The sequence below is a fragment of the Mchenga conophoros genome, linkage group LG4, assembly GCF_057382185.1.
Source record: "Mchenga conophoros isolate Kocher_MC1m ecotype Shallow Benthic linkage group LG4, M_conophoros_male_GT1.1, whole genome shotgun sequence".
Classification (NCBI taxonomy): Eukaryota; Metazoa; Chordata; class Actinopteri; order Cichliformes; family Cichlidae; genus Mchenga; species Mchenga conophoros.
The window spans coordinates 14,491,011-14,620,826 of NC_140529.1; the positions used below are offsets into that span (position 1 = coordinate 14,491,011).

At 42.1% G+C, this 129,816-nt stretch overlaps 7 protein-coding genes across 11 annotated transcripts; 3 read left to right on the plus strand and 4 right to left on the minus strand.

The window, feature by feature from the left end:
* The first annotated feature begins 14,736 nt into the window (after positions 1-14,736).
* Positions 14,737-25,600, plus strand: pmm1 (phosphomannomutase 1). Its single transcript, XM_085270566.1, has 8 exons — positions 14,737-15,146; positions 16,163-16,280; positions 17,140-17,216; positions 17,418-17,509; positions 17,737-17,836; positions 19,346-19,421; positions 22,353-22,468; positions 23,689-25,600. Exons 1-8 carry the CDS (start codon positions 15,063-15,065, stop codon positions 23,809-23,811), a joined length of 786 nt encoding a protein of 261 aa, XP_085126692.1. The 5' UTR covers positions 14,737-15,062; the 3' UTR covers positions 23,812-25,600.
* A 412-nt stretch (positions 25,601-26,012) lies between these two features.
* On the minus strand, positions 26,013-34,520 carry csdc2b (cold shock domain containing C2, RNA binding b). The gene is made up of 4 exons (XM_085270567.1): positions 34,374-34,520; positions 32,526-32,896; positions 31,682-31,804; positions 26,013-28,787 (listed from the first exon to the last, which is right to left on the minus strand). The coding sequence occupies exons 2-4, from the start codon at positions 32,705-32,707 to the stop codon at positions 28,625-28,627; spliced, it is 468 nt and encodes a 155-aa protein (XP_085126693.1). The 5' UTR covers positions 32,708-32,896; positions 34,374-34,520; the 3' UTR covers positions 26,013-28,624.
* Positions 34,521-35,083: 563 nt separating this feature from the next.
* On the minus strand, positions 35,084-41,521 carry polr3h (polymerase (RNA) III (DNA directed) polypeptide H). The gene is made up of 6 exons (XM_085270572.1): positions 41,268-41,521; positions 40,116-40,212; positions 39,850-39,936; positions 38,848-38,911; positions 38,483-38,717; positions 35,084-35,633 (listed from the first exon to the last, which is right to left on the minus strand). The coding sequence occupies exons 1-6, from the start codon at positions 41,376-41,378 to the stop codon at positions 35,583-35,585; spliced, it is 645 nt and encodes a 214-aa protein (XP_085126698.1). The 5' UTR covers positions 41,379-41,521; the 3' UTR covers positions 35,084-35,582.
* A 4,193-nt stretch (positions 41,522-45,714) lies between these two features.
* On the minus strand, positions 45,715-56,534 carry smcr8a (Smith-Magenis syndrome chromosome region, candidate 8a). Its single transcript, XM_085270571.1, has 3 exons — positions 55,804-56,534; positions 52,404-54,173; positions 45,715-49,729 (listed from the first exon to the last, which is right to left on the minus strand). The coding sequence occupies exons 1-3, from the start codon at positions 56,403-56,405 to the stop codon at positions 49,273-49,275; spliced, it is 2,829 nt and encodes a 942-aa protein (XP_085126697.1). The 5' UTR covers positions 56,406-56,534; the 3' UTR covers positions 45,715-49,272.
* A 328-nt stretch (positions 56,535-56,862) lies between these two features.
* Positions 56,863-76,281, plus strand: top3a (DNA topoisomerase III alpha). 2 transcript variants are annotated; one of them, XM_085270570.1, is made up of 19 exons: positions 56,863-57,010; positions 59,162-59,221; positions 59,311-59,384; positions 59,476-59,551; positions 59,709-59,817; positions 59,934-60,077; positions 60,179-60,349; positions 60,448-60,548; positions 61,885-61,959; positions 62,084-62,166; positions 62,459-62,669; positions 62,814-62,999; positions 63,153-63,282; positions 63,942-64,055; positions 64,149-64,314; positions 64,444-64,590; positions 65,223-65,345; positions 71,353-72,101; positions 74,552-76,281. In XM_085270570.1, the coding sequence occupies exons 2-19, from the start codon at positions 59,171-59,173 to the stop codon at positions 74,713-74,715; spliced, it is 2,874 nt and encodes a 957-aa protein (XP_085126696.1). In that variant the 5' UTR covers positions 56,863-57,010; positions 59,162-59,170; the 3' UTR covers positions 74,716-76,281. The 2 variants fall into 2 exon arrangements, with proteins under 2 accessions (XP_085126696.1, XP_085126695.1); XM_085270569.1 differs by lacking the exon at positions 56,863-57,010 and adding an exon at positions 57,527-58,059.
* A 3,738-nt stretch (positions 76,282-80,019) lies between these two features.
* On the plus strand, positions 80,020-85,345 carry cbx7a (chromobox homolog 7a). The gene is made up of 6 exons (XM_085270573.1): positions 80,020-80,399; positions 81,508-81,551; positions 81,685-81,750; positions 81,863-81,929; positions 83,345-83,645; positions 83,738-85,345. Exons 1-6 carry the CDS (start codon positions 80,331-80,333, stop codon positions 84,262-84,264), a joined length of 1,074 nt encoding a protein of 357 aa, XP_085126699.1. The 5' UTR covers positions 80,020-80,330; the 3' UTR covers positions 84,265-85,345.
* Positions 85,346-90,656: 5,311 nt separating this feature from the next.
* ep300b (EP300 lysine acetyltransferase b) lies at positions 90,657-121,403 on the minus strand. 4 transcript variants are annotated; one of them, XM_085270574.1, is made up of 30 exons: positions 119,234-121,403; positions 117,064-117,650; positions 115,902-116,081; positions 113,979-114,288; positions 113,422-113,535; positions 113,030-113,272; positions 112,097-112,202; positions 111,872-112,000; positions 111,617-111,734; positions 111,317-111,500; positions 111,021-111,098; positions 110,308-110,387; positions 110,013-110,171; positions 109,407-109,907; positions 108,901-109,140; positions 108,616-108,796; positions 107,896-108,047; positions 105,795-106,034; positions 104,917-105,005; positions 103,747-103,857; positions 102,412-102,468; positions 102,184-102,261; positions 101,652-101,719; positions 98,629-98,779; positions 97,279-97,539; positions 97,003-97,168; positions 96,604-96,771; positions 96,357-96,518; positions 95,265-95,546; positions 90,657-95,127 (listed from the first exon to the last, which is right to left on the minus strand). In XM_085270574.1, the coding sequence occupies exons 1-30, from the start codon at positions 119,325-119,327 to the stop codon at positions 92,050-92,052; spliced, it is 8,367 nt and encodes a 2,788-aa protein (XP_085126700.1). In that variant the 5' UTR covers positions 119,328-121,403; the 3' UTR covers positions 90,657-92,049. The 4 variants fall into 4 exon arrangements, with proteins under 4 accessions (XP_085126700.1, XP_085126702.1, XP_085126701.1 ...); XM_085270576.1 differs by having other exon boundaries at positions 107,929-108,047; positions 119,234-121,402; XM_085270575.1 differs by having other exon boundaries at positions 103,747-103,827; positions 119,234-121,402.
* Between the last annotated feature and the right edge of the window lie 8,413 nt (positions 121,404-129,816).

Genomic DNA, 129,816 nt, shown 5'->3' on the forward strand with positions numbered 1-129,816 from the left:
TTTGTGATATTTATTACTGTGTGCATACTTTATTAGGAGAGATGAGATTAAATGTTGTCAGACAAATATTCTCTTCCTTGCTGGTTCCATCGAAGGAGAAATGTTCAAGTAAGTATGTAACTGGGACGTAATCCAATTCCACAACACAATGTGACGGGGAATCAGCTGTGTTTTGCTGCCCAATTTATTTAGAATCTGGTGCAAACCGGCGAGCCAGTTCCTGAATCAGTCACGTGGTACGGACTGCCCGCGAGGCCTCGAACATCACTGCATACGTAATCAAAGCAAGCCTCGATACGCGCTTTACAAAACTACCACGAGATTACCCGACACACGCTTCAAAGCTTCGACACACAGGAGACATCACTACTGCACACAGCCTTCACACGACAACAGGTGCACCACACTGCTAAGTGTGTTTTGTGTTTAGAGTTTTGCTAAATGGGAGACTGAGCTTTGAATAGTGTTTAAGATTTTGGCAACAGTGGGACTGATTTGATGAAAGAGTTTTCATAGTTGACAGTTTAGTTTTTACAATGGGGTTTAGTGTTTTAGCAATTCAGAAAAACTGTAATACACCTGTGCTTTTCCCAGCAACTGAGGCTTTTACCCTGCACAGTTTAAGGTATGATAAAGCACTGACCTTATAAATGGCACAAAATACACATTTTAGCTGGGAGCTGGTCATTCACAGGGGAAAGGCTCCATTGTACAACAACAACAACAGTAGTAATAGTAATAATAAATTATTATTAGTCAGGCAAGTATATCATATACCAAACATGCTTCCAAACTAATGACATTTTTTGCATTCTTCACATCAGGTCAAAATGTACTTTTTTTTAAAAAGTGACTGGCACTGCGGAAATGGATCTACAGCACCACTTAAGAAATTTTAAAGAACTTCTAACAACTTATTTACAGCTTGAAATACGTGTATGACATTTATTACACACAGATTCAGTGAACCCAATCCAAAGAGGAAGTCTGGAAGTCCGCCATTTTGAATGTAAAATGACATTTTGGCACAGTTTTAGTGTTTTCCAGGCATCGCTGGTTTACACATTCGCCTGCAAAGTGAGAGGTCACTGGTTAAATTCCATTTGGTTACTTCAGGAACTTTTTGGGGTTACTTCAGAAAGGGACATCTTTGTCAAAGCCATGTTTATGGTGGAATTTTGATCATTTATCACTGGACATAAGATTTTCATCTCTAAAAATGTATTTTGTCCAGTCTGTCCCAAACTTCACACTTTTGATGACAGTCTGGCGACGACTACATGCCAATATCTGGTCACACATGGTGCCACAGTTCTCATATAACATTTTAATCAAGACTACCCCACTGTGATTGAAGCATTTCTTGCAAAACAATCATAACCAAACAAAACCTTTCCTGTTCTGTAAATGAACAGTAGGACAAAATGATTACTAGTCATTGCGGAAAGCACAATTAATGTTTTTGTTTACATCGTTGGAACGAGGAAAAATTCCCCCACCACAAAAACAGAAATACTCATGAAAGCAACCTGTAGTGCAAACACGAGGGCTGAATTTATTACTTCCTGCACTAGAAAGCTGCCGATGTTGCTGATATGGATAGATCACCAGTCTTCCTTGTCTTTATCTTATTATCTCCTGTTGAGATGTCGCAGCAGAAAATGCAGCCTGGCCTGTTGAAACATTGTTTTTTTTTAGTGTTTCAACTGAAAAAATAGAATGCCTTTGATCCAAATGGAATGCATCTTGTGAAAAAAGGTGACATCTTGTGACATCACAAGATGATGACATAGATCCTTTGTTATGTCATCATCTTGCTGAGAGAAAAACCCTTAAGTAGGAGCTTTGCTCTGTTAAACTTTAATGCTCAACGGACCTTGACCTGACAGCAAGCAAACCCTTTTTGGAGAGTTTTGAGAGAATTTTACTTAGCAATTCACCGACCAAGCCGACACATTTCACCATGTCAGCTCACCCATCCTTCAGCTCAAATGAGCTTGGATTAGTTAAAGGGAGCATTTTGGGAAAGCACTACAAGGTAGAGGCTTTCCTCGGAGAAGGGGGCTTTGGTATTGTAGCCAAATGTCGTGATACCATGACTAACCGAGCTGTGGCTATTAAAGTGAACAAGAGCCGCCCTGATATTCTGCAACAGGCGAAATTGGAAATTTTCATCCTGGAGCAGCTGCGAAGGTTGGATTCAGATGCCGCCAACATTGTTCAATGGAACGGCTTTTTTCACGACGGAGAGCGGGTTTGCCTGAAATTTGAACTCCTTGATCAATGCCTGAGGGACTACATATGGGACCGGAAAAACCACTGTCTCCCCATAAGCGAAGTCAGGCCAATTTTAGGTCAACTGACAAATGCTCTGTCCCACCTGAGTTCTGTGGGAATGGTGCACGCTGACCTCAAACCTGGAAACATCATGGTTGTAAACCGCCATGAGTCTCCCATCAAAGTCAAACTTATAGACTTTGGCCTCGCATGTCCTGCGTCTGCAGTGATGCCTGGTGACCGTGTGGGGACGGTTGGTTATTGTGCACCTGAGGTTATGCTTGGCCTTCCTTACAATGAAGCAATTGACATGTGGTCTCTGGGGCTGGTAGCTGTGGAGCTTGCTACAGGGCTGCCACTCTACCCTGGAAATGAAGACTATGATGTTTTGAAATTCATCATAGAGACTCAGGGTCAGCCACCAGATCATGTTCTAGACTCTGGCGTCTACACTGAAGACTATTTCATTGAAGACAAAGACAAGCAACAGCGCTGGACATTTAAGACTGACCAACAATTTCAGTATGAGACAGGATATGAGTCCCTGGAGACAAGATGCATAAAACTGACGCGTCTGGATGACCTTGAACAAATAATAATGTTTAGACGAGGACCAGAAGCTGGCCAACGCTTATTTGTCAGCTTAATTAAACAGATGTTGGCCTTGGATGCACACCAGCGGATAACACCCTCGGAGGTTCTCCGGCATCCCTTTTTCAGCCCTAAGAGTTCCCTGTGCATTGACATGAGTGCTGAAAGATCACAAAACCCTGTGGTCTTTCAGCACCCTTCAAACTTGGAAAGCAAGAGATCACAGAAAATCAACTGTAGTTTTCAAAACTCGGTTGAATTTTCTCAGCAAGTATTCGTCCACACATCAGCCAGTCCATCATTCAGCTCAGATGAGCTTGAATTAGTTAAAGGGAGCATTTTGGGAAAGCACTACAAGGTAGAGGCTTTCCTCGGAGAAGGGGGCTTTGGTATTGTAGCCAAATGTCGCGACACAACAACCAACCAAGCTGTTGCCATTAAAGTCAACAAGAGCGACCCTGATATTCTGCAACAGGCACATGTGGAAATTTTCATCTTGGAGCAGCTGCGAAGGTTGGATCCAGATGCCGCCAACATTGTTCAATGGAACGGCTTTTTCCACGACGGACAGCGGGTTTGCCTGAAATTTGAACTCCTTGATCAATGCCTGTGGGACTACATAGGGGACCGGAATAAACAGGGTCTCCCCATAAGCGAAGTCAGGCCAATTTTAGGTCAAATCACAAATGCTCTGTCCCACCTGAGTTCTGTGGGAATAGTGCACGCTGACCTCAAACCTGGAAACATCATGGTTGTAAACCGCCATGAGTCTCCCATCAAAGTCAAACTTATAGACTTTGGCCTCGCATGTCCTGCGTCTGCAGTGATACCTGGTGACTTTGTGGGGACGGTTGGTTACTGTGCACCTGAGGTTATGCTTGGCCTTCCTTACAATGAAGCAAGTGACATGTGGTCTCTGGGGCTGGTGGCTGTGGAGCTTGCTACAGGGGTGCCACTCTACCCTTCGGAGAATGACTATGATTATCTGAAATTCATCATAGAGACTCAGGGTCAGCCACCAGATCATGTGCTAGACTCTGGCGTGTACACTGAAAACTATTTCATTGGAGACAAATACAAGCAACAGCGCTGGACATTTAAGACGGAAGAACAATATAAAGGCTCTGTTCCAGGGACAGGACATGAATCCCTGGAGACAAGATACATAATACTTACACGTCTGGATGACCTCGAACAGCTAATGATGTTTAGACGAGGACCAGAAGCTGGCCAACGCTTATTTGTCAGCTTAATTAAACAGATGTTGGCCTTGGATGCACACCAGCGGATAACACCCTCTCAGGTTCTCCGGCATCCCTTTTTCAGCCCTGGCCTCTCTAAAAGGTTCCCATGTATCAACACTGAAAGACCATACTGAATCAGTCTCCAGCATGGCATCTTCCACCCTGGACAAAAGTGATAAAAATACAAACTGGGGTTGGAAAATGACATTAACAGCAAATTACAATGCAAAAATTAATTAAGCTGCTCCAAAAATGATCACTTTGGCTTCTTTTTTTTAAATTTTCACTCCCCCCACCCCAACCAGTCGTGGCAGAGGGCTGTCCCTTCCTGAGCCTGGCTCTGTTGAAGGTTTCTTCCTTTTTAAAGGGAGTTTTTCCTTCCCACTGTCGCTAAATGCTTGCTCATAGGGAAATCTTCTGATTGTTGGAGTGGCCAAAACTCTAGGGGAAGTAGCAATTCTTGTGAAAATTTAAAAAAAAAAAAAGCCTACCAATCTTCAAAGCGCAGCAGCGGACACCTTACCATCACATCAGTCCTTCAATCAGACCTAAAACACCACCTTTACAGAAATAAATTCCATACAAATTGGAAATAAATTGTGTAATAATTGTTCTTTTTGATTGTTTATAAATATATAGTGCTACCCTTCAGCCTCCTAGTAGACATACCTGTGTTATGAATGTGAAACTCCTCTGATTTTCAGAAAAGTTGACCTCTGACCTTGAAGTCAAGGTCATTGAGATTTAAGCTTCACAGAGATTTTCAGTAGATGCAACCATGGTATTGACTTGAAAATTCTACACTATCAAAGACTTAGGTGCCCACAGCACCTCGCCATATACAAAAGATTTTTCTATTCATTTATGTATTATTAGTTTATTTATTTCTTCATCCTGCTCTCTCTCTCTTTTTTTAATTCACCTTTCTGTTGCGATGCTCTGGACATTTCTAAACCCCACAAGTTCAGCCTCAATTTTCAACCCAATTTTCCTATACTTTTACTTGAACACGTCCAGCCTTCACCTCTCACCGGTCCTCGTCCCCTCTTCTCACAGCTTCCTGTGTGGCCTCCCAAATCAAACACAGGCCCAAATCAGCCGTTTCTTCTTCTCTGTTCATTCTCTCTTCATCTTTTCAGTCTTTTCTTGGCGGTTAACTCCCAGCATGGATGCACATGACACTCTTTTGATTGGGAATCTACACCGGTGCTAAATAGAGCATCTAAGTCATCACTGTCAGAAATCGTAACAGTTTGTGAATAGCTCACATCAGCATCGTCTTGTCTTACAGGAATGTATCTGACTCGATAGTCCAGCATTGATAACTTCTGAAGAAATGTACGCGCTAGATCTTTCTCAGATGTGTCATGTATCTGTTTCACAGGAGGACATATTTTAAGTAAGTCTGCTGGTGACATCTTTGTTTTTTTGTCTTGAAGGTGAAGCCTGCTGAGAAGTCCTTCAATGTTTCATGTACATTGTCCTTTTTTTACTTGAGTCACTGACTGCTGCAAGAAATAAAGCACACTTAGGAACTGACAAATTATTAAGACTGTGTGGGATAAACGTTAAAAAACAAATAAATAAATAAGTCAATAATGAATAAGTAAATAAAAAAGATTCTGACCTTATCCTCGCTTACACTCCTTGTCATATTGGAGGTACCTGCACAAGACAATTGATTTACCAGATTAGCAGAGGGACAGATTAAGGGACTATGGGGCGAAAAAGGTGCAATACACAGTTTAGCCAAAAGTCTTCATTGTTACACCCCGGCCTATAGGCAACCGGCGTGCAACACAGAAAAAATAAAAATAAGGGGGGAAAAAAAAAAACACACACACAACAACAAAAACAACAACAACAACACACTGGCAAATTATTCAGGAATAACAACATTCAAAAATAAAAACAAAAAATACAGCACTCACGTTGTGTACATACACATACACAAAGACCAGTGTTGGGTAAGTTACTTTAAATTAGTAACTTAGTTACATTACTAGCTACTTCCATCAAAAGTAACTCAGTTACTTCAAGTTACTCATTACTTTCAAAGTAACTAGTTACTAGGGAAAGTAACTTTGGTTTTACTCAGACTTCTCTTGTTAATGTGTTGCTTCCATAACTGGATACCCAGCCAGACTGCCAGTCTTCTAGCTTGCTTACTTGCCACAAGTGCACTGTGCCACCTACCAATAGAAAGGAAAAGATAATGTGCACATTTCCACGAGAGAAATCCCACGCCTGGACCGTCGTTGACTGCCGCCATGATTCTAGCCTACGTCACAGCGTCATGTGCACTTTTTACATCCAACACAAAAACTGCAGTCGTGGTGCTTTCGATTGTACTCGGAACTCGGAAATTCTGCCTTCTGAATAGAAAGATGTAGGCAACACCAGACTGCAGATAAGCTGCATACAGGGCTGGACTGGGACAAAAAATCGGCCCGGGCATTTTGACTAGAGACCGCCCACCATTATAGGAAAAATCATAAAGCCTTTGAATGAAAACAAACGCTGTTGTGACAGTGATGTACACTGTCTTGATGGTTTATATGTATCAATCTATCAATCGTTTGTGGTAAGACTCAGATAATTATTTTTTAAAAGCTAGACATTTTAAATGAGAATAAGAAAGAAAAGTATTTCTTTCTGCCCCCCTTTCCCTGTTAATGCCCTACATGGCCCCCCTGGCAAAACTTTGCTAGACCCGCCCCTGCACAGTTACCAGCTGTCAGCTAAGTAAAAAAAGGATCCTGGTGTTATTTGTCTCTCAGAAACAGTTCATAACTTCCCTTCAACTCATTCATGTCACCTAAAAGGTAAACCTGTTTCTCCATCACCTGTTCAGCTCTAATGATTCAGTAAGGACATCTCCTGGTTTCACCTTCATGTTTCCATCTCATCACATATCCAAACCGACATCATGACCAGCAGCTTTTACAGCTGTGGCTCCAGCAAACATCAGCTGATACTAGAAAGTAATATTAAATAAATTCTAACAACAGCTGATCAAAAATGCTGCTGTTGTTTAACGCGACGTCCACACGAAGTAGGCAATAAACAAACAAGAGAGAAAAGCCGATCAGTTGATCATTGATCAGTTTCATGATTGAAGTAGAAACAGGAGAGGGAGGGGAGAGAATGAGAGGAGAAGAGGCAGCTGTGCAGCAAAGACGCAGAATAACTCCAGCTTTGTGTCTTTTTCATTGTAGCTGAAGTCCGAGACAAACTGTTTCTTTTCACCTCAATAAGAAACGCGTAATATTTTCTCTGAATATGAGACGATTCTGTTTTTTAGGGGATGGCTGGCAACTCTAATAATTAACCTTATGAACAAAATAAAGTTCAACATCAGTAACATAGCACTCACCCAGTTGTATAGAAACCCCGTCATGCTAGCTAGCACGCAGTACGAAAAAGTCAGCATAACTCCAACTAAACTTGGTTTATATCTGACCCAGATAGACTGCAGGTCATAACTTCTCTCCTCCTCTTGCCTCCCTTTTCCCTCATCCACCTGCTGCCTCCACCACTTGCTAATGTTACTGAATCTGTGGAAGCTCCGCGATTGCCACCACACGAAGTAACGAATAACGAGCCTCTCTAAATCCGCGTTCCTGGTTTTGGCATAATAACTACTTACCGTGCTCGTTATCACAATAATAACATAATTACTGTAACGCGTTACTTAATAACGCGTTAGTCCCAACACTGACAAAGACACACACACACAAACAGGCAGGCGCTAGCCATTTCAATAAGTGTACTTGTTCAACTGCTTGTTAATGTAAATATCTAATTAGCCAAGCACATGGCAGCAGTTCAGTATATTTAGGATTTAAGCATGCACCGTGGTCAAGACGACTCACTGAAGTTCAAACCGAGCATCAGAATGGGGAAGAAAGGTGATTTAAGTGACTTTTAATGTGGCATAGTTGTTGGTGCTAGATTGGTTAGTCTGAGAATCTCAGAAAGTGGAACTCCCCACAGAAGTATCTCAGAAGTTTATAAAGAACGGTCTTAAAAAGAAAAAATACCCAGTGAGTGACAATTTCAGAAAATGCATTGTTTATGCCAGAGGACAATGTCCAGATGCATTTAACCTGATAGGAAGGCAAAGGTGACTCAAGTAACAACTTCTTTTAAAGCAGATAACTCGTAGGCTGGAGAAGAAATATCCTCTCACTAATTTAGAAGATCATCATTTAGCCTGGAGCCAGTTTAAGCCAATTTGCTGCTTTAAAAAAAAAAACCTCAGTAGTAGACATCTTACTATTCATCACTTATTGAAGGAAATAAGAACAACCCTTGGTTTCTCTTCAGCACTACAGCCAGACTGACCAAAAGTCAGAGCTCTGCTGAGCAGGGCCATGCAGAGATTTCCGAAGAGGCAGGTGCTCAAAGTTAAAAAGGGCACAGAACCATATTCGTCATCTAATATGAAAACGCATCAAACTATATCACTGTAATCGGGTGGGGACAATGCAAAGCAAACGTAGCCTATGTTTTACCTGATGGGGTACAATGTTGCTGTTGAGGGGTTACTGCTGCTCCTGATGCTGATAATGCTGGAGGACAGGGCTGTGTTGATCTGAGACTGTAGACATTAAAAAGTCCATAGGAGAGAGGGTAACTAATTAAAGAAATGTAATGAGATAACAATTAAATGCAAAGACTGGTGACAGCTCTTGGAACCATAAGACAACAGATTTTTTTTTTAAATGTGGGAAATAAACTGAAACAAGTATTAGTAGGGCAAAAGAAAGGGGTTGTCATAGTAGGGTAAGAATGTAACAAAAAAAATCTATGCACATAAAATACACACGCACATACACACATGCATATACAGTTACATTTCATACCTTCTCCAGAATACTGTACATACTATGGCCACAAGTTTGTATCATGGTGCTGATCCAGAATCCTTCCCTTATTATTCATTCTTAGTGCTAAGTGATAAGAATTTAAAAAATAAATAATAAATATAAAATAATGCATTTATGATGATTCAATCTGTTTGACTATCTGTACAGGCAGAAAGCCTATTAAACATTTAAACTGTAGAGATACAATAATTTTGCTGCTAAAAAATCTGCATTTTTGTCATATTTGAAATATAAATGTAATATAATCTGTTTCTTAATGTATTTTCTTTAAATTACAGTTTGTGTTTTTTATATCGTAATTATAATAATCCATAATTATGTGGATATGCATACCAGAAAGGCAGGGGAACGCCCTGTAACTTACTTTAAAACTAAATATGTTCCCTAAAACGGTTGCCAGACTAAGACCCCTGTAACCCTTACCCAGTTAGTTAGCAGCTAATGACCACCACTAATTGAGCATTTAATAAAAGGACAGGTAATGTTTTGTCGCACTTTTGCACACACAGCACGCTCATTTGTTTCAATTCGTCAGTTGCCACGAGACAGCTTTCATCGTGCACACAATAACCTAATATTCCTGTTGTTATAGACTATAGTGTACGCTGTACACCCTACTTATTGGTTTTTGTTGCATCAGTCTGCGTCTCCCAATTAATTACGGTGCTTCCCCTACAGCTCCGCATCGCCCAGGCAGCAAAAAACGAGCGTGCGCTTTGCAAGCTTGTTCCACCAGCGCGCTCTGCTGCCAAAGGTGAGCTTTGGTTCATGGTTTTCATGTGACTAATGCAAGCCGGATCATTTTATTTAGCAAAATTGTGAATAATAGCTAAATGTTATTGTTGAGGGGCACAGGCAGGACTCCACACACAAACACAGACATAAAAAAAAAAAGAATAAAATAAAGTTTAAAAACATGCCTCATGAAAAGGGCACTTGGGGCACCCATCAGGAAATGGGCAGGTGCTCACACCCCCTGCAAGTCCCTGGCCATATGCAGATTTCAGATATCATGTCACATTTGACCTCTAACCTCTCCTTCAAAGTCAATAGACTGTCAAAGTGATAAAAACTGCTATAGCTAGTTAAATCTATGTTTCTCACTGACATTTGTATTGACAACATACAGACATTTAGGGAATGATTCTAATTATATTGTTACTTTGAACCTCTGACCTCTTCTGTAGGATTAAATAAGGTGAAACATTCATAAAATTTCTTTTATCTTTTAAAAATAGGCTTAAAATTGTGCAACTTTTGTTTGTTTTGGTAACATTTATTTTATTATGACTTTGTTATGTACACAACAGTAACAGATTATCAGTGTTTAGATACATAACAGTTTGAATACATGTAGAATTCTCATGCATACTTTTAATATTTATTATTAAACATTTAAATGAATTTTATTAAAGAATGAAATAAATGTCATGCATGTATATATTCACATGAAAAAGGTTTCAAAATATCAAAGAAAACACAATGAAAATATACAAAATACAGCACTATTCCCTTAATAGTAAGTACTGCCCTGACAGTGAGTTGCCTTGGTGAAGGTTTGTGTTGTTGGAGTGCATCTTGCTGTTGTAAATTAACTCATGATTGTATAATATTAGTTGTCTGTATGCTGAGCCACTACAAATAAGTTAACAGTAAACAGTGCCCTCTACTGACTGAAATCACATATGGCGCTATTAAAATGTAGTCTCACACGGCCTTTGTTTAGAGACTGCAGAGTAAAGGAGTTAGGAAACTACAACACTCAATGACGCACATATATTGTTTTATATATTCGATTAAACCAAAATCTTTTGGTGTTTGTATATGATTTAACATTATTAACCTCTTAAGAACTGAGGGAAAAAACGCACCTCTCTGTTTATCTGTGTCAACTACAGAGGACATAATGTCTCAGGGGGAAATTTACATAATTAAAGTGATGATATTAGGAAAAAAACTTTCCAGATAAATAGGGGAGCTAGTCATCATTATCGCAGTTGTAATTTCTGCCCATTGGGTAATTTCAATGATTTCTTTTGATAAACAAATTCCCTGAGATTTAAAAAGTTAGTTTCCCGAGTGACCTGGGCAACAAGGAAGCAGACATTATGATAAATGAACATAAAAACACTATGAAAATGCACAAAAATCCAACTGGGATAGATTACTACTGGGTGGACACAATATCGCATCATATATAATACAAAATCTAGATCAAAACGGGAACAATTTAGTCTGTTTAAAGCAAATTCTGCATTTGGAAATTTGGTCTTTAAAATATAAACAAGATATTAGAGCAGTGGCATACAGTCCCAACAATGCCGCCTGACCATCCAACACCAGCGAATGAACTTCCAGCATCCGCGGATGACCTTCCAGCAGCAGCGGCTGACTGCCCAAAACCAGTGCCTGAAATTCCAAAAGCAGCGGCTGAATGCCCAGCCACAGTGGCTGACCACCCAGCAGCAGCGGGTGGCCAACCAAAGGCAGCAGTTCATCGCACGACCACAACGGCTGGTAGTCCGGGAAGGTAGTCACAACTGAGGGGACTGCACTACCAGAAGACAATCTTGCAGACATTGAGGACAGCTAAAATTACCTGGGAATCCCACAGGGTCAGCGTTCACCCCAAATCCAGCACTTTGAGATTGCACACTAAGCAAAAGGAAGGAGGCTGAGGACTGGTGAGAGTCAGAACCACAGGCCAGGAGGAGACAACAAACATCAATGAGTATATGAGGAAGTTCGCCACAACCGACCACGTGCTTAGTGAATACCTTAGATAGCAGACACACGAGAAAGAAGAGGAGCAAGAAGAGGGACCATCATAGAAAGGATCGGCCGGTATGTACCATTGGCAGATAGAGAAAGTGGCTGACGTACTGACATCCTACCAGTGGCTGGACAAAGCTGGACTGAAAGGCAGAACAAAGGCACTAATCAAGAGAGCACAGGAACAAGCTCTAAGGCTATGTTCACATTGCAGGTGAAAGCGCATCAAATCCGACTTCTTTGACCCTATGCGACCCATATCCGATCATGGTATCGGCAGGCTGTGTAAAGATGGCCCTTTACACAATCTCCATTTCAAAGCAACAGAAAATAAAAAAAATGTGAAAACTTTGCATGTTCAAACGACAAACTTTGCATGTTAAAAAACTTCCAAAAAATTTAATACAGGGAGCAAAAGCTTGAATTTCCCCTTTTCTGTTTTACACCAAGACTTAACAGTCTCAACCAATTTTACAGATAATAAACAAATCTCAACAATTGAAAGTGCTTTAGAGGCTCACTTTCTTCCCCTTTTTAAACCTAGTGTGAGGGTCTACTAGCCCTGTTATGTAGGGGTATAGAAGTGCACGGGCTGCCTTGAACGACCAGGGGGTAGTGGGATCTGGGTCTGTGACCTCCCCTAGTACAGTTGATCCGGACACTTACTACTGTAAGAATGGTTTTAGCTGTCTGGCTGTTGCTGGTGCAGTAGGGGAGGGCTCCAGGGCTTGAACCTGCAAACAACGGCTGCCCGGAGTGCACTATGCTGTCGAACCATTAACTCAGCCTAGCCCCACATACCCGTACCCAACCAGACAACTTGGGTGCCCCTATTCCAAAGTAACCTGGTTTGACAGAAACATACTACAGTCACTTTTAAATCACGTGTAACCCTTTTATTTGTTCAACTGGCCCTCGTGAACCTAGACCGTCCACCAACGTTAACGGGGCCCTGGAGAACACAAGTAACAGAAAGAAAAACCCCAAAATACTCAAAAAATTAAAGAAACCCCAATAAAACAAATAAAACAGGCTGTTACTCCCCAAGGTTGTGAATTCTCAAAACCACTCTAGCTACGGGAAAAGGGCCCAACATCACAATACAGCAAACCAATGAAAGGTTAACACAGAAACTTTCTTATTTAGGATGGTTAACACAGCTCACATTATTCGAAATGTCCACACAAAAAAATAATTCCCGTCTTTAAAGTAAAGTCCGATCCTCCTTGTCCTTGTCATCCTCTTCATCCTACTTCTTCACCTCCACGTCCTCTTCCTCGGCCTCCTCTACTTCTCACTCTTTCTGCTCCCTCCATTGTACTCCGCACACACAGCTTACCTGTATTATAGTGCTTAGGCTGATTGCAAAGTGAACGAATTATCTAAAAAAGTTTTCACATGTGAAAGTGTGCCAGACAGTTGGCAAATTAGTGTTAATGATAGCCATACATGTGTATACTGTTGCTAGGAGTGTGTTGGAAATTTGGTAATTGAGTGTTGTGCAGTGAATTGTGCCTACCGTTTTGCAAAGTGTGTGTTACAAAATTGCAAACTGAGTGCAAAGCAGTTTTTGTGCTTTTAGTTTTGCAAACTCAGTGAGTGGTTTTGCTATAAGTCTGAATAGTTTTAGAGATTGTGCTACAGGAATCACAGTTAGGGTTTAAGCATTCAGAAAAAACTGTAAGATCAAAGTGGACCACAATGTAAAATGAGGCTAATGTCCCTGTCCTACAACTATGCTATGACGGATGTTGCATAGTTTGTCCACCAGAGGGCACTCTGCAACTTCCCATTTGGAAAAGGGTATTTGGAAGACCACAAACAACCAGCTGTCCAGTGCATGAATTAATTTAACATTTTTAGACACATCCCCAATACATCATTTTAAATATAAGAACTGGCTTTATAGTAGGATGAAAATACTGAACTCACAGTGACCAATTTGTCTTTTACAGAGGCAAAACTGCAAAATGAGGCTATTGTGCAAATTTTTAAAGACATAACTGCAACAAATGCAGCAAACCTGCCCATGGTCAGGAGACCAGGACCAAATCAAATCCAGGGTTTAAGGGTTTAAGCCTGAGGACATGAATATAAAGAAAATGCTTTTTGCTATTATAGGGTTATAAGAACAGAATTAACACATTTTTATTACAATATTAATTATTGTATTACTACATGGTCACAGTCTGGCTTCAGTCTCTATATACTAGAACACTGAAAATGTTTTAGAAAATTTTACAAAAGTACAGCTTACTTAACTTTGAAAATCTTGTTACATACATTCTTCACTGATTAGGTGCTTTAAATATGTAGCCATGAACTACAGATGAAATTTAGTTTAAACTAACCTGTGGCTAATTTACAGAAATGTTTATTAATGTACATTATCCCTGGTAAAAAATAATAATAATAATAAATAATAATAATAATAATAATTAGAAAATAGAATGCAAAGATCTAATATGGAAAGCCTTAAATTTCTATTCCAAAGATAAATTTTAAATGCATGCTAATACATTGAGAAGAAACAGGAAGAGCTATAGCTGCATTGTGGAAAAAGTCCCTGGATCATAATTCTGACTCACTGCAAAAACACAAAACTCTGGAGGAACTTGAGAATTAATTCATCTGGATCTATTTTAGAAATACTGTGGCTTACTTTTCTAGAAAAACCTGCATCATATGATATCCTGCTGAACCTGGGCTTCCGCAATTACACTGTTATTCAGACTCTTCTCATTCATAAACAAAGCTTTACTCAGTGTCAAACGTACAGCACCCTCCTTATTCCAACCACTCCTAGCTCCTGCTCATCGCTTGTAGGTGAAAGGCCGTCGGCCATTGAATGGCGAGTAAATTAACCTGCCCCGCCTCCTGACGTCACGTATGTCCCCTGGCTGTGATTGGCTGGTGATTTAATGAGCGCTGCAGAACAGAAACAGAAAAATCCAACACGTACGGCACGCAGCGTGTGTTGAAGTGTGAGCAGAGCTGCTTCACTGAGCCAAGCGGACCCAAAACAAACCAGCAGGACTGCGGCTCAGAAGAAAGATAAGGGAGAGAAGAGCCTCGCACTGAGAGAGATAACCATCCTTATTTATAAAGCTGGAAGCTCATTTTATATTTTATTTTGTTGGTTTTTGCACTGCAGCTGATAGCGGATGCATTTTTTTCTCCATTATGTAAATTAGATATTTTTATGCGCCTCTTTACACGAGAGTGGACCTTGCAGTAGCATTTCTGCTGAACATTTCTAGATAAGAACAGTGAGGGAGCAGAAGACATGGAGAAAGTACAGGGCTTCTCTCCGGACAGAAACGTCCTCTGCCTGTTTGATGTGGACGGCACTCTGACACCACCGAGAGAGGTGAGCTCGCTTCCCATCGATAATCTTATTATTATTGTTATGATCAGATTTCATGACAGCTCTCTCCTCTTCTGCCCTCATCATTGACCTCTGATGAGAGGCACCTTACTGTAGAGAACACGGTGTCCTGATGACTTCACGTGCTCTTTCTCACAGTGTTTACTTTCCTTTTGCACTCCTTGCTCCTCCTATACACATACCCAGGTACGGGTCTGCGGGGATGCACATGGGTGTATATCTTCAGTGTTATATTAATGGTGCTCCATGGCGATCTCTGCAACTGACCAATCACAGGGCTGTGATGTAATAGTTGCATCTCGGAGAAAAAAAGTGTAGGGCGACACTATGCACTTTAAGATGCAATAAACTCATAACTGTCAACCAGGAGGTTTCAATCCAATGTGAATTCAAACCTGTATTTATTATTTGAGGTGTTTTTTACAATTTAATTACCAAGTTTTTAACCTTTCACAACATCAACTGTGCATCAGAAAGTCCTTCTATCATAAGGTACTGAAGGCAGGCTTCGCCATGCAGCTGCATGCAAAGCCTCTCAGTAAGGTACACATGTTGCTGTGCAGAATAACTGAGAATGCATTGCTCAGCTGGCTTATTGCAGGAAATTTAAAATAACCATTTTTGTTACCAGTTATCTAAGGTTTAATAGAGCCTTTGATTTTTGTATCTGGAGCGTCTGATTTATGCACACTCTCTTGTTCTTTTGTCTTTGACTTTCTATGCTCAGCTTCATGCAGGATCACTGGTGTGTGTGTGAGTGTGCGTGTGTGCAGGACGCGTCAGTGCCCGGATATTGCATAATGTGGTCTCCTTTGAGTGCAGTTCGGGGAGTTTTCCTCCTTACATTGGGAAACTTTAAATCTGCTCCAAATAAATGACACTACACCTCTTTGCAAGATAGAGAGCTTGTTGTTGATGACGATATGTGTGTCTGTTTAGGTGTGTTTGTGTCATTAAAACATAAAGTGATAATTAAAGTGTGTTTTTCCTGTTTGTAGAAAATCGACCCAGAGCTGGATGAGTTCTTCCAGACTCTGCGTAAGAAGGTGAAGATCGGCATCGTGGGAGGGTCGGACTACTCGAAGATTGCAGAGCAGCTTGGGGAGGGAGATGATGGTGAGGAGATCTCTTCCTGTCTCAGCCACAGACGCTTGTGATTCAGCAAGCTCCATCACCCAACATGCCCTGACACAGGCTGCAGGGAGTAGAGCTGAGGTTATGATTAATTCTGGAAATAATTTTGTATTTAAGCCGCAAATTAAACTAAAGCAAGCTTCCTTCTAAACGCGAGACCTGCCATAAATAAATAACAGCGCAAGCTGGTTCGGCCAGTCATTAACTTCATGTGTGTTGCATGTATGTTCACTTCACTTTATGATCTTGTGATTCCCCAAACCAGCAGCCAAAGCACACAATTGTAACACGGGCATTGCACCAGCAGCCTCTCAGCTGAGTTCACGCCCAGCTGCTGCAGGCAGGCTGATAACCTGTCTGTCAGTCAATATGAGGTTACCTCTGGAATGCAGCTGCATTGTGCTTAAAAAGAGCTCGGCAGTTTCATTTACCCTGCCAAGTGTGCCAAAGGTGAACCTTCACTTACTTTGTGTTACAATGTCACAGGTAATATTAACGTTGCGTATTTGAAATTTGATACAGCTGTTGTAACTAACATGTTTTTATGCAGTTCTGCATGCTTTTGTTTTACTGGCTTTTGCCTCTGTTAAAGTTATAAAAGCAGCTTTAACACAGGCTCAGCTACAGAGCTTCCTCATCATTGTCTTAGTGCAGAGTGAGTGTGAAAGTCAGGAGGATTAAACTCGTGTAGCCAGCGTTACATACACTTTAATCTGCTGCTGGGTAAATATAGCAGCTATGTCTTCCGATTAGCGAAGGAGCTGCTCCAAATTTAGTATGTAGGTTAAAGAGAAATAGATGAGCACATTTAGGTACATTTGACCCGTCTCTTTTCTTGCAGTGATACACAAGTTTGATTATGTGTTTGCTGAAAATGGGACAGTGCAGTACAAAGATGGGAAACTCCTCTCAAAACATGTAAGTCCTCCTATACTCAGATACACGTTTTTATGTCCTGATTCAAAAAATAACAGTAACAAGAATACAAGTAGAATTGTAATGAAAGGAAGATTGCACAAAAGCATAAAGAAAGTAATTTGCTGTCATAAACCATGTTGTAAAACTTAGTTTTACTCCATTTGTTTACCCTGGTCTTTTCGTGTATTTTAATCCCTGCAGGCCATTCAAAACCAGATCGGGGAGGAGCTGCTGCAGGACCTGATCAACTTCTGCCTCAGTTACATGGGACTTATCAAACTGCCAAAGAAAAGGTGAGATGGTAAAAAGAGCTCACAAGAATTAGGCTACAAGCTATTTTAACCTAAGGCAGAAAGACAAACCTGAATTCCAGCTTTTCAGGAATGTGAGGTATTTTAGCAATGACCTGAGGCACTGAAGCAAGAAAACACAATTGTGTTGTGATTTCTCATCAAATATGAAGCTATAAGATTATGTTTAAACTCAAGTATTATATCCTGACGATGCCTTTCTGCCGCAGGGGTACATTTATTGAGTTCAGGAACGGAATGATCAACATCTCCCCCATCGGTCGGAGCTGCACGGCAGAGGAACGAATTGAATTTTCTGAAATCGACAAGGTAAACTTCATTGGCAGAAGTACTTTATTCAGAAGCAAACACCATGTATTTATTTATTGTCCCTGCAGGCATTTTAGTAACAGCAAAACTTATGCAGTGCAGTTAAGCTGCCATTTCTTTGCTACAAAAAAAGGGTGAAAAAGCAACAAAACATTGTAAAAAAAACATCTGAATAACATCTGACTTCCGGGACAAAGTCCTTTTGACAGACGAGACCAAGATTAAGATGTTTGGCCAAAACGAAACACAGCATATCAGCATGAACACCTTAGACCAACCATTAAACACTAGGGGCGGTGGAAGAAATCGATAAAGCATAGCATTATGATAATTTGTGTGGCAATATTGTACTGATTAAGGATACAAGGACAGGTAAATATTTATATTTTATAAATTAAATTAAGACATTCTGGGAATACCTGTGAACAAGACTGAATACTGTGAACATGCACTGCTTTCTAGAGATAACATTAACCGAGCAAACTCGCATTTAATCAGCTGAACTGAAAACTCATCCAACACTGAACACGCTTACCTTGACAAAGCTCTCTGCTAATTCAGATCAACATAAGGGATCAGTATTTCTGCATGAGTAAAAATAGGACAGCAACCTCCTTAAGTCTAAAAAACAATCTCTGGCTGTCTGCTGATCCTTCTACCAAGCACAGTGATAATTAAGCTTTGATTTACACTCACAGGATATTGAGTTCACCGTTAACTCCTCTGTATACCAAAGTATTCTAGACTCAAATGCGAAGCCATCTGTTTAAAAGCTAAAGCTTGGTCCAAATTGGGTCATGCAACAGGGCAACGATCCCAAGCACATCAGCAAATCTACAACAGAACGTCTGAAAGAGAAAAGAATGAAGGTGTTGCAATCAAAGCCCAGGCTTCAATTTGATTAAAATGCAGTGGTGGGACTCTAAGAGAGCTGTGCATAAACAAATATCCACAAATCGCAATGAACTGAATCAATGTTGCAAAAACGAGTTGGACTGAATTCCTCCACAGCTCTTCGAGTTATTGCTGCTAAAGGTGTTTCTACAATCTACTGACTCATGGGGTGCACGAAGTTTTTCCACACACTGCATTTGATTTAGTTTTAGATTTAAATAATTTTAGAAGCTGAAGGACCAGATGATTGATTTTATTATGTCCTGACATATGAACCTTAAAATTAAATATCAAATATCAGTCACTGAGAGTTACAGCAAGTCGTGTTACTGTCTCGGTTACAAAGACAAAGGACGTTAAACAATGGCGAGCTTTCAGGACCGCTTAACAAGCTGCCCATTGATGGCTCACAGACACAGGCGATATGGAGGAAGTCGAAGGTTAACTCTTCAGTTACCTGCTAACATTTAAATTCCTGCATTCTCTGCTGTATTCATAGAGAAAATGACATGGCTACTGCAGCGGTTTCTGTGAACTTGACGAACTTTTACATTGCAAAAGCACTTTTACTTCGTTTTTGCCATCGAGCTAACTGGGTTGTCATTCCCTCCACAGAGAGAGAAGATCAGAGAGAAATTTGTTGCTGCTCTGAAAAAGGAGTTTGCTGGAAAAGGACTACGGTTTACTAAAGGTGAGAGAGTTTAAACTGAAAGCATCTTCACACCCACTGATAAATATAATAAAGCTCTCTGTAAATCTTCATGCAAGAAAGCTGACATTACTGGGACACACCTCTTGAAGCGATGATTAAAATAGTATGCAACTGATACTTTATCACTCTGATTGTAATTTATTTGTCTTGGTAATCACTTCAGTTATCATCAAAACATCAGCTATTATTTCATACCTGAACCAGCCAAATCAGTTCACCATCATCAGCCTAACACTGGTTCTTTCAGGCTTTGAACTATTTTAAGCGACTCACTCTTCTGGTTTGTCAGACCAGTAAGACCGCCTTTGTTTTTATGTTGTTTTCATGTTCAGTTAAGTCAGTATTCAGCTCAATACCATGTAGTTTAATGACAAACCACATCTATCTGCCTGCTGTATCTTATCTCAGTTTACAAAGAGGCCCCTCTGTCTCCCACCTGTATGCAGTGTCTTGGACCTTGTGCTGTTGATCTGAGGCCTCGGTTAACTATTACACACTCGCTGTTCCCTGTCTTGCTTTATTAAAGTGTGTCAGGGAAGGTGAATCAAGTACTTGATGTTTGCTTACGTGCTCCATGAGGTGTGAACTTCAGCTGGTGATGCATGAAGGCTGCCCACATGCGAGACAGCTGGCCTTGTTTACCCACGGCAAACCTGCTTGTGAACATCCTCGACATGTAGCAGCAAAAGAAGGGATTAGATCTTACTTCCCCAGATAAATGAATAGAAAGATACTGAGCATCAGTGTTGGTCAAGTTACTTGAAAAAAGTAACTTGACCAACACTGACCAACATACTTCCCCAAATAAGTAATCCCGTTACTTTACTGATTACTTATTTTCAAAAATAATTAATTACTTAGTTACTTAGTTACTTTTTAAAAACACGATTTACAACCTGAAGAGGTGATAAAGCGATAGATCTTTCAGCCCAATTCTACTTTTTCTACATAATCCATCATACAGAATGTAATCAAATGGAAAAGTCTCTTTTTAAAACTTGTTTTATTAGTTTTAATCTTTTAACTTTATGCATCAAGCAAAAATTTAATTATATGCAACATTCTCTGACTGGAAGAAATTTGTTTCATATTTAAACCTATTTTCTGCACATTCCAGCACATAAAATATTTTTTTTGTGTGTGTTTACACTCAGTCTTTCAAATAGATGCAAGTAAAACACAGCAGAAAATAAATAAAGTCAAAGACTAGCGGTCCTTTTGCTCTATTTTCACCTGTAAAGCAGGAGTGGGGTAGGCGGAGGTTTACCCTGGTGCAGGTGTGCCGCAGCGGTCAGTTGAAGAATCTGCGAGTTTCTCTGTGAGTTTCCCATTACGTCATAGCGCACTCGGCGCTTGCTTGGAAGTTTAGGGGTGTTTTTTCGCTGTAAAAACAAGTTTTCTTCCCACGCACGATGGACACTAATGTTTTTGTCGCTTTTTATGGAATCAAACTCAAAGTAAGGTCAGTACTTCCAAGCTTTAAACGCTGCACGCTCATACTCTCTCCCGCACTCGATATATGATCCATTGTTGATCTGCACACAACTGTTGTCACGAACGTCGCACTCGCTTACGTCACTGTCGTGAGACATTCTCACAAAAAAAATCACGGTTTTAGTAACGCAGTAACGCAGCGTTCCTACGGGAAAGTAACGGTAATCTAATTACCGTTTTTGCAATAGTAATCCCTTACTTTACTCGTTACTTGAAAAAAGTAATCGGATTACGCGTTACTGCCCATCTCTGCTGAGCATATACTTGTATTCTCTTTTGTTTAAAGCAGCTGTGTGTGTTTTATTAATGACACCTAAAGAAACAGGTCAGTCAATCCAGAGGATGTGCAGCGGTGGTGATTTATTAGTTTGTTTTGCTCAGAGTTTATCTTCTTGCGAATGGCTGCTGATATAAGCTGATCTCTGCGATAGGAGTTATATAACTGAGTGACACTCTATCCAATCTGCATTGAGAGTACAGAATGTAAGGGACACTGTGCACACAAACATTTGACACGAGGTAAACGACACCCTGTGTGTTCTTCAATTAAATAATGCCTGTAGTTTAAAGAAGGCTCTGTTTATATGAGGAAGGCGATTAAGAGGTGGATGTATAACTATTTAGCTGAAGCGGTTGAGTAAGTTTTGATAAAGGTCAGATGTGTACATCTGTGCAGTGTCAGCAGTCATCTGGGGGCAGTTGATGAGGGTGAAGAATGCATGTTGAGGGTTGGGGTGGGTTGATTACAGATGTGACTGAAGAACTGCCATGTTTAAAGTCTGAGGTTGAAGGTGTTTAGGACAGAGGCGTGTGGAGGGTGTGTGAGGGAAATAGCGCTCTGATTGGTTGGAAGCTTCTCGGCTTTTGTTGTTGTTTTTGAGCTCTTTAACTGAAAGCCAAGATGGCAAAAAAATGTAAGGTATGATGGGGGAAAGAGAGAAAGAGGTCCTGCTAAAGGCCTCCGAGCGAGATGTTTCACCCACATTTCACAGTTTAAATGTCACCGGGGTCATTCAAGTCAGCACAGAGCAACGACAGAGCTTCTTCTGTTACATTTAGAGTTTAAAAAAAAACTTGAGCTGCAACATAAATCACCCTGCAGCCATGATAATATCTCTGCTCCCTTTTCTGTGACTCTTTAAACACAGAAAAGTGCTCAGCGCTGTTTCGACAAAGATTGACGTACACAAGTGTGTTTTGGGGACACATTCCTTTTCCTAGTATGCTGTTTTCTCTGCCAACAAAGTTCCTAGAAAAACACTGCTGTATGTTGTCAGTAAGAAGCCAAAAGAATTTTTTTTTTACTTTATAATACAAGCTATTCTTTGAAGTTATCATTCGCGAAACACACAGTGTACATTTAAAGTCTGAGTCATTATAATGACAGCCATGTTTCTTGTCATTATCTCCTCTTAGGTGGCCTCATCAGCTTTGACATTTTCCCAGAGGGCTGGGACAAGAGACTCTGTTTAGAGGTGCTGGAGAGGGAAGGCTTGGATGCCATCTACTTTTTTGGCAATGAGACCTCAGATGTAAGTTCAGTCATAAACGGTTAAAAAGCAGGAATGTTCTGGAGACTACAACACCCCAACTGTATGTGATTGTGAAATAGCTCATTGATTGGCCAGTCAGGCTTTCATTTTTCATATTTTGTGCTTTGGCATGTTGAAGACAATTGTGAAAAACTCTTCACATGGTCACAACTCATCAGCCACAGTGTAACCACTCTCTAAGTAAGGCCTTGTTGTACCTCTTGTTTTCCTATGATGACCATAATTTATAAAATGAATGTTTATTCTATTAAAAATGACTTGAAACTATAACTTCCTAGGGAAGTGTTTATGATTTCTATCCAGTCCGACTTGTTTTAGCTAACAGAGAAGTCCTCCCCCTTCTGGCCATTAGAAAGAATGCTGGTCTAAAGGTTTAAATCTGACTTGCTTTCACTTTTACATGAAATGTTTAATTGGCACCAAGGAGTTTTGCAGTTTCAGTAAGCCTGTTTATGTTTTTCCTAGATGTTTTCATTTATGAGCAATTGCATATCTAGAAGAAGTGCAGAAATTAGACAAAGTGACTTCCTGGATTAATAGCATTAGATTCTACATGTACTGGCCACTTCATTAGGTACAGGTCAGAATGGGGAAGAAGTGACTTTGAACGTGCCGTCGTTGTTGATGTCAGATGGCCTAACGTGAGCGTTTACACAGAAAAATAGAAAATATCAAGCGGGCTACAGAAGCAGAAGATTTGTTGTAAACAGCATGAAATCCATCCTGCCGGCTGGTGGTGTAATGGTGTGTGTACCAATGAGCATCATTTAAACACATCAGCCTATCTGACTATGTTCATCCCTCGTACCATCTGACAAATTTTCAGCAACTGTCTGATGCTATCATGTTGATTTGGACCAAAATCTCTCTTTGAATCAGTTTGATAAGTTTTGATCAAAATTCATTTTTACCATATTTGACAGAAATAACGTGGAGACGTATAACTTAGTTTTTCTATGAGGATGTAAAAGGGTGTAGATGTGAAGAGAAACAGCTGCACTTCTGGGAAACCCTGGAAAGACTCCTGCTTGTTAAGTGTCCATTCAGTTGTTTTGCAATCTCAGTCCAACGGTCCCAGAATAATCAGGCCTCAGCCAAATGAAGCTTTATCTGTTTTTTATGGTTTGTTTTGCTCAGAGAGAACAAAACAAGCCAAACCAGGCGGCACTAATCTAATGGTTTTTCTTTTCTCTCTGCAGGGAGGAAACGACTATGAAATTTTCAACGACCCACGGACCATCGGCTTCACGGTCTACTCTCCAGAGGACACAGCTCGGCTCTGTCGGGAGCTTTTCTTTGACGCTTTACCACATGAGTCCTGATGTCCCGAACTGCCCCCTTTCTCCTCAAGCCCCGTCTGAACACGAGTCTGTGGCCGTCTGCTGGCGAGCTCAGACTGTTTTAAAGTGATGAAAGGTACCAATACCGATCTCTCCATGTTTTTAATATTTCTACTAAATTTAAATGGACTGAAGCGGGGTGAATGAGCTACACCTGTTCGGAAAGTCGCAGTTCTTTTTTTCTTTTTTTTAAAGAAGGGACGTTGACGAGGGAAGTGTTACATGTGCGGAGGACTGTGCCCGGAGATGTGCTCTGACCGGAGAGTCGCGTTACTGTGACGTGTTATCACGTTCACTTTGAGAGATTGTAACACTTGATGCAGTTTTTTAAAAATGTAAGACTTGCACTAATGCTGACATAATTTTTGCCAATGTATTGTTTTTTAACTCTGCTGATGGAGGCGAGCAGTGTGAGAGACTGACATTAAACAGGTGATTTATGGGATTTTCTATGAAAACGAGATTGGAATTAAGGGCCTTTCTTAGATCTCAAGTCGAGGATACAGAGGAATCATTCCAGATGTTTTTAATGTCTGAACTGTACGTGTTTGACTGTTTTACCATGTGATCACAGGAACATTGGATTTTTGTTTTAACTTCTTTAACAGAAAGAAGCTTGGTGCCATTTCTCATTCTGCTTCTCAAAGCTTTATAAATCACATCCAAGGGAAGGTTCTAAAGATTCTTTACTGTAATCAGTGAATTAAGCTACTGTCACTGTATACTTACGTGGCTCAATATGGAAACCTTTTCTTACAAGCTGGGCTTTTGCCTGCATGTGATACGCGTGACTGCATCTGCTGATGGTTTTCCAGTTGTACGACATTATCAACAGCTGCTTAAAGTGGAACATTCAGGCTCATTTCCAGCTGCTTATATTTATTCTTTGACTCATGCTGATCAAACTAGTCTTTATTTATCCTACATTGAGCCTTGCTGCAGATCGTCCTCTGTCTGAAACAAGCCACTTTAGCTCCTCTCCTCTTATGCAAGCTTTCTTCTGATTGGCTGCTTGTCCTAAACCAAAGGTTTGAGAACAACAGGAGAGAATTGGGTTCTGAGGATATCAGTAGATGGAGCCGATATTGGAAAAAACTCAGTGAAACTAAGGTTTTAGAGCAGTCTGAAGCTTGAGGTGTTCATTCATGTACAAGCATAATAGGTCCTCTTTAACCTCCTGGTGTCCCCATATGTGGACATCACATTTTGGGTTATTTAGACCAAAATACTCAATTTTGCTCTACAAGGGCCTGATATCCACTTACGAGGACATTATGCTGCTACTGTTCTGTCGAAATTTTAAACGAATATCCTCATATGTGGCTCTTATTTTTCTTAAAAACAAAAATAAGGTAAAAAAAAAAAAAAAAATCTGGTAATTCTTTGTTTTTACATTCATCGGGCCCCAATCAGCCCAAATATCAAAGAGAAATTAAAAATGCATGCTGTGGAAGAGTTCGGGTCTTAGGAGGTTAAAGTGTTTCAAAAATGCCTTTTAATGATGTTTAAAATGTGTTGGCATCATTTTTCAGTCACATCTGTTATTGGTTTGAAAAAAATCATCGTACTTCATGGATCATTGATGCGAATATGTGGATTTTAGTAAGTCATATATGGAACATATCTGTTTCTGACTGTAAGCACTCCTTCAACCTGAAAGACTACAGGGGTCGTGTAGACTGACATGCACATCTGGATATGAGCCTGTAAACTGACTGTAAGATTGGTAACATATGGATGAAAATGAACTGTATTAAATGTTTATTCATTTTTTGTTCAGTGTGATATGTTGTCTAAGGACCTCAATGTGTTTTCCAGTAACTCTTTATTGAACATCAAAGTGTGCAGGAATCACTTGTCTACTTGTTTCTCCAGTCAGAGCTCTCTGTTGGTGTTGGTGTTTTTCTCAGCTATTTTACATGTGAAGCACTTCAGGCTGACAAAAACTTTCTCTGTAATCTTGTCACGATTCCTTTCCTGGGTGTGCTAACACTGCAGAGACAAAGAGTCCAGCTCCACCTCTCTGTGGTTGAATTGGAGACTGAAGCCAGAAACAAAGCCAGATTGGGACGGTGGCTCTTCAGTAAACAGCCTTTTACCTGTCTTTCTATACCCAGTCACTAGATGGCCTCTGACTTAGAGCTGCAAGATTGTCATTTTATTCATGCTTTTTGTTGCAGCTCTTTTTCTCGCTTCCTCCTTCTTTGTTGTCAACTTCTTTGACTGTTGTCAGCTGATTATGGTGTGATAAGCCCCTATTCCTGCACATGATCCACATCCTGCCTTCCACCCTGACCACCACGCTTTCCTCCCACTGACTGGACATGTTCAAGTTGTCCTATCCACCAATCAAGCTGCAAACATCATCACTGCACTGGCTGACTGTCCACTGGATGGATTATAATATCAGGCTGTACTTGTTAATACTTGGTTTTATATTGAATATATCTCAAACAAACCTTAATAATTTCTTTTCTAATTAAAAACCCATTAAACCATTGAATATTATATTTCATGTAACTAACTGTGCATGAAATAGTTACCATAGAGGCTTGTTACTCATACAGCACATACTCACATTTAAAATGGTCTCAACGAGAACTTCTATTGTGTTAGAAGCAAAATAAAAAATAAAAAAAAGCAAAATTAATCAGTCTCTAATAAACTGTTTAAGGGAAAGAAAAATCACCTTTTTCCTTGTTTACTTATGTGATTTTTTTTATCAGTGCTTATTTCTTATACATAATAACAGTTTAAAACAAGACTCTCCAGCAGCTACATCCACAAGAAACAGCCATTTCCTCTGCAAGCCGTCTACCACACAAGCTGCCTGAGTTGCAGTGGTCAAGCATTTTTCAAAATAGACACACCTTCCAAGAGTCAAGTGAATCCTAACCTGCTTTAATGTTCTTTCAAGGCTCAGTAGAAGTGATGACTAGGATTACCACAACGGTGGCTCGTCTACAGAAAGACAAAAACACCAATTAATGAAGTTAAATTTCACAATGAAAAAACTAAAAAAAATCAGGCAGTGACACTGACAGAAAGACAGAGACTCAGTGGAATGCATAAAATGATTTACAGTACAGTTTTCAACCTGAAGAACAACAATATGACAATATGCACTATTGGCACCCAGCTCTGCAACTCTGCAGTCAAGTTGGTTGCAGCCCGTTCTCGTTCTCATGGCGTCTAATACTCCCGTTTTGGTAAAGCCACTGGCGCACACACACGGTGGCCTTTTAGGTTTAGACATTAGGTGTGTAACAAAAACCCTTTGGGATCACATTTTTCCCCATCTTTCAGGATTTATTTTTCACATTTTTGCATTTGTTAGTTAGTACAGCGAAAGGAAAGTGGTGAAATAATTAGGCCTGAAAACTAAAATCATCCAGCAAAAACCAAGTAAACCACATTTCAAAGTGTTAAGCTCTCAAACAGGAAGCAAACAAATGAATCCTGGCAAACTATCTTCTGAGTTGCAGCACCACCATCCCTGCAACCTCCTCATGTGGACTTTAAAGAGGACCATTAACTTGCAGCGTGCACAAATGCCACAGGCAGTGTGTTGAGGTCCAGACGTCAAAGGACATCTTATGCATAATTTGGCAACACAAGCCGCATCTGAGAGAACAGCAGGATTTGACGCTCTGGGATGAGAACGCATTGGCAGTTCACAATCACAATGACTCAGTAAATCACACACATATATGTTTCTATGAACAGAAAACAAAATGTACACACAAGTAATCCATGGCTCCAGATCCTTTGACGAAAGGATTTTTTTAAAAACAAACTAAGACAAATGTCTCGAGTACCGCTGCAGTTTTTGTATTGAAAGTTTCTTAAGTGCAACTTTTAACTGCATTATTTGAAAAACAAAGCAGTCTGACATAGAGACGCACAAACAAACCAACAAGCGAACGATAAAATGAAGTGACCACAAACAAGACAATACAGTAAAAGGTGGTTATTCTTAAAGGAAACGCTTGCAGTAACCTTTATATATTTCATATTTTTGAAATGTTAATGTTTGATCTTGTCTGCCTCGGTCTCCCATCACAACAGACAACATTTAAAAGTTTACTCTAACATTGACAATAACACAGAAGAACATTTCCCTCTCAGTTGTGTGTCTTAAAATGGTGATCTGAAACAAAAAGGAGGTCCTGTCATGGGTGCAAATATGGAAGTAGTTACTGTAAGATTTGTAGGGATTTTGTTTTTGTGGGTTTTTAATGCTAAACCAGTTTTAACTTCTTTAGATCTTTTCAGACTTAATACTATTTTTTAAATATTTTAACACATTGAATACAAAGTTCCTACTCATCTGTTCAAAGTTGGACATGTGAGTATGTTGTGATAAGTGATCTGACCCAGACATGTGATCCCTGAAACTTTGGTGAGCTGCTATCAGGGGAAGTAAAACCGAATCCAGCCTGTTGTTCAACTTTCTCTGCCCAGTTTACTCCTCACTTATGTCAGTTTTCAGAATAATATAACAGCATGATGTCTTTTCTACTTTTTCATCCTTTACAGACCCATCCTTTCAAAGCTCTCACAGGTCAGTTTACAATCCCAAACAAAATTCATGAGAGCAGTGGACACTTTTGAACAGGACATGGCAGCTCTGTAGGGTAGACACAAAAACAACTTCATTATTGACTCTTATTAACACCGGGCATGTTTTCTGTGAAAGGAAAACCTTTAAAAAAAAAGTGTCAGTCCCAGAGCCCCTCTTTCAGCGCACACCAAATCCAGTCCAGTGCAGCCCAACAGGCCCACAGCTCCCTCCCTACGAGCTGATGATCTGCCCAGACCAGGTCTCATGTTTCGTTCCTGGCTTGAGGTGTGCGATCTTCACCTCCACCGCCTGCACCTTCAGGTTTTTGGGTGGGACCCGGCATACTTTGTATGTGACTTCATCTCCCTCGACTGGGACGTATTCCCCCTCGATGCTGAAACGTAGAAAATTCAGGACAATGAAACAGAATTAGAGCGTTTTGCTTTGCAATGAGGATAAAAGCTGACAGGAACACAGAGTGAGGGAAACAATTATTTGATCCATGCCGGAATTTGTAAGTTTGCTTGCTTACAAAAAACAAAGTCTCTAATTTATATGGTAGATTCAATGGAAAACGAAGCAACAAAAGAAATCCAGAAAAAAAGAACAGGTTACATGAAAGTTATCAAATGATTTGCATGTCATTGAGTAATAATGAGTATTTGATCCTCAAGCAAAACATGACCTAGCATGTGGTGGGGAAGTCTTTGTTGGTTAGCACAGTTTATTATAGTCGGTCACCAGGTTTGCACACATCTCATGAGGGATTTGCTACTTCTCTTTACTACTACTCCTATGTTACTCTTTACAGAAATCTTTTAGTTTTCTTTGCTGTTGCTTGGCAACTTAAATCACCAGCTCCCTCCACAGATTGTTACGGTTCTGGGTCAGTGTTGACCCAGCATTTTGAGTTTCTTATATTTTGGTCTATTTTTGCATTATGGATTATTTTCTGATGTTCTGGTGCTTTGTTTATTATTATTATTATTATTATTATTATCATTATAGATCTGTTTCAGTTATTCTTGGTGAGGTATCAGTTCTTAGGTTTTGGGTTCTCATGTGTATTGCAGTTTCTGTTCAGTGTCTAGTCTGTCTCTGTGTCGTGTCTGCATCTTTGTTTAGTGGTTCCTTGTTTCCTGTCTTATTGTGAAAGTCTTTGTCTTATGTTAGTGTGTGCAGCTTAGCTCCCCCGTCTCGTTAGCCCTGATCTCCCCCAGCTGTGTCTCCCTTCTGTTACCCATTCCCTGATTACCACCCTGTGTATATTAGCCCTGTGTTGTCCTCAACCCAGTGTCGCGTCGTACCCTCAGATCCTGCCTTTGTGTTCCAGTTAGTGGTTTCATGTTTGGTTTCTGTTTTGTTGGTGCCAGCAATAAAGCTGTGGTTTTCAGTTATATTTCCATCTGAGAGTCCTGCACTTGGATCCACATCTCCACCTGCCCGCACACAGAGCCCTGACACAGATTTTCAATCAGACTGAAGTCTGGAGACTAGTTTGGCCACTCCATGACCTTAATGTGTTTCTTCTTTAGCCTCTCCTTTGTCGGTATGTTTTGGGTCAGTGTCATGTTAGAAGACCCATCAACGACCCATCAGTGTTCGGCCTGAGGGAGGGAGGATTGCAGTACATTGCCACATCTATTAGTTCCTGAACAAACTGAACCTGTCCTGTACCCTTAGCAGAAAAATAGCCTCAAAGCATAATGTCTCCACCTTTGTGCTTGGCTTTGGGGGTGGTGTTCTTTGACTTATACTCAATATTTCTCTTTTTCCATGCGGGTCAAGTTCGAGACCCACCATGGGTCCAAAACTTGACCCATCATGGAGCTAGATTTTGCTTTCACCTAACCATAATCCTTTCTTCTAATCCTTCTCTGAGTTATTTAGGTGTTCATTGTAAAACTGTAAAACTTCTTGAGCAGAGGGACTTGCAAGATTTCAGTCCATTGCAGCGTGTTCTTGGTTACTGTGGTCCACGCTGCCATAAGGCAAGATCATGCATGAAGCTCCAGATCGAGGACGACTGATATTATATTTCTTCCATTTCCCAGTAATCATGTAGACAGGTGTCTCCTTCTGACCAAGGTCTTTAGTCTATTCCATTCTTTTGCAGGTCTACTGTCTTGTCCCTGATGTCCCTTGGTCGGCCTTTGGTTTTGAGTATCATAGTGGAGAGGTTGGAATGGGAGAAACTGTCAACAGATGTGGTACATGTGCATAATGAGTTTGGATCATAAACATGTGTAACTGACTGATTGTAAGCTGTGTGCCACATCAGTGAGAGTCAGAATTCTTGCAGGTTTGTAGTGGATCAAAGACTTATTTCACACAGTCACATGCAAATCATTTTTTTGTGAGTTAGGAAATTCAAAAATCAGCAGGGGGTCAAATGAGTATTTCCTAGCTGTACAGGAGGCGCCATCAACAATTTATAATCCGCTTATGTAAAAATTACAACAGAAAATCTGTTTTTAACTTTTTCGCGTTATTCACACAACATGTGAGAACCTGTTTGAAAATCACGACCATTTGAAGCCGCTTCTATTTTAACTATTCTGTCTAAATTTCCTCCACACTGCACAATGAACCAAAGAAGCAGCGACTTACAGGGATAGGCTGACATTTGGGAAAATACCAAAACCATTCACATGATGAAGTGTGGAGCTAGAGCACACAGAAGAGAAGGCAGCTCTTTCCCCTCCATTCAGAGCCTAACATCGATCTCTCGTCTCCTCTGAGCTACCAATTAACTTAAAAAGATTTAAAACAGTGGCTGTTGTTTTTACATTTATGTGTACTGACAGAGAAAGCTACATGCCTCCTCCTTCCACTCTCACAAACAGACGTGAGAGTAGTAAAACACCTCATCCAAGCAACTCAATCCTCTCCAAAATGTAAGACTGCTCTCTTTAAAGGAATTGTTCCCTTTACACAATAAGGTCCAGACATCCGTTCATAGAAAGAAAATTGGAAGACAGCCCCAGGGTAACAGGATCATCCTGCATAATCAGTTTGCACCAGTTTGCAGAGTCTTTACTAACATTTGCCGCATTGCTTGTCAAAAAATCATTTTAAAAAATCACTACAGATGAGCTTTTCCTGGATTCAGAGTAAGAGAAGTAATAAAGTGAGAGAGAAAAATGCTTTCGATTTGAAAATAAGTACAGAGATGTTTGCTCAGTTCTTCCTGTCCTTCCTGTGCAGTTGACACTGCAGATCCGCTATTTTTTATTCAGCTAACACAACATATTAGTCTGCTGTGCGTTCAGCTTTGTTTCCACTCACTCTGAGATGTGAACAAAGATGTCTTCACCGCCGTGGGAAGGTTGGATGAAACCGTGACCTTGTGACCTGGAGAAGTTCTTACATACTCCTTTAAAAACTGGACCTGAGTGAGCGCGCACAGTGCTGTGGACAGAAAGAGGAAGACAATGAAATCGCTTACATCAACAATAAAATAGGCTTTTTATAGTCCAAAAGCTGTTCTGTTCCTCCAGCGGAGAGTAAACAAATAAGACAAAAAGCAGTCTGGAACAATGCTTATGTGATACATTTAATGGGTCACACTCTTTCAGCCTGACAAATGCAGGCGTGGGATAACAGAGAGAAGCATTTAACAAGGAGGTGAGAAAAGCAGATGAAGTGCTGATGAAATCTGCTCCCACACACACTGCCTCACAACGTCACGGCGCAACGACAGCAGAGACGAGAGCACTAATCTGCTGAGGCACAATCGTCCCACGATGTGTCAGTCCTTCACACATTCTGAGTAACAATACTGCAATTTAAAATTACTCTGTAGCAGGTAAAAGTACTCAGCAACCTGGGGTAACCTGTCGGTCAGTGTTGGATCAGATAGTTTAATGTTGCTGCTGTATTGAGTCAAGGTGGAACTACATTAAACTATTTTATATACCTTTAACTTAAGCATACTTAAGTTAAAGCAGTATCTTAATTGCCTCTTGGGGATAAATAAAGTCTCTCTGATTCTGGTTCTGATTATTCTCTTAAATGTAAGCCAAGCATTTTTTTTTTTTAAAAAGTAAGAGATGGAAACATTGAAGTAAGATGCAAGTGCATGAGAACTTTTCATCTCTCACTGCTTTGTAAATAATCTAATGATACGTACGCAGAGTATGTGCGGGTGCGTTTGGTCGGCAGTGGGCTGGGCAGTTCTCGCGGCAGGGGCTGCTCCCTTCCTTCCTCCCACACCCGGCTCCTCTCGCTCAAGAAGGGGAAGGATAGGGTGACAGAGCTGCTGGGGGAACGCAGAGGGGTCCCAGAGGGCGATGTGAGACTGGGGTCCGCCATGTCAGACGTGATAAAGAAGAGGACGATTTAGGGGTGGGGGGATGTTGTAGATGTAGCTGCTGACACTGCTGTCTGTCTTCCTGTGTATCTGTTAGCCCGTACGCTCAGAGGGGCCCGCCTCAGTTTGGGAAACAGGTCTGGGGGAAATTCAGGTCAGCGCTGTTGCCTCAGGTCTGTTAGGAGGACTAGCTGTGAGGAAACAGAGAGCAAGAGAGACCAGGGAGATCAAGGAGCTGTCATATTTTGGCCTGATGGTTGAAGCCAAAAACCACAAACAATTCAAAGAACTAGATCCAAATGTATGTCTTCATATAGATAGATGAAGTTCGCTGAAGGAGAAGAGTTATTGTGCAAGCGAGTAGTGTAAATCGCGTTAATTAACAATACATACACTATAAATCTGCAGCCCTCCATGCACATAATGATTCACAAAGCTGGGAGATTTGTCACTGACAGATTAATAAGATGAGCAATGCAACTGGATGCCAACATCTCACATTTTTAAATCCTTAGCAGAGGTCCTATAGTGCAGATGTATAAGACATGGCACATGATGACACAGTTAAAGCTCAGTTCTTCCTTTCAGGTTAAGAAGAGTCACTAAAAGCATTATTTAGCTGTTTCTGTGTTTGGATAAGTGCATAAACTCATTTTGGGATTGCCTCTTTGCAAATATTGATAATATTCAACTTACAGCTACCTGAATTCCACTTCCAATGTATCAATTTTACTCAACTAAAACTAATAACATGGTCCTGAAAACTAACATCACTATATTTCTATATAACACTATATAACACTAATAGCCTATATTTCATATAAACTGGGTAGGATATCGCGCGCGCGCGCGTGTGTGTGTGTGTGTGTGTGTGTGTGTAGGGTGTATTTTTCTTTACGCCCACTCATCTGATGATGCAGGCACGCTACGTGACGTCAAAACAGCTGCAGAAGTCCGCGGAGAGTGGCGCGTTCGTGACGTCAGTGTAATCCCAGAGGACTAACTAGAAGGCCCACTTATACTAGCACCTGATATGGCAGTCTGCATGCAAATAAATAAATAAATTAAATTAAATTTAAAGAAAAGCAGCTCTCTGCGTGAATGATAGGTGACTTTTAAGGTGTTTATCACAGAGGGGGGAAAGAAATGAAGCGACAGTTTTCACTTTTACCCACATGCAACAGCTGGAGAACATCTGAATGACAAAATGAATCAAGCAAAAATAATTTAGATGGAAAGGCCTGACTGATTGCGAAGTCTGTCCTCAGAGAATCCACTATTATACACTTTACAACCGGATAAACTGTCGTTTCCTTTGTTTTCGTTTTTCATAGCGTAAAGAAACATTTTCCTCGACTCACACCTGCAAGTGTGCAATTTCTGCGAAAAAATAAGCGGATAAAGCGCTCTGTGTGCTCTGTGTAAGTTGGAACAAAAGCAGGGTGAAAAGTGGCTTCGTCAACAGTCAGAGAGACGACGGAAGGCGACCGATCCTCCACACAATCAGGAAAACACACATCAAGCCTGTCTTTTTCTGATCCAGCTCTGACTGTCAATCAGGCGTGCAAAGAATACAGTACGTCCCGATCCAAGCACAAAGACACACTGACACACACACCCTCTCTGCTGGCACTTACACACGTATGCATTCCCAGAAATGATACTTACTGCATCTGTTCCGTTAGTAGGCTGAGGACGGACAGGGAGTGAGTGCGTGTGTTTTAAGTCAGTGCGTATTATATAACGAGTAATTAAATAAATAAGCCAAATCCGCGCAGATCGACGGAAAACCCTGATGTGACGAAGAGAGAGGCGGGGCGAGTGTAGGGGGGGGGGGGTGCTGGTGAGTCTGCGCAGCTGGCGGAGATTCCGATGCCGTGATGTGACTGTGTGTGGGAGAGAAAATGACTTCCCTCATTCCTTGACTTCCATGCCAGCCTCGTGTGGTGAAGGCTGGTTTCACCGTGTATGTCGTTTATGCGCTGCTACTGACGGCTTTGCATTTATAGATTTATACTGATGACTGCTGACAGAGTCAGGATGCAAAAATGAGCTCGTGTTCACATTATTTAGTACCCTACATAACGCTACTTATTCAAATGCTGACTTAGTTCATATGTAACATTTCTGCTGCTCCCTTTCCAGCGCAGACTGTCCTTGTTTCACAACATCAACCATGCAGTTGTCACATGAAACAGCCCACTGATTGCACAATAAACACATCTGTGTGTGTAGACTGACATTAAGTGTGCAGAGGGCAGATCTGACTGTGTCCTTCACTGCCCATTACACTGAAGGATTTAAAGGCTGCTCACTAATCCTTTCTGATATACTTTCTATAATCACACAGAATGAAAAATCCACAGAGCAGCTAGCTCTCATTTCGACTTTTATTGTGGGGGGAAAAAACAGGAAGGGGTGGGGGGTTAGCACACACTGAGGATGTGTGCAGCAGATCCTGGAGGTGGAGGTATGTCAAATAAAAATAACATCTTTTACAACATGCAATGCTGGTGACATATTCTTTTTGATTTTGCCGCTGGATGCAGTTTATATATACAGTAGGGTCACACTTATTTCTCCCCCCTGCCTGAAAGATTTCAACTTAATTACATTAAATGGTAAATAATATTCTTGCATAAAGTCAGTGCTTCCATACAAACTGTCTCGTCCCATTTAAATTACCCCACGTTGTGCATGTGACACAGAAAGGACTGCTGCTCAAAAGGCACCAAGGAAGAACTGGTTCTCCATCACACGGATGCCACATGGGTGGAAACAGGCACCAAAACAGTGGGGTTCAGCGACCTTTGCCGAGGGTCCCTCGTGCCTCAGATCAGCTATGATGTTTGAACAGCTAGCGTTAAAGACTCAGTGCTAGCTGTTCCACCATGACAGCAGCCCGAGCCCTGGCTCACAGATGGTGCCCTGAAACAAAAAGTGGAAAAGGTCAGGGTGGGTGTGATCCTTGACTTTTAGAAGAGTTCAAGCCACTGCACATCCACAAGGCTGTGTAGGTCTCTTGTTTCAGGAAAACGTATACATACCGGTCACATCATACTTCAATTCTTGGTGTAGTAGACACAAAGAAAATCAATGCTGGCTACTATGCTTTCACATAAAGCTGAAGAGCTGAAAAGAGCAACTTGTCACTATGGAAGAACTCAGATTTTACAGATGCCACTCACATTATCTATTCTGCTTACAGGTCTTGTTCGTTATGAATTTTCCATCAATTTTCTCCAGTTTTAAGCATCAATTAAGCTTCTAAATGATCCCCGGGTCTGAACACAACACAACACAGAAACAGCAGAAAAAAAGCTTCCAAAAAGCTAAAAGCTCCACTGCCACAAGTTTGACATTATTTTGCAATCCAGCATTTAAAAAGTTATCTATAAATAAGCATGTACCTAATTTTGTATGCATGAGTAAAGAGAGACAAAACTATTTGGGGCTTGATAAATTTTTTTAACATGCACACACATAACATTTTAATAGTGACCCATTTTTAGACGTGAATGTAATGATATTTGTCTCGCATCAGTGCTGCACCTTCCTCTTACTTCTTTGTACACTAATGTAAATGTCCTGTATCAGTCGGGTTAGGTAAAGATAGCAAAGTTTATGGTCTTCTACTGCACTGCAAACAGGAGTCAGGAGTTCATAGGAAATATCTACTTTAATCAAGTGTTTTATCTTGCTATCTCTAGATGTCCGAGCTCCCAGCATCATTTTCATGAGACCGAACAGCACGACCATAAGAAACGAGGTCTAGCTCCAAAGGTGGTCCCCCCAGAAAAGCTAGAGAACAAAACTGCTATTGCCTTCTTGTTTTTTTTTTCTTAGCTTGTGACACTGACACAACACATCCCACTGCCTAACACAGAGGGATGCAAAAGTCTTGATCACTTTAGTCACACAGTGGTAATTACTTCTTTCACTAGAGCGATGAAAAGGATGGTTTAAAAAAAAACTTTTCTTGTGTCCATTTAGAGACAGCTTGGTAAGAAAAACCTGGTTGACTCCTTCAGCCATACAGATGAAGGCAACGCCTTAATTACCACACGGTTACAGTTAGCGCCATAATTTGTTGGGCACTTTTTTGTCGTTTTTGCCTCTCAACATCACTGCAGTGGATTTTATATCGATCAGTCATAATGCGAGCTTTAATTCAAGGGGTTAAAGGAAAGCATTGCATTAAGTGTTACCAGTGTTGGGAAGGTTACTATTAAAATGTATTCCAAAATGAGTAACAGTAGGGTGGACATTAGGTAAGGCTGCAAATTTTGCAGCGATCTCATATAGAAAACTATTCCGTGCATATATAAAACAGGTCCACAGCTCCGAACCGTAGTAAAGGGACCTCTGGCTAATGTGTTGGGCTCCGTGTCGGGCTCGTAACCAAAAACTAGCTTTACTTTCTTGTCTGGGTCAACTTTGCTAGCGAGAGACAGAGAGAAGCGTTGAAAGGCTGCTTCAACAGAACTTATTGTTTCGGAGGAAAACACGAACACAGTGTACAGTCGAGTCTTAATAGCTTACTTACAACTGGACTACACTGCCCATGAGGCTACATTCGTTAGGGCTATGCCTGTAACACTCTGCCTGTTGCCCTCATATTAAAAGATTTTTTGAACAATAATTTTAAAAAATATTTCTTCACGTCATAATGCAGGCTGCATGTAGAGGTGACCTGGGCCGCGAGATTGAGACACAGGCATTGGAGCCTCTTAATGCATGTTTTTTGGGGTTTCCACCAGCGTGGAATTACCAAAAATAGAGAGCGCACAGCCTAACATATGAAACAGGAAAAGACCGCTGTGTAATCCATCGCTTTCAACAAAGTAACTTTATTCTGAATACCACCTCTTGAAATGGTAACTGTAACAAAATACAGTTACTCATATTTTGTATTTTCAATACTTAACGCCGGTACATGTATCCCAATACTCCAGACATTTTTATACAAAGTCCGTCATGTACAAAGGCTCAGAATTAACTGATCAACTGGTTAATTGTCATTTAAAAATAGAGATAGTTTTTAAAAACTGGATGGAAACACTTTGTAGTCAGTGACTGTGAAGTCTTGAAAGACCTGTGGTCATCGCCAAATGCTCCGTCTCCTCCTTTGAGATGCTCTACCTCATTCAGTAGCTGCTTGTTTGTGTTGTATTTGTGGGTGTCAGGTGACTGACTCAGCCACCGAAGAACCTCCCGTTTCTTGAGTTAAATTTACAGTTTAATTCGGGTCCAGTTTTGCGGCATTTGTCTGAATCTCAACAGCGAGTTCAGCGCTCTACACTTCACAATTTATCCTGCTGCTTCAAAAATGGGTAACGTCATCAATAAACACCAGTAAACCAGTTACACAGGTATGTCTATATGTATATATGCAATAACATTTCCACTGCAACACTTCCATGTTTGACAGGCAATGCAGTATTATGTGGCTTATCACTCCTTCATACTTTCCTCTATCTGTCAGTCAAGTTCGTCTTGATTTCTCCTTGTTGCTCTTTTAGATGTTTTCAGGTGAGATCTAATCTTACCTTCTTATCCTTGAGTGTAACCAGCAGTTTGCACTTTGCTATAAACTCTCTGTATTTCCATTAATGAAAGTGTCTCTTTTTTTTGTGAAACGCTTTGAATTAAAAGCTGAAAGTCTGCAATTTCACTGCACTTCAGTCACATCTGACTTTTGATTTAAAACTGATTGCGGTAGTAAAACACAGCTTTATGATGTTTAATGAAGACGATAAGAAAGTGTATTTTCTTACAATCAGCGTATATGGTGCCTCTTTCTTCTCCCCGCCGTCTTCTTTCGGTGGTGCCGTTGACTGTCCCGGTTGTGCCGCCGTATCAGAGGCGGCAGTGGCCGGGCCTGTTGGTGACGTATCCACAAAGACTTCATCTGTCACCCTGAAACGGATCTCCTCTCCTTGGTCCATGTAGAGGTCATGGGCACCCTCATCGGTCTCATACTCCCAAAGCCAAACTTGCTCGGCTTCATCACTGAAGTGGCAACTAAGGAAGGCTTCACTTAAGCTAAGAAAATAACCTAAACATCATTTTGATTATAATAACAGGGATTTGGAAACAAACCTGCACTTTATGTAATTCACAGAAACGTATGTCAGGATACAATTTTGCAGGCTGCTGAAGTGACTCTGGTGGGATGAGAATGTCATCAAAGAAGCCCATGGTCACTGTGAAGCAGAGAAGTGCTTTAGAAAGGTACTTTTATATTGCCTGCTGCAGATGAAAGTAGGGACACAGGAAGTTTCTTAAGCAGACTTTAAAGAAAAGCTTCACGATCATCTTTAAATACCTTGTAGAAAATATTTTAATCAAAAATCATATATAATGATGTTTTTTTATATACAGTATTTACAAAGACTGCGCAATGAGAAGACTGCACATAAGATGCGACCGACCCGCTTGCATATGAACTTCTTTCTAAAGGCACAAAAACAGGGAGGAGAATATTTAAATCAAGCGTCCAAACTGATTTACTAAAATTCACAACGCACGGTGCTAATTGTTCCAATATTTAAAGCCAAAAAAAATCCCATGATCGTGGTGGTAACACTCCAGTAACTGCAACTGAAAGCTGTTTGGTATGTAGACTTGAAACAGGGTCTTGTGCAGTAAGTTTGACAACACGGTAGATGAGCTCATCCATGATTTTGAATGATGCGGTGGGACTGATTTTGTATTCTCCTGTTTCTATGATCTTTTGATACAGTGTTTGACATTCTGTAGGTTCCTGCTGTGCCTTCCATACTGTCTTAACCATAATGGAAAGTTATTTGGAGGGTACCAATAAAGCATACATGAGGGTGGCACCTTCTGGCACTGGAGACACTGACAAGTTATTTATATTTTTTAAGCAAAAGGTTCCAAAATGTTGATTTGTAGACAGTCTCTGCATTACTGCACAGTTAATAGCTTAAATACTGGTTAAAAAAAACTTCTAAAGATGTCACCCTGAACTCTGGGAGATTTTGATGGTTGGTTTCGAGGCTAATATCAGTCAGCAAGGAGAATGCTTGTTTGTTGCCGCCCTAACCTTCCTCTGAGGGTGTGGAGAATAAACGTGCAGACACATGTGTTAAAATGGTGCTGTGCAGATGTCAAAAATTACCGTAAACTCCCTCCTGACTGCAGTACTTGATCTTGCCGATGAGGATCTCATCAAGGAAGGGGTGAAAAACAACATACCTGAAATGAACTGACACAAAGACCAGCGAAGGTAAGGAGGAGGTACCACTCACCACCATCTACCTTGTTTGTGCACTAACAGTAGAAAAAGGTGAGTTTTGCTTTGATGTCTGAGGTATTACAAGCAGTATATGACTTTAACTCAACTACAGCAAGGCTGTCTCAGCTATTTGATGATGATCGTCATACCTTTGGTGTGAGAGGCTCCATCTCCTGGGAATATATAGGAGTCCTCGAGTTTTGTGATGTCGTACAAGCAGATGCAGAGTCCCACGTTATAGACCACCTAATGTAAGCACAGCACTACACAATTTAACACACAAACTTCTGCTAAAAGGACAATATATGTTCAGTATTTTAGCTGCCAAATACTGGTATTATGTGCTTGCTAATAAATGCTTCCTTGTCTATAAATCAGGACTCTGCTATATGCCTAATATAAATACAGTAGCAACATATTTTTAAGGAATAATATTAAATGTATCTTTTTTTTTAGCCAAAAAGACAAAGTAAAGAATATTTTTCAGAGCTGTGTGCACTTTTTAAAGACATGTAAATATTTACATTTCTCACAGAATCATTTCCATTCCTCATTATGGGTTAGAGTACTGATGATGGCAGGTTTATTTACAGCACTGAGGCTCAGTTTCCGAAAGAAAGACCAGTCTTATCCTAAAAATGTTTGTAAATGGAATTCCCTATTAAAATTGTTGTATCTCAAGTCTAGGTGGCAATGCCATGTCTTCTCTTACTGAAGATGCCTCAATACATTGCATCTCTTCTCAAAGTACTACTCATGAGGTGAACTATCAAGAACTTCAGTGTTTAAAGGCTTGTACCGTTGAAGGAGACTAGTAATGGGTATCTAAAGGCTTTTTTGATCAGGCTCTGACCACAGGAGTAGTTCAGATAACCTGGATGGGTCTCAGCAAGGTTTAGGGTCACCAGATGCCATGGAAACATTAGCCTTTCTTGAACTCTATTAGAGGGATGATCACTTTCCACAACATACGCCCTCATTTTATGTTTTAGTGATAACGATGATAATGGTGAGTGCTTTCCAAGATCTCACACAGGTGTTCGAGTTATCTAAGCCCTTTGTTTAGTGACCTACACTAGTTTTATCTGCTAAAGGGCAAAGTGAAACCAAATCGTACTGAATAACAGAGCCACTGAATCCACTCAGTGCAGAGGTCGGGTTTTTCCTTGCATTTGCCACCCACGCGTATAGCTTAAAAATAAGAGGATGAATTTATAAAGGACCCTGGATGAACTGTTAGTACAGCTTATGTTTTGTGTGGTGAAAATTGATCCTAAGTCTGCTAGAATTGTCTCCATCACCTTGTTGGCCAGTTTCTTGTTCAGTTCCTCCGCAACAGCCTCGTTGAGTTGCCGGTGAAAATTCCACGGCGGAATCCGCACCGTGTCGACCATTTCCACCAGCACGAACATGATGACCGGACACTGGTCACCTACCCACTAATTAACATGCGTTGAAATAATAATAAAAGCAATAAAAACATTAATTAATGATTAGAAAGTAGTATCCACGTTTCTTGTTTGTTTGTTTTTGCGACAGCTGATTTACGGCATGTCGCAATTCTAAACGGCTACGGCAGGTTTTTGGTGCCACCTAGTGGATGTAACACTGCAATTGCTAAAAAAAATACCGCAAACCATGGACTCGTTAGTGTAACATACCACGGCCTGCCACGACATGCCAGAAAGGGCCAAAAGCTTGGAGGTTCTGGTACTTCATACCCCCGGCTGTGTAGTCCAGAAGGGTCAAGTCAAGTCAGAAACCTGGTCTGTTGAGGGCAATTACCAAAGTCACCTTGAATTTGGTTGCTACTTTATTACCGAGATTACGGTAAGGGTGCTGCGTAGCTGAATAAGAAGTCTGCGCTACAATTTTGAAATTGTTAATTTGTTAGCAAAAGTTACATTCTGCTACTTAATCCAATACAGGTTTTTATAATAAATTATTATACATACATCATAAATCATAACCAAAAATGTGATGAGTCATAAATCATGTAATAATTAAATCCTTAAGAGCTGACGACAAATCTGTAAAGAAATTCCATTTTGACTTTCGTTCTATCGACAATTATTATTGATTGATTGATTTTCATTACAACAAAGATTTAATAGGTTTATGTAAATTATTGTTATTAATAATAACAATAATAATTCATGTTTAAGTTTAACTCATGTCAGTCCATGGTAACTGTCTTATCATACTAGTGTACATTTAAAAAAAATATTAGTGTTACATCTTGATGCATGCTCAATCATCCAGGAAAGTAAATCTCCAAAAGATGATTCTGTTCATCTGGACGTAGCTTTTTGTGGGAGAAACGTTTCATCACTCATCCAAGTGACTTCTTCAGTCTCAGCTGACTGCAGGTTTCCCCAAATCTTATAAACAGTACATTTGCATAATGACTGAAACCAGCCCACTGAAGGGACAATGGGCTCGGAGGTCAGTTCCTTAATCATAATTATGCAAATTCTCATGACCACTGATCAACAACCACTGATCAATGGCCGTGAGTACCATTCACAGAGAGTTGGGGAATGGCTACAATCACAGCATTGTAAGATGGCGAAAGATGTACCCTTAGGCCCCCTCCTCGATTCAGAGATGGTCTTTCCCTTTTCACGTAAATGGCCTCCTTGACTCCGCGCTCAAACCAGCGTTCCATCCTGGACAGGGAGGAACGCTGGTTTGAGCGCGGAGTCAAGGAGGCCATGGCTGTTGATCAATGGTCCTAACCCTAACCTTAAGAGAGCTGTGCATAAACAAATACTCCCAAACTTCAATAAACTGAGGCAACATTGTAAAGAAGAGTCGGTCGAAATTCCTCCTCCACAGTTTGCAAAACTCTGAACATATTTTAATGACAGCTGATGTTTACTCTCCACTTGAGTTAACACAGCAAAACACACTTTTCAGCTTTTTGTGTATTTTTAAACTGAGTTGGGGTTTTTTGTTTCTTTTTTGACACCTGGAATGTAAATGTGCATTTCTTTAATGCATGAAGCCTCAGGGTTTGTGTTTGTGTGAACAGTGTGATTTATAGTCGCCTGCACCAACATCGTGCCAAATGCATTTGCCTTCTGCCTGTTAGATTTTAACTCACAAAAATTTACTTGTGGGAAACTGGCACAAGTACAGGGGAGAAATTAGAGCACTGTGTGTGCTGCCCACATCCGTGCACCCAGCAACTGAATCAGGAGGAGCCACAGTCAGCTGATCTGGAGTCTGATCTCTCCGTAGCAGAGGGCCCAAAAAATGCACCAAGGAACAGATGCTCTTTAAAGAGATCATAAATGCCGTAATTACAAGCGCCTCAAGAAAGGCAAAGGTGTCACCATCCGAAGAGTCAGCGTCTCTGTGGGCGCAAGTTAAAGAAAAACCACTAAATATCAAACAAAAGAGGATCAAAAGTCTTGAAAAAGCCATTTTTAAAGACATTTCAAAGGTGCTGGATATTCCATAAAGACTGCACTGGCTGTAGCTCAGCCGCACCAGGAAGTGGTCATTCAAAGATCGCCTCTTCCGAAAGAAGCGAAAACTACGAACAAGGTTATTCTCATGGTGTGGTGTGGAAAAACAGAGGACGATGGAGGCCAACTACCAGAAACTAAAAAGATCTCCAAAAGACTTTTACAAGAGTTCGAAGATAATATATTTCCAATCACCATCTGGTGTTAGTGGCAGATCTTATGATGCTGACAAAAAAGAGCATGCGAGCGCACTTATTTATGCTGTACATGCTGCAAAAACTTCCCACTAAAAACCTTTGGTTAAGCAATATACTCCCCAACAGTGGGAGTATATATATATATATATATATATATATATCTTGGAGGTGAACCTGCTGGATGTGGAGGTCCTGGGCTGGTGTGGTTACACGAGGTCTGCGGTTGTGAGGCCGGTTGGATGTGCTGCCATATTCTCTGAAACGCCTGTGGAGACGACTTATGGTTGAGAAATGTACCTTCAATGCACGGGCGACAGATCTGGTTGACATTCCTGCTGTCAGCATGCCAATTGCACGCTCTCTCATTGCTTGTGGCATCTGTGGCATTTTGCTGTGAGACAAAACTGCACATTCCAGGGTGGCCTTTTGTTGTGGGCAGTCTGAGGTACACCTGTGCACTACTCATGATGTCAGATCAGCATCCTGATGTGGCACACCTGTGAGGTGGGATGGATTATCTCAATATAGCAGATGTGCCCACTACCACACATTTGGACTGATTTGTGACCACTGTTTGGGAGGGATGGTTATATTGTGTATCTGGAATGAATTTTAGGTCTCTACGTCCATCCCATGGGGAATGGGAGCAAAGACAAAAGTGTTGCGTTTATATTTTTGTTCAGTGTATATACATACACACACACACACACACACACACACACACACACACACACACACACACACACACACACAGGGAGTGCAGAATTATTAGGCAAGTTGTATTTTTGAGGAATAATTTTATTATTGAACAACAACCATGTTCTCAATGAACCCAAAAAACTCATTAATATCAAAGCTGAATGTTTGTGGAAGTCGTTTTTAGTTTGTTTTTAGTTTTAGCTATTTTAGGGGGATATCTGTGTGTGCAGGTGACTATTACTGTGCATAATTATTAGGCAACTTAACAAAAAACAAATATATACCCATTTCAATTATTTATTTTTACCAGTGACACCAATATAACATCTCCACATTCACAAATATACATTTCTGACATTCAAAAACAAAACAAAAACAAATCAGCCACCAATATAGCCACCTTTCTTTGCAAGGACACTCGAAAGCCTGCCATCCATGGATTCTGTCAGTGTTTTGATCTGTTCACCATCAACATTGCGTGCAGCAGCAACCACAGCCTCCCAGACACTGTTCAGAGAGGTGTACTGTTTCCCCTCCTTGTAAATCTCACATTTGATGATGGACCACAGGTTCTCAATGGGGTTCAGATCAGGTGAACAAAGAGGCCATGTCATTAGTTTTTCTTCTTTTATACCCTTTCTTGCCAGCCACGCTGTGGAGTACTTGGACGCGTGTGATGGAGCATTGTCCTGCATGAAAATCATGTTTTTCTTGAAGGATGCAGACTTCTTCCTGTACCACTGCTTGAAGAAGGTGTCTTCCAGAAACTGGCAGTAGGACTGGGAGTTGAGCTTGACTCCATCCTCAACCCGAAAAGGCCCCACAAGCTCATCTTTGATGATACCAGCCGAAACCAGTACTCCACCTCCACCTTGCTGGCGTCTGAGTCGGACTGGAGCTCTCTGCCCTTTACCAATCCAGCCACGGGCCCATCCATCTGGCCCATCAAGACTCACTCTCATTTCATCAGTCCATAAAACCTTAGAAAAACCAGTCTTGAGATATTTCTTGGCCCAGTCTTGACGTTTCAGCTTGTGTGTCTTGTTCAGTGGTGGTCGTCTTTCAGCCTTTCTTACCTTGGCCATGTCTCTGAGCATTGCACACCTTGTGCTTTTGGGAACTCCAGTGATGTTGCAGCTCTGAAATATGGCCAAACTGGTGGCAAGTGGCATGTTGGCAGCTGCACGCTTGACTTTTCTCAGTTCATGGGCAGTTATTTGACGCCTTGGTTTTTCCACACGCTTCTTGCGACACTGTTGACTATTTTGAATGAAACGCTTGATTGTTCGATGATCACGCTTCAGAAGCTTTGCAATTTTGAGACTGCTGCATCCCTCTGCAAGATATCTCACTATTTTTGACTTTTCTGAGCCTGTCAAGTCCTTCTTTTGAACCATTTTGCCAAAGGAAAGGAAGTTGCCTAATAATTATACACACCTGATACAGGGTGTTGATGTCATTAGACCACACCCCTTCTCATTACAGAGATGCACATCACCTAATATGCTTCATTGGTAGTAGGCTTTCGAGCCTATACAGCTTGGAGTAAGACAACATGCATGAAGAGGATGATGTGGACAAAATACTCATTTGCCTAATAATTCTGCGCTCCCTGTATATGCACCTATATTTCCATTTCCTAGCTAAATATAGAGAAATGAGGAGTGACTTGAGACTTTTGCACAGTACTACACATTTATATATTTCTTCCAAAAAACATATTCTCAAAAGCAAGATATAATGAAGACAGTTTATCGTCTTTGAATTTTACCAAGATGCTAAACAACAAACACCAGAGACATCAAGGCATGTTCCTTACAAAATCATTTGATCATTAAAGACTGAACCAAATATCACAAGTTAGACACTGACCTGCCCACACGTTCACTTCCTGCAGAGCATGGAAATAAAATCAAGAGGAATCATTTCTGTATTGGTGCAGACTTTTTTCTCCCCACATTATTCATTTACTGGCACTTTCTCCACCCTCAGCCACTTTTCCTTCTGCTGCTCCAGCATTGCAATTAGATGTATTCACAGCTGAACATTTATTATTCATGACACCTCAAACACTGACACCTCTGCCATCACTAAAGCCACTCACGCAGACACAAATCTGCTGGTCTCTGTCCTGCTTAAGGGTGATTTGTACTGCAGGTTGTGCTGGTCTGTCTTTGCAGTTTCTCACAGTAAGGTTCAGCATTATCAACACAATTACAAGTGCTTAATCAGGCAAAAAAATAATTTAATAAATGAATATCATCAACATGGCATTAAAAACATCAAGACATTCACAACGTGCTTTATTCAGGTCACTGGCAAACACACCGCCGTACGGAGCGGAAGACAGCTCAGCACCCCCTCATGATGAAAGGTAGACATGATATGGCAACGTAAGGACACTGAGTGACAACATGTTAAGCACACTGTGGTATGGCTTTTTCAGATTACATTCAGCTTTTTGCATTAGGGAGACATTAGCTACTAAAAAACAAATGCTGTAAGATTTGAGCAGAAACAAAAAGTAGCTTTCAAGCGCTTTAAACAGACATCACATGCAGCAAAAGAATGATAATCACTAAGCCCGAACTGCACTAAACGGAAATAATACACTGAATGGAATTTTAAAATTTTCAGATTGCTGTCAATTGTTTTAAAAGCCTTGATTGTAGTTAGAAGACAGCAGACTTGATCCTATGCTGTTTGACCTTTCACATTAAAACCATGCATTCACAAGTACAGTTACCATGACAGCTCCAATCACTGACGCCACAGAACTAGGAACAATAAAATTTAAAGACACTGTCGAGGACGCTTCTTCATTACTGGCCAATATAACTTCAATAATTAAAGTGGACCTATTATGCTTAAAGGTTGAGGAGTCCGAACCCCAGGCTATAAGTGACCTGTAAGTTAGTAATTACAATGAAGGGCACATTTACATTTAGCTAAGCTGCTCTTGGAGTTATGCTAAAGCTTGCGAGCTTTGATTAGAAGTAATAGCAGTTATACTGTACTGTCAGAACACTTTAGTGGCCACATACCTTTGGTATTTCTTTACAGTTTTCCACTTTAGTGTCAATTTCAGCCACTTTCCTCATCTATACAACTATTAAAGAGGATATACTTTGTGCAAACGCTGAAATAAATATCCAGTGTTCTGTCCCACAATAAGCAGACAGCGTAAACTTGTCTGTAAAACCTTAAACTCACTATCTTCTTCTTCTGGATCGAATTGGGAAGTCGTGAAACTGTGCATTTTAATAGGCTTACAGTTTGTTTTCAGAACTTTATAAACGGGTACATGGAGATGGCGCCAGTCACCTGCACCAGATTCTGTAGTAAAAGTCAGGTGAAGAGCAGCCAATCAGCAGGAAGGTGGCTAAAAGGGACAGCTTGTTTCACACACTGGATGAACTAAGGTGCCCAATATAAAGTAAGATAAATACCGACTACTGTGTGAATCATGGGAAGTTACACTACTGGAGCTCAGCAATGAAAGCATGGTTCTGTAAATTAGAATAATAATACAGCCACTTTAAAATGTCTTACTTCTTCAATTGTCCAAACACAAATGTGCACAAATCACAGACAAATGGTCAGAATCAAAAATAACAATAAATACACAACAGAGATTTGTTCAGAACACATCCCCAGCAAAGGTTTGTTAAATAAAGGACAGGCAACTGTCTGAAATCAAACCCCAGATGGCATGAGAAAGAATTTCCTCTCATAATAAAAACTATACAAAACAAAAAGCGTCCTCAAAACTGTTCAGCGTCTGGTCAAAGTCACTTCATCTAAACACGACGAAACCGAAAAGATTATCAGTACAGCGAACACCCCAACACCACGACAGCCTCACACAAGTTTAAGACAACAGTGAAATCGAATACATTTAGGTTAAGAGGCTATAAAATCTTCCTGACTGTGTGAGGAATAATAATAGTGAAAATGCTCAGCAGGAGTGAATACCAACAGGTTTCGGCAGCTGCTGGCTCTATACATGGTTAAATTCGTGTGCAATTACAATACATGCAACTTATCACATGGAGCTGAATGAATCCAAGTTCTTCTAACTTCTTCATGCATGAGCAACCCAGCAGCCCTTAGTGCTCTCACGGGTTAAGTCTAACTCGGTCAAATTCAGACGGTAGCAGGACATTCATCTGTGCAGGAATGTGCTTTAAAATTAATTCATAACAAAGAGAGGATGAAAAATAAGTGTGGATGTGCAAAACGAAGAAAATTAAAGTCTTTTGACCTTTGAAAGTTCTGCGGTGATTTTCAAATAGATAGGAATGTCACGAAAACCTGCTGTAATAAGCCTCCGCGGTGCTAATTAGGTGTCGTAAGCAGACGTCTGTCCTCGATGGGCACAAAGTGTCAGCATATGTGAGGTTGTTCCCATAAGCCTGAAAAACATGTTTACATATAGCGCGAATGAAGTCAAAGCTGACAAACTGCTCCGTGACTGGTAGGTGACACTTAGCTGAGACCGAACCTGCTTGCAAGCTGCCGGCTGAGCACACACGAGCAGTGGCGTCAGATTGAGTTCTGTAACATTTAACAGGTGTGTGTGTGTGTGTGTGTGTGTGTGTGTGTGTGTGTGTGTGTGTGTGCGCGCCAGCCTTCATCCGCTCTGTTGCTCTGCTCGGTGGCTGCATCAATATGCTCCAGATCGAATACACTCAAGTGATCCACTCACACAGTCACAACTCACTCTGTATCCTTCTCTCTGCTCCGAAGGAAAAAAGACAGCAAGGCAGAGAGAGACGGGGAGATGGAGCACGGATAAAACAATAACAAGTGCAGTGAGTTTTGTCCTGAAACTAAACTGACCTTAGACCTTATTAAGATCACATTTGGTCCATTAAAAAGTGAAATATCACAGATGAATTCTGCAAAAATGTAACAATCCTCCTCCCTGTGTAGTATTAGATCTTATATAAAATGCTGGTGGTGTAGTTAAAACTAAAAGACGGTGCTGCTGCACTACTGCCATTGGGCTGTAGGTACTGCTGAGTGATGAGCTGACTGAGGTAGAGCAGTATCTGGCTGTCCTCCTCGCCAAGCCCCAGCTGCTCCTGCAGGAAGCACCGGCGGCGGCTCTCCACGACCTCGGGCCCCTCGGTGGCGCTGACTGGCAGGTGGAGGTGATGGGTGAAAGTGAACAAGAAGGCCTTGGCCGCTAGGTGACAGAGCGTACTCTGTAAGTGGAGGAAGTAGGTGGAGCCCCGGCGGATGTAGGTGCGGTGGTCAGCGATGTTAGTGAGCAGCTGGCCACGATACGGCGGGCAGCGCAAGGTCGTCTGGTCAGCGTCCAGGATGGAGATGTAGCGGCTGTAGCGGGAGAGCGAGTAAAGCATGCTAGAGCCCAGCGGGGATGCGACCCTGTGGGGAAGAGAGCGAGACAGCGATCCCTGTTAGTTCTCCCTCTCTCCCGTTACTCAAAAACAACTAAGGCAATTCTGAATGCTACTCATGAGTCTCATGATAAAAGGAACTATCAGGAGTTCAGACAGCAACCACACTTGGAACATTTCAGGCTCCTGAAAATTCATCTCATTGCATCCTCCCTTATTTTTGGCATCATCACATTGCCTAGCAACTGGCAAAAATTACCTGTGTAACACCTGGTAAAGGACAAGGTCATTTTTAATTTTATGCCAATAACACCTAATCTCTAAAAAAAACAAAAAACAAAAACGTATGCATGATACATTATGATATCTCTATTTTGCCTAGCAACCACCTAACAGAATATAATCACAGGCCAAACTATACTGTAGCATGTGCATGTAATAGTTAAACCCAGTATGCAAAGGGCTGTATTTGGAAAAACAATTAGACTAATGAGAACAATCTGATGGGACACAAAAATCACATCTGATGTACAGTGCAGCAGATAACTGAAACAATATTTTAAAAGTGGGTAAAAGCACCAAATTAAGGGCTCTGTGGAGCCATTAATTAAAAAACAATCCCATTAGCCATTTGAATTTTCAGTTACACAATTTTCCAATTTGGCCTGTATTACAGTTTTGGAAAACTGCTGTTTTATGTCAGAATTTCAATCACTAGATACATTTTGAAGGTTTTACTTTTGTTTTTTGTTTTTTTATATACTGCTAGCTATAAGCAAGACTACAAACTGTCTTCAGAGCAAGAAAACCTAAATGTTACTTTAACAGTCCAAGGACAGCTACAGTTGCACAGAGCTGGGGAGATCAAGGAATTAATTTTTTATCCCTTTGATAGCACCATCAACTGGGTAGCAACTGGGTTTGGATATTTAACTCTCATCCACTTACAATTTATTTGCACGTGACTCATTTAATTTCATGCATTCAGCTGTTTACCTACGTTTTTGATTTGGCTTTTTTTTTAATATATATTTATTTTTAAAAACAGGCTAACACAGGAAGATGGATAGCCGTTTACGGTCATATAAACAGCCACTTCATATTGGTCTTTGGACAGGTTCAAGCTGACTGATACACCACTGCACTGCCCAGCTGTTTGTTATATACAGTAACTTGTGTAACTAATCTAACTATGCTACCAGGTGTTTGAGATTAGTTAATGTTCTCCCCTTTTCTTGTTTACTTCATTGTAAAGTAACACAGTGAGGAATCTTTGAGTCTTTTTCTGACCAGAATATATATCCTTCAATCTGCATATTAAAAAAAAAGAAAAGTAGGATATTTAAAAGTAGAATGGGAGGCAGAGCCTTCAGCTCCCAGGCCCCTCTTCTGTGGAACCAGCTCCCACTTTGGATTTAAGAGACAGACACCTCTTCTACTTTAAAGATTAGGTTTAAAACTGTCCTTTTTGATAAAGCACATAGTTAGGGCTGGATCAGGTCACCTCAATCCACCCTTATTTTTGTCACACTGCAACAGCCTCAAGTTGCTGGTGGATTCCCATGGTGCACTGGGCGTTTCTTCTTCACTCAATATGTGTTTACACAACACTCTGCATGTAATCTGCATTGTCAGGGATTGTAACATGTAGTCCTTTTACTGAAAAAAATAATCTCTGGCTTTCTTCAACAATGTGTTTTTGTCCTGTCTCCCTCCCCTTACTCATAACTACTCTTGGCAGATAGCTCCCCCTCCCTGAGCTTGGTTCTGTTGGAAGTTTCTTCCTGGTAAAAGGCAGTTTTTCCTTCCCACTGTTGCCATGTGCTTTCTCACAGATGATTTCCTAATGTTGGAGTTTTCTTTGTATTATTGTAGGATCTTTACCTTACAATATAAAGCACCTTGAAGTGACTGTTGTGATTTGGTGATAGAGAGTTGAATTAAATAGACTGTAATTTTTCTGAGTCTTTAGACTTTTAAAGTTGACTTCTAAATGGAAGATTAATGATTTGTGATTTCACACTAAGATCATTTAAAAAGGCAAGTCTTTTAATAATAAAAGAGTTTATGTACCAATTCTGATACTTTATCTACTTATGAATGATTTCACTGTAGTGTTACATTACCTGCTGCACAGCTTTAGCATTGCACAATTCTGAATGTTATACTTGTTGTGTATGTATCAACTGGATGAGTGTAACAAATACACTCAGTCGCCTTGGATACCATCTTGTGTGAATGACTTTGGGGGATTCGCAGCCCACGCTGTCACCAGAAAGATGAGTAGAAAAAGAAGTTCAGGGACAGATGTGCTCAAGGTTGTGAGTAAAACATTAAAAAGCATGGTAAAATTTGTCATTTTTCTGGTATATAGAACAGCAGATACAAAAAGAGTTTGTACGAGTACGCTTGGCTGTGTGAGTCATCAAAGTGTGAGTCACGGGGGATGAGTAAGAGTAGCGTACGGCGCAACACAAACAAGAAAATGTAGAATAAACAGTCACTTCAAACTTCACATTGATGGAGACTTGCTAAGGTTCTGTGAAAAGCAAACTTTATGCTTTATTTAATCTTTGTTAAAAGCATCCTCACTCATTGGTTTGATTTTCCTAGTACTACCCTACCTGAGCTTAGAAAGTATGAATGTCTGTGATTAACTACCTATAATACCGAAGTGCATCAGAGTTTGACTCCATTCATACCTCTGTAATCCAATGAGTTTCCACCTCTGCAGGTCAGTCAGGGTGAAGGGACAGGACAACCAAGCTTGAACCCTCTCTCCACACTTCCCCGGAGCCGGTACGAAGAGAGCCAGAGCCGCCACCAACCGGCGGACTCTCCCCTCGTCTGCTCCGAGCACCACCAGGGTTCTGCCACTCAGCAGGCACCACAGGGCTTGGATGGCAAAGGGGTACTGACGCACAAACCTCAAGGCTCCTTGGCCAGCCTTCTTCCTCTGACGCAAGGTCACCACCGCCCCATAGCCGAGAGGTGACGCGGTCTGATCGGACCCCGTGGAGGCACTCATGGTGCAGTCTGACCCATCCTCCGCCGAAGTACGGGAAACTGCATCTCCAAGGAGGCCGCTAGGCAGCTCCAACCCAGTCACAGGGCTCTCCGAGCACGGAGAGCCGACAGTGTAGTCATCCTGGAGTGGAAGGAGGGCCTGGGGTTCCTGGTTGACCACAAGAGTTTGAGAGGGCTGCAGATGGGAGTTTTGGCAGAGACGAGGCACCGCCTCTGGGGCAGAAGCCTCATAGAGGAAACCCTCCTGGGCCATACAGCATGCTGTGTCTATCGGAGCCAGCAACTCAGACCCACTTACTCCTTCACACTCCTCCTCCCGGTTGGCCTCAAGCTCAGACACCACTTCCAACAAAGACACGGGTGTCTGGTGTCCACCATTCTCACCTTCATCCTCCCCTGCAGTTGTTTCCATCTCTTCACTGCTGCTCTCTCTCTCCAGGTTATGGTTTGGGTCAGGGGTCAAGTCAGAGTCAGGATCAGGATCAGGCGCTTCTGACTTCATACTAACCAGACCCTGCTGCATCTCTGCTAGACCCACTCCACTCTTATCACTGCTGAAGCTTCCTTTGGTCTCCTCTGAGCTCTCCTGGGTTTCAAGAGTCTGGTCTGAAGGAGAGGACTCCAGATGACTCTCCCCAAGTCCGAGCTCACTCTCCTGAGTAACACTGGTCTCAGAAGCCGGGTCTAGATGCTCCGGACGTTCCAGCGCATCCAGCTCATGAGGTTCTGGTGTCAGAACAATAGGAGGCGGATTTAAGAGTACATAATTATCTACAGCATGGTTCACAGCACAGAATGGTCTTAGTGTTCCCAGTTCATCCTCGTCATCATCACTGAGGTCCTCCTCAAACAAAAAGGCAGTGACTCTCTGTTTTCTCTGCAGTGCCTTGTCCAGGCGGCGTGTGTAGAGGTAACACAGGTCACCCCGGAAACTTCTTTCTGTCTCCTTCAGGAGCGCCACAGTGGCCTCATAGAAAGTCTTGTCACACAGCTCCTGCAGGGTCTTCAGGCGCTTGTCAAAACATTTGGCAGATTTAGCTTTGATCAGCTGTGGCGTGTAGGAGAGCTTGCGTTTAACACCCTCCTCCTCATCATCATCATCATCATCTTCACCTTGTCCACGAGGATGACCCTGTCCATCCTCTCCTTTCCCCGCTTTCTCACTGTAACCACAAGGGTAGGCAATCTTGGCGTATTTGTTCAGCAGCTCTTCGCACTCACTCAAGCACTCGTCCACACACTTTTGGCAGGTGACAGCGTGAGGATCCCGTCGTGGACGGCGGTGGTAGGAGCTGATCTGCTTCAGCAAGTCCCTGTGTTCAAAAATGCTCTTTTCCACGTTGGCCAGTTCGTTGGCCTTTTCCACAGCATGAGCAGAGTACATGCTCTGAGGCCCCGCCTCTCTCTGCAGGCCCTCCTCCCGCTGCAGCACAGAGTGAGTGTACCTGAGGAGAGCACAACAGAGATAGTGATCGACCTGTTTTTCACACAGGGATATAAATATTACCTGACACAACAGGATAAGACTAACCCAGCACAGGAAACACTGGATACCTGCAGCTGAGACCCACATCTTGGAGCAGAGTGGGGATCATTTTATTTCTAGCAATGCTATTATTGTGGCTCCAATGATATCTGTATTGATCTGCTAACTGATTTTACCAATACATTAATCAATGGTCAAATGGATTTTTTGACAGCTACAAAATGGATTAAATTCTGTACAGAAATACAATCACAGGCCACTTTACGAGATATAGCTGTTCAAATATCTAATCAGTCAATCAAGTGGCAGCAACTCAAAGCATTTAAGGATTGTTTGAAATATTTCAGAAGCGACTGCTATTACTACTGACTGTGCCACACAAACATCTCTTGGGTTTACAGAGACTGGTTTGAAAAACAGAAAATGTCCAGTGAGCGACAGTTCTCTGGGAGAAAATGTCTTCTTGACACCAAAGGGGAATTTCCAGATGGCAGGAAGGTTACAGCTACTCAAATAACTGCTTGTTACAGCCAAGTTATGCAGAGGAAAGTCACTGAACACACAACATGTACAGCAGCTGAAGACCACACTGGGTCCTGTCAGCTAAGAACAAAAAACTGAGGCTACAGTTTCTTGTTACGTCACAGTGCACCTGAGTGTTGTTGCTTACCATGTCCATCCCTTTATGACTACAGTGATCATCTGATGGCTGCTTTCAACAGAATAACACATCATTTCAAAAAACATTAATCATCTCAAACTGGTTTCTTGAACATGACAATTAGTTCACTGTACTCATACGGCTGCCACAGTCACCAGATCTCAGTGGAAGCTCTCCTGTGGAACAGGAGATTCACATCACAGATGTCCATGCGACAAATCTGCAGTAACTGTGTGATGCTCTCATGTCAATATGGATCAAAATCTGAGAAAAGCTTCTAGCATCTTGCTGAATCTAAACCATGAAGATTTAAAGCTGTTCTGAAGGTAAAAGGGGGGCCAACACGGTGCTTCAAAGATGTGCCTAATAAAGTGTCTGGTGAGGGCACATTGTCGCCGGAGGACAGGATAATCCTCTCACATTTCATTTAGCATTATAGCAGTTTAAAAATATTTTGAAACCTATCAACATAGTATCAATTAAATATCAGATTACTCATATTTTTAATGCCATCATGTTAACATTTTATTCAAATAACAGCTGTGCCAAAGCTCAGCCTCACAGTTCAAATCAAACTAGTTAATCAAATTATATCAAATCAAACTAATCTCTCATCACTTATTTTCTGCTGGCTAAATGTCCAAACACACATGGTTTTTCCTTTAAGGGTTGAGAATCCCCTACCTTCCATTTAGAGCACCTGTTTGTGTTATAGAGTGTCAGTACTCTACAATGACACCCATCCCTGATCCTTCTAGCCCACAGAAACACAGAAGCATCATTCTAGCACACATCAGTAGATCAAGCTGCCAAGAAATCCTGCTCACTGAGAATCTGAATACAACTATCTGATGTAAACTTCTCATTTGGATGAAGTCTTTTTAAACTGTATGTAGGAGAACAGTTAAGGTTGCGCTGGCATTCTTACTCAAGGTCTCGGAGCTTCCTCTGGAGTTCCTTGGCAAATGCCCTCCTGTTCCCGGCCTTCAGGCACTCTGAAGCCTGCGAGAAGCGAAGAGAAAGCTCCTGAAACTGCAGCATGATCTTCTTTTCATCTGCTGCAACGTAGGCCATGCAGAAGGGCCGCACGAAGCCTCTCGCCTCAAGGTCATAAAGGGTAAGGTGATGCACGTAGGCAAATGCCCCCTCTTTCGAGTCGCCCAACACCACCCTGGAGTCCTCCACAAAGCTGAGCCTTGGGTAGCCAGTGCCAGGCGGATGCCCCACGAAGGAGGCCTGGTAGTCCACTGACATGATGCGCAGGGAGAAGTAGTTGAGGTCGAAAGTGCCACAGACTTTGGGATCATCTGGGATAGTAAGGAGAGGCTGTGGGCCCACCTGTTCAGAGAACTCTGAGATGAGGATGAAGTCTTTGGTGAACTTGGCATAGGAGGTTTTGGCCCAGGGGTTGGAGTCAGCCAGAGGATAGAGGGGGACAGAGAACTCCTCTGGGAGAGGCCAGGGATCAGGACTGGTCTGCCCATACTCGTCCTCTTTAGCGAAAGCCACCACATCCGGGGAGCCTATCATAGTGGTGTTTCTAAGCAAGACATGAGAAACACGAGACACGAGTGCAGTTCCACTAATAGCCTTAAAAAACAGTTAAATTGGTCATCCTGCACTCACACAGTCCATAAAGCACCTCGCCAGGTGATGCTGATTAAGCGACTTGAAAGGGGTCCAAGAAAATCAATCTGTTTTATATAAGTCATAAAGCGGGGGGACACAGGTGTCCCTAAAGGCATCTGTGCCCCTGCATAGTTTAGTCCACAGAAGAGGATCGCTTATTTTAAAAAAGAAAGAAAGAAAGCAGCTGACTCACAGAAACACAAATCAGCGTCTGTGTTAACAAAAGCAATTATCCAGCGCCAATCACAGCGTGCTAGGAGGCATCAGGCCATCCCTGCTATGCAAGAAGGAGAAAAAAGGATAAAGCTGCTTTAGCGGAGAGCTTGTTCTTTCCTCCTCTTCAAGTCTTCACGTCTGCCCTGTATCACGGTAATTTCTGAGTCCGTGGCTCAAACACCGGGGCCGCAGAAACGCCGCTTACAGCTTGAAGCGCTGCACTGAATTCCCACAGTCGGACACGGACGCCATGTTTACTCAGCTGCTTGCCGCCCGGTCACGTGATCAACGTAAGGAAGGAAATCCACCCTGAAACCGAAAGTCAATTCAGTTTATTTTATTTTATTTGAATTCGTCAATATAGAGGTTTAAAGCACTCCACGAGTATAAATACATATTAGGAAATAAGATCTGGGTTTTTTTTCCAAAATTATTATAGAGCCTTAAAAGCTACTAATTAATTATCAATTTTACATTTTAGAGATTTAAAAAAAAAAAAAACAATGTAATATATTCTAGAAAGTAAAACCCAATGATCAAACTCCAAATTACCAATAGTAAGTTATTCTGGCATGTAAAAAATGGGTGTATTTATAGTGTATTTTATTTTTTTAACAACCGAGTAACATTGCGTTAGCGTTATTCTATAAAAAACTAATTATAAAACATATGCTACACATCTAGACAAAAGTAAAATTGAGTGGACGTATTGTAATATTCTTTCTAAGCCTGTTTTAAGGTTTTCATTTGAGGTTTTGCGTCAGGATATTTGCGACAGTGTTCCGACCTTGATGACGGCAGTTTTGACAGGCAGGCGCGGATTTTGTAAACAGAAGTAAGAGTGTTCCTGTGTCTAAGGTCCTCTTCATTTTTTTTTATTGCTAATTGTTGGTAATTTTCGTGTAGCAGGCATATATTTCCTCTTTGTTCGCTGTTTTATTTGTGGGAAGTGAAGTTAGTCAAGCTTTAGTTGCCTTTTTTGCTCTTTGTTGAAGTTCCTGGGAGCTGATAATATGTAGCTCCCCGCATCAGCTAGCATGCTAACAAAATGGGACGAGAACAGCGCTGAAGCTGTCCGTTGAGCCGGCTGCTTCACGTGAGAGCGGGTATGCTAGTAGCGTGTCTCCTCAGGAGATCTGTGCTTTTATCGGGACTACGGCGGCCGGGAGTCCAGCGGAGGTATTTCTGTGCGGCGCAGAGTGTCCTCCAGGACACATTGCAGCAGGAGGCAGACATGATCCGAAGCCGGGGGCAGATCCGTCGGGTCCTCTGCGTGGCCGAGAAAAATGATGCTGCTAAGGGGATCTCTGAAATTATGTCCAGCGGCAGGGCCAGGAGGGTCAGTCACATCCCCTCTCACACACTCACCTCAGACAGACAAATCTACCAGGCTAATGTGTCAACTCTCTATCAGTTCCAAAATGTGTAGCACTGGTAAAAAGTCTTGAGCCACCTATCATTTCTTTATATTTTGCTAAGTAAACATACACAAACATACATGGAAATACAGTATATAAGGCATTTTTTATTCTGTTCTCTCTCAGGATGATCCCACACTGCTTCAATAATGTTGAGGTCTGGGCTCTTGGGAGGCCAATCCATGACTGATGTTCCATTGTGTGTGTGTGTGTTTTTTTTTTTCTATCCAGGAACGCTTTTACTGCATTAGCAGTGTGTTTGGGAATATTGTCATGCTGAAAATGAAGCTGTTGCCAATTGGACATTTTCAGAGATAGTACAGTTAGAGTGGATCAAATCTAATCCATCCAATTCTGTATTTATAATTTCCCTAACATTACTGACTGAAATGAAATCCCAAACCATGGCACCGTGTCTTACAGATAGCTGTAGACAGGCTGATTTCCTCTGTACATGCTGAAGAGATTTGAGTAAGAAGTTTCAAGTTTGGGTTTGTTTACTTCCTTAAGAATGGCTTTATGACAGGCACCTTTCTACAGCCCTGGGATATGTTATTGTTGTGAGTAACAACTGTGATATATCAGGGTTTCTCCTGGCTAAAAACAGGCCTTTGGGAGGATGAACACTCACAGAAGCACAACTGGTCCCACATATAGCTGGACCAGCAGTGAGATTGTGTTACTTGTTTCTGTGAATTTGTCTGTTATTTTTGGTCATTTGATAAACAAAGATGTATTTTAAACTCGAGTAAATTAAACTCCATTTAAATAATATGTGCAGGGAAAAAGTACATATATATATATATATATATATATATATATATATATATATATACACACAATAACAAGATCTCTGACAGACACATTTGTATTGTGTAGCTTACATAAATATGGTGAGCAAAATAAGAAACGCCTGTACAGTTTGACTTGTCAACCATACCGATTTCTCCATCTATACATCTGACAATACAACAACAAATCTTTGGTTGCTCCAGCACTCATTGTCTTGTTTTTTTATTTTAGAGGGAAGGAATGTCGAAGTTTAATAAAATCTATGAGTATGAATATCATCTCTTTGGGCAAGTAAGGAAAATTTCATACATTTACCTAAATGTCTGTTCTTTGGCATTTCGCTTTGTGTCTGATTTTTGTCCCTGTGCTTCCTTCACCAGAATGTGACTGTCTCAATGACATCAGTATCAGGGCATTTACTGGGTCTGGAGTTTAAAGCTCCATTTCAGAAATGGTAAGTTTAAAATTTTTGTTTTTTGGGGGTATAAAGCATCAAACACGCTAACAGAAAAAGCTTATTGTTTTTTATCCTTTTCTCTCCAAAGGCACAGCTGCAATCCGGTGCTGCTGTTTGATGCAGAAGTAGAGAAATATTGTCCGGATAATATGTTACAGATTAAGGTAGGCTCATTAACTGTCCTCCTAATAATAGGAAACATCTACTGAAATAAATGATTATTTTGTATTTCAGTTCAAAGTTTACTGTTTATTAAGTCAACTGCTATAACATTCTTCCTCTCCTCACTTTCCTTTTCTCTGTCCTTTTTTTCTTACATAGCGAACGCTAGAGAAGGAGGTGAGGCTGTGCCAGGCCTTGGTCATCTGGACTGATTGTGATAGAGAGGGAGAAAACATTGGCTTCGAAATCATAGATGTTTGCAAAACAGGTATAGCAGAAGTCTGGATGTTTTTGTTGACTGTGTAAGGCCTCAGAAGTTCAGGCTTCATGTGAAAAACCTGCTGCTAAAAACATCTCCTCTGTCTGCATTTTGTTTTCTTTCAGTGAAGCCAAATTTACAAGTCTTTCGGGCAAAGTTTTCTGAGATCACGCCCAACTCAATCCGAAGAGCCTGTGAGACTCTAACAGAGCCTGATGCTAACGTCAGCGATGCAGTTGATGTCCGCCAGGAGCTGGACTTGCGTATAGGTAAGACAGCACTCGCTCTTAAGCACATGGAAGGCTTTGTGGGGATAATGGATTGGGTCAAAGGTCAGTGATTCAACAAATGTCTGATGCATCCTTCATAGGTGCATCTTTTACTCGATTCCAGACACTTCGCCTGCAGAAGATCTTCCCAGAGTCCCTGGCCAATCAGCTGATCTCATACGGCAGCTGTCAGTTTCCCACTCTGGGTTTTGTGGTGGAGCGCTTCAAAGCCATCCAGGCATTCATACCCGAGACTTTCTATAAGATCAAAGGTTTGTCCGTGCACACACCCCAATACTCAGCAGAAATTCAGTGATTTGGGTTTTAAAAGGATATTCACCTCTCTCCTTCGTGTCTCTCTTTGCCTCAGTGATCCACGAGGTGGAGGAGGATTGTGTGGAGTTTAACTGGAAACGAAACCGCCTCTTCAATCACACAGCTTGTCTAGTGCTCTACCAGATCTGCATGGAGGTATGTGCCTGCATTTTTTTAATGTTGAATATCCTACACTTTGTTCCTTCAGTGATTAAAAACTCATGAGCTGTTCGTGAAATAGTCACGACCTCTGATCTGTTGCTTTTATGGGTTTGTTTTAGTTGTTATTCTATGTGAGACTGTAGCTGCTGTGATTTTTCTGTGTGTTTATACAGCCATGAGTGTTTTGTGTTGTTATATTTTGGTTTGGGGGTTTTTTTGCTTATTGACGAGAGAACAAAGTTGTCATCTGGCTCTATGACTCTCATTGAGACACGTATATTGTTTACTGTCGAGCCCAGTAATTAACACTTCATTCTCACTGTTGCCCACAGAGAGAAATGTGAGAATCGGAAGAAAAACTTAAGTCAGAGAGACTCAGCAATGTTTGTCTCTGTGCGCTGGGTTTAGTCTGCAGTTCTTTAGAGTATTGGAGGATAACAAGTCAAACTGTAGATGTGATGAACTTATTCTAGTGGGGCAATGAGAGCCTGATTCTGGTTAGAGAAGGCCAGCAAGGAAGTTCCTGCATTATACCTTAAAAGTGCACACTATCTTTTTATAGTAACATGGTGAGACGGCTCACATGTAGTTCCAAAACCAAAGAGTTCAGCATTCAGTTGTGTGGTCCATTTATGGCTCCACTAAGCTTTCTTTTATTTTCTTTTTTTAAATTTGTTCCCCCGTGTTGGCAGAGAAAAACTGTTAATAGACTTTAAAATGTGTCCTGAGGAGACAAACAGAAGTTCACATTTCCTGTTTGCATTCACAGCTTTTCACCAAAACAGACTACAGGTGCTGAAACAATTTCCTTCCTCACTTAACATTTGTGTTCCTTTTTCTGCTTTCAATTTGAAAATCTGTATTATTTACACCTCACACTCAAGATTGAGATGGTCTTTGATTAGGTAGGCATCTCACATTATCAAGCACTACAGGTCCTGTTACTACTAAATTAAACTATCCATTGGGGGGGGTCATTGTCGCCATTCAAGAAGCTTTTCAATGCACAAAAACCCCACACCACTTGGGCCAGAATAGCTGGTGTTTATTTCAGCTGTTGCAAACAGATAAGTAACATCAATAATATTTTTGAGGATGCTAAATCTAACCAACAGCAGAAAGTAAAAGAGTGAAAAGTACAATCCAAGGTTAGTATCCACCTTGAAAGGCACCATGGACATGTACCAACTGTGTGTGAGGTTAGCGCATCTCTATGCTTCTCCTGCTGCTGTTAGGACACCACAGTAAGTTTCAAGTGTTTTCAACCTGCACAAATAAAATGATATAAAAGCCGCGTGTGAAAAGAGAATATCACTTCATTCATTTCCAGGATCCCATAGCAACAGTCACCTCAGTAACCAGCAAACCTAAGAGTAAATGGAGGCCACTGCCTTTGGACACGGTGGTAAGAATAAAAAGCCAAACAGCTGCACATAAATGTAAAACACACAGCAACTTTAAAAAAAAAAGATTTTGTCCTGCTGCTTTGGCCCACTGCAAATAGTCTTCTTCATTTGTCTGGCCTACAGGAACTGGAGAAACTGGCTTCACGGAAGCTCAGAATAAGTGCCAAAGAGACCATGAAAATTGCAGAAAAGCTCTATACTCAGGGGTGAGTGTGTGAATCTTTTAGTCGAAAGCATTTTATGTGATGTAAAAACTGCTTTCCAGAGAATAAACTAATGTCTCGATGTCTGAACTTATTTCACTCTTAAGCCTGATGTGTGAGAGTGTCTGTGGGTTCAATGAAACATACAAGTCCATTTAGATGTTTTCTTAGTTTTATACACAAAGAACGTCCACTCTGGAGGTTCGGCAATCAGTGATTTTACATTTCCAGAGCGTTCCTACATCGTGAATCATGCGTCCTTTTCTTTGTTCTTTTTTTTTCTTCTTCTGCTCAGGTTCATCAGCTATCCCCGCACAGAGACCAACATTTTTCCAGCAAACTTGGCTCTTACCCCACTGGTGGAGCAGCAGGCTCACAGCCCGGTGTGGGGGGCATTCGCCCAGCGAGTGCTTGACCAGCCGGGGGGACCCAACCCAAGACAGGGCAAGAACTCTGACCAAGCCCACCCTCCCATACATCCCACCAAGTTCACTAACACACTGCAGGTAGCTTGGTGTGATCAATAACAGGGATTATTTATTTATTTTTTTCATTTCTATTGTTTCAATTTTATGAACAGAAAACAACCACAGAATCTGAGAAGATAATTACAATAAACACTGCTTGTTGTCTCTTTGTGTTCTTCCCAGGGCAATGAAGGACGTGTGTATGAGTTCATTGTTCGCCATTTCTTAGCTTGTGTATCCCAGGATGCTTTGGGACAGGAGACTGTGGTTGATATAGATATCGCTCAGGAGAAGTTCTCCGTCTCGGGACTCATGATCATTGCAAGGAACTACCTGGATGTTTACCCCTATGACAGGTGGAGCACAAAGGTACAGTGTGGGTGTTTAGACTGACCAAACTTTACCAGTTTTGCTCTAAACCCACTTAACCAGCTCAAATAGTGACTGAAACATTCTTGGCATTCATTTCACATCTCTACGTTATTGCTTTTTGTGGACAACATATTCAAATGTGCTCTACAGGTGATTCCAGTGTATGAACAAGGCTCTCAGTTCCAGCCCTCTGCTATTGAGATGGTGGATGGACAGACGAGTCCTCCGCAGCTGCTCACTGAAGCCGACCTCATATCGCTGATGGAGAAGCACGGCATTGGTATATAATTGACGCACAAAGTCAGAAATTCTGTTTTTTTGTGGGTTGTTAGGTTTGTTTGTTTGTTAGTTAGTTTTGTGTATTTGTCGACTTGTCACTAGTCCATAAATACTTTAAATGATGAATATATGTAATGTGTGGTTTTTCACAGGATGAGAGATTTAAAGACCCAGTACATAAAGTGTCAGTTTAAAATATTATATTTACAAGACCAGCTCACTGTCATGTGATTTAATGGAAGAAATGTTTCATTATAAAATATGTTGTTAGTTTTTGATCATTTAGTGAATTAAATATCATAGTTTAAATTAAATATTACCTTTAAAGTGTGATCTCTATAAAGAGATTCATGATTATATTGACTCAGGTCAATAGTATTCGGCAAATGAGGGAATATTACATTTTACCCCCACTTTGTTGAATTGGGGCCTCGGACAATTAAGGCAAAAGAAAGTCCAACTTGGTCCAACCCAACTAACAAGTTGTATCTAATAAAGTGTCTAGTGAGTGTATGTGGATATTTTTTGTGTGTTGATCTGGTTTAATAAAAGCAGCTCCACCTACTAACACGTGCTTCTCTCAGTATAGACCTTCTTTGCTCCGTACTCACAGTTTGGTGTCTAATGTGAGTGTTACTATGCTAACTGTTCACATTACAGGTACAGATGCAACCCACGCTGATCACATTGAGACTATAAAGAGTCGCATGTATGTGGGCTTGACAGCTGACCAGAGGTTTACGCCTGGAGAGCTGGGCATGGGGCTGGTGGAGGGTATGTGCACGCACGCTCGCACTCAATGTAAAGCTCGGTCACTCAGTTAAGCTGCGTACATATCAATGTGTGCGTGTTTGTGTGTGCGTGCAGGTTATAACTCCATGGGCTATGAGATGTCAAAACCGAACCTGCGTGCTGAATTGGAAGCAGACCTCAAGCTGGTGTCAGAAGGCCGAAAGGACAAACAGAGCGTGCTGCAGCATCACATCCAGAAATACAAGACCGTCTTCATTGAGTCTGTCAGGAAAGCGAAGAAGTTAGTTGCATTTACCTTGTAGTTTACACGTGTGTATGTCTGCATCCTCAATATTAAAACTAGTGCGTAACCTTTCCTGCTATTGCTGCATCCTGCTGGTAAGAAGTCGTATGTCTGCTGTTCCCTCAGGTTAGATGAAGCGCTGTCTCCCTATCTCGGTGCAGCTCACGAGATCCCTGAAGCAGAGCAGCAGGACATGGAGATCCCGCTGCCGGTGAGGAAGTGCCCTAACTGTGGTCGGGACATGGTGCTGAAGAAGAAGAGAGAGGGAAACAGGTGAGACGATGGAAACAACGGAAGCTGTAAAAAAGAAGGATGCGTTCTTCCAACCTTCCTCAGCAGGCAGTAGAGATGTATTTGTTAAAAATACACCGATTGGGCAAAAAAAGAAACTCACACCTTCTAATATTTTGGTCCTTACCTTTGGTAAAAGCACACATGCGCTGTGGCATCTCCCAGTGTGGGAAAGTTGGACTGTTATATAAAGTCTTCTCAACACATCCCAAAGATTCTCACTGGGGTTAAAGTCTGGACTCCGTGGTGTGTGAAAATGGTGTGTCATTCTCCCTGAGCTGAACTATCACAGTTTGAGCCTGATGAGTTCTGGCATTGCCATCTTTAATGTGCCACCAAGGGGCATACTAATGGAAAAAGATTGAACTTGACCAGCTCAAGGAACCTCAGATCCTAACACTGCCACCACAGTCCTGTGTGGTAGGAACTTCATGTGATTCACTTTTTACCTGACGCACCCATCACATCTTACTTTTATTTTTTTAGTTACATTTATTCATTTTGATTATTTTTTTGGGGGGGGGGGGAGGTTTCTACCATCGTAGCGGACATAAACGCTTTTTGCACCCTCGCTGCACTCTGACCTCTCAGCTGCTCTCTGTCTCCTCCTGCAGTAAATACCTGTCGTGTGTGGGCTTCCCAGCCTGTAAAACAGCAGTGTGGTTTCCCGACGTGGTGCTCGAGGTCAGCAGAGATGAAAGCACATGTCCTACCTGTCAGCCACACCCCATTCATATGTGAGTATTGATTTGTATTAATCTGGACAGTATTAAAGCCTCATAGGAGTGCTTGATAAGTTACCAAACTGAAATGTCCTAAATAAAGTAAGGCTAGCTTACTGGGATCAAGGGTTGAGTAATGCTGTGACAATGCTGATCTGTCTCTTCCTCAAAGACTCAAGTTTGTAATTTGCTTTGTAGTACAAAAAGATTATTTGTATTTTCCCTTTAAAAAAATAAAATAAATAAAATAAAATGTCCAAAAGTTGATTCTTGGGCGATCGTGGCTCAAGAATTGGGAGTTCACCTTGTAATCGGAAGGTTGCCGGTTAGAGCCCCGGCTTGGACAGTCCCAGTCGTTGTGTCCTTGGGCAAGACACTTCACCCGTTGCCTACTGGTGGTGGTCAGAGGGCCCGGTGGCGCCAGTGTTCGGCAGCCTCGCCTCTCTCAGTGCGCCCCAGGAGGGCTGTGGCTACAATGCAGCTTGCCATCACCAGTGTGTGAATGGGTGGATGACTGAAAATGTAAAGCGCCCTTAGCCCATAGGGACTAGTAAAGCGCTATACAAATACAGGCCATTTACCATTCTGTTAATCTGGACGTAGCGTTTTCAGTGGGAGAAACGTTTCGTCACTCATCCAAGTGACTTCTTCAGTCTCAGCTGACTGCAGGTTTCCCCAATCTTATCAACAGTACATTCGCATAATGACTGAAGCTAGCACCACTGAAGGAACAATAGGTCAGTTCCTTCATCATAATTATGCAAATTCTCATGACCATTGATCAACAACCACTGATCAAAGCTCACTGATCAAAGACCACTGATCAATGGCTGTGAGTACCGTTCACAGAGAGTTGGGGAATGGCTGCAATCACAGCATTGTAAGATGGTGAAAGATGTACCCTTAGGTCCCCTCCTTGATTCAAAGATGTTCTTTCCCTTTTCACGTAAACGGCCTCCTTGACTCCGCGCTCAAACCAGCGTTCCTCCCTGTCCAAGATGTGAACATCCTCATCACTGAAAGAGTCCACTGGCCTGCAGGTGTAAATAGACTGCAGAGTCCTGGCCTGACGAGGTAGCTCTTCTGTGTTGTGCCATGTGCTTCGCCAGAGGTTTCCCTGATGTATAAATCCTGGCAATCCTCCTGGCACTTAACAGCATACACTATGCGTTTTGGGGGACACAGTTTAGAATGGATTCTGAATAAATGAATACATTTTTAAACATCCATTTTCTTTCTTCTGTATTTTCCTGTATTTATTTTGATATTTTCATCAGTTTTTGCATATGGTTTTTATTGAGCCATATTATTTGACTGTGTCATTAACACTCCAGCTGAAGAATAATTACACCTTAAATACAGACTCACATAGCTGTAAGCATGGCTGAAGAGTCTTCACACACATGTCCTCGTTGTTCACTGTGTCCTTCTGGCTCTGTGTGTTTCATTAGGCTCATTTAAACTGTGCACAGTAGATTTGTAGTGCTACTCAGTTTTTATGCAAATGTCCTCTGATGCAATGTGAGTGACAAATAGGTAAGAAGCATTCGTATTTACGACTGTCCTGCACTAAAGGAGTTGGGATTGTTTTCCTCTGCAATCCACTGCTGTCCAGCCAGAGCAGTGATCGCACATTATGTGGTCAGTGCTGTAGATAAACGGCCTTCACAAGAGGCCAAAGAGTGCCTCCTACTTGGTGTGTGTGTGTGTGTGTGTGTGTGTCTCTCTAATGCTTGTCGTCTTTAAGGTCTTTCAGGAAGTGTAACACTAACTCTCTGCTCTAACCAGAAGAGCGGAAGGTACCCTAAGCAGTAATAAGTACGTTGGAAAAACAGCTGACAGACTGGTTTTTGTGTTGTTTTTTTTCTTCTCCTGTTTTTTTGACAGCCTACTAATGTTGACAGTCACAGCTTTAACATGAAGTGCTCTTTTTGTTTCACTTCCTGCTTGTCACATGAACCCAGGAGAAATATATTAGTTTACTAATTATATTTCTGAAGTCCTCAGCACTGAAGACACATCCCCAAAAATAGATAACCAGCAAATGTCAAGTTTGGTACTGTTAGAATAAGAGTGGACTTTAACTGCAGCAGTCTTGTCCTGCATGATTACTGATTACTTATTGTACTGAGATACATCTATCTCAGCCTAACTGACCACTGTTATGTATCAAAGTTCAAATGCTGATTTAAAGAGCAGCGACCTTCCCTGCAACGGTCACACAATACAGTACAACGCAGAAAAAATCTGAATATGTACAGAACAAAAACATGTAGACTCTTAATAACATATAACATGTAAAGTATGTACTCTGGCCTCAGATTTCCAAAAGACTCTTACAGTTACAAAACTGTTTTAGGATTCGGTAAACGTCCCCTAGCGTCACGCAGAAAAGAGTCTCAACCTAAATCATCTCCCTAAATCATGCCTGCTGATTTAGACTTTTGTCAGGGTCTGTGCTACAGGGGGCCACATAACCTATTCACACTTGCACTTATGCTGGTGCATTATGTGTTAATTACCCTGTGTTAGTGACCTGCTGTTATAGTCGATAGAAATGCAGGGGCTTTTTTCTTTCCTGTCCCCCCCACCTCTCTTTGTTTTGGTCAGTTTTGTTTTTTTGTCAGGGACAAAATTTTTCACTTCTGTTTTTCCACTTCTTTGTACATTTCCTCACGTCCATTCTTTTAGGAATTTACTGACATGTGTGAGTCATTATATATCTATTATTGGCATTATTAGCATCAATATAAGTACAATGGTTGTTATTCTCTCACTGATAAATTCAAAAACTGCTGCAACAAAGGGTAGCTGGAAATGTACAGGAGGAACTGTTACTGAACAGACCAGTCAGTGCAGATGCACGCTGTGTCACCACGACGTGTTGTTGCATTTCTAGGGAGGTACACATCAGGCATACGGTTAAAGTGTAGATTTTCAGAGAGGTTTGCGTGTATGACGTAGCTATGGTGTAGATTTCCCAGTAACACGCTATCTTCCAGCTTAACAGTGGAAATACCAAAGAACCATATGCTGTAAAGTATTTGCACTGATGTTCTGTTGTTTTCTCTTTGCTGCACTACTCAGATCCTCCTGAGCTGCTCTCGAGCTATATAAAAATGTTTTGCAATTCCAGCCTCATGACTTAGACTTACAAGCTAACTGGACACCAGAGGCCCGGTGTGAGAAACGCTCCACTATTTAATAAAAATCAAGTTTGAAGAGGAACTAAATCAGTTAACCAGACTTTAAGCAGTTTTTGCTCAGGAGAGTCTGTAGAGTCTGCTAATCAGCAGGTCGGTGCTCAACCCCCGGCTCCTCCAGTCCACATGCGGAAGTGTGCTTGGACAAGATAATGAACTCCAAAGTGCATTGAACAAACCTTGTGTGACTAGGTGAATGAGGCTTCTAGGAAAAGGTGCTTTGAGTGCTCAGATAATATAGAAAAGCACCGTATAAGTACCAGTCTGTAAGCAGACTGTACTACAGGTAGATGTATCTCAGCTCAGTTAGTGACATGTGGCCTTTGCAGACTTTGACAGTTAGATGAATTGTTCTGCATGTGCTGACTTACACAATGAAATAGTTTGAACATATTTTAGAAGTCAAAACTACTCAACTGATAGAAGGTGATCAGTTTTAATCACAAAGACGTATTCAACCAGTAACTGGTCAAACTCTGGACACTCGGTCATTTGCAGAAATGTGCAGAAACATTTGCAATGCTTCACGTCTCTCTGTTAGAGTGCTCACACGCTGTGCTCAGTGATGCTTTTTAATCAGCAACTGCTTCATGGCTTTCCTGTTGTCTTTAACTCATTTAAATTGCTCCATATAATCCAGCTCTGAGGTCTCCATCAGACCTGGACGATCATTTCGGTTTCGGTTTCTCACTGAAATTAACACGTTCTCGAATCATGCAGGAGCAGTCCAGCTTTCTGCATGTGTTTGAGTGTTGTGTTTTTGGTAACTGGCACCTGTAACTGGTGTTGAATGTTCTTTCATCACAGGCATAAGGCACAGTAACACGATTAAGCCAGAGCCCTTATGTTGTGAGGGGTTTCACGTGTTGTTTTGCTAACTATATTTCAGAACGCATGATTTTTGAAGGTGCTTTGTACTTGACTGATTTAGGGAGGGATGTCTAAGTTATGAGTGCTTTTGTAAAAGATTCGTCCTCTCAGCACAACAGAGACTTAACTCACACATTAACTGAAAAAAAACATGTATTTATTTATTTTTTCAGTGGTCACGTCAGTGCTAAACTCCCTCCGTGCCTTATGCTACCCTCTCAGGCAAACAAACAGCGACGGCCCTGACGCTCTCGAGAAATTTCTCCAAATCTTGTTTACACAAGTAGGCGTTAACCCTACGAGCACGTGGCTCAGCTCAGTCCAAATATAGGGCACGCTCACTCGCAGTGAGCCAAAGTGCTCCACACCAGCATCTGTTACCATGGCAACCAATCTGGTGGCGAGCTCAAAGTTGAGCTCCAGCCCTCTCTCCAGAACAATGTCAGCGATGTAGTTTTTTGGTTTTTTTTAAATCAGATATCACTGTGCAGCTTGTTGGATAACTTCATATGCTGATAAATGCAGATGTGCGCAGGAGTAGACTGTTGCTTGGTGCTACCGCCTCACTTGTTGCCACGGCAACTTGCCCTGTTTTACCAACTTTTCTTATGTACAGATTTTTGAAAAAGCCACTTTATGGTGGACTGTTTGTCCTCAGTGCTTCACAGAGTTTTCTATGAGAATATATATTTTATTACATTTCAGTCATAAGTCATGGTGTATACTCCTGAGTTACTGGTAATTTCAGTTACCTACAGCCACTAAAATTGACAGAGGGTGACAGAAAATGTCACTGCATGGAATTAAACTTCTATATGATATGCCTTTGGTTCACTGATAAATCGTCTCTGTGGATCAAATTTAATTACGCCAGTGAAGCACATATTAATCAAATGTCCATGCAGAAGCGCAAAAGTGACTCACACGTCGTTACCACTGAGCCAATTATATCATGTTGGAAACCCTGTACCTTAAGACATCCAGATGTGTGTGGGGGTTTTAAGCGTTTCCTTCTAATGTCTTTTAGTCACAGCCGAGCACAGAACAACAGAATGAACCTCATTGTCAGTGGAAATATTTAAGTAATTAGGATTCATCTTCTAGAGTTTATTCATATCTCTACATACTTTATGCCAAACAATGATGATCGTCATTCTGCATCAAAGGGGTGGATTAGCAAGCTGATAGATCCATTCATGGGGCCATGCTGGAGTGTCAAATACATGTTGGTATTGGCACAAATATTGACCAATAATAATTAATAGAAAACATTTTTTTAGAAAAAAGTGCAGAAAGCAAAGCTTGGGTTTTTTGTTTTTTAGAAATTTGTCATCATTGATGTCTTAGCTTCATGGTGTTTCTGCAGCACATGTGCAGATCCACAAGAGTGTGGTGAACTGGAGCCTGTCAGCGACAGAGCGAGAGGCAGGGTCACGAGTCAGTCGGACTATCTGAAGAAAACTCACACAGGTGCAGGGAGAAGATCCCAATCCAGAAAGGTCCCAACCAGTCAGCGCCACCAGCCTTCTGCCCTCCTCTGCCGTAATATAACTATTTATGTCAAGAATGTGTTTAAGAATCTTTTCTGCAATAACGTTATGCAGGAGGATTTTTTTTTAACAGTGAACTGTGAAATCTTAATACTCCACACCACAGCCATCACAATACCCACTTGACTTTTGTGGGTGGAAACAGTCGGCCTGCTGAACAAATAGTATAATTGAAATTACCTGAGGTATTTGATTCTGATTGTGTTGATTGTACTAAAATTGCCCACTCTGAATGAGTCAAGCAAGCTAAGAGGACTGAGCTTACCCGTAGCTTACTTGACTCATTTAGAGTGACTTACTCTCTTTGGATGTTAAATAAGTGATGGATTGCCACACAGCACAGCTCATTTATTAGATGTGCATACTGAGGTTGCCTCCTGTGTGTCCTCCCTTCTTCAGGTTGAAGTTCAAGTTCCGCAGGGGTAGCCTTCCTCCCATGATGCCTCTGGAGTTTGTCGGCTGCATCGGTGGCTGTGACGAGATCCTCCGAGAAGTGCTGGACCTGAAATATCTCAGACCAGGGGGAGGTGGTGGTGGTGCAGGAGTTGGAGGAGGGGGTGGAAGAGGAGATGACCCTCATCCTCCACCTCCAAGGCCACCCAGACCTGATCCGTCCAGAACCCGAATCTCTAATCCTCGCCATTCTCTCCCGCCTGTGCCCTCCTGGACCCCACAGCCGACGTCTCCACCAGGTGGCCGCAGTATGAGTATAAACGCCAGCAGTGACGCGATCGTGTGCAACTGTGGTCAGGATGCACTCCTCCTGACTGTGCGCAAAGACGGCCCTAATCAAGGCCGGCAGTTTTACAAGTGCAACGCCGGGAGCTGCAACTTCTTTCTTTGGGCAGATCAACCAAGTCAGCAGGGGGCGCCACAGAATCGAGGGCTGCCACCGCCAGCACCGAGGACTTCCCAGCCTCCTAGGCCATCTGTGGGATTCAGAAACACATCTGAAGGAAGCAGAGGGCAGGAAGCGGGTGCACCAGGACATTTGGAACAGGTGATGTGCAACTGCAACGAGGCAGCCGTGACGCGAACGGTGCAGAAGGACGGTCCAAACAAGGGTCGCATGTTCCACACCTGTGGGAAGCCAAGAGAGCAGCAGTGTGGCTTCTTTCAGTGGGCTGATGAGAACGTACCTCCACCAGGTGGGGCTCTCACACACAAATCCTCCTCTGAGCTCCTAATCATAATCCAATGTCAGACCACATACCTCCAACAGGGCTGAAAATTCCCTCTACACATGCACGAGCTGTGTCACTGTTATCTCTTACTTCAATTCAATATGCATTTGTGAAGATATGATGCACATTACACACAAAACGGTGAAGAATGCTTCCTAAAATTCCTGGATCCATACACAGTGACTCATAGTCATCAGTCACTTACACATGAGTTAGGCCCCGCCTCTGATAAAAATGCAAATCTTTCCACAACCTTTTGAGTCATTCGTTTAACAAACAGGCAGACAGAAAAAACAAACAGTCTGAACCAATCACGTAACTTCTTTGGCTCAGGTAGTGAAAAGGAAAAGTATGTAATTAGTTAGATTACTTTGTTAAATGGGCATAAAATTAATTCTCATCTTTATTTCCTTTAACAAGTATGGACAAACACATTCCTGGCAGGACAAATAGTTGAACAAGTGTTTCTAGCAGCTGCTTGATCAAACTTCCTAACAGAACTGCTTTATTGTTACAACGTATGGAGTCACCAGCTCTATTGAGGTCATTGCTATTGAGCCTGGGCTTTGACGTGGATGCGCTGCGGATATACTGCCTTTGTATTGGCTTCACCTGAAACACATATTATGCGTAGGAACGAGTGAGTCACAAGGACAACATGAGGATGAGCTCATTTTCAGATTGTGTTTTGCCTTCACTGTGAACCTTTATCAACAAGTTGGTCTCATATGGATAGCATCTACAAACTACACGTATCTTTTTTCCAAAACATAAATACAGCCTAAAAATAGAAAACTAGTTTGACTTATGTTTTGGAAGCTGATCTTCGCAGCGCATAGACACTGATCTTATACTGGTGTACCCACTTTCACTGGGTTAAGTCACATGGTTGACATTGGCAGATGTTTGTAAACAACAAATTCAAAATGTCTCTAATATGACCATATTACGAGACAAATGTTAGAGCCTGACTGATTCATCTGCAGGCTGATATTAACTATGCACTATTATGTCGTTCTTGACAATTATAACAGTCAATAAATGTAAATTAAAGAAATAAAGACGAGGCAGGAGAAGCACCCTTCAGCCACGTTATTAGTGTTGACGTTGCACAGTTTGTCGACCACGTGCACTTTGCAAATCCACTTGCAGTTTCTTAAACTGCTTGTTATCTTAGGTGCCTCAACAGTGTATTGAATAACTACACATAACAAATGTCAGGGATCTCTCTTTGTGTTTGGTGTGGCTAAAAAGTAATATCAGCCAAAATATCAGATGATTAAGTAACCAAAATATCGGTATCGATATTAAAAATCCTATATTGATCGGGCTCTAATACTTGTAAATAAATACAGAAGTGTTTTTTTAATAACCTTGGCTCTGTAGATGCCCACATGAACCAATTAAAGCTTTATCTGTAATAACTGAAGCAGTGTGGTTTGATTAAGCATAGTCACCCTTCAAAACACACCGTTATTATCAGGTCCAAATTTCTTTATTCATACTGCAGCGAGAGTTCACATGTGATAAGAAAGTAACACACAGCGAAACATTATCAACAACAAATCATAAAACTGATGCAAGAAGTGATAATGTATACTAATAAAGTATGGACCAATAAAGTATTGACAGGATACTTAGGGAAATCCAGTCGGTGTTCTTTATTGTTACACGCCATCAAAACTTGGCATGAAGACTTTTAGTTTACCAGCTGAAATTTTTTAATCTTCATCTTAATCTTAATTATCTGGTCTTATCTGTCTAGGATAAAAAGGATGGGCATAGTTTTCAGGTCTCAGATTGAACCCAGAGTCAAAGTGCATTCATTAAACCTGTAGTGCTTCTACTGGCCAGCAGGGACTGACTCATTCGGTGGCAGAAGGAAGTCTGAGTACAGAAGTAGATGGAAAAACTGCCAAACTGCTCACTTGATCTACAAAATTTCCTGGATGCGCTCTGTCACATTCCAGTTACTACGTCCACCTTTTATATTCTTTGTGGACATATTCAGGTTTTCAGACCAAGCAATACAAGACTTTCTAATAGATTCTCTGAAAAGATGAGTCATCTCAGTAAAAGCAAGCGTACTTGACATTATAAATGTATTATAGACAGGCATTTGCAGTGTATGCTATTGAGTTTTAGTGGACCTTGACTGCAGTGATTTGGCTGTAAAATTCTACGAAAGTTCTACAAAGCACATTATGTTTGTTTAAGAAAAAAAAGGATATTATGCTCACCATTTGATGGTAAAAAAGAAAGTACTGTCACGACTCACGAACACAGAGACCTTGAGGCATCAACATGACATGTACCTGCAGTCCCAACATGCTGAAAAAAATTCTTTGGTACTTTCTATGCTATAACTGGTAACTTTGACTCTTTTAACTCTGATCTCTGTTTCCCCGTGTCAGGTGGTTTTGGTGGTGGATTTTATAGTGATGGAGACGGCGGGAGGAAGGGAAGGAAGATGATGGGAGGTCCGAGTGCTAACAGACCCCCTGCTGCTAAGAAACCTCGCACCTGTGGCATCTGCCACATGCCAGGACACACCCGAGTCACCTGTCCTCAGCGATGACCGCTGTCTGTGACTGAAGCCACCCCATAATTGGGCAGAGTTAATGAAGTCTGTGACTTCAGTTTTAAATTTTAAACAACTTGGACTATACATAGAGTGGGGCATCTGCAAAGCAACTGGGTCAACAGGATAAGTGTGTGCAAAACAGAAAGTGTTCCACCCACATGTGTTGGCCAAACCAATACCAAAAGTGCCCAACAGCAGCATAAACTGCAGCTTTTCTTTTTGTTTTCACTCAGCACCGATGCCTCAGCTGTACTCAGATCAGTTCCAGATGAGCGACTCTTCTGTGGGGCTTGGGAGGACAAATAAGGTCAAGCTAATATTGAAGTGTAAAACAAACCAATCAGAACTGTACACGATCCATGTATGCTGGAGAGCACACATAAAATAAACTCTGAGACAAACGCTGAAGTGCTGAACTAGTTTTATTACTCGCGTTTGTAACCACAGCAACCTGAAAGCGCTTAGCAAGTTATTGAAAATTTGCTCACATGGCCTTGGATCAACCGATCCTCCACTCCACTGTCTTTTTCTGCTTTTTACAATCTCGAAATCCTAACTAAAATCCTGTATATTTCTGACTCAGGAGCAACGCCATCTCTGACAAATGAACTTCATTTTAAAAGACGGCGTGCATGCCGGTCAAGACTAATCGGCCAAATGTATTGATATCTGAATATTTTCATGTATCGATTTATGGAGGTGGAAGAAAAAGGCGGGGGAAAAAAATTGTTTTTACACTGCAAAGGTTGGACTGGTCATCTGATGTTCGCACTGATAAAAGTTAATAAACTCATTTTAACATTTTATAGTACATTGAATCTCTGCAGTCATGACAGAGGGAACTTTTGGTTTCGCTTGGAGTGTTCGGGGTTTTCCATTAGCTTTAGCTTTTGCTTTTATTTTGAGTCTGTTGTTTGCTTCTCTTTGTTCATTTACTTTTGGTTTTGAGTCTTAAACTTTCAGTCGGCCCTACTTTGGAAACGAAACAAAATTTATGACTAAGCAGAGCATGCATGAATGAAAACAGACTTGCTCTGGCCTGAAATACTCCGATGCATAAGTAAAGTAGGAATAGAGTCAACCAAATCTAAAAAAAGTTCCCCACAACATCTCTCAGTATGTAACTTTCATATCCAATAACACTTATGAAGCCATGCAAAATCTTTCCTTCATGAAGACTTTTACAGGTACATTAAAGGATCTCATAATTGTAATGAATGTGCTTTTTTTTTTTTTTTTTTTTTTTTTTTTTTTTACCCCCAATAATTTTGAGCCCGTGAAAGTGCACCTTTAATTTAATGCAGTCACATTCAGTGTGTACCAAGCACATTTTTCATTAATGATTATATAAATGACTACGTCTTTGCTTTTATATATTTCTGTTGCACTTGCTTCATGTTTGTGAGTTTTTTGTGTATTAATAAAATAAAATATAGTCTTTCTGTGTTAAAAAATAATTGTAACACAGAGGGAGTGCGAGCATATTTCATACAGTTATTTTTGATAATATAGCCATACTAAGGCCTGTAGCTCAGACTGTATGTTGCGTAATAGTCTGAAGGTAAGATTTGCATGACTTCTTTCAAATCACTCCGTGATTTTTCACGGGATGAACCGTAGTGTGCAAAAACACTCGAGTACACAGACGTAGTCAAAATTTCTCTGCAACTTTGCAATCTTTCCACCACAAGGCCCGACTACAGAAACGCACACCCATAGGCCTATTTAAAACCAAATGCTGAGCGTAAACAAGTTCTTTCTCCTAAAGTTGTGCAGTTTTGTGTTCCAGGGAAAAGTCTGACCGGTTCCGTCTTCCCATAAATGCCTTTTGCCTTTGTTCCCTTGAAATGCACCCCCTGCGGGTGTAGGACAGGAGAAATAAACCCGTGGATTCCCGGTACTGGGCTGTAAGTTACACTAATGTTTTTCGCTGGTCGTATTCCAGTGAAGCAGCCCTGATTTTACTGGCACGTTTGGTGACTCATATGTGAGTCATAACATGTGGGTGGGAGCGAGCGCTGTGATCCGTCCTGCCGTGTTGCGTTTGCCGCTCCATCCCGACTCCCAAATCCGCTACAGTAGTATCCGGGCAGATAACGAGTCATGTGACCGCCGTATCTCTTCTCTGAATTGCAGGAATGACCTCCTACTTACGGGAAAAGAGGCGCATTTATCCCGTATTTCAGACTGATAGGTGTACTCTTCCCTATAGGACCATAAAGAACAGGCGGTCAGATCACCAGAGCTTTATGGACTTTACCGGAACTAAAACACCACAGCGCTCTGTGCAAACTCACTGCTGGTTATTAAAGCGCCCGTGTGGAAATACTCACTGCACAAAATCAGATTAAAAGGGCACTCTGCCACTTTTACAAGTTCTTCTGCTCAAAAAACTCTGACAGAATAGCTTCAGTGAGGTCATCATTATATCATCAGGGGCATCTTGGCGTAGATTTAAATTTTTAAATTGTGTGTGCAGCTAAAAATTGAAAGTTTTTAAGGCACAGCCACTGACCAGGGAAGGAAGTAATAATTAAAACACTGAGTCATGGTAAAGATATTAATCTAATCACAATCTAGCTTTCATGCTCCCAGTCAATATAAACTGGGGTGACTGACTTTGGTTCTTATAATGATGGTGATCATGCAGTAGTTCTTAAATCAAAGGATGAGGATGTATATTCTCTGCTGTTTGGACCAGTAAATGATCTTTGTTTTAAGTAAACAGTGAGTACGGAATTAATTCTAAATGTTAAAACGTGTTAATATTTCTGTCACTCTTCATGTAACCATATAATCTGATAACCTTTCAGTTCTTAACAGTTTATTAATGCTTAATAAGGTCACTGTAAATTACTGCATTTCATACTCCTGCAAACTTCTCATAACCACTGTTCACAATCTCATCAGGTTGTTACAATATGTTACAGCTACTTTTTAAAATGCTTTCCATTGATGTTGTGTTAAATAAGTAAAGTGTGGCCAATTTCAGACGGGTTTTTTTATTATCTTTCAGGCACTCAAAACCTAAACACATTCCAGCATAACAGTGCTGTTATTTGTGAGTCTTCACTAAAATAACATGACAACAAAACTTTAAAATAATCGTCTTTTATCATCACAACAAGTCACAGATTACTTGTTTAGTCTGCCTGACTCTGCTCAGATCAGCAGGTTGTTCTTTGTAGCTTTAGGTCCAAACACGTGGTGAACACAATCCAACACCCATAACACGGTGAAAGGTGTGTCTCTCATCTCGCCGTTATGTTTTCATTCTGCATTTTTAGCCGTTACAAATGCCGATACTGACATATCAGCAAATATCGTCTATAAATCAGCCCCGCCCAAATGCTGGATTAGCCCCGCCCTAAATGAGCAATAGAAACAAGCTGCAATAGGATGATTTCACATGTTTACAAGTTCTGGATCATTTCAAGTTTCTCTTGACTGAAAAATACACTTGACATTTTTAAATTGTCTGTTGTTAGTATGTTAGTAAGGTAACAACATTCACATCTGTCCTGTGTTTTCACAGCAGTTTGTTGCTTCATATCTCGGAGGCTACATTTAAACATGCACACAACAGTGTCATTGGATTAACATGTTTATATAATCTCAAAACTGGGAGGTCAAAGGTTGACAAGTTCAGCTCATTCTTCATCCTTGAAGTGTTTGTCAACTCCTCCTGCTGTGTCATCATCATCATCATCATCATCCAGCTTTTCAGTTGTTGCCGTGGAAACAGTTGCCATGGCACCCAATGCGTAAGTGTTGCAAGTGCTCCAGGTGCAGAGAGAGCGTGGACCACAGGCCGTGTGGATGAATTGTGTTTGTGTGGAGTTACAAAGAGTTTTTTTTTTCTTTTCTGTAAACTGATCCACACCAACCTCAATGAAAGACAGTAGGAATTTGGCTCTGGGCCCTTTTTCCACAATACTTGTGCCACCTTTATGAGCTGTTCTCACCTGGGGGCTGGGTGAATAGATGCTCAGGTATAAAGTTTGAAAAGTGCGTGAGATCACACTGTTAAACAACATCTTTTTTTTCTTTTTCCTTGATCGCATGAGCAGTTATTATTTAATCGCTGAGACCTTCATCTTAGTTATAGTCAGCTGTATTTCCAGCTCTCCTCTCTGCAGAGAGGTTGCTTAGCATTCAGGATGTAAAATTAAGACTTTCTGTCAGTGTTTAGCTCTTTCGTTCCATATTTGGATCAAACGTGGTTGAAGGGGTGGACGTTTCCACGGGAGAGGGAGAGAGAGAAGGCGAGGCTTTCATTTCCATTGCAGATTCTGATCTTTGCTGAGCTTTACTTCTGTTACATAAAAATACATAGAGCTCATATTGTTTCATGCTCAGGCTGGAGTCCAGTGGTGCATCTAAGGACTTGTGAAAGTGGGAAAATTAAAAAACAATAAATCCCTAAAAGTCATATTATGATCTTAGACCAGACTGACATAGTGTCTTTGTAGTTTTCAGTGAGTGAACTTTTTAGCTTTTTGGTGCAGAGCTTGATGGAAAGATTGATAGCATCTACACACTACATGTGTACATTGACCTGTGCTACTGGGGGGGTGGAGGTGGTTGACAATATTTTGTTAGCCTTGTTCAGAAGAATCCTACCTTCTTCCTCCTTTTTCTGCATTAATGCAAAATTAAGTTGATGAGCCAAACAAAACTGAGAATCTGGCTTTAACATTTTCAGAAAACTGGATGCTATGGAAGCTCTGTTTCTACAATAGGGGGGCCATGGAGGGTGGAATCAATCACAACAATTGGGTTATAAATTAATGTAATTCTTAAGTGTTTTTAAACACCTTTTAAATGGTAGAAATACAAAAAAAAATGCTTATTTATATAATAAATTCGCGATTTAAGTAAGTTTCTACAGGAAGCTACACATTTTAAGCTTAACATAGTCAGCTATGTTAAAAAAAATCATGTTTAATTTAGAAAAAAAATTCAGACAGAGGTAAGTTCAGATTTCGTGTTAGCTATTCTAACACCTGAATAAGTCGAAAGTTCGAGATAGCCAATTTGAAATTTCGCGTTATTGAGTAAAAATCTATTAAATATGGAGTTATTTAATAGAAATTCCCAGACAGTCACCCGAAATTTTGACTTATGAACGACAAAAGCAATAATAATTCATGAGCAAAAAAGCAGCAGCTCCCCTAGCTGTAACCCTTAATAATCCTGTCCTCGTGATCTCTTTCCCTCTGCCCCTCTCCTGCACTCTAGTCTAACTTGCGTGCGCGGCCTCGCGGGTGCGGGCACGTATCTTGGAGGCTCGGCCCCTACGCAACAGTGTGAGAGCGCGCAGGACTTAAAGCTGCTGTTGATGTGTCGCAGATTTTAAACACTGAGAGAGGCAGGCAGCAGGAGCAGGCGTGAAGGGGAAGAAGCGAAGGCAGAAAAACAAGCGAGCATCCGCCGTGACAGTGCGAGGGTTTTCCCCACACATACTCGTCTTTAAATAGTATCTGTTATTTAAATTTTTGCACTGCGACAAAAAACAACAACAAAAAAGCCAACAAAAACAACAACAACAACAACCGAAAAAGCATAGATACCCAGTTCGCGTCCTGCTCAGGATTCAGCGATCAGCGATGGAGCTGTCTTCAATTGGAGACCAAGTGTTTGCAGTGGAGTCGATAACAAATAAGAGGGTGAGAAAGGTAAGAATGAGCACGTAACTCACAGAAAAACTTAATCGCCTGTGTTTGTTTTCCCTCTTGAAGGAGCGCTCTGCTCCGGTTGCCATGCACAAACAAAACCTGGCTACGCACTTTTGTCGCTCCCAAATCCTTCTCCAGCTTTTACGCTAAGACACAACACCGATCTGTTTTCATGCAACTGCGCCAAACTTTAACACTGTTTTAGCGCACGAGTCGCATCCTGTAACCTTCATGTGCAACGGCTGGCGCTGCAGCTGCTGCAGCGTGTTCGTGTTTTGGAGGAGCCTACGCAGTTGTAGTGAAATGTGTGGAGGAAGAAGAAGAAGAAGGGGGGTGTGTGACCTGAAAACAGGTCTGACGGCCAGTAGCTATGCGGGCAGCTGCGCACTTTATTTTCGGTTAGATGGTGAGCGCTGCGTAAATCCGTCGCTGACTCCTTCGTGGTGGTGGCCCATTGATTTTTTGCAGTTGGGGGTGGTGGGGGGATTTGGGGGTGATAATTTGAGCAGCACGAGCGCACTATAATGTAGAAATGCGCTCTCGCATAAGTTTAATAGAGCCTGTAAACAAACACGTTCTTCTCCTGAAAGCGCGCACTGTGCGCACGTCGGAGCTGCTCTTGTTTTGTTTTGTTTTTATCTCGTCTTCACTGGGACAAACTGCGAGCATTGATTTTCGAGCTGATAATTTAAAAAGTAAAAAAAGATTTTAATTTTTTTAAGATAAAATTGCGCAGCACCGCGTTGTTTACATGCCCCCGCCTCCCCTCATCTTCACGTGTGGCCCCACCTATACGAGCGGAGGGCTGTTCTAGAACGTCCACGAGAATCGTAGAAACCGGCACCTGCTGTAGCCACGTTCGGTCACGTCATCGCCAGCGAGAGACTAGCTGCAGCCACTCAGCCTCGCTGTCATTGACGTCACCCCTCACAAAAACACCCCTTTAAAAAAAAAAGAAGTAAAAATCCTCGTGACTCTCCCTCTGTCCCTCCCATCCACACTTTAAAGCGACAGCAGCTTGGTTCTGTATGCGCTGGAGCACGTGTTTTGTGTGTGTGCTGCATCATCTCTAAGTGTACACCACCCCCACCCCTCTGTCTCTCCTCAGGGTGCTGTGGAGTATCTATTGAAATGGCAGGGATGGCCCCAAAAGTGAGTAAGCCTTGAGTAATCATCTAGTGACCTCATCCCCCTCATCCGGTGTATATTTATGAGCGTTTATAGAATGTGCTTCTTCATACTAGATAGACTGACATCTTGGGTGTGTGTGTGTGTGCGCTGGCAGGTACAGTACCTGGGAACCAGAGGACAATATTTTGGACCCTCTCCTTGTTCTGGCCTACGAGGAGAAGTGCGTAATTACAGAAACTGTTGTGGTTTTCCTTTCATTCTGTTAGTCACACTTTCATATTCTTGCTTTTGTTTCTGACCTCTCTCTCTCTCTCTGTCTGCTTCTTTTCCAGTCGGGAGAAGATAAGAACTCTGACCTATCGCAGGAAAGGTCTTAGACCGAGGAGGCCCATCCTGCGGGTAGCGACACTTACCTTTCCTCTTGTCTCACAAACCTTTGTTGTATCTTCCTTCATTAATCCTAACTGCTGGCCAGGCTTGTTTGTTTAAAGGCAGTTGCACATTTATCCAGGTGATGACTTTTGGTATTTGTGCACACACACAACAAACAAATAAAAAAGATATTAAAGGGGTATTCCATCAATTTAACATTAAGCTTACAAATTTTTGGGATGTAGGAATCCTGGGACTTTTTTCTTCTTAGTTACTTATTGGCCTAAAGTTCCTCTGATGGGAGCGCCTTAGGTTCAGTGTCAAATCACAGACCTTACCATTAGCACCCAACAAACTCTGCCTTCTGCCGCCTGAACCGCCTGACCTGTAACCCTGCTGCTAATGCAACTTGATCTCAAGCTCCAGCCCAATAACCCCAATTACATCACCATGACATCAGCAGGATTATTTTTCAAGCTCGCTTTACTAGCTGAATGGTACTCAAATGTAAGTTTCATGTATAACATTGCCAGAATGCCCCTTTGATTGAAACATTTACTTCTCATAAACACCTGGAAATATAAGGAAACAAAAAAACCCCCAATGCTGTATCATTGTGAACAATACTTTTGTTGTTTTTTCTTCACAGTTCATTATTGTCCAGATGTTTTAACAGTTTAAAACATCAGTTTCTTTACAGAGTGACCCATTAGCGCTGATAATCAATCACTAAGATACAAAACCCCAGCAGAGATCAAGGCGCAATGGCCTCAGTAGTTTTTAAAAGACATGTTTCTAAAGCGAGGGGTGTGACCCCCGAATGGTCGTTGCTCTCACTGTGTCATTATCACTTCAGTCGTTAAAGGTGCAATTTGTAAGAGTTGCTGTCAAGCTTTGTCCCACACGTGGATATCAGAGCATCACAAATTAGCCAAGTCAAGCTCTTGATATCACCATGACGATGTATCAAACTGCAGTAAATCTGTAAATATACATCTTTTAATCTGATTTTAATGGCAGATATTGGCACATTTTCTGTACTTATAAATACGGTATTCACAGCAGCAGGATTGTTTTATTTATTTATGTATTTATTTTTTGGTTAGTATTCCACCATCCTAGCTAATCCTAGCTAAAACCATCCTGTCAACCAATTTCTGCAGAATTAAGACATTTCTAAAAAACAAAAATAAAACAAAGGTGTTAAACATGCTAAACAGCTAATGTTTGCAGTTTGGATAGTGGTGTTGGCTGCAGAAGTAAACTGAATATCACAGCATTTTCTTTACGACTACATTTCCCATACACGTGCTGTCTGTCAAAAATGAAATGCATCCTATGTTTCCACTGTAAGTAACTCAAAAGGCAGAACTGTATTTGCTTCCTGCTTGTGTGCGCAGTCATACAGCTTCTGACCTGCCACCATCTCTGCTCTCCCCCAGAATGTCTTTGCCATGGACCTCCGCAGCGCTCACAAGATGACGGAGAAGCCTCCGCCCCGCATTCGCCTCTCCCTCACCCGCTCCATGAGCACAGACGTGGACCACGTTGAGCACGGCAGCATGTACCAGCGCCAGGTGAGGAGGAATGGCTGGCAGAGGGTGGCCAAAGGAGGGCGAGATGGCAAACGTATGCATCTGCAGAAGAAGAAGATGGAGCCCATGGAGGAGGACTGGGGCGGCACCAGTGAAGAAGAGAAGTCTGAGAGCACCATGGGGGAGAGATGTGAAGGCAGTTTATATGGTTGGTTTGTCAAGCTGATAACAAAACGCAGTAGCCCCACCATGACCTTTGACCCTTAAAAATGAACAAGATGTGTCACCATCTCTTTTCAGGCCTGTCAGAGTGCAGCTCACCTGCTTTGCTCGAGCAACATGACCTGGAGCTGCAGGTGGGGGAGAAGTTGGGTGGTGACCTGATGCCGGTAAGCTCGCACACGTGGATCGACATCATGGGCGAGTGCGATTCGACACCGAAGCCAATGCTTGTGCGCAGCCAATCAAAGGACAGCACCTCTGCATCTGAGGCCAGACTGGGCGATGCAGTTTCTGTGAGTGACAGGTCAGATTCGGACAGAGGAGAGGAGGGCTGGGAGTCAGGCCCGGAGAGAAGCAATGCAACCTCAGTGATAGTGAGCATTCGGGGGAGCAGGGGGACGGCAGGTGACGCCGCTACCGTCTGCTCCCTGGCTGAGGTGAGGAAGGAGGAAGCGAGAGGCGACGATTCGATCATCGCCCCAGAGACTGCTTCCCCAACAGCAGATCAGCCGAAGACCGTCATCTTGACAAAAGTGACTATAAACTCTGTGACGGTGACGTTTAAAGAAGCGAGGGTGGCCGAAGGCTTCTTTAAGGGCTACTGAACAAGGGTGACGAGTGGCACCGAGAGCTCCAGAATAACCATAATTAGACTTGCCACTCATTTTGTACATGTAAAATGGTCACGTATGTAAGATAACTCTACATGTTTACAAAGCTACATTCATTTCCCACTGAGTTCGGTGAAGAAATTTTTGCCTTTGCATAAAAAGTGAGTGGTAATTTTATTATTGTGGCTCATTTATTAGATGTGATAGGAAGCCTGAGGCCCTTAAAAAAGTGCTCAAATTATCCATAAGAATCCAGCAGACTAAATAGGTCTCTGGCTGGTTTCTTCCCCGGGGCCGCTGGGTTTACCGAGAGTGAGACACACGTGAGACAGCAGCCTGAAACGATGCAGTTCAGATAACTACTCAGATGCAGCTACTTTTCTCAGTGCTTTCCAGCAAGACATCGGTCTCACACTCAGATCGGTTCTCGGGGCCCGTTTTCAGTCGCTCCTCTTTCTTACAAATGATTTTGTAAAGATGTTTCTTTTGTCATTTAATTATTTTTTTTAGTATTTGCACAGAGCTAACCGCATGCCCTGTCAGTCTGTGCCACACATGCTCAAAGCCCTGTCCTGTGCTTTGTTGAAGAGGTTTATTTCTGTCACAAAAGCAAGAAAAAAAACAAAAAAACAAAGACAGAGAATTAATGCCTGTCGCTTAGATGAAGTTCTGCGCTTCAAGGAGGATGGATGCACAAAAACAAGTACTCAGCCGTGTTCGCCCTTTGTCTGTCCCTTTATTTTTCAAGTATGAAATGCTACCTGGTTCTATTTTTGTATTACCATTTGATAGTCCACTCTCTTCACTAGCCTTTGTGCATATCAAAACAGGAGGTGTCGTTTTACTCAGCTGCTGTGTAGGTAATGTGCAAATGAAAGCAAGTGTACATTCAGCCGGACCGTAGTGCGCTTTTATTTATTGCATGTCACACGTATAAGCTAAACTAACTTATGTCACTCGGTGTGTCCAAACAAGTCTCTTTCTCTCTGACAAACATGAAAAGTCAAAGATGTCTTCTCTCTTAAAAAATAAATTTTTACTTTGACTCTATTTCCAATAAATGTGTACAACAGTAGCTGCCGCCTGGAGTGTGCTTAGAGGGGGTGGGTATAAAGACATGTTTCTGTGTTACCTTTCTGAAAGAGATGACGAAGCCAGTCATGAAACACAGATGTATCCAAATTTATTTATTCATTTCTTGGGAAGGTTTTTGGTTTTTTTTGTTGTTTTTTTTTTTTGACAATGAACCTTCTTTGTTGTAGTTTTGCTTTAGTGCCTCGTGATGAGAGATTTGTTTCAAACCCACTATCGAAACCTAACAACCAACTGACGAGCAGTTTCACGCCCTTGTCGTGTCATGATAAATAAAGCAGAGAAAAGTTGCATTTGGTAGCTGTTCACTGAAATTTGGAGAACAAGGCACAAAAACATGTAAGTGAACCATTTATTTGGGGTTTTTTTGGCCTTACACGGAGAGCAAAAACCAGTTGGTACAGTCTTAAAAAGAGAATGAATGCAGCTCAAAGCAGCGTGAAAGACCAGACCTTGGTTAGATGTTAGACCACATCCAGCCAAGTCAAGGACACTCGAGGAGGTGAGGTAGGTGTATCGTCAAAGTCTGAAATCAAAAGACGCCTTCATGAATGTTCACAACAAGGTACAAGCCACTGGTTAAACTCAATAACAAGAAGGTTCGATTAGACTGTGTCAGAGCCTGCACAGCTCTGGAAATTTCTTTTAAAAGATGAAACCTAGATTAACTTGTAGCAGAATGATGCGAAGAGAAACCGCTCATGAGCTGACCTGTTTTCACAGAAATGATCCCCACTCCAGACACCTTATCAAATGGTGATTAACCCTCATGTTCATTTCTCCGGTACAGCAACGCTGTTCCTGGGTCAGTTTGACTTGGGGCATATTTAGTTATCTAAAAGTGTCAGAAACTTTTAGAAAATTACGATACACGTTATTTAGCATTATTAACTCCATTACTATTTCATTCAATAATTAGTGCAGTATACAATTAGTTTCTTACATCTCACACATGGGGGTTCAGTGAGGATATCACTAGTTTTTCATTATATACACTGGAAGGACTTACATATAAAATACAATCATTTTTCATGACATTGTTTTTTTTAATCTAGTCTAACAATAGGTGCCAATTTGTCTTTCTCTCATCTGGCAGTGCTTGTCTCTCAATTGTCAAATTGGCTTACTCTGCAGAAAACATAGTCTCCAGGGCCATCATGGCATAAAATATGTCTCTGCATCCCACAAACTGGCTGTTGATTGAACCTTTGACCATACATGGGACCCTCAAACATCCATACAAATGCATTTTATCCAGCTTCCAGTTCTCCCCCCAAAATCCACAGTCACTTTAGTCATTTTGAGCATGTCTGTCTGTCTGTATTGAATTGGGCTCAAAAGCTGACTTGATGTCTATCACGTGCCATCCTAGTGGGCCCTGGTGCTGTCTTCATTATGCTTCATGCCAACAGTTTTGCCTGATGTGCATTTGAGGATGAAGATCATTATATTTTACCATTTTCTGATGCGATTGTCGTGCTTGCAGGGATATGATTGGCATTTTCCTCATTTGGAAATCATCAGAATCAGAAATGACCTCAAGATGGTCTTCATCTTCAGACACATCCATCCTCCTCTGTGATCAAAGTTGAGTTCTAGAGCCTCCGTAAATCACGTGTGGCTGCAGAGTGTCATGTTGTTAGGACTCCTTTACAGAGAACCTTTATATGCTTTGCTTCTGTATTGCTGCACATGGCCTGATAAAGGAGACGTGGAAATCACTTCAGTAGGCCGGTCAGAGTGAAGTTAATGTGACTGATTGAACAGATATTCTTGCTGTTTGTCCTGTGTGCTAGTAGCTGTACTTCGAGTAAAAGAGAGTCAGTGAAAATGTAAAAGGAAAAAGCCAATTTTACACCAAAGAATAACCCACTCCATTTACTTGTTGTTTAAGGGTGTGAGAGCAACGTTTAAATATAAAGACAGAATTCAATTTGATGTGAGGTCAGTGAGAGGTTGTGGTAAAATTGCTTTCAGGCAACAGGGGAAAAACAATTAAGAATTAAAGTTGTGTCTAAAATCAGAATTGATCATTATTTATTACTGATACTGATGGTGATGCAATTTTCTGGAGAACTGATTTGTCACTGGGTGCTGATTTCATACCTGTTGATCTCTAATCTGAATCTTAACCTGCTCCGGAGCGGGCCTGGTTGATGTGACTGCTGATAGAAGCAGCCTGATGAAATGAAACGGGAGATTCTGACCTGATCTCAGTCCAACAGAGCAGAACTGAAGGTAAGAAAGTCCTGCTTTATTCCACATATTTCAGTTTCTAATGATCAAAGAGGAGACAGTAACCTGAACACATATTGCCAAACTTCTCTTCATTTCTCTTCAGTCACTCACACACTTCTATCAATGCCTCTTTAAAGACAAACAACACTGTATTCTTCATCCAGTGGTTTGAAATTTGGTTGGGTTTTTTTTTTTGTTTGTTTGTTTTAAACCCTCCACTAGAGGGCATAATGCTCTCACGCAAAACATTCCTGTAAGTGACGCCATGAGATTCTAGTGAACAGTGTGATTCATGGGTCAGCGTGTCAGAGGAGTGCAGCACGGGAAATGGTGGCGCTGCTGAAATAACAGTGTTTAACTGGAAGAGAGAAAAATCAGTGTCAATTCCAAAGATCATGGGGAGAGAAAATCTAACACAGGGCTTTCAATAACAACAAGTAGAAATGGATGAGCACAGGGCATGCACTTTTGTGGAGCATGGCTTTTACCTAATGTATGTGAAGGGAATCCTTTCTGTTGTAATCAGAGGAAGGTTAGGCTGTCTATTATCCAACAGACCCAAGACACCAAGACGTCTGAAGCTTTGCAGATTCTGCTGAATGTGAGGGAAACTACACATTCTTGAGTCACTGTTTCAGTTTCTCACAGGGGCTGGCTCATAAAGGGATAAAATTGCTTTGATTGTCACATGTTGTTCAAAGAAGGTATGCCGACCTACGGATACATCCAAACTGAAACACCAAAGCTGTTGCCAGACACCTCCATTCATGGCATCTGTCAGTTTCTTGATCTGCTGACGATCAACCTTTCCTGCAGCATCCGCGGCCTCCCAGACACTGTTCAGAGAGGTGTGCTGTTTTCCTTCACAGTGACTCTCCCACAGGCTCTCGGTGGGATTTAGGTGTGGTTTGGGACTGAATCCGTGTGTCATTATTCTTTCATCTTTAAGGCCTGCGATGGAACATTAGCCAGTATAAAATTCACAGTCTTCTTGAAAGATGCAGACCTTCTCATCTTTAATAACACCAGCCCACACCAGTACCTCACCTCCACCTTGGAGTCTGATTTGAAGTGGAAGAGCCACCATCCATATCCTCTGTCAAGAGTTACTCTCATCTCATTGGTCCATAAGTTTGTCCTTGGATATTTCTTGGCCCGGTCTTGACTTTTCAGTCGGATACGCAGCTTCCGTGTCTCTGAGCACTGAACGCCTTTTACCATCTGGGCACTGCAGGTAGGCTGCAGTACTGGATTATGACAGCGCTGGAGGATAACGGCTTCCTGGCACCTTCACATTTGATTCTTCTCCAATTTCTGGCAATTCATTTGCATCTTTTCTTTTCACAGCATGTTTTTGTGAACTTTTTGACTACTGCCAACAAAATGTTTGATGGTTCTGTGATCATGGCACATGCTGCACCCCTCTGAAAAACTTTTTACTTTTTCTATTTTGCTTGTCAGAGTCAGTCAAATCTCTTTTTTTGTCCCATTTCGCCCAAGGAAAAGACACTGCCTATTATTTATCTTCTATCTTGAAATGGGCTGTTGATCTCCTTAGGCCGCATTCTCCCTCATTACACAAAGACACATCCCCTGACATCCCTGAATCCAATATCCATTCAAGTGTATACAGCCTGGAGTTGAAATTATGCATAAGATAGACGATATAGTCAAAATACTCAGAGGTGACTGTACTGTACTGGAGGATTTAGAAGTTGAAACATGGAGGAATCAGCAATGCACGGATGCAGAAATAATAAAGGAGTAATGGAGAAGTTGGTGGATTAGGTCTACTTACTGATAACCATTAAGTAACTGTTTATATTTAATTAATGATACACTCATATAAGCTCTTTGGGCTGGTTGTTAATTAGTTATGATGTACCGCTCTGCAACCATCAGGGTGTTCCAAGCTTGTTCTTTGAATTTTGTGTCCTTTGTTGTAAGCTATCTTCGGTGCATCGTGGCCGGGAGCCTTCAGCATGAAGCAGGTTCAGGGTTTAGCAAGCGTCACATTTCTTGACCTTGTTCTTGGCAATGACAAAGTGTTCAGGGTTAGATGTTACAAACAAAGAACTGAACTGCGATGCCATAAATGGGTGCTTTTTGTAACTCCACACACTCACAGAAATATCCAGAGAGATGTGGACATAGACAAATGCTGTTGTTTCTGTGATGTAGCAAAGAACAAAGTAAGCATTACGTTAAGTTTAAGTAAGACTTCACTGGCAAATGAATCAAATCTATACAAAGTGCTCTGTGTTTGCAGCCTCTGCCCTTCTTCTTCATCATTTCTGTCGCTGGATATCAGCTTCTTGGCCAAATCCTGATTGATGGCGATCACAGTTTGCTGGCTTCTCCTTGTCCACCTGCTTTTAAAGGATTGACCACTAATCCTCAGTTGGATTAAGATCTGGGGAGTTTCCTGGCCATGGATCCAAAATGTGAATTTGATGATCTCCAGGCCATTTAGTTATCATTTTTATCTCGTGATATCACACTGGAAAACGTGCAAATTACCCCCCAGATTGAGGAATGAGGGCAAGCAGAAGCTTGTAAACTGTGATCATCTTCGTCATTGATCATGTATTTAATGTCATAAGACTGGATTAATGGGAAGTCTGGGACAGCTAAGTGATTCTTCTAAGCTTTCAAAACCGTATCCCTGAGAGATCACTTCGGAATGGTTGTGGTTTGGATGTGAGCACCTGATGTGGAGCTCGTCTGTAGTACATCTCATCCGTCAACACCAACGCTGGTATTGGCATCAGATCGATACTTTGTTTCTATCCTCTAATGTGTATTTTTCCTTATTTGGAAATGAAAAATGTACCTCAAACATGCACTGTGAAAAATGTCAGAATCTTTTTGTCAACTGTCATGTCAATTTTTTTAGTCTTTAACACATTTAAACTACGGAAGTTGACCCAAAGTCGGGAACATTTCCAGGTCTCTGAAAGTCTTTTTTCAAAATGCATGAAATGCTGAAAGATGTGTTCTTTATTATCAAGTAATTATAGTAGCACTAACAAAGAGCCACACACAGGACGCACCGCTATTGGTAATTTTCATTTTATTATAAAAACAGTATTTGAGTCCACAGTTTGTTTCCTTTGTACAGTAAAAAATATTAAATTAACCTCCCAAAGGTCTTAGCAGAAAGATAAAGAGGATGGAGTTCATGGGGAGGAAGCTCACCCCAACTCCCTCTCGAAGAGTAGGCAGGGGGGATTTAAAGTCCAAGGGAAGCAGCAAAGGGGACGAGGCAGAAAGAGACGGAAACCAGCTGCTCACATCACCTTCTTTTGCCTCAGTTCTGTGCAACACAGTTCATTTGGATTGTTATCCTCTGTTTACTTCAAAACAGCAGAATCCTAAAAACACTAAAACCCCACCCCACTCTTTTTGTTTTTCATATCCCAGCCAATGTACTCAAAATGTTACAGGCACACAGGTATGCACCCCCCTCCCCAAGCCTCCACTGCTCCGTTTTAAGAGTCTTTAAAAAGGAAGGAGTGCACACACATTCGAGGGAGAGGGCTTTGCATGTTTGTGAGGCGGGGGGAGAAGAGTGTCTTCCAGCATGACTGATGTCCCAGAAAAACAAAAAGCTGTCCGGGAACGTCGGAAACACATCTGTTCAACACGTCAGACTCGGAGCAGACCCTCAACCTCTGCGAGAAAACACCAACATTTTCCCCAGCTGGAGAGAGTCGACTACAGACATCTAAATCTTAACAGTCAATAACAAAAATATATTTCTATAGGAATCGTAGCAGTCTCAAGGTACATAACCCCGCCCCCTCCCAAAATAAAAGAAATAAATAAAGCAAACCCAAACATTAAAAAATAAAAAAGGGAAGATATGCATCATATTTGGATCTACATTAACAATTATCCACATCACTCTAAAACAGAAAGAGTTTGACATAAGCAAAACAAAATGGATATATATTTATTTTAAAAAAAATTTGTATGCATGAAATCATTTCCTCTTTAATTCTCGATCACTTTTAAAATCTTAAAAACCATTTCTGAAAAAAACAACAACAACAAAAAAAGGCAAGTACTTGTATTTATCCCCCAAAAATATCACCTTTTGTGTACTCTGTAACAGGTGGCAGGATGGGGGTGGGTGGGGGTGCTAGAGAAGCAGTCTCCCTCTTTGTCCACAATTGGCAAAAAATATATATATATTAACAGCAATAACTTACAATTTATTTATTCTAATTCTTTTAACAACTGGTTGATTTCTTGTTCATCTCCCATAGGAAGTTCAGTTCAATGCATCTTTATTGAAAACATTTTAAATAACATTTAATAATAGTATTAAAAAAAGAAAGAAAAAAAGAAGGCTGAATAATAACAGTAATACTGTCCTGGGCGAGTGCAGTCTGTGCGAAGGATCACGGAGAACTTCAGCTCAGCTTGACACTTTGAGGAGAAGTCCTACATGATGTTTAAAGGGTTGTGATTCATGTTCTGGCTCAGCGGGTCCTGGCTGTTGCCCCCTGGCCCGTGCAGACCGGCCATGCCACTCAGCTGGGACAGCATGGCACTCTGGTCTGACCCAAATTGCTCCATAGTGTTCTGCTGCTGCTGCTGCTGAGTCGTTGGCTGCTGCTGTTGCTGTGAAGGAACTACCATTCCCGGGTGGTGCTGGTTTAGATGGCTTGAGTGTGGCGAACCTGTCTGCAACTGGGGGGAGATGTGGTGCGGAGAAGGCTGAGGCTGCATGCGTGGGGACGGGCTAGAGTGCGGCGGCTGGGACTGGGGTCTGGGTGACGGTTGTGGGGACCGCACCTGGTTAGCCAAGGATGTGGGCAGAGGCTGGCCCTGCAGGTGTGGATGTGGAGACTGGGCGATCTGCTGCGGCTGCTGAGGGCTCATGGGGTTACTGTGCTGGGCTGGTGACCCACCGGGGCCCATATGTCGCTGCTGGAGCAATCTCTGGTGGAGCACTTGTAGGGCCTGAGAAGGTTGGGGTCCACTTTGTGCAGATTGAGGGACCTGGGGTGGCTGCTGAGGGCCTCCTACACCCTCTCCACCTGGACCTGCATCACCCCCTGGCAGGCCAGCCATGGTATGTTGCTGCTGCTGCTGCATTTGGAGATGATGCTGTTGTTGAAGCCTCTGTTGGAGTGCCTGCTGCTGGGCCACAGAGCCTGGGTAGCCTTGCCCCTGCTGGCCCGGTGGACCACCAGGCTGCTGGGGACCAAGAGGCGGACCTCCAGGAGGACCCTGTCCCACAGTGGGAGGCTGCATCCCCGGCTGTCCCATGAATCCCTGGCCCTGTGGTGGCTGTGGTTGCTGAAACTGACCATGATTAATACCCATCTGCTGCTGCTGCTGCTGCTGCTGCTGCTGCTGCTGAAGATGCCGTCTCATGAACAATTCTCTAAGCTGAGGATTGCTGATGTTTCCCATCTGTGGCCCCTGGCCCTGGATTCCTCTCCCCACTCCCTGCTGCTGCTGCAGAGCTGCAACCTGCTGCTGCTGTAAACTGCTGAGCATCGGTCTCTGCTGCTGCTGCTGCTGCAGCTGCTGTACTTGCTGCAGCTGAGCCATAGTGGCGATGTTCACATTGGCCCCTCCCTGACCCCCCATGTGCATGCCTGGCTGACTAACACCAGCAGCATTCAAGTTCACCTGTGGTGCCCCACCTCCAATGACATTTCCAACAGGCCCCCCTGTGGGACCTGGTCCTCCTGGCACAGCCCCTGGTCCGCCAGGGCCCCCCTGCCCCCCCTTATACTTTGATGCCCTCTGTTTGATAAAAGCAGCCATCAGCTGTGGGTTTGACCGCAAGATGTTGAGGACTTGCTGTTGCTGAGGTGGAGAGCTAGGTGAGCGGAGCATCCGTAACAGCTCCTGGAGGGCTGCTTGGGGGAAGTTTCCACCAGCAGCGCCAACCCCCTGGATACCAGTGGCTCCAGGGACACCTGTGACCCCGCCTCCAGCGCCTTGCTGCTGCACCATATTCATCAAGGCAGCATGGCCCTGAGCCTGTTGGTGCTGCTGCTGCTGCTGCTGAGCGGCCATCATGCCAGTGTGGCCCACTTGGTTCATCATAGCTTGTCTCTGGTGGGGCGGCATCCCCTGGGCTGTCCACTGTGTTTGCTGCTGCTGTGGGTTCTGAAGTGGAGCTCCCATCCTCTGCTGCTGGAGCTGTACCTGAGGGGGCAGCTGGCCATGTGGGATGTTACCTTGCTGAGGAGGCTGCTGCATGGGCCCGCTGGTGCCAACCATCATCCCTGTAGGAGCACCTTGCTGCTGATCCATGTGGGCCCGAGCAGCTGTCACTGCCACTTGGGTCTGCGGTGGCATGCCCTGGGCTCCTACCATGCCTACAGACCCTGGGTGTCCCATGCCCATCTGCTGACCTTGACCTTGTTGATGTTGAGTGTGAGAAGGCATCAACTTTCCAGCTGCCTGGGCTGCCTGTCTCTGTAGTGCCATCTTCCTTTGAGCGTCAGCCACCTGCTGAATCTTCATAGCGATTTCTACAGCTGCCGGTGGAGGGCCAGAAGGTTGCTGCTGTGGAAGGGAGGGCTGGCTCGGCGGCTGGTTAGGAGGTTGCTGGCTCCCAATGTTTCCAGTCATGACAGCGCCACCAGGCTGCTGCTGTTGTTGGGGAGGCGTGGCAGAGCCAAGGACTGGTTTACCTTGGGACTGGTGGACTGGTGAGGAGCCTGGAGGTCTGCTGGAAAATTGAGGCAAACTGTTGTGGTGCTGCTGGAGCTGCTGAGGGTTGGTCACTGCTCCACTGGGCTGCTGCTGATGTTGTGGAGAGTTCATTATCCCACCACCACCACCTCCCCCTCCTCCTCCTGGAATTTGCTGGAACTGATGATGAAGGGCAAGCTGGGGAGGCATCCCTCCTGGCTGCTGCTGCACTCCTGGACCAGGACCCATTCCCTGCTGCGGGACTGGAGGCATTGACTGAGTCGGGGTTTGAGGAGTTGGAGGCTGCGTTCCACCAGATGTTGGGGTACTAGGCGCTGTGGTAACATTGTTTCCTGGTGATGGAAGTCCAACTGCAGATCCGCCCGGTGGCCCTCCAGCTGGCTGGGTCACCCGCTGCATGGTGGCCATCCTCCTTCTCAGCATCTGGGCCTGCTGCAGTCTGTGCTGCAGCTGCTGCTGCCGGAGTTTCTGCTTAATGTTCAGACAGAACGGGACAGGACATTTGTTCTCCTGGCAGTGTTTGGCGTGGTAGCAGCACAGAGCAATGAGCTGCTTGCAGATAGGACAGCCGCCATTGGTCTTGCGCTTGCAGCCCTTTGTGTGCTGCACAACGCGCTTCATCTTCTGACAGGACGGCAGCGAGCAGTTGGCATTGCGACACTGGCAAGCGTGGACCAGCGACTGGATGCAGCGCTGGATGCTGAGACGGCGAGAGTCACCGGGGCTTTGAGTAGCTGCCGCTGCCTGGTTGCTGCTGTCGTCATCCAGGCCAAGCCCCAGCTTTTCCATCTTGTGCTCATGACCCTTAGTGTTGTAGCAGGTGATGCACAAGTCATAGTCCTGGAAAATTAGGCAAAATTAATCGTTTAATAACACAAAACTGATAGATTAACTAACATATGCTACTGTGAAATGAAAAATTGTGCTTTAAAAAAAAGATCTGAATATTCATAAAGTACAGTTTAAATGTTTCTCACCTCGCAGACAGTGCAGTGGAAGCGAGTCTCCACGTGGTGTTTACACTCGTTGCAGGTATAGACGAAGCGGTCCTGGCTCTGGTTGTGGAGCTCCACCAACATACACATGGAGCTCCACTTGGACCTCCTGAGAGAGCTGAACTCCAAGTGCTTGTCTCTGGCCAGAGTTAGAAAGGCATCACGGCCGTCCATCAGATCGCAGGCCATTAGAGGATCTGGGTCGGTGATGGGGGGCAGTGAGTTGGCGGTGGGACCAGCAATGAGGCGGATGACGAAGAAGACCTGCCAGTTTAAAGCGAGGAAAATATTTAACCAACCTTTAACAAGATCTGATTTAGTATGTTTATGCGGGAAGATAAAACTGAGGGAAAATGTGTCTTTTTTTCCCCTGCAGATCAGTGAGTCAGTGTTTTGTTTTGTTTTTTAATAAAATGTTACCATCATTGCACTAAACAATTTTGGTCTCTTTTCTTTTTTAGACTTAAAGTTGAGGATCATTAGAAGCGTGGTTGCTTTGAAGGACAAGTAGGTGCCACTCAGACCACTAGCTTCCTGCTAGGTGTCACAGAACTGGACCTCTGAACTGGGGCAGACTTAAATGCAGCTGCTTGCTTTGTGGCTTCTTCAAAATAATTTATTTCAGTGCGTGAAATTAAAGGATTTTATTAGTCTGTTGCATACAATGTATGTGTGCAACTTGCTTTTTGGTGTCAGCTGATAACTTCCCTTCCCCCTTTTGTCCAGCTGTAGTCACTTCTGGTGCCAAAAACACAGCTGACAACAGGTCATGATGGTATGGATGAAGCTTCAAAAACGGGAGCTCACAAACCAGCAGTGGCATAACACTGGCTGTTTCCATCTTTTATATACAGGCCATGAAACAAGGTGACTTTCTTGTTAATGGTTGTGTTGCCAAAAGGCATCTTTGAGGTTGCACTAAGCACATGGACTGTGTTTTAATGACGCCGTATTAAGTAAGTAATATCAGAACTGCTCCACAAATCAGTCTGATGGCTGATAGTGGTATAAATATGCTGCAGTGTCGAGTAAGAGAGTAAGCAGCGGCACTACGACTAAATTAGACTTCCATACCTCTTTATGTTTCTCCATTGTGGCGTAAAGTTTCTGGGAAAGGTCGTTGGAAACGTTGGGCATCCCTGGTTTTTTCTTATTGGCTCGGCTCAAGCTGCTCTTGTTCTTGCTCGTCTTTTTATTGTTCTTCTTTTTGGCATTCTTGCTGTCTCCTTTTATGGCCTGTGAACATTTAAATGTCAATTAAGCAAGAGGACACCGCGAATATATATATTGTGACAAAAATTGAGGACCTTGTTCCACTCACATCTGTGCTCTCATTAGAGGTGCTGTTCTCCTCCCTCTTCCTCTCCTCCTCCTCCTGTTCCAGTTCCTTGATGCTCTCCTCCAGGACGTTAGGCCAGAAGTCGCCCTCAAAGTATGGCAGCTCCTTGGCACTGGTCAGCCGGTCTTCTGTTGCCTGCTTGAAAATGTCCTAAAGGGATGACGAGGACGAAACAAGGTAATGCTGTTAATGAGGTTTCAGAGGGTCACACAAAGCATGCAAGAAAACTATGTTAAAGACAGTCCAGGGCGATGGAAACCGTAAGAAGCCACATGAAACTACCAGAGTACCTACAAGAACAGCTTGTAAATGGACTCATTTGCTCAAAGAATCTGGGACAACCAGACACAGAGCATGAGAATTAGGGATAAACTGTCTCACCTTGTAATCATGGACTACGCGCTCAGACACAGCCTTGTCCAGCATCTTCTTGTACCATTCCTGCAAGCGTTTAGGCTTGGGGATCTTCTGGTCCAGTGGGTGACAGTGGAAGATGTAGTCATCCCCTTCACTAGGAGGACAGGCCCAGATATGCCCTGTTGTAAACCTGAGACAGGGAGACAAGGAGCCTTTTATATAAAACTGAGCTTTTCATGCAACTAAAAGCATTCAGAAACAGCAAATGTAACACAAAGAAACTCTAAGCTCCTGTCTTACCCCAGCCTTTTGACATACTCCAGGTAGCCCAGCAGGATCTCGTGATAGACTGCAGTCCTGAGGTGTCGAGGTTTGAAGAAGTGCACGCTGTCCAGGTAGGAAATGTACACTCGCCTCTGATTGGGAGGAGGGCAATCTGAGCCGTACTCTTGAACGTGCATGCCGAAAAAGCAAACGTCCGCTCCGTCAACGTCCTCGAATGCAAACAGGGCTTTCATCCTGTACGGGAAAGACTCGGCCATCTCTCCGTTGTCCACAAACCTGACAGGGAACAAAAATAGGTGAAGAAAACTGGCGTCAAACATTATCAGCAAATGAAGAAACTTGACTGTGGCACGTGTGAACACAGACTACAGCCATGCAGCGCTTTTACCGAGTGAGCTAAAATCTGGTTAGGACAAAACTGTCAAAGCCAAAGGGGTTGGATGTTAAATGAGACGCAAGTAATCACTGAAATCAATTCAGATTGCAGCTTTCCTCCTTCTCGACTTGCTGGACACTTGATTTAATCTTTAATCTCCTCACTCACTGCTGAGTCACCTCTCATCTTCCCTTTTGATAATATCATAATGATTTGCCTCGTCGCTGTGAAACGTAGGGAAGTATTCTTCCCACTGATTCCTTCAAGGATTCATACATACTTGCAGAGCCCGACAGAATATTTGATCATTTAAAACGCTGATATATTAGCTGATGTTTTTTTTTATTCATTTCAGACACACAAAGCACAGATTTACCCAATACTTGTTATCTGTAGTTTTTCTTAATGAGTTCCTACTAAGATAGTATGACAAAGCAGTTTAAAATATTGTTTTGAGCGTTTATCGGGTTTCAAACAAATGATATTAACAGGAAAGGTGCAGAGTGCCCCCTAGAGGACAATATACACAACACTACATCTCATAACCTTGTTTAGGATATTTCTCTCCTTTGTTTTTTAACTTTCATTTTCATTTACTGACCATTACAAACACTGATATAAAGAATGATACCGATAACATATCAGTATCAATATCCACCAATATATCCGCCACACTGATATATCTGCGCTAACTATGTAGAACAGGGATCAGTGTTTTCTCACACTTTAAATCATTTTTCATTGTTCCTGCAAAACTGACAAACATGATCTTAACTTATTACCCTTCACTTACATTTTTTTATGCACATACTGATATTTTTGTTAATACATGTAATAATATGTAGCACCTCAAAACTTTCACCTACCAAAATCACAGCTTACCGTAATAACTCCTCCCATAGCAATTAGGAGTTTCCATGGATTCCCACCTCTAATCAGTAATTATGTTCCCCAAAAACCTGCAGCAGCAGTGAAATTTAACTGTTTACCTGGACTTCATTCCCGGCTTGACTTCAACCACCTTGTCTGAGACATGGACCACACGAATGGTGACCTCTCCAGACTCGGGATGGTTTTGCCGCTTGATGTAGTCGTTCACGCGAGTTTCTAAAAAGCTCCCCAACTTGGTTTGAGGAAGCCCTGCGGACACAGAGAAACAGGTGTGACCAAATAACAGGGCTGAGAGGTACCACTATTCTCACACTGTAGTTTTTGGTGAACAAGTATTTTAACTTCTTTATTTGTGAAAAACTGGAAGCAGCTGTGGGACAGAGCCTTTTTCTGACTTCATTCATTGAAAACCTCCACCAACAAATATCTACTACCTTGTATCCAGGAAACAGACCTCCATACAACACATTTCATCAGCCTCACTCCAGTATAATCAATCTAATCTTTTGTCCTCCATTTGTTCAGTTTCCTCAGGTTTTTAAAGCACAAACTGCACACCCCACAGAGATATGGGAGATATCTCAATGAATCAACTCATTGGTGCAAAAACACCACTTTATGTCTGCCAAACGGTGTTACCGATGGCATTATCATATATTAAACTAAAGATAAGGGAACAAACAATGTGTTTTTGTGACAGGCTGCTAGTAACAAAGTGTTTAAAGTAGGGGTGGAAATTTAACGCATTAATTGCAATGAATTTGAAAATATAACGCATTAAAAAAATAATGCATTTAATCGCACTTTGAATTCCTAGCTAAGGGGAATTTTTGTTGATGCACGATTTCCTGGTATACCGATTACACTGATGCACACATCAGAGCTACAAAGCATCAGAAGAAAGCGCATTGCTAGGACTGATGGGAGGCAAATTTCATTTCAAAAGACTACCTGATCGAACTGGACCTGAAAAAAGTCAGATGCAAGGACTGGACTGAAAAAGCAGCCAATGTCCAAAAACTTTGAAAGATGAAGAAACTGCTGCTCAAGACCACGAAAACGCAAAAAACTAAAGTCAGGACAGTCTGGATCATTGGAAAGCAAAGTGTAAAGAAATGAAGGGAAACTCAGGTTTATGTATAGGATGGCATTTCTAAGTTAAATGTACTTATAAAAACACTGAGAAATCCCTTCTTTCAGCATGGATGACTAATGCTAACCAGGCATAGTTTTCTGGGTAAAATCCAAATCTACATCAAAAAACAAAAAAAGAGCCTTGCTGGCAGCTTTCTTTACTGTTTTTCTGAGTCTGCTGGTGACAAAAACAACACCATTCTAGTAACTTTGCACGATTTACAGTTCAAAATAATCCTCATTTATCCTGCAGTGTATAGCAGGGGGGTAATGCTGAACAGAATTGCAGAAACGGGTATTTAAAAGAGTAAATAAATGAATTGCACTATCATACTGTCTGCAATAATACTGGTATAAAGACATAAGGTCATATTAATGCTATGACAATGCCATAGATTTACACTCCCTACTGCCTGCAACAATTAGATGATCTGAGCATTCCTAAAAACTGTGTCAGATGATGACTGAAGTGCAGTGCTTTTCAAAATATACAAGAAACGTGTTCCTGCTGAAGGTGAAAACAAACTTGTTTAACCACTTGAGGCAAAAACCAGGCTACGAAGGAGGAGATACTAACAGCTGCTGATGTGCAACCCAGATGTAAACAAAAGAGCCTGCCGAGCACTGCTGGTGCTGCACTCCACATGACAGGAAGAGCATACAGTGGACAGAAATCACTGATGCGGTTACATACTTCGAAGTGAGGGCTTCAAGCAGCTAAAAAGATCAAAGATACGACAACCCAGACAGATTTTCAAGATTAGGTTACTTTAGTTACTGCTGCCTCAATGTCCAGGGAAAATACGACTTTGGCTACTTTTGTGCTTTTAATCTCAGCCTGATCTTTTTGTTAACACTATTATCGTTTTTCTTTTAAAAGGAAAAAAATAATGAAATTGTGGACACAAGCGGTGGAAATAAGCTTTCTCCAAAGGGTGGATGGGCTCTTCCCTAGCATAGGGTGAGGAGTTCAGTCATTCAGGAGGGGCTCAAAGTAGAGCCGCTGCTTCTCTACATCGAAAGGAGCCAGCTAACGCAGTTGCCTCTTAGGTAAGGTGTTCGGGTTAGGGATCTCCTACTGAGAGCAGCCCCCCCCCCCGGGGGAGACCCAGGACACAATCTCCCTCTTGGCTGGCCTGCGAATGCCTTGGTGATTCCCCAGATAAGCAGGAGGAGGTGGCTGGCAAAAAGGAGGTCTGGCCTTCCTTGCCCCCGAAACTCGATTTCACATAATTGGGATAAAATGGCTCGATGATTTATTGTTTTGTTATTTTAGATTTTAACTGTGTTTCCTAGTTTTAGACTGGTCGGTCAGTCTAATTTTTTGCCCCTCATCTCTAGGTCACACTTTAAATGAGGAAGTAGAGGGTGGCTGATATTGCCTTGAAATTATATCACTATTTCACGACAATAAAGATGAAAAAAAATATATATATATACTGAAGGTTTTATTCATGCTTGCGCTTGAAACATATATTAGTGGAAGTAAATCAATCCTTACTGCCGGTGACACAAACCTTATTTGTCTAGATTATTTATCAAGATTGTTTAACAGGTGATGTAGCATAATGTAAACATAAAGACAGTCAACATTGATTTTATTCTGTGGCAAGTTTTGGTACATTTTTTAAATTATATACATTTTTCATTTATCTTCTAAGAGAGGCATTGAATTCATGTGAAGAGAAGATTTGTACATTAGCAGGAATGCACACCAGTGTTATAACAGTGTGAACGCAGTGTTATGTTTATGTGACAGTGCAATAAAAACATTTGTCACTACAATAAATATATAAAAATCAATGACCAATCCTGACACATAATCACAAATCTCAGCACCGATCAAAATAATTGTCCAAGCCAATTTTCTTCTGATTAGTTGCCTCTCTCAAACAGGTGCTTTATTAAAAATATGTGGGTAGGGCGAAGAAGAGAAGCAGAGGTGTAAGGACTAAGCATTAGACGAGCCCAGCTTTATTCCACTTACTTTTGGCGGCGTATTTGTTTTCTTTCCGTGTCTTATTGGCCTTTTTGAGACAGCTGTCACAAACAAATCTGGAAGTGAAAATTCAACGGTTAGATTTGGAGGTTACCATCAGCTCTGTCACAATAATCAGCAGTGACAGTGACAAAGCGGCTCTAATCAAGACATGACTCGGCCTTTCATGCTAGTCCTCCTTTCTTTAAACAACTCTAATGAGTGGGAAATCACTCACATCTCTCAATTAAAAACAGACCACACATGTAGGGAGGTCAATCTTGGAGGAATGAGTCTCTTTGCTACGGGACTGCCGCCACGCTGTCAAGCATTTTTGACACCCCCACCCCGATGTAGCGTTTGAGATTTAAAACCTATTTTAAATCAGCAGCAGCTGGAAAAGTGAATGTCAGACCCAACATTTGTAGTTGGGCATATTAAGTGATTTTAGTTAAAAAAAAAAAGAATGGAGATTATATTCCAGACCCAGTCACGCAGAGAGCGTGTGTGTTCGCGTGTGTGTCTGTGATAGCTGGCTCACCCTGACGGCCATATGGTTTCATTATGGAGGACGCAGATCTGGTGCATTTTACGGCCGCAGTCGATACATTCCACAAGTCTGAGCGGGGAGAGAGCGCGAGGAGACAAAAGACAGACGTTCAAAAGTTAGTACAGTGAAAACATCACACCCGAGGAAATAACCCGCTTGATTCCTCGAGAACCTTTAACACAATAATGGCTCTCAAATGAGTTAAGAAGGGCTACATACAGCTCGGGGTCAAGCGTGTCGTTCTTCTTCCGCTGGAACTGGTCTTTGTTGATGGAGCTGTGGGAAAAATCAGAAAGAACCAGCTGTAATCAACTCAGCCCTCTGCAGACTGCAGGCTGCATTTCCTTCATTCGGAAATGTTTACAACAAATTCAAAATGTGCCCACTGCCTCAACACTTCCCCTCTACATGCTCTCATCCTGATCATCGGTCATGGAAGACAAAGCAATAATAGGAAGCTCTTCTAACCCACAGAGCCGCCACAAACTAATCCTGTGCAGCTCAACACTGTTTAATCCTACAGGACTCACTGTTAATTATCTGGACCATTTTCTCGCTCATTCAACAACTGGGTCAGTAAATATCAGGACTAGAACTTTGTGACTGATTATTCCATTATTCATTTGATCAGTAAAATCTGCAGCCTGTTTCCTAAGCTGCAAGATGACACTTAGCGAATGTTTTGCCCAGGCTGAGCTCAGTTTACTACCATGTGTGATAAGTGTGTGGCATTGGTTCTCATTTTGGCTAACAGAAAGATTCAGGACGATTATGTTACAGTGATATCAAATACAGACGAGCAACAAATCCACACCTAAGAGAAACACAAAGACTTAAATTATAAAAAGGAAAGAAGTGAAGCTTCTTTCAGCAGATTTTACACCAGAAGCCCTCCCGATCTTGAACTGGAATCTTATGTGTGTTAAGCAAATGAGTGAATCACTACAGTGTGGCGCCACTAATAAAAATGCAATGCTTTTACAACAGTAACATTAATTAAGAAAAAGCAGCTTGAGGAACTAAAAACAAAACAAATAAACAAACAAAACAAAAAACTGCAGCTAAGCTATAGGTGTACACAACAGGAAACATTTGAGTGCCTTTTTTTTGTGCAGGTTTATTTCCAAAGATGTTCCTCTGCGGAGGCATCGCTGCAGAAAAGCTGCTCTGCAGTGTTGGGAGACACTGATGATACCATTTAGAGGACACAAACTAACTTTTAAACTGTATTTTTGATCACTAAATTATATTTTCGTGACGTAATTTAGTGCTGGTCGCTTGCACAATAGTCTTTCACTGCATTCACAACAACCCTATCAAAATCAGTGTGTTGAACTGTGTTTCACTCAGGAGGACAGAAGCATTTCTTCTTAAAAAAAAAAAAAAAAAACTAAAACAAAATAAAGTTTCCAATTAGTTTTCAATAAATTCACAAATATATTTGATAGCCTAAAGAAAAGGAGTGGGTTTCAAGCATTACACAAGGACCTCTGAGATGAAGCAAGCTGTCTTGTGTTGTGCGTTGCATGAAGGAGACAATGTGATGGTACTCACGTCTGAGGCTGGGAGGGGTCATCCCCCAGGGAGACACTCTCGCCTTGGATTTCGTTGAAACACTTCTCACAGAAGTGATACCTGTCAGCAAGAAGCCCATATTTTGGTGAACTACACCGTTCGTCATCAGCACAGCCAATCACAGAGAGGGCACGAAGAAGCAGCCGCCAATCAGGGCAGGACAGGCCAGGGGGTGGACACACAGGAGGAGGCAGAGGGCAAGGTAGGTCGTCGCCGGCAGCCAATCGTGATGCAGGGTTTTTGTGTGGGCGGGTGTTTTGATTTTGCGCGTAAATTTCGGAGTGGATGATTGGTCACACCAAAGCAGGCCAATGCAGACATCACAAGCGTTAAAAAACACAAGGAGGGAGAGAGGGGAAGGAGAAGGGAAGGGAAAAGGGAGGAGGGAGGGAGATGGGGAAAGGGAGGTCAAAATGAATATAAAAAAATAAAAAATAAAAAGCGTGAAATAAAACGTTACAGATCAGACGGAGACGATGAAGGGAGGGACAGAGGGAGGAGGGGTCGAGGAGCATGGAAGGAGAAGGATGTGAACAACAACCAACAGAGGACAGAGAGCCAAGGCAAAGCAAAGATTAGCATCAGACGTTCAGTGATAAACAACAACAACAACATTACAGCAACATGAGAGACCACTAGGAGCTGTGGAGGAGGAAGGGAGTGAGGAGTCTCCATACATGAAAAGGTGGATGAGGAAAAAAATTAATTATTAAATGGTAAAGCAACAGAGACCCATCATCCTTTCTGGTCATTTATAAAGTGGGAACCTTTCTTCTGGTGACGAGCATGACACCACCACCACCTCCTCCCACTCTGCTCATGACGGTACATTTTAGAAAATGTGAAATCAACTTGGTTGTGAGAACAGTGGTGGAACAAATTTAAAAAAAGAGGAACTGTGCAGGACGACGGGAGCCCACTTTATGAATGACAACAACATGGAAATTAAAGTGGTGAAGTATGGAGATGGTGCCAGGGTAACCATTTGAAGCCAAATTAAAACTCATCTGTGATTGAACTGACTGATTGATGCTATGCTGTAGGAAATATCAGTGTGAGGAATACAACACGACACATACGAGGTGATCTCATTGTCACAGCAAAAAAGAAAAAAAGAAATGAGAACCAAGTTCTGCCGACAGCCCTTACCTGTTCTGGTAGCTAAAATAAGCAGCATCACGTTGGATGGTGCATAACTGTTTTCCATAGCAGCATAGCGTTTGGGGGGAAAACTCAAACTGCAATGAGGAGACAAAAAGAAATCTCATATGAATAAATGTTTAAAAACACACACTAACACTAGATGTACCAGGTTTACATAAAGTCACAGACTGTAAAAAAAAAAGGAAAAGATGGACTTCGGGGTCTTTGTCTCCAATGGCAACCAGGGGACAACTTATCTGAATTCAAAACTAACTAACACATTACATTTCTTTGCTCCCTTTTCAGCTTCTTCTAATCCTATATCCTAATCCACGCAGTGATGCGGAGGATTTGTCTGAGTGGAGAGAACTAAGGTTATTATAATTAACTAAAACTAAAGTAAAACTAATATTAAGATGTGAAAAAAAACATTTTAGTTAACCAAAATAACTATAAAAACTAGACTTTAAATAAAATAAAACTGAAACGATTTTGTGAACTTCAAAAACTAAAATTAAAATGCAGGAAAAATCTTTAGTTTTAGTATCTGATAGTTTGGTTACAAAAAAACAAGTATGTGTTTAAAAAGTTGTGTTTTTATTGCAATACCTGCCTCTGACATATGCCCTCCATATAGTAATCATTAAAAAGACTAAGGTTAACACTGAACCTAATAAAAACTAAAATGCAACATTTTCAAACAACAAAAACCAAACTGAAATAAGAAAACCCACTCTGGAAACTACCTGAAGCTCAACTAGATTCAAAACAAAAAAGGTTCTATTCAGCAGGTTTGATCTGCAGAAATGGTAGATAAAGTTTTTCACTTATTAGTCTACACCTGCAGACACACAGGAATGATAAAAAACATGGTTCTGCCTCACCTTCCTCCCACAGCAGTACCCCAGGCCCTGCATGACGGGATCAATCTCCGACTCGAACACCTCAGCCAGCTTGGAGCAGTACTTGTAGACGCGGGAGGTTTTGCGGTTGTACAGCCAGGCGTTGTTGAACATCAACCAGATGTCCTCTATATACTGCCACGGCTCCTGGTATTGCCCCGTGTCCAGCTTCCGCTTGATGGTCGACAGGTCCATGGGGTTCTTCACGATGTCAAAGTAGTCCTGGTTTGGAAGGGACGCCGTCCAGGTAAGAATGGCAAGTCAATGTAAAGTTCAGGTAGTTGAGAAAGATTTAGAAGCAGGGAGAAAGGAAAGAGCAGCGAGATGTGGGAGCATTTGATCACCCAAGGGAAGAGTTTGAGAGATGGGGGGAAAAAAAAGAGTACGATCAAGGTCATCGTCGTCGTGGTCATCAGGTGAAGGTGCGATGACGGCGTCGCAGTCAACCAGGCGGGACCAGAGTAGGGAGAGAAGAGGGTGCAGGGGGACAATGTTGTTGAGCGCTGTAGAGAAGAAGGTTCGCGTGCAAACAGAGAGACATGACAACTTCTGCCCTCCAGCTCTCTGCCTTGCACCCTACTTTAAAAGTCAAGTCCCTGTCTGTGCTGTCAGCTCATACACCCATTTAAACACTACCTAAAGATGACATATAAACATAATGCAAATGACACCCAGTAATGTGACTGCAAAATTATTATTTATCAATTTGCTTTGGGAAGTATGTTGGCTCATTTTGCCACACAGCCGGGGGGAAAATGAGTCTCTGGGTTGTGATCAGGGTGCAAAACCAAGAAGAATAGAGCAGCGGCAAAAGCAACAAGGCAGACAGAGATAAACTGTTTCTAGCAGCCGAGTGGTCGGCGTCAGCTATGCTAGCAGCACGAGCGGCAATATGTTGGCTGAGTTAAAATCAACAGGGCTGAGGTGAAGCAAGTGAGTGTGAGAGGAGGGACGACTCTCTGGGTTGTTTTTCTTTTCCTGTCTTAGGCATTCTGCTTCTCCTCAAACTAAAGCACAGTTTGAAAGGCAGAGAGGGGTGTCAGAAGAAAGGAGGTCCATCGGCTCTGAGTGAAAACACTCACAAGAGGAAAAAAAACCTGATAAAAACAAACAAGCAGTGCCTAATTTGTATTACAGGGCCGAATATATATCACAGCAATGTGCTATATTTTGTTTTTTATTAATCCAAACTATTGTAAGTTACATTCCCCCCCAAAAAAAAAAGAGCTGAATGGTTATTCAGCAGCAGAAAGTTACATCCCTTGAATGTGGGTGCTCCAGAAGGAGATGTGAGCCAACAGGCTTGCTAATCACTGCTGTTTATTAATGTTCATATTTGCAGTGGGAGGACAGACACAGTTGCTCCGATTCAGAGTAAAAACATCCTGAATCTTATCAAGTAGTCTTCCCTCCAAATTGGACCCACTGAAGGTCACCCACCTCTACACACTGCCCACCTGAACACCGTTACACTACTACTGGTGAGGAACTGAACTAGAAAGCTAGCAATGGGACACTACCACGATGATGATGATGATGATGATAATGATATATTTAAAAAAAACATTTTTTGAAGCAATGCAACTTTAAAACTTGATGTCAAATGGCAACAAATTAAAATACATAAATGAAAGCGACTGGCTCGTGAACTGCAAATCATCCAGAGTGTATCCCGTGCAAAGTCTTTATTTTTAGGTACCGGTATGTGTAATATTCTTTCAACCGGTTTTTTTTTTCTTCTTATATTATGAAGTTTTTAAATATGGAGTTAAAATACATTTCAGCTGTTAATACCTTTTGATGTTGTTTCATATTAAATTTGCATTCATAAGAGCCACTGCTTTCATTTACAAATGGCAAAAAGTAGCATACAAATACAAACACGTAAACATATGACATGCAGTGGGGGGAAAAAAAAAACAAAAACCATTGAGGTAGGAGTACAAAGTAAAATTAAAGTGTGGGAAAAAAAAATACGAAAAGTATGAGAAAGAAAAATATTTAAGATGGAAGAAACAAAAACAAAAATAAGCTAAATTTTGAGAGGAGTTGAAGCAAAATGGCAGCCAGTGCAGTCCCTTACCAGGTTAGTTTTGTTACTAGTTCGAATACGTACGGGTATTCCCAGTAACTGGGGGTCCACCGGCTGACGGAAGGGAAGGGACTCCGGGTCCTGCCGGTACAGAGATTCCAGGGTGGGCATCAGAGCCTGACGCAGCTCCTCGGGCTTAAAAACTGGAAAAGGAGAATCAGTCAGGGAGTGGATCAGGGAGCGGTCAGTAACCCCCCCCCCCCCAACTGCATTATTAAAAGAGGACGTCTTGTGCTCATTTCCAGCTCTGTGTGTTTATTCTTTAATTTATTCATTGTTCATTTTCTTTCTGTCTGATTTTTTTTTGGGGGGGGGGGGGGGGGGGGGGGGGGGGGGCAATATTTCCTAAAAAGGGGGGGAAAGAACAGAACCACAATAATTCAGGAATAATGGGTGCAGGCTTAAGCAACAGCTTGCGTGAGCCTACCACTCATACATAATGCAATGTTTTGCATATTATTCTGTGGTATGATGCACAACACTGTTAATAAGCTACGACAGCCTTCGCTACTTCACATTCACAGGCCAGCACTGTCAGAAACAATGATAAAGTTCACAGAAGTTCATCTTTCTCCTCGAGTAGATTCATGTGATTTCAACTTATTTCTCTATGACAGTGCTTCACATGAGTCACAGTTTGTGGTTACACAGCTGTCACTGTGGAGATGCTACAGCTGTTAATCACTAACAAAGACAACAGTGGACGCTTACTTTTCTTCTTGCTCTGAGTGTTAGCTGGGGAGCTGTTGGTGGCTGCTGACCCTGACCCTTCCTCTTTCTTCACTTCTGGCTTCTTGTCTTCACTTGTCGCTACTGATGATGACACACAAGATGAAGACGTGTCCATGGGCTCTCCTTTACACCCGTCTCCTGATGGCTTCTCTTTCTTTATCTGAGAGAAAGGTTTGTGTGTCAGTTAACAAATTTCTTTATCAGAATGAAGACTAAAAGAAGACTAAAATAAAACATCAGGAAGTTCATTTTGAAGAGCCTCACCTCTGGTTTCTCCTCCATCTTCACATCAGCTTGACCCTTTCCCATCTTCCCCTTGCCGTCTCCTTGAGCATCGGCTCCTTCGTCGTCCTCTTCTTGTTTCTTCACCTCCATTTTCACATCTTCCTGGCTGGGAGCAGGGCCGTTGGCTGAAGCGAGCTGAGAGGTGGGATCAGTGCTGCTGGTGACTGATGCTGGAGAGCAAACCTGACCATCTGCTGTCAGAGAAGGCTTCGCAGATAGCTGAGGCAGAGCAGGCAGAGATGGAGTGAGGTTTAGAAAAGGCAAGTTAGAAATCACAAACGGGACACGTGCCATGTTATGTTGGGTTTACACAGTCATCTGCTAAAACTAAACATGATGATTTTTTTCCCATATTTCCTGTGAGTACAAAAAAATAAGAGTCAGATAGGGAACCAATTCAAAACGAAAGGCTCACAAAACTTAGTCTTAGGGAAAGAATGTGGAGTAAGAGCAGACAAAATAAAGAAAGACTCTAATCTGCTCACCGGGGTCTGTGGCTGCTGTGATGGCACGTGAGCATTCTGATTCAGCACTGAAGAAGTCTGATTTGTTTGAGGGCCCGAGGAGGCCATGTCCCCAAGTGTCTGCTGTTGAAGGTGATTAGCTTTCTCAGAGTTCATCGTGTGCACTGATGGCTGCGGCTGCGGGGCTTGCTGTTGCTGCTGCTGAGGGTGCTGGGGATGGGGCAGCTGGGGTGTGCTGGGGGTCTGCGGCTGCGGGGTCTGACAACCAGGTAACCTCGGGGGCGTCTGATGGGGTTGAGGTGTTAAGCTGCGTGCTGGTGACGGGGAGTTTGTTCGCATAGGCGGACAATGAGGGAAAGCGTTGGACTGGTTGGAGGATGGAGGCAGGTTAGGCAGAGACCCAGTGCCACCAGCATTCACAGACCCCATAGAGCCTACGGGGGCTCCGGAGCCTGGAACAGAAGGGGCGGACTGGGGAGCGGGGCTGCTGGCTGGGTGGGATGGCGGTGTTGACATCTGGTTCTGATGCAGAGAGTAGGACACAGGATAATGTTTAGTCATCCTCTTTGAAACTTTATCATTCTAAACTTGTTACAAAGTAATGTCACTCTTCAACTCAGTCCTTACCGCATGCACAGCATTCTGTGTTCCTGACTGATTCATACCAACGGCACCAGCACCAGGACCAAGTCCTGGACTGGACCCAGGAAACTGGCCTGGAGGGAGGTACTGGTTCTGTAACGGTGTGGCGTTAGGCTGACTCATCCTCGTTGTTCCTATACCCATCTGGAAACAAAACAAGTCACGTAAAGTCTCATGTAAGCTCTTCTACTGCAGTTAGAGCTTTTCACAGCACATGAGTCAATAAATGGTATTCATATGAACCCAAAGTAATGACAGAGAATGCAACAGTGATGCCAACCTGGTTCAGCGGAGCAAGAGGAGGCGTCGACCTCTGACCCATCGACTGCATCCCACCTATCTGACCAAACTGGTTCATTCCTAAAAAAAAAAAAAAAAAAAAAAGGACAAAATCGAGGCATGTGAAAACACTTTTCACTGGGCATTGCTGTAACTTGCACTGGTTGGATATATGCAGACATATTAAAGAAAGTGATATAAAGAGTAAGTATTTCCTGGTCGTGGCAGCGTGTAATCTCATTTAAATTTGGCTCAAACTTTTTCTGAAGATGTTTAAGCCTTGGTTCACAAAGATTAGAGTGATAACCATATTAATAATATAGATTATCAGCAGTTTATATAAGGACATTTTTTTTGGTAGAAAGTTTGAATTAACAAAAATAAAAAGCTACAGACTTTGCTTAACAAGATTTAACATAAACTGCTGGCAAAAAAAAAAATGGCAAAAATGAAAACCACAAACAAAATTCGGCTCACCTCTGATGATTTGGGATGGCAGCAGAGAGAAAGAAATAAATATCTGCACATAATTTGGGTGAACCAACCCTCTAATGTAGCTCTCTGCTAAACATTTCCACAATGGGGGAAAAGCCATATCTACTTCCTGATTTCTAAATTTTTTAAATACTGGTCTAGAACTCCTGTCTAAAATGAATACAGTATATGACATTTACTCAAGAATCCATTGATTTTAAGTCATTTATACTTGTGTACCTGCTGGATTCTGCATCCTGTTGACCATCTGATTGGGGCCGGGTGGTCTGACCATGGATGGATCAACGTGAGGCCCATCTGACAGAGCAATAACGAGGAATCAAAGTGAGCGCCTTGTCTACTTCAAAATTACACCTTTGCCTCTGGACTACATTTCATTTTTGAGAAGGAAATTTTGTGTTTTGTATCTTGTACCAGGCAAAGATGTGACTGGTGGCAATCAGTTTGATTATTTGTATGCCAGCAGTATTTGTAGACGAGTGTCTGACTGAGGTAATAACATAATGTTTACTCACTAGGTGGTTGCCCCGGCGGCATGGGAGGTTGTCCCATGCCAGGAGGCCCCTGTGGGAGGCCCGCAGAGGGTATGCCAGGCTGGCCAGGCATGATGCCCTGCTTCTGGAGCCGCGTCCTTCTCTTCTCTTCCAGCTCTTTTTGGATTTTGTAGATCTTCTCTGCCAGCAGGTGGTAGTACTCCGCCTAGAAGAGTCGCAGCAAGCGGATTTTACAGGATAAATCCCAACAGCACATAACACTAATGTATGTAAAGTTATTTTTTCTATATCTGCCAACTAATAGTCACACTGGATTCTTACCCTGCTGTTGGCTGACTCATACATATCCCCCTCTACTTTTCGAGCGTAAGCCACCAGATTATCCATCCGCCGGTCCTTCAGTGCAGCTGGGTCAGGAGTGGGGAAGATGGCCTGCACACTGTTCAGATACACACACACACGAATAGGAAAAATGTGCATCTACAATTACGTTTACACCGACTGTTGGAAATAACTTGTTTATTCATTTCATTGCCTCTGTTCTGTTTGAACGTTTGCAGGACACGACAGACTCACAGCTTGTGGACAAGGTGGTTGCGGAGGTCTTGTGTGATGTCTTCATGCCAAGACTTCCTCATGCCTCCAGCAGAAGGTGAAGTAGCCGTGGGCAAGGAACCAAGGCTCCCCACACCATCATTCATCAGACTGAGAGAAATGACAGATGAGTTAGTTAAGGTCTCAGCCAGCGCAACCCGAATGAAAAAGTAGTAAATAGATGTGGCCAATGAAAGGCAGTCTGACCTCTGCGCGTTCATACAGTTGTGCAACATGGCATCTGGCAGTAGCGAGGAATGCTGGTTGGAGGTCTGCACCCCAACTCCACCGTTCACTCCCATAGAGTTTCCCCCTGGAAAGAGAGGGTTTTGGAGTTAGAATAGAAAATAGGAAGTAGACTAGTGTTTACCTTAGATTTTAGAGTGTACTCACACTACACTGTCTATATCGTGCCCTATCACATTTGTCTGATAAAGCCAGGTTGGTCTGACTAGTGCGATCACTGCGCACCGATCCCAGTACACGGTTCAGTTGGACCCATATATGGTACGCATCTGGTGTGATCGCTAACCACGCCAAAGCATAAAAACGTCACGTTTTTACAATGACAGCTGGCACCATGGAAATCACTGTTAAATAATTAGCAAACCTTTAAGGCACGTGAAAAGACCGTTTCTCACCGTTTATAAAAACGTCTCAGCTTGAGCCACAAAAATCACATTGTGCTCTAAAAAAAAAAAAAACACTCCTTGAAAGTATGTATGTGAGTGAGTGAGTGAGTGAGTGAGTGGAGCCGAGATGCCCAGACAAACTGAAGTGTACTTGGGTCTGGATTGTTAAGTACAGTGTGAATATAGGCGGGGAAGAAATACAAACGATGTTAGCATAGACTGTTGCATTCAGCGTCACTGAAATGTAAATTAAACTTCAGTGGAGAACTGTAAAAGATTAAGGAGGAACTAAAGAACACTCAGCATTCACCAAAGACTTGTAAAGTTACATGTTTAGGCCTCTTTCATAACACCTGAGGCAGCGCCAGCAACTGATGAGAAGTTCTGAACAACTTTAAACAGCTCATTCGAAGTTTCCGAAAAGCTCTACTTAAACATTACAGGGCTGCTTAAGTTGTTCCCCAAAGGTTAAGGACATCATATTCCTAGCAGGTTTCTATATACTAACCCATGCTGTTTACAGTCCTAATCCCGGGCTGTCCCTGCAGCCCCTGGTTTGGCACGCTGGCCTGCGACGGCTGCTGTGGCATCTGGTTGCCCTGGTAAGTGAGGCCCAGTGCAGCATAGGCTCTCTCTATGGAGCTGGGGTCGATCTGGTTGGGAGGGTTCAGGTTCGGTGCGTTGGACTGTCCTCCTGGCACACCTGAACCCAAGGAGTTCACTAAACCCACCCCAGCACTGTTGCCCAGAGCTGTGGCAACAGGAGAAAGAAACAGAGGTAACGAGAGATGAGTATCGTGAATTCTAGCCCACTGTGATGCACTTTATTGTTTAAATTAGAAATAATAATTAATTAAGGAATTAATGTGCAGATACAGCCAAAGTCTGAAAAGGACTCACGCTGCTGATTCCTCTTGTCCCCAGCATTTTTCAGTGGCAGACAGACAGGACAGTCGTGTCGTGTGCAGTTCTTCCAATGAGAAATGATCTGTCTGGATGAGGCACAGTGCGCCACTGGAGGAGAAGACAAGAGTGAGGAAATGTTTTAGAAAAGGAAATAAAAGATGAAGAGTAAAAAAGATGGGAGAGCAAGTGGAGGGAAACGGTGTGTGAAGAGTGAAGGCAAGAGATGATTAACATGACAAGGATGAACAAAAAAGCAAAATAAGAGCCAAAAGGTAATAACTTATTATATGAGTCACTCAGTAAAACAAAACTACGTCCAGATGGAGACTCGGTGAGACAAGGAGAGGAATTACAGTAAAACAGCCAGCTGAAGAGAAAATAACTCATCCTGATAGAGAAAAACTGGGAGGCAAACCAACAGGGATTAAAAGAAAATATGTAAAAGAACAAGAGAAGGGGAAAAAAGTGTTGCAGATGCATGACACCATCGTGTTTATGAGATAAACCACACACCATATAAACTAGCCATCGGTGTAATTCAGCAGACTCACCCTGGCAGGACTTGCCAAGCTGGCAATGAGTCATGTGGTTCAGCACGTTCTTCATGGTGCGACAGTGAGGCAGGTTGCACTGTCGTACCTCTCCGTTGGCCTGCTCCCTCCGCTGGCATTTGTGCGCGTGCAGCAAGAGGACCAACTGCTGTTGAATCAGCTTCCGCTTCTCGGGGTCTGCAGTAGGAGGTGTGGCGCCGGGTCCCGCCCCCACAGCATTGAGTCCAACCTGCACCCCTCCCACTGCTGCTGCTGCCCCGCTGACCGACACACCGCCAACTGGTCCAGGCTGCTGCTGCTGAGGAGTCGTCTTAGGATGGAGAGTAGAAAAGAGGCACAGGCCACATTAGAAAGATTATCCACCACAAAATGATCACTTTCAGTAACCAATCTTATAACAGTTGAGCACCTAGCAGCTAAAGATCCATGCTGCAAGAAGTCTCCGAGCATGGATCTTTGAAACTGCCGTTTTTGCCATAAGTTTCAGAAGTTTAATACACTCGGTAAGATCAGGTACTTGATTCAACAATCAGTAAACTAATATGGGAAGAAATGAGGAAAAAGTCTATTTCTGAATAATGCTTTCAGCTATTTAATAATTAAATACAGCAGAAGAATCTAAAGCACGAACGAGCCTGCTGAAAAGCACAAAAAAGGCCAGTTTTTAATTAGAGCCAAATGGTATACAGCATAATAAGTAACTCTGTAATGTAACCGCAGCAGAGCAGGTGACAGCGCCCAGCTGACTTCTGATCATCTCTCTTGGCTAATGATAATCAGTGCAGAACATCCACCTGCTCATTTAATTGGAAATGTGAATGAACTCAAAAATTGGGGGCAGCTCTTACACTCAAACACACAGACTAAGTTAACAACCTGCAGTGAGTCACTGCTATCTGACACTACACTCCTGAGGCTTTTGGTTGATCTTTATGATGATTCATCTCTGTGAGATAGGTGGGATTATTATAAAGGTGATCTGAGCTACTTATTTACCAAAAACTCCCTCCACCACAACTGTGTTCATTAAGATAACACGGGACACAGTTATTTAGCAGAGGCAGCCCATCTTTTCTAAAGAGGTAATGACAAAACAAAAACAAACTGGAAGTCATCAATGAGACCTACAAGCTGACTGAAGCCAAGTGTGGAGACTGGGTGCTGAGATCGAGTCAGAAATATGACCCCATCCCAGTCTGACAACGCACCAACAAAAATGGGAAAAAATGACATTCAAAACTTTTAAACCCCCATTATTATTATTATTATTATTATTATTGTTATTATTATTATTATTATTATGTGTCAGCAAGGCTCAGTGTCAATGTCATCTCAGCTGCTACACTGTCTGGAAGGGAGTAAAAGACTTCTTGTACGACTGCCAGTGAAAGGCCAATATTTGAAGAAAAAAAAATGCTCATCTGGACACTGCCTTTCTGAGTAATTAAAGGCACAAAATAAAACAAATTCCCATCTGGCTCTCAAACTGATCTAGTTTATAAGACACATCATCTAATCGCCTCTGATAGGATGTGTTGCAAATGGCAAATCTCAAAAGCTGTGCAATCATATATAGCAATGTAAAGTTATTGAAGCAGATCTGTAAAGAATAAGGTAAAAAGTTTAAGCTCTCTGGCGTCTACTTTTCCACCTCCATACATTTGCCAGTTGTCAATATTGGAGGGAAAAAAGCACCGGAGGCAACGATAGTTGGTTTTCAGCCTTTCAAAGGATATATTTAATACAGTAAGGATGACTGTGAAATACCCTCAACACTTTTTCTTCCAATCTGAATCTCATTCAATATTTGGTTTTACTTTGAGTCATTCAGAGTTAAAATGTGTGTTTAATTTGCAGTAAGGGCCAAAAGGCTCCTATATGGGCTACAGAGTTTTAAACAGAAGAAAAACCAACAAATCCTACCATCCCAGACATGCCTTGACCCGCTGGTGTCTTCTTCTCCATGCTAAACTGGGCAGCCATATTGCTGGGGAGGCCTGCTTTATTCTGGAGCTGTGGGCCCAGCCCTGCTCCAGGCATCCCCTGGCCAGGGGTCTGGCCGTACGGACCGCCATAGGGGCCCGCGTTGGCCATCATATTCATCTGGAGAGCGGTGGAGAAAAGGGTGAGGGGGTTTAAAATGAAAAGAGGGGGAGGAGGAGACAAGACAATGTAAGAAAGAAGTGTGATAATAAACAGTTTAAAAGGTTACTTTACTTTTCACAACATGTACTATAACCAGACAATCAACACATTTAGTCACCTTTTAAATAACATGACTGTCTGGTTACTGTACTTCACCTCCCTCTCCAAAATAAACTTACGACACAGACATGATTTATTGCCACCTCTTCGACTTGGAAAACAATTTCAGTATCAGCGATGGTCTTCAACATCTGGCCAAACTATTCTCTTATCACAGCAGCAAATCACGGCCTAAACTTCAGTGAGAGTGAGCCTTTAGTACCAGCACTGTGAGGTGGGTGGTAACCTGCTGCCATGTGTAAGTGTCTAATTGAACTGCTGATCCCTACTTACAAGCTCAGAGAGAAAATAAAGCAATTTACTGGGTTTAACAGTGCGATTTCAAACAAAGCTGCAGGCCTGTTACTCTTGAGAAAAAGTCCCAGAGACGCAAACTAACGCAAAGAAGTAATCCTTGTTTAAAACCATTTAACCGTCTTTTCCGATAACGTCTTTACGCCTCTAGAATAAAAATCACAATCATCATGTGGCTAACAAGTCACCAGCAAGTGGGTTAACCATCGATACCACAGAGTAAACTGTGATGCAGCTGTACATCCAACATGTAACCGCATTTCTATCTGCACCTGTGCTGGAGATGAGTAGTTTTATCCGAGTGGCAAGTGCACAGCTTCATCTGCCTACAGCTTTCCATGCTCTAATCAGACATATACCTCCAGGCTTCAGCAGTAATTTCAAACTTTCATATTTTATATCCATGTGAGGAATTGAACTCTGACAGGTACATCCCAAAACTGTTTAACCTGCCAGTTTGACCAGTTCAATCTCTTTGAAAAATAGTATTTTAAACACAAATGAGACTTGCTTTGAGTCTGCCTACCTTGTTCAGTGCTCCAGGCTGCTGTGGTCTCATCCCTGCCTGACTCCCGGCTCCCATTTGCTGACCGCCTTGCTGCTGATGTTGTAGGCCATCTGGCAAAAGATTACTGTTGCTTCCCATGCCAGCACTGCCGGGGTAGCCCATTCTAGGTGAGCCATTAACAACCTGGCCCCCCATCAGCCCCTGCTGAGGCTGCTGTCCACCATTACCCTTCTGGGCTCCCACCATAGCTGCTGCCCGATTGTGCGCTCCAACCATGCCGACCTGCTGCATTAATCCAGCTTGCTGCGGCTGGCTCTGGGGAGGCATGCCTTGAGGTCCTCCAGGGGCAACGCTGACACCCCCCATCATCCCCATGGATGCCCCAGATGGCGTGCTATTAGAAGTGGGGCCACCCTGCTGTGGTGCTGCTACTGCGCGCAGGAGCTCAGACAGCTGCTGGTGTTTTGCAGCTGCATCCTGACCACCTCCTCCTCCGAGGCTGCTGTGGAGTTGACTGGCATCCCCTCCGTTAGTCAATCCCAATTCCGAAGAACTGATGAGCTCGTCTGGGAGGTCATGCTCCAGTTCAAAGAGTGAACCGAAATCTAGGCATACAGGAGGAAAAACAGAATTATTACCAGCCAGAAAACTAGAGATTTTGTTAACAGGGTTTTTGTGTTTTGTTTTTAATAATCAACTATTAGAGTGTATAGGCAGGAAACAAGACCAGCACTAGCTGCCTCTCACAGCCTGGACCTCTCCCCAGAGCCCCAGTTTGTGGTTTGTGGGATGCCACACATGGAGTCGGGACAAGGCGAGAAGCCGCAGAGGTAAACAGTGCAGCACCTTGGAAGGTGTGTGAATTTGAACTGCAGTTCTATGGTTCAGAGGAACAAACTGCAGAGACGTGGAGGAAGTCATATCTACTGCAACAGGAGGCACATTAAAATCATAACCCGTTTTTAAGTAGAACTTTCATTTAAAAGTGACAAGAGCATTACCTACATTTTTATGGTAGTTTATGAGCTGTTGGCACCTCACTAAACTTGAAATTCCCATAATGACTTCTCACTTTTTGGATCAAATACTTCCAAAGATGTATTTGCACTAACAGATCCAACTTCACATACGAGGTGATACACGTCCAGTTGCTCTGCCTGCGACACGCTTTGTTGTTATTATATAGAAAAAAGTGAGCTGCACCAAGTGCGGCGCAGCGTCGCCGTGTAGCCAAACAATGGGGACAGAGAACCAGAATGGGCTCTGATAGTACGACCAAAGAGCTAAAAGGAAAAAGGCCTCTGAACAAAGGGCACCAAAGAAGATATGTCAAAGTCTGTGGCTTGCTTACTGTTTCGTTTAAACCCGGCAGCAGTGAGAAAATTAACAAAGCTGTAACTTCTGCGGGACAAGGACGCTCTGCCTAACTTATTCAAGTCGAACAATAGCTAGCTTGTATATAACAATAGTTTATTAAAAACCCAGTATGCTTAGCGCTAAAGACACAATAATCATACCGCAAATGGTATTTCTCTCTCTAGAGTCACTGGTTATCGACTGATACTCAAAAAGACTTGTTTCATTGAGGTTTTTGTCTTTGCTAACCAGATGCAGGGCTCAGTTGAGCCGGTCTGGTGGGTTTATCTGCCTAGCTACTAGCTAGCTGCTCGGCTACCCTCACTTTCTCTTAAAGCTGCCTCGGAAAAACCCTATCTTTCTCTAGTTTTTATCGGGATATCCAAGAAGCCTGGTGCTTAATGTGTCGGCACTTTAATTCTTCAAACTACTCAATTCAAAACTACCTCTACAACTTGAAGCAAACCGGGCTGACTCGCCTCTTCCATTGTTTGGAGGTGGACCCTAATAGTTGCTGCTAGCTAGCCTGTTGAGGCTAACGCATCAAAACACAAGTGCTGGAAAAGTTGTTCCTGTCGCCACAACTATTACCATGTTCCCCGATTAGCGGCCAAAAACTCTCGGATTAAGACTTTAAAAAATAAACAAACAAACAAACTCCCCAAGACAACAACATGTTGCTGTTCGCAAGCAGCAACTTTTGAGCATGTCAGTCAAAGCAACTAATGCAACTCTGCAGGGACTCCGAAAACTGACCGGCAATTTACACACACCTCACAGTGAAGCTGGTTTATATTTTATCCAGCCTTAATAATGCATGCCAAATAGTTACCATTTCCATCACTGGCAGACACCGAGAGAGCAGGAGAGGACAGCTTGGGCCTCTTGGCTGAAGGCGGGCCGGACTCCAGAACATTATCGGCCATATTTTTTTGGAAGAATTAAAAATAAAACGCTTTAGATCCACGGAGGGCAAATGCAATCCCCCACCCCCTTTATTTGCGTCTCCCAGTCCTTTTAAGCAACCTTTCTGATCGTTCCCCCACCGCTCGGGGGGACGGTAGGGGAGAGAGGCACAGCAGTGTTGAGTTCTTTCAGTTCTCCCCTCTCGTTTTTATTCCTCTGCAGATATCAGTCCCCCTCCCCAGTCGGAGATTTTGTTTCTTCACAGATTTGAGCAGCAGCAGCAGGAGGAGGAGGCGGCGGCGGAGGTGGGAAGGTGGAGTCGGCAAAAAAGGCAAGCGTGCGGCCCTCTGACAACCTCATGTAGCCTCTTCTGCGACACAAAACCCGTCCCAAGATCTGTCCTCCAGGCTGTACTCAGTCCTGCCCGGCATAGTCGGCGGAGAAAATCTCCGTTTCAAATCCGAATCGCTCCAAGCCGGGTGAGGGGGGTGGAGAGCAATTTGTCAGGGCACAAAAAAGACAACTGCGATCCAGCAAACAGAAGCCAGGAGTTGTTTTTTTCCTCCTTTCTTTCAGTCTCCTGTGTTAACTCCAGGAGCCAAGCTCTCTCATGCAACAGATTTCTCTCCTCCTCTCTGATCGGACCTCTCTCAGTGCCACCGATTTCCCTCAGAAGTAAAACGAGGCAGTGGACACGGTTAAAGTTGCACTACAAACAACCTGCACCAGTTTTAAAGTAGCTGAAGAAATTAGTCAGCTGCACAGAGAGGACGACGCGCCGGGCTTACGGTTTCTCGGGTAAAAAATAAGTCTATCGCGGCTGTATATGTCTCACTACATATAACCCAATGATAGAATTCGTTGTGTTCTGCATGTACATGCCGACTTGTTTGTGCACTTAAGTGTTTGACCATGCAAAAGGCACTGTAGTCAGAAAGAACAGGACTCGTATTGCACGTAGTGGTTGTTGCAACCCGCTTGCGCGAGATGTCTTGCAGTCAGCACGGCTGCAAACAGAAGATCTTCAAGACCAAAAAAGAAGGAGAAAAAAAAAATCACAGTTCTTGTGCAATCTCCCACATGCACACTTTATCTCTCCGTACACTTCCCGAGGACGATCACAGCGCAAATTTCCTATCAGCGGGCAGTCAGATTGATCCAATCAGTATTTTTCCTCTCTTGCAGAGGACGGTCTGTTGGGTTACTTATCTTGTGCTCCACAAGAGGTTCCTCTCCTGGTATTTAAAAAAAAACACTTTAGAGAAAAAACCTCAGATTAAGTCACAAATATCGTCGCTTTTAAGGATGTCTTGGCCACGCGTGGAGGAGGAAAAAAGAAAGAAAAGCTCTGAAGCAAAAGCAGAGGATCAACGGCGACTGGAGAAAAATTGATCAAAATCTGACGGCTATTTCGGAAGCGGAAAGCTTCAGATCGGCACAATTATGTTGACACCCCCTCCTCCTTGAAATATTTTTGGCTGACAAAATCCTCTCATTGACTCTTTGTGATGGTGAATGCTCCCCCTCCGCGTTGATCCTGGCAGTTTTCCCCCCCTTCTCTTTAAACCCGTCTTTCTTTCCACCTCTCTCTTCTGCCCGGCAGCAATTTATTTATATAATTGTCTATGCGGGCTCTCTCCTTCCTCCGCGACGGACACATTATGATTTTTCATGTTGATGTTTTCCCTCCTCTCTTTTTTTGGCAGGTTTTTCCCCCCCTCGTTATGAGACACCGTCCTCTTCCGCCTCTCCTCCCCGTCTCCGCTCCGCAAACACCCCCTTCCTAGGATTTTTTCGGAGTATTTCCTTCTCATGCATACATATACACATATATATGTCACCGACTCGGTTTTCCCCCCACTGACGTCTTATCGGTTTTCGTGACGCTTTTTCTCCCCGGATAGCACGGACAGGATTCGGGCACTCTTTCGTCTCCCGGCGGTTCCCGGAGCGGCTGTCGTGGGTCGCGGAGTCGCTCCTTCTCTCGGTTATCTCCTTCTGTTTCTGACGGTCTGTCCGCACAAACAAAATGGCGGCTTGTTGTTTCTACTCCTCTGATACGGGGGGAGGGTTTGAGGTACAGCAACATTAGGCGTGAAAGGGGGGAGGAGGGAGCGCGCGACGACGGGAAGAAGAGGTTGTCTTCGTAAATGTTCGGGAGTGTCCGGAAACCGGTTCTGGGCTCTTTTTTTTTCTCTTTTTTTTCCCCTTTTTTCTGAGGATTTTTGCCGATTTCAATCTGCAGAGGACAGTGGCGCTCCACTTTTATCTCAGTCAAATACAGCGGCTTTCACTACAGCGAAAGTGGAGAGCGACTTATTTGACAATAATATTGAAAAGTACAGTTTTTAAACAGGGGTGCGTCCAGAATTTTTTGGTGGCCATATAGGGGCCGCTAAAAATATTGGGGTGGCACACCAAAAACAGAATTTCCAGTTTTATTGTGCTGTTGTCAAATATAGGTTACTTGAAAAACATGGCAACAAAAAGAGAAAATTCATTATATGCCTACTTAATTTCCTGCTATTATTGTTGATATCACTGAAAATAGGTACATAGATAAGATTTCAAAATCTTATCTGGTTTCATCCTGAGAGGAGAACAGAACAAAAGGCAGGCAACGGGATCCAAAGAAGAGCTTTGAATGTCCTTTAAGAAGCTTGGAGAAGTATTTCTGAAGACTACTTAAAGAAATGACAAGAAAGCTGCCTCAAAGTGATTAGACTTTGAGGTCGTACCGTATATTGATTTTCAAGCTCATTAGAATCACAGACATCCTGTTTTTGCCTTATATATTGTTTTTACATGTACGTTTGCACATGTTTCAATAAATTCCCGCACTTATTTCCCATTTTTCTAAGCAAAAGAATATAAGGGGCGGCTAACATTTACACATTAGTGTTTAATGAAATATTCTAAAATAACTTTGATTCTATCCCCAAAAGTTGATTCTGTTCATCTGGACGCAGCGTTTTCAGTGGGAGAAACGTTTCATCACTCATCCAAGTGATTTCTTCAGTCTCAGCTGACTGCAGGTTTCCCCAACCTTATAAACAGATAGATCAAAGATACTTGGATTCTAATAAAATGGCGAATTCATTAAGTGTTTTCTGTTACAGAGACAATACACTGCTAAAAAAAAGTATCATGTGATTACTCCAGAGATATCAGTGTGTCCAGTTATCAAACAGAAACCACTGTGGATCCAGTTCACCTTGCTTAGTGCAAATGAAAGTGACAACAGGTGCTCTGAAGAGCCAATAAAAAAGGAAAGGGTTTGCAGGTGGTGGCCACAGACCACTGCTGGTGATGAGAGATGAGAGCAGGTTCAGACTGAGCACATGTGACAAATGTGTGCTTCTGGAGACACCGTGGGAAACCTGCTGTCCCAACATCATATGTGCAGTCATGGATCTGCCAGTTGAGTTCCACAGCGCAGGTATGTGAACACAATCCCAATAGCAGAATAATAACCCCTTTAAATTTTCATGAAATCTTTAACATCACAGCCCTGCATCAATAAATCTAAGCATGCTATTTAGCAGAAAAGAGTTAATATTACTTAATAAACATTTAAAAAAATCTTATAAAATAATTAATCATGTACAGTTTTGTCACAAATACATTTTTTTTCTGTCATTTGGCCGATTTGTGCTGGTTGCATTTCAGCTTTTTCAACACAATTTGCATATTTTCATTGGTTTCATGGGTGTAGCTGGACAGAACGACCAATTGTCACAGATGCAAACTACCTGCCTTCATTGCAGCAAGACCCAGATTAGGCTAGCATTTAAACTACCAACAAACAACCTCCAGTCCTCTGCATTGTAACAACCCATTGCACTCAAAAGACCTTTAACATCAACACAAAGATAAAATCATCATCCACTTGGACGAATGGAATAAGATCATTCTCAAAAATTTGATTTCTGGAGGCAGGGGTTTTTTTCCTCACTGAGGCGACAGTCGCTTCCTTTGGCACATCTAAATCTCATTCCAGTCATTTAACGGTGCCTGAGTGAATAACTGGGAGACAGATGAGCTGCTAGAAGATGGATCTTCAAAGTCCCCATCATTACAATGTCATGCATCTGGAGACAAGACACTCTCACCACCTTTTTTTTCTCCAAATATTATTAACGTTAAAACTGAAAAAAGAAAACAAAAGGCATATGGAAATATTTATCACATTGATAAACACCAATCCATATTAAAATAAAACCTTTTTTGTAACTAAGTATAACAAACAAGATGTTAAACTACATAAAACTTTTCCTTGTTTCTAAAAACCCCCAAACATATCAGGTTATACCAACTGGTTTTTTTTAAAAAACAAAACAAATCAAGTTCAAAAGAGGTCTCCAAATATTTTTTGGCTTTTACAATAAACAGTCCCAATCTAAAGTTTAAGACCACTTGAAAAATGGAAAAAAAAAATCATATTTTGCATGGTTGGCTCTTAACAAGGTTCCAAGTAGAGCTTCAACATGCAAAAAGAAGAAATGGGAGCGAGACGAAACATTTTTTTGAGCATGCAATTTATTGAAAACAGCGCTTAAATGGAAACAAGCTGTTTTACAGCTGCTTAAAAGGCAGTATTTTTAGTGTGTTATTCCGAGGCGTGAGTTCAGCATCTGTGTTACAAGCACAAGCTGATTTCCAATCCTCTGGTCAGATTCCAAATCTACGTTCTATGGATTTAACTCATGTTGTGAACTGATGAGAATCAAATTTTACAAAAATAAAATTGTAAAACATCTTTTCTTATTAAAAAACAAAACATCCAAGACAGAATCAAAACACTAAAAAAGGAAATTGACAATATATTGACTGAAGAAGTGGAAAAAAAACTTTTTGAAACAGGATTATTATGAGAACGGCCCAAAAGCAGCTAGACTGTTAGCACGGCGTCTTAGACAGCAGCAAGCTGCTAATACAATTCACAAGATTAGGGACCCATCTACAAATAACTTGCAGTATAGCCAGGAAGCAATAGAAGAAACATTTAGGAAATATTACCAAAACTTGTATAAACAACCATGTTCCTCAAATAAAGACAAAAAAACTGCTTTTCTTAACTCCCTAGACTTACCACGTATTGGTACGCAGCAAAACAGCAAACTAACTGCCCCCATCAGTCATGAAGAAATATCTAGAGCAATTTCAAGACTTAAAGCTAATAAATCACCAGGGGCCGATGGGTTTCCCTCAGAGTGGTACAAGAACTTTAAGGAGGAGTTGATACCAATGCTTCAATCATACCCTTGCGGAGGGTGTAACCCCTCTCTCATGGAGAGAGAGGCGATTATCTCAGTAATCTCTAAAGAGGGAAAAGACACAGAATATTGTAACAATTACAGACCCATATCGGTACTTAATGTGGACTACAAACTATACACATCAATAATTGCTAAGTGATGGAGGAGCTGCACAAGACAATAAGCAACCAGCAGAACTCCCATCCAAACGCAGTGCACATTATAGCTGGGGACTTCAACCATGCTGATTTAAGGTCAGTATTCCCCAGATTTGAACAGCATATTAAATGTGCAACGAGGGGGGAAAACACATTGGATCAAGTTTGCAGATGATACCACCGTGGTGGAGCTCATCTCAGGGGGAGATGAGACGGCGTACAGAGCTGAAGTTCAGAGGCTGTCAGATTGGTGTGTAGATAACAACCTGGAGCTAAATACCACCAAGACAAAAGAACTGGTAGTTGACTTCAGAAGGAGGAAGTCCGAGCTCCAGCCTGTCAGCATCAACGGGGAGTGTGTGGAAAGGTGTGCACATAGACACAGACCTCCAATGGAGCTCTAACACCTCTGCAGTCTTAAAGAAGGCCCAACAGCGTCTCCACTTTCTGAGAATCATCAGAAAAATGGACCTGAAGAAGGAGCTGCTGACCGTCTTCTACCGCTGCTCCATTGAAAGTGTGCTGACATATTGCATCGGTGTGTGGTTCTCCAGCTGCACCACAGCACACAGAAAGGCACTCCAGAGGGTCATCAACATGGCCCAAAAAAATCATTGGGCATCCTCTTCCCTCCCTGAAGGACCTGTACAGCACTCGCTGTCTCAGGAGGGCACGCAGCATCCTACGGGACTGCACACACCCAGGACACCGGGTGTTTAAGCTGCTGCCATCTGGTAGGAGGTTCAGGCTGCTGAGGTCCCGAACAAATAGACTCAAGGACAGCTTTTACAACAGGGCAATAGCCCTGATCAATGCAAATAGCTGACCTGACTGGCTACCTGCCTGGACTTTGTTAGGGGGGAGGTAACAATGTTTAAAACAATAACAATAATAATATTTATATTTATAACAAGGTGCAATAATAATTAATGTGCAATAATAACAGTGTGCAATACACATACACTTCTTCTTCTTTTTTTATTACTAAGTTAATATACTGTGTTGTGTTGTTTGTGTTGCGTTGTGATGTGTCATATCGTGTCGTGTTGTGTTATATGTAGTGCCGACGTAGGACAGTTTTCCAATTTCATTGTACTACTGTACTATGTATGACAATAAAGAGTTATCTTATCTTGATATGGGGCAATTATGACAGATTTAATTAATGAAGACCAAACTGGCTTTATCTCAGGACGTAGAACTCAAGATAGTATAAGAAGGACCCTCCAGGTAGTTAATTCGATACAAACAAAAAAGGGCAGTGCGGCCCTAGTAAGTCTGGATGCAGAGAAGGCTTTCGACAGTGTAGATTGGAGCTTCCTATATGCCGTGCTTGAAAGGTTTGGCTTTAATGACGGTGCTGTGATGTGCATCAAATCTATTTACCAATCTCCTACAGCTCGAATTAGAATCAATGGCAGCTTAACGGAGCAAATCTCTCTCTCTCGAGAGAGAGAGAGAGAGAGGGGTACCCGCCAGGGCTGTTGCCTCTCACCTCTTCTCTTTGCTCTATATATTGAACCCCTGGCACAGGCCATCCGACAAAGTGAGGAAGTGAGAGGAATAAATATTAAAGGGGAAGACCACATCATCAGCTTATTTGCAGATGATATGATATCATAGTCTACCTAGAAAATCCAAACCAAACTTTAATTCCACTGTTTAATGTAATTAATATCTTTGCTGAACATTCGGGGTACAAAATTAATGTGACCAAAACTCAGATACTGGCTTTCAACTATTTGCCATCCAAAGAGGTTAAAATAAGTTTAAACTGAACTGGACTGCAAAACAAATGAAATAGTTGGGTGTAACTGTGACTAAACAATTGAGTGACCTTTTTAAAACAAATTATGATGGACTGACCACTCAGATTAAACACGATCTAAACCGATGGTCAACTCTTACACTAGACTTTAGTGCAAGAATCACAACAATAAAAATGAGTAGATTTCTATGGAACTGTAAAAGGCCTAGAATAAAATACACAACATTACAACTATCTAGGAAGCAAGGTGGTGTGGGACTCCCTAATCTAAAAGATTATTACCATGCGGCCCAAACCAGGCCAGCGATAAAGTGGTGTGATCAGAACTTTAATGCTAAATGGAAAGATATTGAAATAAGAGTACAGGATGTCCCAGTCCAGACTTTTCTTGGAAATGAGCAACTTAAGAAAACTTTACAGCATTTCCTTGATCCTATAACATCCCACACTCTAGAGATATGGTCACGTCTTATGGCGTGCTTGATTGCGTAATCAAATCATACAGGTGCCTCCAATTCAAGGAAATTTCTGTACTATATAAAAACCTAAGAGAGAACATGGCAACATCAACTGAATACATAAAAAAGAAATGGAAGCAGGAAATAAAAACTGATATCTCAACTGAGGAATGGTTAGACATGTGTGAAACCCAGAACACAACGACTAACTCAAGATGCTGGAGAGAATTTGGATGGAAACATCTTACTCGATTCTTTATTACACCAAAAATCAAAAGTAAGCAGACTCAAGACAGTTTGCCATGCTGGAGAAGATGTGGTAACATGGAAGCACATCATACGCACGTGTTTTGGGAGTGCCTGAAACTGCATCATTTTTGGAAGAACGTGACTCTTGTAATAGGCAATATCTTGGGCTATCAATTACCACACAATTTTAAAACTGTATATCTTGGGAATATTAGAGAGTATGTTATGTATGATGACTTGTATTTGACATATATCCTATTGATAGCTGCAAAGAAAGCTATAACAAGAAACTGGTACAAACTGGATCCACCTTCTTCAAAAGACTGGTTAAATGTTGTTATATGGCACCAAGGAAAATTAATGAACGAACAAAACATTTAAGGTCTATAACTTTGTATATCCATATATGCATGCATGTATCAAAGTATGTATATAAGCTGGAGTATGTATGCTGGGAGTAAAGGCAGGTATGCATATGGTAGTTGATTAGAATTGGCACCCACACCTTTTGTTCGCTTTAGTTCTGTTTGTTTTGACTGTGTGCTTGTTTGGTTATTTCCCCTGAAATGTAAAACTGTGACAAAACTGTTAATAAAAACTACAGTGTCAAAAAAAACCCCAAAAAAACATGGTATTATATGGATTTATAAAAAATTAAATGGAATGCAATGATTTTTAATGTAATCAGTTTAAGTCATATGTTCATTTTACATGGGTGTTTTATGTTAATGCAAAGTAATGATATTTAAAATATACTATATATTATGCACTAAGCTCCCAGTTTCCTTTTCCCAGTGTCAAAATAATATGATCATTCATGATAATGTACTAGACTGCATTATGTTTAAAAGGGTTTAATATTCTCCTGATTGACGTTCACTACACACCTTCTCATTTATTTTCATGACTATTTACATTGTAGATTCTCACTGAAGGGATCAAAACTAAACTAACTAAACTGAATGAACACATATGCAATTATGTAGTAAACAAACAGTTCAAAACAAGTTTTATATGTTAGATTCAAAATAGCCACCCTTTGCTTTGATTACCGCTTTGCACACTCCTTTTCTCCATTCCCTCACGAGGTCGTCACCTGAAATGGCCTTCCAACAGTCTTGAATGAGTTACAGAGATGCTGAGTGCTTGTTGGCCCTTTTGCCTTCATTCTGCAGTCCATCTCATCTCAAACCATCTCGACTGGGTTTAGGTCAGGTGACTGGAGGCCAGGCCGTCTGGTGCAGCACTCCATCACTCTCCTTCTTCTCCAAATGGCCCTTACACATCCTGGATGTGTGTTTGGGGTCATTGTCCTGTTGAAGAATAAATGATGGTCCAACTAAACGCAAACCAGAAGGGTTGGCATGTCACTGCAGTATGCTGTGGTAACCATGCAGGTTCAGTGTGTCTTCAATTTTGAATAATTCCCCAACAGTGTGACCAGCAAAGCACCCCCACACCATCACATCACCTCCTCCATGCTTCACAGGGCGAACCATGCATGTAGAGACCAACTGTTCAAAAAGCACAGATTTCCACTGGTCTAATGTCAATTCCTGGTGTTTCTTGGCCCAAACAAATCTCTTCTGCTTGTTGCTTTTCCTTAGTGGCTGTTTCTTAGCATCTATTTGACCACCAAGGCCTGATTTACACAGTCTCCTCTGAACAGTTGATGTAAAGATGTGTCAGCTGCTGGAACTCTGTGTGGCATTTATTTGGGCTCTAATCTGAAGTGCTGTTAAGCGCTTGATAGTTTTTGCGACTGCATTTGGGGACACATTCAGAGTTTTAGCAATTTTTTCAGACTGACTGACCTTCAGTTCTTAAAGTAATGATAGACTGTCATTTCTCTTTACTTAGCTGATTGGTTCTTACCACAATATGAATTCTAACAGTTGTCAAATAGGGCTGTCAACCTCTGAAAAACACAACTGATGGTCCCAACATCATTAAGAAGGCCAGAAATTCCACAAATGAACCCACACAAAACACACCTGTTACGATCAATTACTGATGTGCTTTTGATTACCCTCTGAGTTTCTATGGAAGCAATAAGGAGGAACTTAGTACTCCACAGGACTGCGCAAAGCCCTGTGATGATAAGATCTGTAATTGACCCTGAACTAATACTAATACTGCATTAATGCTAATACTATCAATCTTCATTCAAGCAACATATATATTCAGATTAACCACCAAAAACTCTTGAACTTTCCCTGACTTTGACATTAAATATATTTTTATTAAAAATATACTAGTTAGATAGTAAGTATAAATATACCAGCTGTCACCTGAAATGCACTGAGATCTTTTAAATTTAAACCTTGAGATTTGACAATAGGACCAAAGCATTTCATGACTTTTATCATTCCAAAAGAGCACTTGGCTCTCACACTGCAGGCTTATTTAAGGTTTCCAGAGTATTTAAAGTAGAATGGGAGGCAGAGCCTTCAGCTTTCAGGCCCCTCTTCTCTGGAACCAGCTCCCAGTTTGGATTCAGGAGACCGACCACCTCTCTACTTTTAAGATTAGGCTTAAAACTTTCATTTTTGATAAAGCATTGAATTAGGGCTGGTCTGTCCACAGTCTGGTATCGCTTAAACTTTCTTCCTGCCTAT

Coding starts and splice junctions, on each gene's coding strand:
- pmm1 (XM_085270566.1), top strand. CDS start 15,063: ATGGAGAAAGTACAGGGCTTCTCTCCGGACAGAAACGTCCTCTGCCTG. Junction 17,837..19,345: donor AATTTTCTGAAATCGACAAG/GTAAACTTCATT, acceptor TTCCCTCCACAG/AGAGAGAAGATCAGAGAGAA. Junction 22,469..23,688: donor TTGGCAATGAGACCTCAGAT/GTAAGTTCAGTC, acceptor TTCTCTCTGCAG/GGAGGAAACGACTATGAAAT.
- csdc2b (XM_085270567.1), bottom strand. CDS start 32,707: ATGGCGGACCCCAGTCTCACATCGCCCTCTGGGACCCCTCTGCGTTCC. Junction 31,805..32,525: donor CGCACCCGCACATACTCTGC/GTACGTATCATT, acceptor TTCTGTCCACAG/CACTGTGCGCGCTCACTCAG. Junction 28,788..31,681: donor ATCTTTGTTCACATCTCAGA/GTGAGTGGAAAC, acceptor TCTACGTTTCAG/CATCGAGGGGGAATACGTCC.
- polr3h (XM_085270572.1), bottom strand. CDS start 41,378: ATGTTCGTGCTGGTGGAAATGGTCGACACGGTGCGGATTCCGCCGTGG. Junction 40,213..41,267: donor ACAAGAAACTGGCCAACAAG/GTGATGGAGACA, acceptor TGCTTACATTAG/GTGGTCTATAACGTGGGACT. Junction 35,634..38,482: donor AGGCACCATATACGCTGATT/GTAAGAAAATAC, acceptor TTTTTGTTTCAG/GGCACCATCTGTGAGCCAGG.
- smcr8a (XM_085270571.1), bottom strand. CDS start 56,405: ATGATAGGCTCCCCGGATGTGGTGGCTTTCGCTAAAGAGGACGAGTAT. Junction 54,174..55,803: donor AGGAAGCTCCGAGACCTTGA/GTAAGAATGCCA, acceptor TGCTCTCCTCAG/GTACACTCACTCTGTGCTGC. Junction 49,730..52,403: donor AAACTCATTGGATTACAGAG/GTATGAATGGAG, acceptor TCTTCCCCACAG/GGTCGCATCCCCGCTGGGCT.
- top3a (XM_085270569.1), top strand. CDS start 57,829: ATGCTAGTAGCGTGTCTCCTCAGGAGATCTGTGCTTTTATCGGGACTA. Junction 61,960..62,083: donor CACTGCCTTTGGACACGGTG/GTAAGAATAAAA, acceptor TCTGGCCTACAG/GAACTGGAGAAACTGGCTTC. Junction 63,283..63,941: donor GATGGAGAAGCACGGCATTG/GTATATAATTGA, acceptor TTCACATTACAG/GTACAGATGCAACCCACGCT.
- cbx7a (XM_085270573.1), top strand. CDS start 80,331: ATGGAGCTGTCTTCAATTGGAGACCAAGTGTTTGCAGTGGAGTCGATA. Junction 80,400..81,507: donor CAAATAAGAGGGTGAGAAAG/GTAAGAATGAGC, acceptor GTCTCTCCTCAG/GGTGCTGTGGAGTATCTATT. Junction 81,552..81,684: donor TGGCAGGGATGGCCCCAAAA/GTGAGTAAGCCT, acceptor GTGCGCTGGCAG/GTACAGTACCTGGGAACCAG.
- ep300b (XM_085270574.1), bottom strand. CDS start 119,327: ATGGCCGATAATGTTCTGGAGTCCGGCCCGCCTTCAGCCAAGAGGCCC. Junction 113,536..113,978: donor GCTTGGCAAGTCCTGCCAGG/GTGAGTCTGCTG, acceptor CTTCTCCTCCAG/TGGCGCACTGTGCCTCATCC. Junction 96,519..96,603: donor CCTCTAATGAGAGCACAGAT/GTGAGTGGAACA, acceptor AAATGTTCACAG/GCCATAAAAGGAGACAGCAA.